General features: G+C 43.5%; 1 protein-coding gene across 2 annotated transcripts; it reads left to right on the plus strand.

The window, feature by feature from the left end:
• Positions 1-44,340: 44,340 nt before the first annotated feature.
• On the plus strand, positions 44,341-100,426 carry SALL3 (spalt like transcription factor 3). Of its 2 annotated transcripts, XM_085605927.1 has the most exons (4): positions 44,341-44,552; positions 62,283-65,216; positions 65,433-65,773; positions 98,200-100,426. In XM_085605927.1, the coding sequence occupies exons 1-4, from the start codon at positions 44,381-44,383 to the stop codon at positions 98,623-98,625; spliced, it is 3,873 nt and encodes a 1,290-aa protein (XP_085462053.1). In that variant the 5' UTR covers positions 44,341-44,380; the 3' UTR covers positions 98,626-100,426. The 2 variants fall into 2 exon arrangements, with proteins under 2 accessions (XP_085462053.1, XP_085462054.1); XM_085605928.1 differs by lacking the exon at positions 65,433-65,773 and having other exon boundaries at positions 98,200-98,365.
• Positions 100,427-144,179: the final 43,753 nt, after the last annotated feature.

Genomic DNA, 144,179 nt, shown 5'->3' on the forward strand with positions numbered 1-144,179 from the left:
CTGTCAGTGGCCTACATTCCTTTGTGTTGCTCCGGCCCATTTGGGTATCTCGCAATTATCTACTGGAACCCACTCTGGTCAGATGGACCTTTTTACTTGCCCAATAGCGTGGAGGGAAAAACACAATTATCAAAATTACTGTCCGCAATTTGCCATAATCAAGGACTCGAGACTTAATCTCTTGGCTCTCGGGTTTTTATTATCAGCATGAAAATTTGCAGATACAAAGTCCTCAATACGAGGCACAACAAGTACATAGGCACTAACACAAATGCTACTCTACGGAGAATCCGCATACGGCTAAAAATAACTAAGAGTACAATCTCTAAAAGCATGAGGTAGAACACCACCAAGCAAATGTCGATACTAGGGACACTGAACCATACCATCTCTGTCCCTACTCTGCACTAGATGACATCCCTACTTAGCAATCCCTTGAGACCCTCATCGAATAAAAGGTGTCAGAGTGAAACTTCATAAGAAGACTTCACTTAGAGAGCTTGATCTAAGTTGCCCCCTCTATTTCTTCGCCTAGCCTTCCTCTGCTCAGGGCTGCTCTGATCTGCCTCCACCCTCGGGGCGCTGTCCCTAATACAGAACCCCAAATCCCAGAACACGCCCTTTGCGCCTCCTCTTCTCCGGGGTCGTCTTTCAGTAAATTTCCACAGAGCGCTGTCCAGTTCCATCGTCCATCGCTTGGCCTTGAGTCTCAGACGCCATCCGCACTAGGAGTTACGATTGGCACATTCCAATACACTCCCATGTCTGGCTTTTACTACATAAGTCAATTTGTGAACAAAGAGCTTCTCTACTAACGAGCAACTGTCCTTGCACCTGGGGTGAGATCATGCAAAGCAGACATTCTTCACATCTTTTTAAGTTGCAATTTACTACAGCCTAAAACCTCTACTGGAATAAATCCTTTTTGGCCTATTGCCCTTGGCTAACATAAGAAAATACCAGGCCTTTCGCCTCAACGATATATGCGAATTCTGGCCACTACTTCGGTTACACAAGCAGGTTTCAATCACAGTATTGACATTTACGTCTTTCTTTCATGTGTGGTCAAACTAAACAAACTACAGACACGAAGTCTAGGATGCACATTTCTAACACCACATTACATTTCACATAAACTAAACTCTATACATTTCTCCAATACGTTTACAATGGGCTTGTACATAGCTAGCACTTCTATTAAAAACAATATAGGTTACACAATTCATAATACATTGCACACAAGATACCTGAGTACACATTTGATTATATGCGGGTGCCGACTAACAATGAGTATAATGCACCCCTACCATTTTCAAACTTTTAAGCGCTACATCAGTGTCATAGTTTTCATGAATCTGGTCCGATCACGGGTTTGCTGTGGTTTTGATTAAATAAAACTGACAGAAAAAGAGGCCTCATCAGAATGATACAGAATTGAGCTGAGTGTCGGGTCTTTAGGTGGGCGTTTTAAATTAATAACATTGCTACATTAGCAGTGGTTTCCAAATTAGGGTGGGTAGCATAGACAATGTAGAGAGAGGGAAGCGAGGCAGCGGGTTGTACTTTCTATCTGCAATGGGGGGAAACAACAGTAACACACTTTTGCTCCATGTTATTCATTAATAAAGACGAAGTGGAGCAAATATCTGCATGTGGAACATAATGCTAAAGCAAAAAAAAGAATTCGGGCATTTAATTGGTGGGTGGTTGGTTGTAATAGGGCACCTTAGTTATTTGCTCAGAGGTTGATCTTACCACCACATTCCATGTGCAATAGATCCCAAAAGGCACCCTTTGGCCAAAGAAGTCCCTGAAATGATTGCAGGGGAAAGGAGGCAGCACAGAACTGCATGTGCTTTGCTTCAGTGATTGACTGTCTGATTGATTTAATCTTCTAGCAATATCTGTAAAAAACATCGATGAGCAATGCTGAGAGCACTCGTCTCTGGGGACAGTCACACGGAAGGGGAGTGGAGGGACACCAGCAGGGACAGGAGTGTGCAGGCCACTGATCAATCCGGATCATGAATTATTAAAAGACCTGGAGACCCCAGCTCCACGCATACTGCACAGGTCTGCCAGGACCACGGCACACTGAACTTGCAACTGTCAACTGCCCCATGTCATGTGCAGGCCCAGACTGCCCAGTCTGCCACGCTAGCCATTTTCTGCTAAACTGTTTCTGCTTTTAGGACAGGATGGGCTGCCAGGACCCCGTGGGGCCAGTCCACTCGAAGTGTCATGCAGTATGCGGCTGGTTTGAATGTTTTTGCCAGGGTTGGTTTTGGTTTACAGTCTGGCCCTGGTTGTGTGTGACACTCTTCTGCCACTCTGGGATTTTAAGCCACCATGATACTACATGGTAGGCCTCATAAACCGATGCATGTAAGAGAAAAAGTGAAACTGCAAGTCCCAGCTTGTAAACTGCTATTAGCTAAACAGCACGAAATATAATGGGGTGACCCAGTATCCCTCAGAACCTGGGCGTCCAGATTAGCTAAACTGCAGCAGTTGCTAGAAGGTGGCATGAAGCCACACAGTAACCAGGGACATATGGCATGAATAACAGCAGAGATTGACACCACATCATAGGAATATGAAAGATGAAGATAAGCAGGGCAAATTTGGCCGTCTCGGAGTTGCCAGGAAACATGAGCAGACAAGGTGGCTGCAGAAGGAAACAAAGGCAGGTAAAACACCCCTTTCAGAACTGTGTTGTGGTGGGTACAAATACCATTGTGACATAACACGCAATTTGCCCCTGATAACATTAACCGTTTTTCCCTGCTGTCCCTTGTCCCTCCTTTAGCCCCTCAAACGTTTCCTATTTACCACTGAGGTAAAAGGGAATGGAAACTGTAGAAGGTAAATTTGGCTATTAGAGCCCTGCTTACTTTATGTTGCTCTGTCGGCCTTCAAGACCTTTGGGACAATGAGCAGCCAGGACACTGCCGGGGGTAAAAGAGGGCAAGACATGGGTAGCAACTTGCTACTCCTGGCTACCCGCAACTGACGTCCATGATCCCTGGAAATCCCCATAGTTACTGGGCCACTGATCAACATGGATAATTATATATTCAGCAGAACAGGTCAGCAGTTTACCAACCCCACCCTAATTAGTAGGTATCAGAGATTAGCAACTGCAAGTCAAGGACAGCCACATATTTGCCAACCTTAGAACAATTTTCACTGTGTGATCCTTCATCAGAATTTGGGGGAGGAGGTTTGGAGTGGGGGTAGGGCACTGGAGTGATAGAAGCCACTGCTCAAAACCCTCAGGGGAGGATGGATTATTTGAAGGGAAGTGTGGAGCGAAGTGTGTGACTGATAGAGGGTATAAATCGGATGGATATTACTGAGTAAAAGACACACAAATGATGGACTGAATGCGGAACAAATCAAATATTCATCCCCAGTCAAGAGATCTGGGTTAAATCCATCATTGTTCTTTTGCTCACCATGCCACCCCAATTTAGACCCAGTCATATACAAATCAGTCTTGACCCTGCTCCTCATGGGAACAGTCCGGCCCAAACTGCTAAGACAGGTCCTACCTGGACCAGACACAAGCACCCTAGGACAGATTTTGGGGTCTCACCCCTCATCAGCCAGACTAGTTTGAATCTAGTGGCACAGTGGGCCCAGAACCCAAGTCTGGGCATACTAGTCTAGTGGCACAGTGAGCCCAGGACCCATTTCTCGGCAACAGTTAGTTGAGTGTTAGGGCACAGAGAGCAGGGATTAGAGACAGTGTGCTGGTTAAGAGCATGTTTACCCTTGTAAATAGCACTAAGGCTCCAACGTCTTGGGGACTCATTAAAACACAAAATTGATGTCATCAGCGCAGTGCACCCTCATGCAAGCGAGGAAACTTACTCTGTGGAAAGGTTCCCAACTCTATCCCATTGTGCCTGTTAAGGGTCCCGATTTTTGGCCTATCATGAAGATTTCTGTTTTCCCTTCATCTACTCATTGCCACGGCTGTTTTACTCCAAACAGACAACATTTCTTCACTTATGCAAGTTGGCTCTAAAAATAGATGTGCCTTTTTCCCACAAGTTAACTTTAAAACTGGTTTCCTCACAACCTTGAAAATGGTTAATATTGGTAATACTTTCACAAATTATCTTGAAAGGGGCACAAAAGTCCCAGAAAGAAAATGAAAATCACGAGCAGAAATGTTAGCAAAGTTCGGATATAAATATAAGAATTTGCAAGATTTCTGTGAAGTTTACAAGAGAAAAACTGCAACTGTATTGAACCCTCTATTGGTGCCCGTATGAAAAACACACAAACGCACACTCTGCTGAGCATATATGTTACGCATAGAATGACAATTTGCAAAGTGGACTAGCAGATGTTTGAGTCCAGATTGCCAATGGATGGAGAGTAAGACTAGTAAACCTGTCTGGCACAGTACAAGGGTGAGCGGCTGTGACGAAGGGGAAAAGTTAGGGATGGTGAAGATTCTGAGGTGTTAGAAGGAGCAGAAATAGGTATGGGTAAGGGACTGAATCAAAGAAACAGTCTGGGGTGAAAGGGAGATACCAAGGACAATGTGTTTCATTGAAGCTATAAACATGAGTGCATAAGAGGGTTAGAGAAAAAGTGCTGACTTTGGAGTCAGGGGAAGGTAAGAGGCTGGTTAGAAAGGTGGAAAGCTCAGAGAAGAAGCGGTTAGGCTGAGTCACACTAACGGGGAGAGCCACAAAAAGTTGGGAGTTCAGAAGCACTAGGGTGGAGAGGAGAAAGACTGGTCAGTCTGGAGAAGGGATACAGGCTGGATTGGAAGGGGAACAGGATAGAGGAGAGTCTGTGGAGTTGAGAATGAGAGGAAGCAGGGATTTAGCTGGAGACTGGGGGAGGGGCTGCGGAGTCAAAGACCCTGTAGAAATGGGGGATGTTTGCACTCCTTTCTTTCGTACCTGCTTGTAGCTTGGGTGTGGCTTTTGGGCCTCCTATCGGCAGCTGGTCTAGTAGTTAGGTAAGCAAGAAAAGATGATATTCACACAAAACATATTTAAAGTGTGACGTGAAACAGGATGCTAACTGTGGGTACGAGAAGAGAAGAGGATGAAAGCCAAGGTGCTTCTGAGCTGCCTAACAAGGAAGAATTCTTCTTGGGTGATCAGGTGAAGGGGTGACCATGAAGGTGGGTTTTGAGCATTGCGAAGAAGAGACGAACATGTGTCTAGGTCTAAAGTTAAGGATTGTGCTCCATTTTTTTTTACTCACTTCTATCAATTCAGCTTGCAATGGGGTGGCAAAGGAGTCATAGGTGCTGCTTAGTCCTGACCCCTTGATATACCTTCATAAACAAATTGTTGTCCAGAGATTTTCATTTTTGATTTGTGTTTTCTTATCATTAGGAGGTAATTTAGCTTGGGTAGACATTGCTTTCCGGTGCAAATGTTTCTGAATTACATTTTTAAAAATGGCAAATGCGTTGCAGTGATGATGTAATATGTCAGGAACCATGAGACTATATACTTCATTTTGGTGTCAAAAGATAGGTTTAGGGGGTCAAATAGTCTTATAGAAACAGAAAATTACTCCTTAGAGCAACCCTTCTGCCATTTTCCAAAATGGCAGCTCTATAATGATGTGTTTTAGCTATCATATTGGTAATTTATTTTACTAATGTTTTTGAATTACGTTTTCTGTTCACTCAAATTCGTAACCATGAGCGAAGCAAGTGATAGCAGAAGATCTTTACCACCTGACAGAGTGTTGCTAACTACAAAATCTGAGGGCTCCTTCAACGAAGAAAAATGTGTCATATGGCAAACTAATCTGAAAGAAAAGCTAACATCAACTGCAGCTGGACAGAAGAGAGTTTGAGATGCTGCAGAAACACAGCAAGACGAAGTACACAAAAGATTGAAATTGATAGCTGTAGAGGATCAAATATTTTATCATTGTAACGAGTGCTACAAGAGGCATACAATGGAAAAAAGACTGGATTTTTTTTTTTCAAAAATAGCAGAAACCAATGAATCACAAAAAGAACCTGAGTCTTTAGAGAAAGTGACGACAACCAAACCCAATGCCCATCCACTTAGAAGAGCGATGGCTACCACTCGTCCACCTCCAACATCTGATCAGAAAGCAGAGGATCTTCAATCTGTTATCTATGGCTTAGCCAAAACAAAGGCCAAAGGGACTGACGAAAGAAAAAAGGACAGAGTATGTGAGTCTCAAAGGGCAAACATCTTTTTATCTGTAGCTAGTTTCTTCCAAGATGAAGTTTTCAGCCAAGTAGATGATCGAAACAGTGAGGTGAATGTATTTGCCGCGGGTCTGTATGCCCACCCGAAATGCATGCGTGCATACATTCAAAAATATGAATGTACAATGAGCTACCAGCAGCAACATAACCACCAGCCTTCAGTTGAGTTTGCACTCTTTGAAAAAGAAAATGAAGTTTTAAAGCCACTCTTGACTGCCGGCTACGGGTTCACACTCAGTGAGATCAGAGAAATAATGGTCAACATTGATGAAACTGTATTGATCCCTAATAATAAAATTAAGATTTTTCTGGTGAGAATGTATAATGACAGAATTCATTTTTGTCAGTCTAACAAAAAGAATGAGCCACTTATGGTGTTCTCAGCTCATTTGGCTCGGAAGTTCTTGCTGCCAAAATAAAATCACAGGATGCAGTACAATCAGCAGAGACCATTTTAAGAAACATCCTGAAAGATTTAGATTTTGGACTTAATGACAACTTTTGTGATGCCCCAGAGCCACACAAATATTGGGAATCAACAAGAATGCCTGATGATGTCCTATTATTTTTTACCTCATTGTTTAATATCAGCAAAGCAAAACTGTTACAAACTACAGTTCTTGAGTTCGGAAAAGAAGCCAACATTGACGATGGCTTTGAAGAGTTAAGCAATAAGTGGAAGACAATTCCATGAACCAACAGGCTTATGCTGTGCAAATGTACTGTCTTTTCCAAATTATGTTGTATTAAGTACATCACAGCAAAAAGAAAACTCTACTACATATGATGCCTTCCCACGCAATCTATGACAAGCACAAAAGTAGAGAGCTAATCACTTGAATGAATAAGATTGGTGTATCAATAAGTTATAATGACATAGTACAGAGCAGGAACCTGTTAGCAGTTCCTGCTGTAAAATCTTTTGAATCCGACAGCACACCACTTCCTAGTCACTTTGCCAGAAAAGGATTTACATCTGCTGCTCATGATAATTTTGATTTTGAAGGTCGCTCTTCTTTGTGTGGAACATCCAGCACATATGATACAGCCATGTTGCTTTTCAAGACTGTACCAATGAAAAAGCAGCTGGAAAACAAGCTGTGTCAGTTGTAGGCATCAACAAATGAAGCTGCAAACTTATAATCCAACAGCCTTGCCAAAGAGTGCAAAATCACGACAAGTCATCAACAAGTCCCAGTCTACCAGAACTTTTCAGAGTGGCTGGGTACATGGATCTTCTTCTAATTGATGCTGCGGTCTGCAAAGCTGATTTAACTGAATTTATCATATCACTTATAAGGTGCAAACTGATGGATGAAGAAAAGCCAGTCCCTCCGTGGGCTAGAATTCATACTTTGTTCTACCAGAATCCTGTCCCACTGAAGAAGGTTGGGTTTTTACCAGTAATATCATCTACACTCATAAACTATGCAACAGTATAGATAGCTCTAAACACAATTCCGAAATGCGCGTGCTCAGCTTGAAGACTAGCCTATCCTGCCAATTTTCTGCCATAAAGGTGTTTTCCATATTGTAGCTGACATTTTTATGAGCAATCCAGTAGAATTTGATGATCTTAATCCAATGATGGGCATTTTCCACATGGCAAACGCTGTGTTGATGTTTGCAGGAATTTATCTCAGCTGATGTGGCATAGACGATGCACTTATTGAGGCTGAAATCTTTGGAAGCAAAACTGTCCAGTCAGTATTGAGTGGAAATCATTATGCTTGTTTGTTACAAGGTATACTCATGATATCTGAGGCTATAGAAACATTGCGTTGGAATGCTTTCTGGAACAAGAATGACAAATTTAGTTTTTGCATATCTTATCTCAGAAGTGAACAAAGCATAGGGTGCACTTCATTCCAAAGACATCATTCAAAGCCAGGCAATGTGTAATACACTCTGTTCAAAATCATAAAACCTGGAAAACCAAGTTTGTAGAGTTTGTCAAAGAATGTGAAGAAAAATCAGAACTTTTCAGTCACTGGGGATATGTTTTACACATGATAGCTCCAGTGGAAATCTTGGTACATGCTGATCGGGAAGGTGATTGGGAGCTGCTCGTGAAGACTGTAGAGTCACTGATTACTGTGTTTTGTGAATTTGATTGCATAAACTACCTGAGATATGGAAAGAGTGAAGAAGCTAGATGTGGATAAAACCATACCTACACAGAAAATTCATCCTAAGACATTTTCTGGTGGAAGACGGCGAGGGAAAGTTCAATACTGTGGCTCCAGATATAAAACTGGAACAGATGATCCAGAGATCACAGAAAATCTCCAAGGGAATTGTTGGTCAGACATGTAAAAGTGGATATGTTGCACAATGGCAATTTATCAAGACGTCCTAATTTTTTGCAATGTTTTCAGAGAGATGACAAATTCAAAATTAATGGACCATTGTGAAACTGTTCCTCACCATGAACTTGTGGGAAAGAGAGGAAAACGTTTTAATAAACTGGTTGACAGCCTTCTTCATTGCATGCAGCCGCAAGGAAACCCCTTTGAAATGACTGAGCCTGTGTGACTATACAACTTAGTGACCAAACAATATGTGGATAACGATATAAAGACATGTGTACTAGATGTGCTGGAACATGGATCGAAACTATACGCAAACCTGAAACAGGAAATATTTGTATTGAAAGAGAAAAAGCTATTTGACATAATCATTAAAGCTAAACTTCCACTCTTTAATTGCCATAGTACGAATTTCATTCAACCAGCCACTACAAAACAGGTTACAAAAAAAACTAATTTCACAAGCACAAAGAGAGATGGATGTAGCAAACGAAAGGGGTGAATTTATCAAGGAGTTTCTGTTGCATGATCTTCTTCCAACATACGCTTTATTTGATGGAGCTGCTGCAACCAAACCAGTGAGGCACAAGCTCGTACAAGAGCTCCAAAAAAACTTTCACCTGAAGAATTTCAATTCGAAAAGGTGTCCTCAATGAAAACTGCTGTTGTTGTGGACTATAAGTCACACTTGCAAATGGTTAAGATTTCATGCATGCAAAACTTCGGGGAGGTCATTCAGACTTTTCTACAGATATCAATGTCAGTATGCACCTTGCAAGAGCTGCACATTGTCTTTGGCAGTTAGCTTGAACTATCTGTCAAAGAATGTGAGAGAATCAAACAAATGTCTACAAGTGGAATAGTTGACCTTGTCTGCATCAAAATTCAACACCTACACCTGTGCAACTTGATAAATTCTGGTCATCAGCATCGAACAAGATGAACTTGGAAATGTTAACTCGCAAAAATATTGCTGATGTTTCCGCGAACCCTGAATTTCCAATTATTGCAAGTGGAATGATTGTCAATGAGGAGTTGGTGCCTGCAGAGATATATTCAAATGGTACAGGCCATATTGTGTTAAAACTTGACAGCAAATTGGAGAAAGCGGACCATCGTGTTGTGCCACATGTTGAGTGGGCTGTTCAAAAGGTTCCAATCGAGTCATTGTACTGTCAAATGACACAGATGTTATTATTCTGTGTTGGACTTGGCCCTTTTTGCATGGTCATCCCTGAACTTTTTGCCTTTCTCCTATATTTTTTCTGACCTGTTGTTGGCTGTTTTATGACTCTGGGCACTTTACCACTGCTGATCAGTGGTAAAGTGCATATGCTCTCCCTATTGTAAATTGATGTATGAATTTGTAATTCCATGATTGGTTGGTTTGGTTTACCTGTCAGACCCTAGTGCAGTGCACCAGGAGTGCCCAGGACTTGTAAATCCAAATGCTGCTGGTGGGCTTGCAGCACTGGTTGTGCCACCCACAGAAGCAGCCTGTAAAAATGTGTCTAAGGTCTGCCATTGCAGAGCCTGCGTGCAGTCTGGTACTGTCATGCTGACTGGGCAAGTGCACCCACTTGCCAGTCCCTAAACCTTCCCTTTTCTTCATATCAGACACCCCTATGGTAGGCCCAAGGGCAGGGTGCATTGTAAGGATAAGGTAGGACATGCCCTGGTGTGTGTGGCATGTTCTAATAGTGAATTACAGCTATTTTCGTTTTTCACTATTGCAAGGCTGCCTGTTCTCCATAGGCCAGAATGGGCAGTTTGATTATTACATCTTATAATCCTAACTGACTCAGGGAACATGGTAGAAATTCAAGTTTAATATGCCTGAACTCAGAATGATAAAATACATCTTTTAGTGAAGTTGATTTTAACATTCTGTGTTTGAAAATACCACTTTAAGAAAGTAGGTATTTTCTTGTCTAACCATTCAAACCTGCCTCTGCTAGGCTGTGTATTCCTTGTCTGGAGTTTGAGTGACAGGGGCTGGGGAATTCCAGGGGGCTGGGAAATTGCAGGAGACAGGGTGAGTCAGCACAGGGCTGAATAGAGAGATCTCCATGTAGATGGGAGGGAGGAGTTGCACCTGGGACCTGAATAGGGCTGTGCCTTCCCTCCACAATGCTGGCTCCACCTCCTGTGGTGCGTCTGATGTCTCTGCCCTGCACTTTGAAAGGAAAGAGGGAGTCAGGTAAACAAAATGGTCCAGGACTGACCAGAACCGGTTTGAACAAGGCAAAGGCCCCTCTGCCTTCAGAGGACAAAGGATTTTGGGGTATAAGTATTGGGACCTGTTAGAAATGGGGGTCTCTAGTTGGCCATGGCTGGCCACTGTCCAAGTAGGGACCCTTCTTCCTAAGTCAGAGTAAGCAGACTACACCCTTTGATAACCCCTGCTCAACCCTGTGGTAACGTAGCACGAGCAGCTAGGCTTATCTCAGAGGCAGTGTGTGAAGCATTTATGACCATACACAGTAACACAGTGAAGAACACTACAAATGGACACCACTCAAGTAGTTATAAAAAATAACTATCTTTATATATAGACTTAACACAAGACCAATAACAGTAAAAAGCCACAATACTAGAAAATAGGGTTACTCTAAAAAGGCTGCAAAAATAGTTCAAGGTGTGCAAAGAGGAGTTCAGTTCAAGGCAGTGGTCTCTGCGACCCTTTTACTCACAAGGTACCTGGATTCTGTAGCAAAGCAACAAAAATGTCGCTAAGGAGTTGCAGCGATGATTTTCCTCACGCTAACCAGCGATGCATTGAATCCTTACCGCAAGGGAGGATGATGCGCTGGTTTGTGTGCAGGGCAAAGCGACAAACTTCTGCACGCTAAGCCGGCGATGTGATAAAATCTTTGCCGCGAAGGAAGGATGATGCGCCGAGCCTGTTGCGTGTGCGCTCTTGTTGCAATGAAAGAAAATGGCGCTCCGCGAGGGAGCGACGATCCTGATGCGATGTGATGAAAATGACAAACGCTCGGTGCCCGCTCTGCGATGTCGTGAAGCGATTAACTCAATGCGATGATCTTTGGTTAGCGAGCGTTTTGAGGCCGGCTAACACGCAATGCGATAATCTTCGGGTTAGCGAGCATTTTCAGGCCCGCAGACAGGGGATGCGATGAACTTGGGTTAGCGAGCGTTTTCAGGCCCGCAGACAGGGGATGCGATGAACTTGGGTTAGCAAGCGTTTTGGGGCCCGCTAACATGCAATGCAATAATCTTCGGGTTAGCGAGCGTTTTGAGGCCCGCAGACAGGCGATGCGATGATCTCCGGTAGCAAGCACTCGGCGGCAGCAGAGCGACGATTTTCCTTACGCTCTCCAGCTGCAGCGGCTCGCTAACGGGGGTTAGCGACGATTTTCAGCACTCTCTTCTCCACAGTAGAACTAGAGACCCTGGAACTCACAGGAGCCTCACCTGCAGATAGAAATCCTCGCTGGGAGGAAACAGGAGGCTGGTGGTGGAGTCTGATATGCCTGAGACTCCTGCAGGAGGCTAGCTCTCTTCTAGCCCTTGGGTGATTCGTGTAGCAAAAATAAAAGTTCCTTCAAAGTCCTTTTCCTCTTCTTCCAAGTCCAGTAGTAACCACTGCAGGCCAGTCCAAGAAACAGCACACAAGCACAAGGACAGTCCTTCTTCTGCAGATTCCTTGAATTACACGGACAGAGGTTCTTCTTGTTGTCCAGGAGCAATACAATTTGTAGGGGTTGGGGCACAGATATTTATACCCCAAAAGTCTTTGTTCTCAGAAGCTAAAAGTCACTGAACCCAGCCAGAACCAGTTCTGCCCAGCCCTGGAGCACTTTGTTTACCAGGCTGCATCCTTCCTTTCAGAGTGCAGGGCAGATACATCAGACGCACCACAGGAGGTAGAGCCAGCATTGTGGTGGGAAGGCACAGCCCTATTCAGGTCTCAGGTGCAACTCCTCCCACCCATCTAGATGCAGATCTCTCTATTCACCACTGGGACACCTCACCCTGTCTCCTGGAATTCCCCAGCCCTGTCACTCCAAACCCAGACAGCCAATACACATAACTGCAGAGCACACTGGAAGGCTTAGGCAAGAAAATACCTACTTTCTAAAAGTGGTACTTGCAAACACAGAATATAAAAATAAACTTCACTAAAAGATATATTTTATTATTCTGAGCTCAGGCATACTAAATTTGTTTTTCTACCATGTTCTATGGGGTAGTTAGGACTATAGAATGTAATAGTCAAACCTCCCATTCTAGCCTATGGAGAACAGGTAGCCTTACAGTAGTGAAAAACGAAAGTGGGTGTAATTCACTACCAGGACATGCTACACACATCAGAGCATGTCCTACCTTACACATACAATGCACCCTACCATAGGGGTGACTCACATGATGCCAAGGGAAGGTTCAGGGGCTGGGAAGTGGGTGCACTTCACAGCCAAGATGGCAGTTCTGGACTGCACGCAGACTCTGCAGTGGCAGGTCTGAGACACACTTTACAAGCTGCTTCTGTGGGTGGCGCAAACCAGCGCTGCAGGCCCACCAGCAGCATTTGCTTTACCAGTCCTGGGCACACACAGGCCACGCTACTAGGGACTAACAGGTAAACCAAATAAGCCAATCATGGATATACCAATTCACATATCATATTTACAAAGGGAGAGCATATGCACTTTAGCACTGATCAGCAGTGGTAAAGTGCCCAGAGTCACAAAGCCAACAAAAACAGGTTAGGAAAAATCCAGGAGGAAGACAAAAAGTTTAGGGATGACCCTGCAAAAAGGGCCATTTCCAACACAACCCCCTTCCAGCCAAAACACAGGGGAGACCAATCACCACCTCGATGGGATTCCCTGCTTTGGGCGATAAAACATGGAACTGGCCTGCGACTGCAGGGGCATATTCCAGTTCTACACCACTCTGAACCCTGGTGGATCCCTCTGTCCACACTCTCAGGGCCCACTAAGACAACCAACGGGGAACTCTTCCCCTCACCTGTGGACACCACCTGTGCAGCACCTAACCCTAGCTTGCTAACAGGTGTGTCCCAACAGAGAGACAAATGCAAAAACAACAATTGATGGACAGAATGTAGAACAATGTCATACATTCACCCCAGTACAGAGATCTGGGCCTAAATCCATCGTTTTTTTGCTCACCATGCCGTTCCAGTTTGAACCCAGCCATATGCAAATCAGTCTTGACCCTGTGCCTCATGGGAACAGTCCAGACCGAACTGCCAAGCCAGGTCCTCCCTGGACTGGAAACAAGCATCCTAGGACCGGTTTCTGGCATTTCAGCCGTCCTCAGCCAGGCTTGCTTGATTTTCAGTGGCATGGAGAGCAAGGGACCCACGTCTGGGCATACCCTTTCCACTCGGGGTGACAAATGCAAAAACAACAATTGATGGACAGAATGTAGAACAATGTCATACATTCACCCCAGTACAGAGATCTGGGCCTAAATCCATCGTTTTTTTGCTCACCATGCCGTTCCAGTTTGAACCCAGCCATATGCAAATCAGTCTTGACCCTGTGCCTCATGGGAACAGTCCAGACCGAACTGCCAAGCCAGGTCCTCCCTGGACTGGAAACAAGCATCCTAGGACCGGTTTCTGGCATTTCAGCCGTCCTCAGCCAGGCTTGCTTGATTTTCAGTGGCATGGAGAGCAAGGGACCCACGTCTGGGCATACCCTTTCCACTCGGGGTGACAAATGCAAAAACAACAATTGATGGACAGAATGTAGAACAATGTCATACATTCACCCCAGTACAGAGATCTGGGCCTAAATCCATCGTTTTTTTGCTCACCATGCCGTTCCAGTTTGAACCCAGCCATATGCAAATCAGTCTTGACCCTGTGCCTCATGGGAACAGTCCAGACCGAACTGCCAAGCCAGGTCCTCCCTGGACTGGAAACAAGCATCCTAGGACCGGTTTCTGGCATTTCAGCCGTCCTCAGCCAGGCTTGCTTGATTTTCAGTGGCATGGAGAGCAAGGGACCCACGTCTGGGCATACCCTTTCCACTCGGGGTGACAAATGCAAAAACAACAATTGATGGACAGAATGTAGAACAATGTCATACATTCACCCCAGTACAGAGATCTGGGCCTAAATCCATCGTTTTTTTGCTCACCATGCCGTTCCAGTTTGAACCCAGCCATATGCAAATCAGTCTTGACCCTGTGCCTCATGGGAACAGTCCAGACCGAACTGCCAAGCCAGGTCCTCCCTGGACTGGAAACAAGCATCCTAGGACCGGTTTCTGGCATTTCAGCCGTCCTCAGCCAGGCTTGCTTGATTTTCAGTGGCATGGAGAGCAAGGGACCCACGTCTGGGCATACCCTTTCCACTCGGGGTGACAAATGCAAAAACAACAATTGATGGACAGAATGTAGAACAATGTCATACATTCACCCCAGTACAGAGATCTGGGCCTAAATCCATCGTTTTTTTGCTCACCATGCCGTTCCAGTTTGAACCCAGCCATATGCAAATCAGTCTTGACCCTGTGCCTCATGGGAACAGTCCAGACCGAACTGCCAAGCCAGGTCCTCCCTGGACTGGAAACAAGCATCCTAGGACCGGTTTCTGGCATTTCAGCCGTCCTCAGCCAGGCTTGCTTGATTTTCAGTGGCATGGAGAGCAAGGGACCCACGTCTGGGCATACCCTTTCCACTCGGGGTGACAAATGCAAAAACAACAATTGATGGACAGAATGTAGAACAATGTCATACATTCACCCCAGTACAGAGATCTGGGCCTAAATCCATCGTTTTTTTGCTCACCATGCCGTTCCAGTTTGAACCCAGCCATATGCAAATCAGTCTTGACCCTGTGCCTCATGGGAACAGTCCAGACCGAACTGCCAAGCCAGGTCCTCCCTGGACTGGAAACAAGCATCCTAGGACCGGTTTCTGGCATTTCAGCCGTCCTCAGCCAGGCTTGCTTGATTTTCAGTGGCATGGAGAGCAAGGGACCCACGTCTGGGCATACCCTTTCCACTCGGGGTGACAAATGCAAAAACAACAATTGATGGACAGAATGTAGAACAATGTCATACATTCACCCCAGTACAGAGATCTGGGCCTAAATCCATCGTTTTTTTGCTCACCATGCCGTTCCAGTTTGAACCCAGCCATATGCAAATCAGTCTTGACCCTGTGCCTCATGGGAACAGTCCAGACCGAACTGCCAAGCCAGGTCCTCCCTGGACTGGAAACAAGCATCCTAGGACCGGTTTCTGGCATTTCAGCCGTCCTCAGCCAGGCTTGCTTGATTTTCAGTGGCATGGAGAGCAAGGGACCCACGTCTGGGCATACCCTTTCCACTCGGGGTGACAAATGCAAAAACAACAATTGATGGACAGAATGTAGAACAATGTCATACATTCACCCCAGTACAGAGATCTGGGCCTAAATCCATCGTTTTTTTGCTCACCATGCCGTTCCAGTTTGAACCCAGCCATATGCAAATCAGTCTTGACCCTGTGCCTCATGGGAACAGTCCAGACCGAACTGCCAAGCCAGGTCCTCCCTGGACTGGAAACAAGCATCCTAGGACCGGTTTCTGGCATTTCAGCCGTCCTCGCTTGATTTTCAGTGGCATGGAGAGCAAGGGACCCACGTCTGGGCATACCCTTTCCACTCGGGGTGACAAATGCAAAAACAACAATTGATGGACAGAATGTAGAACAATGTCATACATTCACCCCAGTACAGAGATCTGGGCCTAAATCCATCGTTTTTTTGCTCACCATGCCGTTCCAGTTTGAACCCAGCCATATGCAAATCAGTCTTGACCCTGTGCCTCATGGGAACAGTCCAGACCGAACTGCCAAGCCAGGTCCTCCCTGGACTGGAAACAAGCATCCTAGGACCGGTTTCTGGCATTTCAGCCGTCCTCAGCCAGGCTTGCTTGATTTTCAGTGGCATGGAGAGCAAGGGACCCACGTCTGGGCATACCCTTTCCACTCGGGGTGACAAATGCAAAAACAACAATTGATGGACAGAATGTAGAACAATGTCATACATTCACCCCAGTACAGAGATCTGGGCCTAAATCCATCGTTTTTTTGCTCACCATGCCGTTCCAGTTTGAACCCAGCCATATGCAAATCAGTCTTGACCCTGTGCCTCATGGGAACAGTCCAGACCGAACTGCCAAGCCAGGTCCTCCCTGGACTGGAAACAAGCATCCTAGGACCGGTTTCTGGCATTTCAGCCGTCCTCAGCCAGGCTTGCTTGATTTTCAGTGGCATGGAGAGCAAGGGACCCACGTCTGGGCATACCCTTTCCACTCGGGGTGACAAATGCAAAAACAACAATTGATGGACAGAATGTAGAACAATGTCATACATTCACCCCAGTACAGAGATCTGGGCCTAAATCCATCGTTTTTTTGCTCACCATGCCGTTCCAGTTTGAACCCAGCCATATGCAAATCAGTCTTGACCCTGTGCCTCATGGGAACAGTCCAGACCGAACTGCCAAGCCAGGTCCTCCCTGGACTGGAAACAAGCATCCTAGGACCGGTTTCTGGCATTTCAGCCGTCCTCAGCCAGGCTTGCTTGATTTTCAGTGGCATGGAGAGCAAGGGACCCACGTCTGGGCATACCCTTTCCACTCGGGGTGACAAATGCAAAAACAACAATTGATGGACAGAATGTAGAACAATGTCATACATTCACCCCAGTACAGAGATCTGGGCCTAAATCCATCGTTTTTTTGCTCACCATGCCGTTCCAGTTTGAACCCAGCCATATGCAAATCAGTCTTGACCCTGTGCCTCATGGGAACAGTCCAGACCGAACTGCCAAGCCAGGTCCTCCCTGGACTGGAAACAAGCATCCTAGGACCGGTTTCTGGCATTTCAGCCGTCCTCAGCCAGGCTTGCTTGATTTTCAGTGGCATGGAGAGCAAGGGACCCACGTCTGGGCATACCCTTTCCACTCGGGGTGACAAATGCAAAAACAACAATTGATGGACAGAATGTAGAACAATGTCATACATTCACCCCAGTACAGAGATCTGGGCCTAAATCCATCGTTTTTTTGCTCACCATGCCGTTCCAGTTTGAACCCAGCCATATGCAAATCAGTCTTGACCCTGTGCCTCATGGGAACAGTCCAGACCGAACTGCCAAGCCAGGTCCTCCCTGGACTGGAAACAAGCATCCTAGGACCGGTTTCTGGCATTTCAGCCGTCCTCAGCCAGGCTTGCTTGATTTTCAGTGGCATGGAGAGCAAGGGACCCACGTCTGGGCATACCCTTTCCACTCGGGGTGACAAATGCAAAAACAACAATTGATGGACAGAATGTAGAACAATGTCATACATTCACCCCAGTACAGAGATCTGGGCCTAAATCCATCGTTTTTTTGCTCACCATGCCGTTCCAGTTTGAACCCAGCCATATGCAAATCAGTCTTGACCCTGTGCCTCATGGGAACAGTCCAGACCGAACTGCCAAGCCAGGTCCTCCCTGGACTGGAAACAAGCATCCTAGGACCGGTTTCTGGCATTTCAGCCGTCCTCAGCCAGGCTTGCTTGATTTTCAGTGGCATGGAGAGCAAGGGACCCACGTCTGGGCATACCCTTTCCACTCGGGGTGACAAATGCAAAAACAACAATTGATGGACAGAATGTAGAACAATGTCATACATTCACCCCAGTACAGAGATCTGGGCCTAAATCCATCGTTTTTTTGCTCACCATGCCGTTCCAGTTTGAACCCAGCCATATGCAAATCAGTCTTGACCCTGTGCCTCATGGGAACAGTCCAGACCGAACTGCCAAGCCAGGTCCTCCCTGGACTGGAAACAAGCATCCTAGGACCGGTTTCTGGCATTTCAGCCGTCCTCAGCCAGGCTTGCTTGATTTTCAGTGGCATGGAGAGCAAGGGACCCACGTCTGGGCATACCCTTTCCACTCGGGGTGACAAATGCAAAAACAACAATTGATGGACAGAATGTAGAACAATGTCATACATTCACCCCAGTACAGAGATCTGGGCCTAAATCCATCGTTTTTTTGCTCACCATGCCGTTCCAGTTTGAACCCAGCCATATGCAAATCAGTCTTGACCCTGTGCCTCATGGGAACAGTCCAGACCGAACTGCCAAGCCAGGTCCTCCCTGGACTGGAAACAAGCATCCTAGGACCGGTTTCTGGCATTTCAGCCGTCCTCAGCCAGGCTTGCTTGATTTTCAGTGGCATGGAGAGCAAGGGACCCACGTCTGGGCATACCCTTTCCACTCGGGGTGACAAATGCAAAAACAACAATTGATGGACAGAATGTAGAACAATGTCATACATTCACCCCAGTACAGAGATCTGGGCCTAAATCCATCGTTTTTTTGCTCACCATGCCGTTCCAGTTTGAACCCAGCCATATGCAAATCAGTCTTGACCCTGTGCCTCATGGGAACAGTCCAGACCGAACTGCCAAGCCAGGTCCTCCCTGGACTGGAAACAAGCATCCTAGGACCGGTTTCTGGCATTTCAGCCGTCCTCAGCCAGGCTTGCTTGATTTTCAGTGGCATGGAGAGCAAGGGACCCACGTCTGGGCATACCCTTTCCACTCGGGGTGACAAATGCAAAAACAACAATTGATGGACAGAATTGTTTGTTGTAACGCTTTTCGCCCTAAGTGGGATGGGTATTCCCAGACGTGGGACCCGTGTTCACTACGCCACTGGAGTCAAGCTATCCTGGCTGATGACGGCTGATAGCCAGAAACCGGTCCTAGGAAGCTTGATTCCGGTCCAGGGAAGACATGGCTTGGCAGTTCGGGCTGGACTGTTCCCATGAGGCACAGGGTCAAGACTGATTTGCATATGGCCATGTCTAAACTGGGGTGGCGTAGTGGGCAAAAGAACGATGGATTTAACCCAGATCTGTTGACTGGGGGAGAATGTCTGCATTGTCAGCATTCCGTCCATCAATTGTTTGTTGTAACGCTTTTCGCCCTAAGTGGGATGGGTATTCCCAGACGTGGGACCCGTGTTCACTACGCCACTGGAGTCAAGCTATCCTGGCTGATGACGGCTGATAGCCAGAAACCGGTCCTAGGAAGCTTGATTCCGGTCCAGGGAAGACATGGCTTGGCAGTTCGGGCTGGACTGTTCCCATGAGGCACAGGGTCAAGACTGATTTGCATATGGCCATGTCTAAACTGGGGTGGCGTAGTGGGCAAAAGAACGATGGATTTAACCCAGATCTGTTGACTGGGGGAGAATGTCTGCATTGTCAGCATTCCGTCCATCAATTGTTTGTTGTAACGCTTTTCGCCCTAAGTGGGATGGGTATTCCCAGACGTGGGACCCGTGTTCACTACGCCACTGGAGTCAAGCTATCCTGGCTGATGACGGCTGATAGCCAGAAACCGGTCCTAGGAAGCTTGATTCCGGTCCAGGGAAGACATGGCTTGGCAGTTCGGGCTGGACTGTTCCCATGAGGCACAGGGTCAAGACTGATTTGCATATGGCCATGTCTAAACTGGGGTGGCGTAGTGGGCAAAAGAACGATGGATTTAACCCAGATCTGTTGACTGGGGGAGAATGTCTGCATTGTCAGCATTCCGTCCATCAATTGTTTGTTGTAACGCTTTTCGCCCTAAGTGGGATGGGTATTCCCAGACGTGGGACCCGTGTTCACTACGCCACTGGAGTCAAGCTATCCTGGCTGATGACGGCTGATAGCCAGAAACCGGTCCCAGGAAGCTTGATTCCGGTCCAGGGAAGACATGGCTTGGCAGTTCGGGCTGGACTGTTCCCATGAGGCACAGGGTCAAGACTGATTTGCATATGGCCATGTCTAAACTGGGGTGGCGTAGTGGGCAAAAGAACGATGGATTTAACCCAGATCTGTTGACTGGGGGAGAATGTCTGCATTGTCAGCATTCCGTCCATCAATTGTTTGTTGTAACGCTTTTCGCCCTAAGTGGGATGGGTATTCCCAGACGTGGGACCCGTGTTCACTACGCCACTGGAGTCAAGCTATCCTGGCTGATGACGGCTGATAGCCAGAAACCGGTCCTAGGAAGCTTGATTCCGGTCCAGGGAAGACATGGCTTGGCAGTTCGGGCTGGACTGTTCCCATGAGGCACAGGGTCAAGACTGATTTGCATATGGCCATGTCTAAACTGGGGTGGCGTAGTGGGCAAAAGAACGATGGATTTAACCCAGATCTGTTGACTGGGGGAGAATGTCTGCATTGTCAGCATTCCGTCCATCAATTGTTTGTTGTAACGCTTTTCGCCCTAAGTGGGATGGGTATTCCCAGACGTGGGACCCGTGTTCACTACGCCACTGGAGTCAAGCTATCCTGGCTGATGACGGCTGATAGCCAGAAACCGGTCCTAGGAAGCTTGATTCCGGTCCAGGGAAGACATGGCTTGGCAGTTCGGGCTGGACTGTTCCCATGAGGCACAGGGTCAAGACTGATTTGCATATGGCCATGTCTAAACTGGGGTGGCGTAGTGGGCAAAAGAACGATGGATTTAACCCAGATCTGTTGACTGGGGGAGAATGTCTGCATTGTCAGCATTCCGTCCATCAATTGTTTGTTGTAACGCTTTTCGCCCTAAGTGGGATGGGTATTCCCAGACGTGGGACCCGTGTTCACTACGCCACTGGAGTCAAGCTATCCTGGCTGATGACGGCTGATAGCCAGAAACCGGTCCTAGGAAGCTTGATTCCGGTCCAGGGAAGACATGGCTTGGCAGTTCGGGCTGGACTGTTCCCATGAGGCACAGGGTCAAGACTGATTTGCATATGGCCATGTCTAAACTGGGGTGGCGTAGTGGGCAAAAGAACGATGGATTTAACCCAGATCTGTTGACTGGGGGAGAATGTCTGCATTGTCAGCATTCCGTCCATCAATTGTTTGTTGTAACGCTTTTCGCCCTAAGTGGGATGGGTATTCCCAGACGTGGGACCCGTGTTCACTACGCCACTGGAGTCAAGCTATCCTGGCTGATGACGGCTGATAGCCAGAAACCGGTCCTAGGAAGCTTGATTCCGGTCCAGGGAAGACATGGCTTGGCAGTTCGGGCTGGACTGTTCCCATGAGGCACAGGGTCAAGACTGATTTGCATATGGCCATATCTAAACTGGGGTGGCGTAGTGGGCAAAAGAACGATGGATTTAACCCAGATCTGTTGACTGGGGGAGAATGTCTGCATTGTCAGCATTCCGTCCATCAATTGTTTGTTGTAACGCTTTTCGCCCTAAGTGGGATGGGTATTCCCAGACGTGGGACCCGTGTTCACTACGCCACTGGAGTCAAGCTATCCTGGCTGATGACGGCTGATAGCCAGAAACCGGTCCTAGGAAGCTTGATTCCGGTCCAGGGAAGACATGGCTTGGCAGTTCGGGCTGGACTGTTCCCATGAGGCACAGGGTCAAGACTGATTTGCATATGGCCATGTCTAAACTGGGGTGGCGTAGTGGGCAAAAGAACGATGGATTTAACCCAGATCTGTTGACTGGGGGAGAATGTCTGCATTGTCAGCATTCCGTCCATCAATTGTTTGTTGTAACGCTTTTCGCCCTAAGTGGGATGGGTATTCCCAGACGTGGGACCCGTGTTCACTACGCCACTGGAGTCAAGCTATCCTGGCTGATGACGGCTGATAGCCAGAAACCGGTCCTAGGAAGCTTGATTCCGGTCCAGGGAAGACATGGCTTGGCAGTTCGGGCTGGACTGTTCCCATGAGGCACAGGGTCAAGACTGATTTGCATATGGCCATGTCTAAACTGGGGTGGTGTAGTGGGCAAAAGAACGATGGATTTAACCCAGATCTGTTGACTGGGGGAGAATGTCTGCATTGTCAGCATTCCGTCCATCAATTGTTTGTTGTAACGCTTTTCGCCCTAAGTGGGATGGGTATTCCCAGACGTGGGACCCGTGTTCACTACGCCACTGGAGTCAAGCTATCCTGGCTGATGACGGCTGATAGCCAGAAACCGGTCCTAGGAAGCTTGATTCCGGTCCAGGGAAGACATGGCTTGGCAGTTCGGGCTGGACTGTTCCCATGAGGCACAGGGTCAAGACTGATTTGCATATGGCCATGTCTAAACTGGGGTGGCGTAGTGGGCAAAAGAACGATGGATTTAACCCAGATCTGTTGACTGGGGGAGAATGTCTGCATTGTCAGCATTCCGTCCATCAATTGTTTGTTGTAACGCTTTTCGCCCTAAGTGGGATGGGTATTCCCAGACGTGGGACCCGTGTTCACTACGCCACTGGAGTCAAGCTATCCTGGCTGATGACGGCTGATAGCCAGAAACCGGTCCTAGGAAGCTTGATTCCGGTCCAGGGAAGACATGGCTTGGCAGTTCGGGCTGGACTGTTCCCATGAGGCACAGGGTCAAGACTGATTTGCATATGGCCATGTCTAAACTGGGGTGGCGTAGTGGGCAAAAGAACGATGGATTTAACCCAGATCTGTTGACTGGGGGAGAATGTCTGCATTGTCAGCATTCCGTCCATCAATTGTTTGTTGTAACGCTTTTCGCCCTAAGTGGGATGGGTATTCCCAGACGTGGGACCCGTGTTCACTACGCCACTGGAGTCAAGCTATCCTGGCTGATGACGGCTGATAGCCAGAAACCGGTCCTAGGAAGCTTGATTCCGGTCCAGGGAAGACATGGCTTGGCAGTTCGGGCTGGACTGTTCCCATGAGGCACAGGGTCAAGACTGATTTGCATATGGCCATATCTAAACTGGGGTGGCGTAGTGGGCAAAAGAACGATGGATTTAACCCAGATCTGTTGACTGGGGGAGAATGTCTGCATTGTCAGCATTCCGTCCATCAATTGTTTGTTGTAACGCTTTTCGCCCTAAGTGGGATGGGTATTCCCAGACGTGGGACCCGTGTTCACTACGCCACTGGAGTCAAGCTATCCTGGCTGATGACGGCTGATAGCCAGAAACCGGTCCTAGGAAGCTTGATTCCGGTCCAGGGAAGACATGGCTTGGCAGTTCGGGCTGGACTGTTCCCATGAGGCACAGGGTCAAGACTGATTTGCATATGGCCATGTCTAAACTGGGGTGGCGTAGTGGGCAAAAGAACGATGGATTTAACCCAGATCTGTTGACTGGGGGAGAATGTCTGCATTGTCAGCATTCCGTCCATCAATTGTTTGTTGTAACGCTTTTCGCCCTAAGTGGGATGGGTATTCCCAGACGTGGGACCCGTGTTCACTACGCCACTGGAGTCAAGCTATCCTGGCTGATGACGGCTGATAGCCAGAAACCGGTCCTAGGAAGCTTGATTCCGGTCCAGGGAAGACATGGCTTGGCAGTTCGGGCTGGACTGTTCCCATGAGGCACAGGGTCAAGACTGATTTGCATATGGCCATGTCTAAACTGGGGTGGCGTAGTGGGCAAAAGAACGATGGATTTAACCCAGATCTGTTGACTGGGGGAGAATGTCTGCATTGTCAGCATTCCGTCCATCAATTGTTTGTTGTAACGCTTTTCGCCCTAAGTGGGATGGGTATTCCCAGACGTGGGACCCGTGTTCACTACGCCACTGGAGTCAAGCTATCCTGGCTGATGACGGCTGATAGCCAGAAACCGGTCCTAGGAAGCTTGATTCCGGTCCAGGGAAGACATGGCTTGGCAGTTCGGGCTGGACTGTTCCCATGAGGCACAGGGTCAAGACTGATTTGCATATGGCCATGTCTAAACTGGGGTGGCGTAGTGGGCAAAAGAACGATGGATTTAACCCAGATCTGTTGACTGGGGGAGAATGTCTGCATTGTCAGCATTCCGTCCATCAATTGTTTGTTGTAACGCTTTTCGCCCTAAGTGGGATGGGTATTCCCAGACGTGGGACCCGTGTTCACTACGCCACTGGAGTCAAGCTATCCTGGCTGATGACGGCTGATAGCCAGAAACCGGTCCTAGGAAGCTTGATTCCGGTCCAGGGAAGACATGGCTTGGCAGTTCGGGCTGGACTGTTCCCATGAGGCACAGGGTCAAGACTGATTTGCATATGGCCATGTCTAAACTGGGGTGGCGTAGTGGGCAAAAGAACGATGGATTTAACCCAGATCTGTTGACTGGGGGAGAATGTCTGCATTGTCAGCATTCCGTCCATCAATTGTTTGTTGTAACGCTTTTCGCCCTAAGTGGGATGGGTATTCCCAGACGTGGGACCCGTGTTCACTACGCCACTGGAGTCAAGCTATCCTGGCTGATGACGGCTGATAGCCAGAAACCGGTCCTAGGAAGCTTGATTCCGGTCCAGGGAAGACATGGCTTGGCAGTTCGGGCTGGACTGTTCCCATGAGGCACAGGGTCAAGACTGATTTGCATATGGCCATGTCTAAACTGGGGTGGCGTAGTGGGCAAAAGAACGATGGATTTAACCCAGATCTGTTGACTGGGGGAGAATGTCTGCATTGTCAGCATTCCGTCCATCAATTGTTTGTTGTAACGCTTTTCGCCCTAAGTGGGATGGGTATTCCCAGACGTGGGACCCGTGTTCACTACGCCACTGGAGTCAAGCTATCCTGGCTGATGACGGCTGATAGCCAGAAACCGGTCCTAGGAAGCTTGATTCCGGTCCAGGGAAGACATGGCTTGGCAGTTCGGGCTGGACTGTTCCCATGAGGCACAGGGTCAAGACTGATTTGCATATGGCCATATCTAAACTGGGGTGGCGTAGTGGGCAAAAGAACGATGGATTTAACCCAGATCTGTTGACTGGGGGAGAATGTCTGCATTGTCAGCATTCCGTCCATCAATTGTTTGTTGTAACGCTTTTCGCCCTAAGTGGGATGGGTATTCCCAGACGTGGGACCCGTGTTCACTACGCCACTGGAGTCAAGCTATCCTGGCTGATGACGGCTGATAGCCAGAAACCGGTCCTAGGAAGCTTGATTCCGGTCCAGGGAAGACATGGCTTGGCAGTTCGGGCTGGACTGTTCCCATGAGGCACAGGGTCAAGACTGATTTGCATATGGCCATGTCTAAACTGGGGTGGCGTAGTGGGCAAAAGAACGATGGATTTAACCCAGATCTGTTGACTGGGGGAGAATGTCTGCATTGTCAGCATTCCGTCCATCAATTGTTTGTTGTAACGCTTTTCGCCCTAAGTGGGATGGGTATTCCCAGACGTGGGACCCGTGTTCACTACGCCACTGGAGTCAAGCTATCCTGGCTGATGACGGCTGATAGCTAGAAACCGGTCCTAGGAAGCTTGATTCCGGTCCAGGGAAGACATGGCTTGGCAGTTCGGGCTGGACTGTTCCCATGAGGCACAGGGTCAAGACTGATTTGCATATGGCCATGTCTAAACTGGGGTGGCGTAGTGGGCAAAAGAACGATGGATTTAACCCAGATCTGTTGACTGGGGGAGAATGTCTGCATTGTCAGCATTCCGTCCATCAATTGTTTGTTGTAACGCTTTTCGCCCTAAGTGGGATGGGTATTCCCAGACGTGGGACCCGTGTTCACTACGCCACTGGAGTCAAGCTATCCTGGCTGATGACGGCTGATAGCCAGAAACCGGTCCTAGGAAGCTTGATTCCGGTCCAGGGAAGACATGGCTTGGCAGTTCGGGCTGGACTGTTCCCATGAGGCACAGGGTCAAGACTGATTTGCATATGGCCATGTCTAAACTGGGGTGGCGTAGTGGGCAAAAGAACGATGGATTTAACCCAGATCTGTTGACTGGGGGAGAATGTCTGCATTGTCAGCATTCCGTCCATCAATTGTTTGTTGTAACGCTTTTCGCCCTAAGTGGGATGGGTATTCCCAGACGTGGGACCCGTGTTCACTACGCCACTGGAGTCAAGCTATCCTGGCTGATGACGGCTGATAGCCAGAAACCGGTCCTAGGAAGCTTGATTCCGGTCCAGGGAAGACATGGCTTGGCAGTTCGGGCTGGACTGTTCCCATGAGGCACAGGGTCAAGACTGATTTGCATATGGCCATGTCTAAACTGGGGTGGCGTAGTGGGCAAAAGAACGATGGATTTAACCCAGATCTGTTGACTGGGGGAGAATGTCTGCATTGTCAGCATTCCGTCCATCAATTGTTTGTTGTAACGCTTTTCGCCCTAAGTGGGATGGGTATTCCCAGACGTGGGACCCGTGTTCACTACGCCACTGGAGTCAAGCTATCCTGGCTGATGACGGCTGATAGCCAGAAACCGGTCCTAGGAAGCTTGATTCCGGTCCAGGGAAGACATGGCTTGGCAGTTCGGGCTGGACTGTTCCCATGAGGCACAGGGTCAAGACTGATTTGCATATGGCCATGTCTAAACTGGGGTGGCGTAGTGGGCAAAAGAACGATGGATTTAACCCAGATCTGTTGACTGGGGGAGAATGTCTGCATTGTCAGCATTCCGTCCATCAATTGTTTGTTGTAACGCCCAACAGAGAGACAGCAAGCCACAGTTTCCACGGACAGTAGTCGGCGATGAGACCCAGGCCCTATACCTCGCAGGGCTGTCCAACCTCTGTGGCGTCAGAGAGTGGGGGGCAGTAGCCCCAGGTGCCCAACACCTTTTGTCCACTCTCTCTTCTGTCAGGTCAGGCACGCCACTCTGACTCTGACCCACCAGCCCTGGGCCTGCACCCAGCGGCTAGGCGAGAGACTGGGGTGGGCTTTCCCACACCCGGTCCTCATCCTCACCTGTGGACACCACCTGTGCAGCACCTAACCTTAACTGGCTCACAGGTGTGTCCCAACAGACAGACAACAAGCCACAGTGGCCACTGACAGTAGTCAGTGATGAGACCCAGCTCTTATGCCTCTCAGGGTTCTCAAACCTCTACAGCATCTGAGATTGGGGGGCAGTAACCCCAGGTGCCTGCCACCTTTTGTCCACCCTCTCTTCTGTCAGGTCAGGCACGCCACCCTGACTCTGACCCACCAGCCCTGGGCCTGTACCCAGCGGCTGGGTGAGAGACTGGGGTGGGCTTTCCCACACCCGGTCTTCCTCCTTGGGGCTCGGTATCCTCCCACCTGGAGCGGTACCCCCTTCCAGAATTGTCAGGGAACCTGTGGGAGTTGTCCTGCACAACTCGCCCACCAGTTCAGGGGTTCTATCCTGCAACTGGCATCCCAGCCTAGGGTCTGTACCCTTAGACTAGGCGGAGGTCAAGGGTGAGGCTGCCCTCTCCCCGCCCCCTTACTGGGGCCATGCACCCTCCCACCTGGAGAGGTGCCCCCATTACACAAACCAGTAGGGGCACTGTTAGCAGTGGCCTCTTCCTCCAGGTCAGGGGGGGCACCCTGAACCTGGCCCTCCAATCCAGGGTCTGTACCCTTAGGCTGGGCCTGTGCCTGGCAACCCAGGACTTCTGGGGGAGTACACCAATTCCCGCCAAGGAAAACACACTCATCTAGAGTTGTGCAACAGTCTGCCTGGCACACCAGGACTTCCTGGGGAGCACACAGGCCCCCCTTGAGGGAAACATACCCCTTCACCAGTTCAGGGCCTTGACCCTGCAACCGATCTACCAACCAGGAAAAACCCTCAGGTGGCACCGGGGTCAGAGGCGAGGACTCCCTCCCTCTGCACCCCCTTCCAGCATACTGCACCCTCCCCCCTGGAGTAGTGCTCTTAGAAAAAAATGGTTGGGACACTGCTTACAGTCGTCCCTCCCTCCAGGTCAGACAACACCTGGACCTGACTTACCAACCCATGGACGAGCCCCTGTGGCGGAACAACTGCCTGGCCAACCAGGACTTCAAGGGGTGCACACAACAACAACCGCACGGGCAGGACACCACCCATCGATGTCCTTCCCTCCAGGTCAGGAATCGCCTGTACCTGGCCTCCCAACCCAGGGACCATCCCCTGCGGTTGAGCAATTGCCCGGCGAACTAGGACTTCTTAGGGAGTACCAACACCCTCGCCGAGGGTAACACATAACTCCGGTGTTGCGTGACAGTCTTCCTGGCGCAGATCTCCCAGTCCCTGTCCACCTGACAGGGCACGAAGATCTCCCAGGACAGAAGTGGTGTCACCATGGTCACTCCTCTGGTGCTCAGCCCTTCTGACTGGCCCCTGACCCACTGGTTCTCCCACGGGGGGCTCCTTATCCCTCTCACCCCTCAAGCTGGACTTCTGCACCCTCCCCCTAGGAGTGGCACTGCCAGACACAAGAACTGATGGAGGCCTGACTACAGGCAGTGGCAGGTCTGAGACACACTTTACAAGCTGCTTCTGTGGGTGGTGCAAACCAGCGCTGCAGGCCCACCAGCAGCATTTCCTTTACCAGTCCTGGACACACACAGGCCACGCTACTAGGGACTAACAGGTAAACCAAATAAGCCAATCATGGATATACCAATTCACATATCATATTTACAAAGGGAGAGCATATGCACTTTAGCACTGATCAGCAGTGGTAAAGTGCCCAGAGTCATAAAGCCAACAAAAACAGGTTAGGAAAAATACAGGAGGAAGGCAAAAAGCTTAGGGATGACCCTGCAAAAAGGGCCATTTCCAACAGGACCCTGATACCAAGAATTTAGATCACTTTGGGAAAACAAGAAGAAACCTATGCTGAGGAGAGGAACCAAGAAGAAACTGCGGAGAGACTATCCCTGAAACTGGGGGATTGGCCTGCAGGGGTTGCCTACTGCCAAAGATAGGAGAAAGGAACTTTGTGTGTACTTTTGCTCAACTTGTGAAGGATCTCCGAGGGCTTGGAAAAGAGCTTGCCTCATGCTGAAGTCTCAGGGACAACAGACTTCAACCACCAGCTCCCCAGAGTTCTTTGGAAGTGCATGCTGCTGATTTGGGGCCTTCTGAGGGACTGCGTGTCGCAAGGAGCTGGAAGCGCGACTCAAGAAGGAGAAGCGTGCCGCCGTCTGAGCTGTTATCGGCGCATCGCGTAAAGGGGTGACGCCGCTGCAGTTGTCGCAAATCTTACGGAAGCATCTTGCATCTTCGAAGAAGGGTCTCACAATGCCGAAGAAGCATGTCGCCATCGCAGCCATCGTAGCTGATGCATTGCACCGCATCAAAGAGAAGAGTCTTGCATCGAGGAAGAAGCGTGTCGCCATCACAGCCGCTGCCGTCGCATCTTGGATGACGCCGCTGCAGCTGTCGCATTGCACTGCATCAAGTAAAGCGCCTCGCATCCACGGAGAAGCGTGCCGCCGTCGGAGCTGTTGTCGTCGCATCGCGTAACGGGGTGTCGCCGCTGCAGTTGTCGCAACGGGCGGAAGCGTCTCGCAACATCGGAGAAGAGTGTCGCCGCCAAAGCCGTTGTTGTCGCATCGCGTAAAGGGGTGTCGGCGCTGTAGCTGAAACATCTAGTCGAGTCTTCTTGCAACATCGGAGAAGCGTGCCGCATCTGGAAGATCTTCACGTCTTTATTTCTTTGCACCAAAATCTTCAACGCATCAACATCGTTGCAACACTTTCGTTGCCCTGCGTATCACATCTAAAAGGCACATTGACTTAAAGTGTCGCATTTAAAAACTAAAGAGACTTAAGCTAAATTCTACCATCTTAAAGTAACAGTATTGTGGACTTTTGTCGTTTAATGGTCTTGTGGTACATCTATATAAAGAATACTTATTTTTTATATAAAAACCTGTGTGGTGTCCATCTGTAATGTTGTCACTTGATTACTGTATGTGTTCACAAATGCTTTACACACTGCCTCTGAGATAAGCCTGTTTGCTTGTGCCAAGCTACCAAAGGGATGAGCAGGGGTTATTTTAGGAGCGTACCCCTTTACCCTGACTAGAGGAGGAGGGTCCCTATGTGTCACAAGTACATACCTGTGCCAACTAGAGACCCCCAAGTCTAACATTCTGCTACTTAGATTTGTTGCAATGTTAATAAGTCAAGGATTGTCAGAGTTATGGAAATGTTATGGAACAGGTGAGAAAAGACACTTAATCCTGCTTCATATTCTGTAAAGAAACTGGACCCAGAGATGCCCAGTGTTTTTATCAAGGCACATATTCTTACAGATGATAACACTATGAGGAAAATTGGAACGAAGCTTGGAGCTTTAACTGCTGAACCTGTAAAGTTTCTAAAAAGGATTTGCTGAGACAGAAGAAGAATGTGACTTTAAAGATGTAGAAAAATACATTGTGCGAGTGTGGAAAATGAGTTCTGACTGTCACACATTTGACGATCTTCGGTACAGCGAGTTCAAGATATCAGTCCCGCTAAGAGAACTTCCACCAACTTCATATTCTGTGCGTGGACACATTAAAAAAGGGTTCTACTTGATCAGAAGATGTCTAAATGTTTTGGATCATGCATATGTAGAGAAAGATCTGTCTGAATTTGATTGGGAAGATATTGATAGGGGTCTAAAACGTATGAAATATTTTAAGCATCTACCCACAGAACTTACATGTACTTGCAAAACCTGTGCTACAAAAAGATGTCTTTGTCAATATGCTCTTCTTAAATGTTCAACATTCTGAAAATGTACCATGAGCGTTTGCCGAAACAAATAAATATAGCTAACCATGAAAAGGTGGGTGAAACAGGAGTGATAAACATTTTCTTTATATTCAGATCATAAACATTGCTTGGTGTATACATAAAACAATTAAAAAACATTAATATTTGTTTCATTTCCATATATATCTCTTCTTCTTCTATTATACCCACTATTTTGGAAAATGGCGGAAGGGTTGCTCTGAGGGGTTATTTTTTGTCTCTGTGAGACTTCTTTACCCCCAAAACCTATGTTTTGACACCAAAAGGAAGTATGTAGGTCTTATGGTTCCTGAAATATTACATCATCACTTAAACACATTTGCAATTTTTAAAAACGTCGTCCAGAAAACTTTAGCCCTGGATCAGCAATGTTTACCCAAGCTAAATTGCTTCTCTAACGATCCAAACACACAAATCAAAAAGGAAAATCTCTTGACAACTTTTACGAATGTATATCAGGGGGCCGGGATTATGCTGACTTTGAGGTAGATTTAAGTATTGTCAGCAGAGGAGTCAAAAGAAAAGTGGTGGGAATTGAAGAGACTCATGAGCAGGGCTTAATTTGTGCTGGGGTCTGTAGGTAGTAGTCGCTGCCACACATATTTTGGGGTTAGGACATGTTTTTCATCTTCTTACTTTACCTGGAGCAAGTGAGAGAAAGGGGAAAAAAGGGATAAAGAAGAAGAGCGTAAGATAGGAAAGCAGCAACAAAGGGAGAAATCATAGATAAGAAGAGCCTGCAAGAGTGTATTAAAAAGACAGGAAATCTAGGTTGGTGGAAGAGAGGCATTAGGTGCAGAAATCGCCTGTATTAGGCAACCCTGACATTCAGTTAAAATGAACAAATTTGGGCACTCTCATTTATGATTTTTACAAATGAAGCACTGGACATGAGAGGGGTTATCTGAACACTGATAAGGAGAAGGAAGAGAGCGAACCTAGGGGACCCATCGAGGCTCTGCAGCAGTTTCCAGGGTCACAGTGTCTGTTGCCCTCTGCTCACAGGAATCAAATGAACCACTCCATGGTGGCTCATAGGGCCTTCCAATTTTACTTACAAAGGGTGAAGAGGGACACTGACAAAGGCCACTGACAAGCCAACAAGACTCAGATTGGTGAGGAGGGTGTTGCCATCTGCATTGGGTGGAATGTTCTACCTTAAGGAGACAATTTCAGTTTTTGTTTTATATTTTACTATGAACCTAGACTGATGAAAGTCACAATGGGGTGTGCGACATAGCACCAGGCATTCCTTATGCGGATTTTCTGAAAAATCGCTTTGGAAGTGATTGGTGTTTTGATTAATTGCCTGTACATGTATACCTCATTTGCATAACATGAACATGTTGGCATAGGCACCTGGCCTACACTGTGGTAGCCGTTTTGTGCAGTGTTGCGCTAGTAAAGCGTGCTTTAGCACATTGGATAGACAGAGCATTTGATGGATGATTGGATAGACAGACAGACGGACGGATGGAGCCACCAGTGTAAACTCCACAAATTATTAAACTCAGCCCTTAAATAAGTGACTACATTGGAAGCCAGATCTCAGAGCCATAATCCCAATTCACAACCCCAAGACCAATGCGAATTCCTGGCTGGTGGTGTATTGATCGGATTGGCTTGGAGAAGTGAACAGCTGCGTGTGATTTAGAATGTAAAAGCACTGTGTACCACTAGAGATGAAAAGGTTACAGATGAAACCCCATCAGCGCATGTGAACGCACAGTGAATGTCGGAGCACACGAAGAATGGGTGTATCCCCTGAATATCGAATCAACAATACAGATGGGACAGAATACTGAAAATCAAATATTGACAGGTAAGTCTACATTTTCTACACCTAACTCCACATATATGTACCTATGTGGTACATATAGCTTCAAAGAATGCAGATGTGGAGTTACGAAAAAATAGTAAATGTATACTTCTACTATATGCACTTACCTTTCGATATTTTGTCTCTCAATATTCTGTCCTTGAAAATCGTATGCCACCATATTGTTGGTGTTTATATTCAGTAGCTGCAGCCCCTTCCTCCAGACATCCCCAAGGACATCTATTCAATGCAAGTCGATGTTTTGATGTACTTTCTTATTTTGCCTGCGTTTGCTTGTTTTAACTGGGTAGGAAGGTGTCCCAGTGAACTGGCGTCTCCATGCAGTTCTCCTTGGAGACCCAGAGGGTACTTGGAGATGCCACTTCCTCCTCAACCCTCCTACTCAGTCTAGCTCTGAGGGGTCCTAACTCCCACTACACCCCGGGTACTCGCCTGCCAATAACTCCGAAGCCACGTGAAGAAACTGTCGGAGGTTCACGAGTTAAGAGTGGTTGGTTGGGTGGCACGTTCTCACAAATCGCCCTACTGCAGCCCCCTCCTCTTCAGGTGTCAGGACGGTGGTAGCTTGTGATGTCAACTGAAAACCAACCTTGCATCGCCACCCACGATGCACTCTGGTCCCTCCCCAGCTGTGATTGGCCAGGCCCGAGTTTTGTATCCCAGTGACTATGACTCTGGCAACCAATGGGCATCTGGAAGCCCTCACCTGCTGGATTACAGCCCGTGGTTACTTGCTCGTCGATAAGTGGTTTGTGAGGCTGACACCTGCCAGGAATTCGATTACTCCCATGGAATAAACAGGGTGTCGTAGCTGTCAATTAAAAGGTGTTGTCCTTATATTTCTGTAAGTGTACCCGTTTAGATTTCCAGAGCGCCGGAAACGAGTGTGGGGTCAAGGTAAGTGAGGTAATTATTCATTACGTCGGGGTATGGCTGCTATGTGTGAAGCAACAGGGGTGTAACACAGGCCACCGCATTCGCCGCAGTGCGGGGGGCCCCAAGGGGCCCCCTCAGCACTGCACTTCGGCCAGGAAGCTCCTGATAGAGTCCAGGAGGGGGCCCCTCCACGTACCTCGCAGGGGGGGGCCCTCCATTATTGTTACGCCACTGGGAAGCAAGGGTAAGCGTTTATTTTGCATAAATCATCTCGGTTACAGAAGCTGCAAACGGGTCGTTACAATGCATGCAAACACTGGTGGTGTCTGGAACCTACGAGACGTGATTCGTTTATTATATAACAGTCCTGCGTGTTGAAGTGATGCATGGCAATTCCTGCCTTTTTTATTTTAAATGATCCTCCATGTACAGCACGGACACGTGTGCTTTTACATTTTAATTTACGTAGCAGGAGATCGCAGTTATGCTTACATGATAGGACTATTGAGGTGGGGGGGGGGGGGGGGTCTTTTTTTTTAAAGTGTAAAAGTTCAAAATAACAACCTTACAAAACCAGCCGACGGCGGCGTTGGGGCGATAGGGCACGGGCTGGGTGTGTGCCTGGGGGCGTGTCCCCCTCCCTCCCTTTTCCCGGTGTAGCCCACAGGTGCAGGGGTTTCTCCCAACTGCTTTTAGTCTGGGGCGGGGTGCTGGTGAAAGAGTCATGTACAGGGCAGGGGAGCAGCTCCCGCGTCACGTGCTCCCCCCCCCCCCCCCCCTCACACGGCCCACCTCCCGCGCAGAACGCTTCTGTATTTGTGTACCTCAGCATTGATCCGCGCTCGCGCAGCGGTGCTTTATTTAACGCTGCTACCTTGCCCCCTTCCTCCTCCTGATATGTTTGTTGTCGCTGAAAGGGCCCCTCCCCCTCCAGCGCCCCCCTCCCTGTCCCCTCATCAGCACATACAGATGAGGCGGGCAGATTGTGGGTGGGGGCGCGCGCCGCCCGGCCTCTGATCTTTTCTTCCTCAGCCTTTGTGACGATATTGATGATGATGAAGGCCGAGTGGACAGTTTGATTTTTTGTGTTCGGAGGTAGTTATAAAGAATCGATATTATATCAAGGGGTAACTTTCGTGATAAAGGGCTTTAACCGCGAGGGCTATTCATCATAAGTCTGTAGCAAGCAGATAGGTCAAAAGAAATTATATTGCACTAAAGAGTGTGTGTCTTCTTATCTCTGGCGCGCCAGGGGAATAAGGGACAAGCCGATCGATACAGTAGCTGCTGTATACTTCTTGCAATTATCAATAGCTGATTCCGCCTTTTGAGGCCTGCATCTATTAATACAAGCTAATAATAATCTCTGGGACTATCTGCAGCCGCAGTGAGGAAACCTTTGATTGTTTTAAGCGGCTCGAATGTGTGCCCTTGTGCGTGTCTGTGTGCATGTGAATATTTATGCATGTATGCATGTCTGTGAAACGGACACGCACGAAAGTACGTTGTAGTGTATATGGTTTAAATAGCGTCACAGATTAATGCTGGGTGTTTGCTATTATGAAACAATGGTGGAGCTTGTACAGTGTTGCACTAGACAAAAGAGCACAGCAGGGGATTGCTACGTGGCAGTAGCTGCAATTCAAGCACACAATCTGTGTGGCTTACTCCACGGTGGATTTTTCTAAAACAAAAAATGGCGCCCCAGTATAAAATGAATACAGCCCACATGAAGGTTGTGCATGATTACAGGTGCCCTTCAAAGTCTATGCGAGTAGTGTGTGTTTGAGCGATGTGTGCATGTGAGTTTCTATGATACGTGTCTGGTTTGTGTGAAGGAGTGCTTTGTGGCTGAAGTACCAGTCAGGCCTAATTCTGGTATGCTCGTGGATTTTGTATGTATTTAGTTTTGTTTTTGTTACTATATGTGGTAAAATGCAGATTTTAGTATGCTTGTGTGTGAGATAGAGAAAGAAACAGAGAGAGAGGGGGGTAGACTGTGCACGATTAGGTTTGTGCATTGGTTGCTTGTGTGTAATTGTATTTGGTGGCTGTGTAGTTTTATCTTTGTGTCATATCCCTTTTCATGATGGCCGGATGGTAGCCTCTATGCATACCTCACTTTGTGCCGATGAGAATATATATATATCTAATTGCATGTTGATGATGGCTAGTTTTGTTTGTGTGTGTGAGACTGAGTGTGTGTTTGCATGTGGCTGTGTGCATTTATGTTTTACTGGTGTAAGAATGCTTATGTCTGATTGTATTTTGAGGAAGAACAGTTGTGTCTGTGTGTGATAGGGTTGTGAACAATGATGTATCGATCACAATTGAAGGATCCTTATGAATCCATACATCGTTTTCAGTGTGGTTGTGTGTGAGAGAAAGACAGTGTAAGAGAGTAAGAAAGAAACCGAGAGAAACAGACATTTGATTGAGTCTTACAGGGTTTTGTTCATGTGTTTTTATGTGCAAATGTGTTTGGTTATTATTTACTTTGAGTGTGGTTGTGTGGGACTGCATTTTGTGTTATTATTTCTGATTGTGTGAAAGTGTAGGTGTGTCTTTTTTGTATCTGTGTCAGTCCTTAAGTATGCATGTATCTTCATGTCTGTGATTTTGTTTCTGTTGTTAAGCATGGGTGGGTGCTGATTTTTTTATATATGGTTGCAAGTGTGTAAGAAAGGGAGAATGAGTTTCTATATTTAAATGTATTGTTTAGATTGTGTGCTATTTGTGTTTATGCACGTCCATTAGTTTTTGTATGATTGATTGTGAGACTGTGGTTGTATGCATTTGTGTTTTTGGGACAGTGAGAATGCTTATGTCTGATTGTATTTACAGGGTGTGCAGTTGTGTTTGTGAGTGGGCATGGTTGTAAGCTGATATATTTAACACAAAAGTTGGGAAATTGTGAACTGGTACACCATTGACATTGTGGGTATGCTTTGTATGAGAAAGAGAGAGATGTTGAGTGCATCTTTGTGCATGATGTTTTAGGCAATTGCACATAGAATTATTTCTTAGAAGTGTGGTTATGTGTGGCTACACAAGTGTGTGCGCGAGTGTATGGATGTGTGTGGGCCTGTAAGTATGATTTTTTACTTATGGGAGAGTGCTTATGTCTACTTGTATTTTTCATTTTTGTGGTTTTCTGTTGTATCAATGCAGAATTATTTCAGTGTGCTTGTGTGTGCATGATAGAGAAAAAGGGAGAGAAACTACATATGAATTGTAAATTGTATTTATATAGCGCTTACTACCCCTGATGAGGTGCTTTGCGGCAAGTAGCACACTACTCCAGAACCCAAGTTAAGAGTTAGCAGATTGATAATATGTGTGTTTTTTTCCTCCTTGTAGGTTAGTTGTGTTCACTTTGTGCTCTTGGGTTCTTGTTTGTTTAGTAGAGTTTTGAAATAGGGATAGAATGATGGGAATGGATTAGAAAGGGGAAGTCGTAAATTGTACTGGGATGGAGTGGTATGGTAGTGAGTGTAACGACGCTGACTCCCTCATGAGGTTGAACTGTTTATTCCTTCCAAACACTGAGCAGTCAACCTGTCTGCACAATAACAGTCACCAACTGTGTAATGCCTGGGATATGTAGTGAGTTTCTATATGTTATTGTTTTTCTGGTGCGTGGTCTTATTTGTGTTTGTGCGTGTTATTAGTTTTAATATTATTGCGTCTGAGACGTAGTACATGTCTAGTTTCACATGCTGAGAGTACACGTGTCTGTATTTGCTTATGTGTCAAGTTTGTGCATGCAAAGTTTGTGTGTGACAGAGCATTGGATTATCTGGTTCTGTTTCAATGCATGGTCTTCTGTGAGGTACTGAGATTTTTATGTATATGAACCTGCATATGGTTTTGTGTGTAGTGATATGTGTATTTGTTTTATATGATTCTAGGCACATGGGTTTCTGTGGTTATAAGAGTCAACATGTAGAGGCTGTGTGGCTCTGTTGGGAGTACGATTTTATAACTGTGTTTTTCTCAATGTTAGTATCCACGTTTGTCTTCGCAAGAGTTTGGAAGCATTTGCAGTTCTTTGTTTGTAAACAATATATGGATATGCTCTACTGTGGCTCTCTGTGTGACTTTTTGTCTGGTGAGTTGTTACTATTGGTTTTTTTTTTTAGTTTTATATAGTGCGAACTCGACCCTAAGGTATTGCAGTGTTTTACATGAGCACCAGTTACATTACACAAGGGCACAATCATTTTTGACAGGCACGGGGGAATTAAGTGATTTGCCCAGAATCACAGGATGTTGAGCCCACCTGCTGAGACTCGAACCCGGTTCCCCAGCTCCAAAGTCGACAGCTTACCCCACATTCTGTGTCACTGCGAAAGAGAATTAACCTGTGAAATAAAAGGTGTAGTGAGGTTTCGATTAACTCAAAAGTCTTGGCTTACAAGGGTAGTCCTGCAAAAAGTAACAAAGTGCATGTGAGAAAATATAATTTCCTCCCCCATGAGCAAGGTGGGTGAGTGAGCCTTTCCTGAGCCGGGTGGAGGACGCGTTGCCGCAGTTGCAGCTGGGGTCGTGACACCGAGGAGTGCCATGGGCTCGAGCCCAGATGTGAGGACACGGTGTCACTGATTCAACTGGCGCCGGGTGAGGGCGGATGTGACGGCTCTAACGCTGAGGGGCGGTGCTTGACAGCCTCGGACACCGTGCCAGTGGAGCCGATCGTCCCACAGGCCCACGCGAACCCTCCGGAAGTGAAAGCAGAATAAATCAGTGAATACCTAGACTCCGAAAAAGCGAAGCCTTCCAGTGGGAGACTTTTACACCAAGCCGAGACCCGTACAGGCACCACGTCATGGCTTTAAAACATAACCAAGACGCCAGAGGAACGTGATGTTACCCCATTTAAAGAGAAATGTTTTAAAAAAAACTGCTTTTATCATGGTAGACGCTATACACAATACATGCACATAAACGTATGTGTCTGCAACTTGTATACACATAAAGCATGTGCGTGTGAATAGGCATCAATGTACAAATCTCACCCACAATCTACTTTGTATATACGGAAGTGTCAGACACGTTTTGGTCACCTGCACTACAAACCCGAAGCTTACCTACCTGCTTCGAAAAATAATAACAGAATGCAAACATCTTTATAATTGACGCTTGACGGGCTGCAAGGGGCTGGGCTGCGAAAGTCCGCGCAGAGCCCCTTTGAAGGAGCATTCATCATCCTGATGGTCACGAAGTGGCAGGTGGCGCTATCAATGACCCCCCCCCCACCCCCACCAATAATAATTTTACTATGCTAATGCCCTCATTTGTGGTTAGACTTGGAGACCGCTTGCTATAACATTAAAAGTAAACAACCGGACGTGTTTTTTAATGTCACACAGCAAACAAAAAATACACCCAAAACACAAATTGGGGTTGTAAAGAAGGAGAAAAACCAGGAACTTTTCTTACATTTTTGCTGGTGGAGGAACGGTATGCATCTGGAATCAGATGTTACAACTCTGCAGCCAAGACTTTGCAAATCAGGGTTGCCCGGCATTTCCGAATAGTTAATTTACAACTGCAGCCGCTTTTTTCTCCAGGCTCAGACCAGATCAACCGCTCTGCCAAGCGTGATGCAAATGCACGCGGCTGCGTAATTATACGGTTAAGTCACGTAAAAAGCCGGCGGTAATTGTGAATAATGTAATATTAATCCGGGACGCAAGGGCTAACTTCCCCCGTGCTGTGCCATGGAACTTCTTTACGCCCTTAAACAATATGTACCCACTGTATATACAAATTTAAAATTCTTTCGTAAAATATTTAACCTGCGGGAAATACAGTATATACGTTTTTGGAGTCCGAATAAAATATATTCGTGACATATTCGTTTGCGACACGACTATGAACATGTATGCTACATGTTTATATTGATAAATATGTACCAAACATGCAATTTTCAACGTTATGAATTTGTATTACTGCTCAAACTGGCAGTAAAAATGTCATAGAAACATATATTAATATACCGTTAATATTTAAATATACACATTTGTGAGTAGTCAAAATAATATACAGAGTAATATAATGCCTATATATGTGCGTGCATATGTAAGTATACATTTATATATATGCCACAAACAACAGTCACTACTGACGGCTTAATGCCCTCGTTGTCTTTCAAACAAATTGGAAATTGTGGTAGCGAGGACTCCTCCTAGAAGCGCTGCACACTACTAAGAAATGAGTAAATTAAAGCCGAATGCAATGGTTGGACAATTGAATACGACCTCTTCTTCTTTGTAGGAAAAAAAACCCTTACATATAGGGGAGCGGGGAAAAACGTGGCATGCTTTGCGCGTCCTCGCGTTTGCGCGCAGGGCGCTATTTTTGTTTCTATGCGCGCAGAGAAAGACTTTGCTCTAAACTGAGGAGGCTACAGTAACCCACGGTCGCTATGCGCATCTACGACTCTCTAAAGAATACAACATAGCATGTATAATCCCCAGAAATGAAACGCTGACGTGTGTCTGAAGATCACACATGTCTGCGTATTTGTAACAAGTGAATATGTAAATGACGTCCGATGCAGTTCAGGGAGGGCAGTATTCCCCATTTTTGGCGACGTTTCGTATATTAAATGCATAAGCAAATAGAGCGTACGTTCTCCTTGACATAGTTTGTTTCGCTTGGGCTTTTGTTTTAATTATAAACCAAATTGCCTTTTTAGTTACTTTACTCCTTTCTGGTGTGACCTTGCCTTTTCTCCTTTTTGTTTACTTTCAATGGAACAAGAAACGCTGAAACGGTTGGTTAGTGCATCCGGCATGGGAGAAGGCAGTTTACTAAACGGAGCCGGAACGGGTTGGAAGCAAAAGTCAGCAAGCAGTGTGGTAAGTAGCAATAGGCAAGTGCGACATTTACTCCATGTTCAAGTTTAGGAGAAGGGCGTGTTTGGGGGAATCTGTCTGACCTAATATGCTTTAACAATTTCCGGGGGTACCTGATGAGTGTGCTGTGAGTGCTGGGTGCTGTGAATATCTGGATCTGTATGTATTATGTGGTTGGTGTGGAGAATACGGGACATTGGTTTAATAAATACGCTGAACGTTTCGAGTGTGATAGTTTTGGTAAATGGGATGCATGCTGCAAACATGCTAAGCAGGGAGAGTGTGGTGGATGTTGCAACAGTAGGGAATCTGGTGAACTCGGAGGTGGTGAGGGGATGGTAACAGTTATTTAGATGTGTGCGGTACATGTGGCAAAATCGCTGAAGGGTGAGGAGCGTGGTGTGCTGCGGGGAGGGGATGGAGTGACTCCTTGTCCACTAAGCATGCCACCCTTCCCCTTTAAGAATCCCCGACGGACGAGCCCATCGCGTGCAAAAGACGGATGGTCATTTAAACACTAAACGGGGCGTGAGCGTCGCCCCCTTCACCGATCAACAGCTGGGAGCGGGGCCCGTGTTGCCTTTTGTGCCAGGGCAGGGCTGCTCGGCTACCGCCCGAAGCGTCGCACCCACCGCAGACCTCCGACAGTGCCCCTCAGGATTTACAATGCACCCCATATTCTCGCGGGGTAAAACATTCCTCTAAGTACCACCCTCAAAATGAAACAAAAGTCAGGAGTGCCGACCGGAGCTTCTGTGGTATGCTGGAACTGGTGCTCGTATAAATAAACAGAAATAGACAGACACAAAGAAAACGCGCGCAGTGCCAGTGTGGGGGGCGCACCCCGCTCTCCGCAGGGGGGGGGACTCTAGTACACAGTATGGACCACTGTCAAGAGTGTTGAGGGCCCAGGGTTGACTGGAAATGCCATATAACAGTGTCAGCGCTTGCCGAGTACCTGAATGAGAAACGCGTGTAATGAAACGCACACGGACTTCACGCTCCTTTACATTAAGCTCTGAAGCCAGTGGCCGACAGGAGGACGTCTGGCCCTGCTAAATGGAGATAGGGGTGTCCCCTGAGCAGACGCCGTCTGAAAGCACAAAGCGCCTGCAATTACTTTTTGGGGACACTTTAGTTGCGTCACATGGTTAGGCAGGCCGTCTGTTAATTTCCAGACCCGAGTGCGGTGGAGCTGATTTTTAACCCATCCAGCGCACTGGGGGGATTCCAGCGCCATGTGCGTGCCTCTGTGAGTGACCACTGTATACGTGTGAAAGGCGCAGTGAATGGCGCGCCCTTGGCACATCCACAGTGCAGGTCCCCACCGTGGGAGCGCCCCAGGGCACTGGGTCAGCGCGCGCACTCTGTGTGACCCCCTAACAACCCCAGCTCCTTGATGCCGGTCCAAGTGTTAGTGCACATTTGAACGTGAACACGCACGAGTGCCTCCACAGCTCATCCAGGAGGCAGTGCGTGCCTTTGCATCCACCTCACGCGCGGGAGGAGGCAGGCCCTGTTTGAGATATTGAAACTTGTAACGATAGGGCGGGGGCGCCCTGCTGAACCACCCACGCAGAGCGCCACCTCCCTCCCCTCGGAGAAAGAAGGGCAGAGCCGGTGTGTGTATTCGGAGGCGTACTGTGAGGGCAAGAGGAGGTGGGGACTCCGAGCCCACTGCTGCCGGCCACACTTGGGGCGGGATCCGCGCCCCCAGGTGCCTGCGCACCGGGCCCCTCTCCGAGGCGGTACCCGCGCCTCACGCTCAGACTCCTGAAACCAGTCGGGAAACACGCCCCCTCGACAAAAAAATCTATCACGTCTTACATGCTGAAAGCAGGAGCCATCTGGCAACAAAACAACAACAAACCATCGACCTTTTCACCTCCCACCCTTTGAAATAACAGGACACCTTCAAAGTTAAGGGCATGATACAATAAAACGAGTCACCGCATCACATCCCCCAAATATCAAACACCGTAGGGATAGGCGTGGCGTGGGAAAGCTTGCATCCACACATGTAATGTATTTCACTGTCATGAGACTTGTAATGTGTGCCTCTCTCATAGTTCTGGGCCACACAGAGAAAATACAAACTGCCAACACCACAAGTAAAACCGTCTTCTCGGGGAATGTGATCCTAGGCGATTAATGAGAAATAAAAGCGGAGGGGAAGACATTCGTCTGAGCTGCGAGGGGGTGGGGTATCAAGGCATGCCAGGGGCATATCAGGCAGCAAGAATATTGTAAGTTTGGTATGTATAGTTCTTATTTAAAAAAAATCACAAACGGAAAACTAACTTTACACTAGAAGAATACAGTAAGGAGAGCGCGCCTATGTGGAAAGGATAAGCATACGGGCGGATAGCTGTGCGCGCAGGAATGGGTGGCTGGGGGGGTCTGGTAGGGGCTACTAAACGGCAGCCAAAAACATGGTAAACAAGACAAGGGAAGTGGGCAAAACAGGGGTTATAAGGGCTGACCTGTGAAGCAAGCTCGCCGAGTACATGCATGAAGGCAGGAGCGCCTTGTGCGGGAGACTGCGTGCAAGTGTTAGAATGCAAAGAAATACATAAACTTCCAAAATAAGGTAACAGGGCATTCATCTGTAGTAAACTTAAGTGACTGGGCGTCGGATGGCACGGGTGTGCAAGTTACAGTTGCTTGTTCTGGGTACAAGCGCGCGCGGAGAGGGGCTCGGATACACAGCAGCGAGAGGGGTGATCAGAGAGGCTGGCAGCCTGCAAGCAGGAGGCGCAAGAACACACACCGAGGCGAGGGATTCGCCCTCCCGACCGGGCTTCACGAGGACAGGCTCCCATCTGGTGTTAGAAGCAGAGAGCGCAGCGGCGGTCCTGGGAGGCATGGCGCAGGCTTGCAGAGCAAACACGGGGCGAAAGAAACACGGGCTGACAGGGCGCCGAGCTGCAGGGACAGGCGTGAAGCCAGCAAGCCGGCTGCCTGTCAGAGGTGTGGGCCTCTTGAGATGAGGAGGACTGGGGGGAAATACCCCTCGTAGAGAAACAGAACCAGGCAGGAAAAAAAACACACAGGAGCCAGCAAAAATAAACAGCGAGACGATAAGAATGCACCTCACGGGGAAGAAAGGCTGCTCTGCAACCCTGGCGCAATGCAAACACGCAAAAGCAACTTTAAATGCGAGGGCGTGCATTGCTTTTGGCAAAACGGGGGAGAGTGCTTCAAAAAGAAACTAAAAGCTGACCCCGCTCTCGCGCTGCCCTGGAAAAGAGGAAGCCGCTGAACTGAAGTGGAGCCAGCCAGCCGAGGGGGCAGGTAGGCAAGAAAACACAAACAAGCTTCCGTGAAGAGGGAGCGAGGGGGCGAAGAAGGCGTCGTCCCGGTCCCACCCAGCGGGGAGAAGCAGCGCAGCGGCGGCCGTGTGTTTTTGTTTTGGGCCGGCGGCGGCGGCTGCGCGCGATGCTCCCACCCCCCCTGCCCGGGCGCCCGGGCAGCTGCTAATTGCAGAGACAGAGCGAGGCGCGCGCAGGAGGCGGCCCGGGGCAGGGGGAGGGGGAAGAGGAGGCGGCCAGGGCCGTGTGTGTCTCTGCGCTGGAGCAGGGCCAGCCCCCTCACACTCACGCACACACATACACACCCACACCCATTAATCGCCATGCATTATTCACAGCCCGAATTATACACCGACATGCGCAGCACCAGCCGCACCGACACCAGCTAATTTCCGTCATATTTTTTTCTGCTTTTGCAACGCGACTATTTGTCGAGAGAGCGCGGTGGGGGCGGAGAGGGGGGGCGGTGGGAGACACGTTATTATTTTTTTTTATTCGCTCGCCCTCTGATGCTGCTGCTACCGCCGCCGCCGGTGCTGATGTCTCTGCAAAAAAAGCAGCCCCGGCTCGCACTTGCCAGCAGCATGTCTCGGCGAAAGCAAGCCAAGCCCCAGCACCTGGCGTCCGACGGGGAGCTGCCGCCGCTGCTGCCGCCCGGGGAGGCGCTCTGCCGGGACACTGGTAAGTGGGAACCCGGGGGAGAGGTGGCACGGTTCCACTTTCTTTTGCTTTGCATGTTTTTTGTTTTTGTTTCACTTTTATCCATTTTAAATGCTGGAAGTGGGAATAATGTGGTCACCCAAACTTGACAGCAGACAACAGCAAAAAGCGAAAACTTTTGCAAAGTTGGATATTTTAGTCCTCGGTTTTTGACCTTATTTGCCAGGGATGCAGGCACCCGTGGGATTGTTTGTGAGCTGGGAAGTAGTTTGCCCGGTAAACCCTTCGTCACCCCACCCTGCATCGTTTGCGGTTTTATTTTTGGAGAGTTCGAAGTAGTGTGTCGTTTTTGGGAGGAGGGACGTGCTGGGGCACCCATGGCAACCTATGGAAAGACCGAAGAGGGGCGAGTTTACAGCAGAACGTGGGAGAGTGAAACTTGCCCAGTGTCTCTCATTGGAGTAAGGTTGAATGTGGCAGGGAGGAAGTTCATGAACCTACCCGCGGGTTCTGTTTGTAGGTCTCACTGCTGCAAAGGAATGCTTGACATGTGTGGAGTGCCTGAACACCAGTGACACACACCCTCTCGGATCCACCCGTGTCCACTGGGGGTCCAGTGTGCTGGTATCCCTCGTCGCCTCAGACCTGGCTCCGGGAATTGTGTTACTTTTGCACAGGTGTGGTTTGTGTTTGGTGTTGGTAGAAGAGGAGTGTGGGGGGGGGGGGGAGTTGGCTGCGTGTAGTGTTGGTGGTGGGGGGCAGGTGCTGTGCTGCAGCAGAAGGGGGTGTCTGCAGATCCAGGAAGGGGTAACCGGCGACAGATGGACAGAGATGAGTTCAGAAGAGAAAGGAGCCCTCATCTCTGGCAACAGTAATAGCTCTCTGCCTGAAAACGTTATCACGGATGACCACTGGCTTTACAATTCCGCCCATGCGTAAAGTTTCCTGTAAACTGTGAATGGACATTCAAGAGGGTTGTCATAGAAAAGAGGTCACATTTGGACAAAATATAATAATATTTATGGGACTGTCTTTCCCAATCAGGCGTGGCTTTAGAGCGGTGCCCTGGCGGGGGTGGGTGAGGAGGGTACTTCAACTTCGCCCTTGCTCCTGTTGCCCCTGCCCATTCTCCACACCCTGCCTGGGCACACATCCTAATAAGATTCCAAACTTTCCCTTCTTTTGAAGCCTCCCCTCCCCCACGTATGTCAGTCTGAGACACCTGTAATGCCTGCTGCTTCTGATAGTGTTTGTGTGGGGGTTCACCCCCGTGACCCCCCCCCCCCCGATGCCTAGTGTATCTGCTCTGGAGTGGCCCCCTCAACATAGGAAGAAGCCCTGTGAACGCGTGTTCCCGCACTTAGTTAATTCGGACTCATCGGGTAGATTCCTTTCGCTCTTTCCTATTCCAGATCCGCTTTAAAGGTGCTGAGTCCAGTTATCAAATGCCTTGCACCCTCAAAAAACGTACAGCTGACCAGAGACGTTGTGTTTTCCCTTCACTCACTCTGCCCATAATGTATCTAAACTTTTTAACCTTTGAGGTTCGGGGCAGTGAGAATTCACTTCATCACGTGAAAACATCTGTCACATTATGGAAAGCTTCAAGTTTACCATTTCCTTCCCGGAAATTGAAGATTGTGGGGGGGGGGGGGGGAGGGTCAAGAGAGTCCCCCCTTACTTGTTTCAGTGCAGGTGTAGGGGAGGATAGATTAGGAACCTGCATTTCACATGTATGGGGTACGTTACACTTTTTCTTAATTTTGTTGGCCGCAAAAAACTTTAGGTCCATAATTAAATCAGGTTATAAATCTGCTTTCAAAGGTTTCCTTTCCACATAAGTGTCTCAGCGCTCTATTTACAGGGGTGCGCTGTAACCCAGCAGTTTTTGCACTAGTGGATACAAATGCACTAAATTGTACATACCTTGGCATGTAGACTTTTCTTTGAACTTTCACGTATTTGTTCGCACATACATGCCCGTACAGCAGCATGCATGCAGTTCTGCAATAAATTATGTGATATTGAATATCATATGTCTGTGACGGCAATATATTATTCTTATGGACGTAATGTGTATATACACATGTGTTTACATTTTGTGTGTGTATGTATACATATATAAATACACACACACACGCAACCACAAAAACCCGCAAACAATTATTTGATGTCAGCAGTCATTCGTGCAGTCTTGTCATGCGAGATCAAATCAGGCGCTATGCTGATGAAAACGCTTGCATATGGTGGGTGGATTAAGGGCCAAAGACCCCTTTTTGTCATGGAAATGTTTTTGTTTACTTCATCTCATAGCATTTCTCACACTTGGCTTGTTTTGTGTCGCCTCTCAATGGCTACACGATCAAATGAATGGATTTATTTTTGCCGAATGAGGGGGGCAGCCCTCCCCTCAAAGGCGCGACACTGCGTCCCCGCGAGGAATGTTAACGCGGGTTTTATTGTGGGGCGCTGAATGGGGAGCGCCTTTCACGCGTAGCCCCCCGAAACGCAACAATTTAAATAACAGCTTAGACCCCAGAAGGCCGCGCTCAACACGGGTCGCATTCCTGGTCCGTGAAAACACACTTAGCTGATAGAGTTATGTAAAACGTATCCCGAGACAGTAATAAAGCTTGAAGACAGTTTTATTTTGTGACACTTTTCTATCGGGGCATGGAATGCAAGCAATTGCAGTGGTGCAAACTCTATGTAAAGCCGCAAATGAAATACTTGCACGGAGTTTGCAGATTGGAAGGGAGCTCATTTTCAGGCAGCCTTGAAATGTGTAAACATTGTGGTAGAAGATTGGTGGGGGGGGGTCGATAATTCCAGGCAGTGCAGTCGAGATAAAATACAAGAGCCCCCTTTTTTTTAGCTTTTAATTTTGAAGGACCTGGATGCTCCTTTAAACTGAATTAGGTTGATTGGCTCTGCTCTGTGGCGCTAGTTCGCTGAAGAAACCCGCTGTGAATAGGTTTCACCTCCCCTTCTATTGAACATGCCCTCTGCCAGGCCGAACTCTGGGTAGAAAATTACACTTTTAGCCATATAACTAATTCTAGACGACATTTTCTGAACTTATAACGTCAGACATTCGCATGAAGTCTGTCTTGCTCCTTGTGTTGTCGGACAGGGCAGAGACAGTAAAAAATACCATGTAATTATATTGCAAAAAAGGCAGAGTTCTGATACTCGGAGACAGAGGCCAGTAAAGATTTAATTTCTCGAAAAAAGAGAATGCTAACTGAGGTTGATTGGCTGTTAAATGAAGGGCGAGATCCAATTACTTGTCCGGGACTTGAAATGATTATTGTGCATGGGCCAGGGCTGGTGCAGGGAGCCCACACACGGCGGTTTCGGCCTTGCAGCTTGAGAGCACTTAGAAACACAATAGGCGGATGTTAACTCGTTTCAGATTGTTGGAGGTCCCCATTTAATGCCAAACAATGAACTGAAATGCAACGCTTTGAATGGATTGCAAGCAGCGGAGGACGTTTAAAAATGCGCGAGCACAACTATTTAGGGGCACCGACTCACCCAATCCGTTTCTCAGAAAAGTTAAGTACTTTACAAACCACAGGGCGAGTGATAGGCACAGCAGTGTTAATGGCGATACACAATAATTCTGTAAATTCGAGGTATCAGGAGCTACTCCTTTAACAAAAAACATCAACTAATGTATGTTTAAGGGCATGCAGAGCTGGCTCGAGCATCCTTTAAGATGTGCACTGGTTGTCGTTTTAATTTCGGAAGCAAAAGATAGTGTAGACGGCTCCATTTCGAAAAGTCGTGCTTGCTCGCCCTACATAAGACACAGGGGCAGGCAGGAAAACACCGATGAAGGAAACGTCAGGAAACAGTTTGGGTGGGGGTGAAGTTTGGTAAATGCTCAGATCTGACGGCATGCCTTTGAAGGAGCCCTCTAGTGAATGATGTCATAGTGGGTCTCAAAATCCCAGATGACATCATCAAACGAAGGAGCATTCCATAATAGCTAGTGTTGCTCAAGGATGCAGGATTGGGCAAATAAAAATGCTTGCTTTACTCTATACTGTGGACGGCCCTTTAAAGGCCTCGGCGCTGACAGTTACTACAGCTGCAACCTCTGCATTTTATGATATCAAAAGTCAGTATTTCTTACAGCTCTGTTTAGTGAGCAAATTATAATTCTAGAAGAATTCGAGAAGCAATTTGCTGTTCTGAGTACCTTCCGCCTTCATAGTGTTGACAATAAACCCACAATGGATGCGTAGATACACGTGTTTGAGGATGCCAATATGCAGGAATGCATCCTAATTTAAAGAATTTGCTGGATTGGTGTTGATTTGTGCACATCTTTTTTGTCAGGTCGTTGTCATTGCAGTACAACTTTGCAGCCAGAAAGTAGCAATCTTTCAGGTGGCACGTCATTTTTTAGATAGATCAGACGTTTCCACGCAGGACATTATTGCAGCTCGAAGCCCATGCTGTAATTTTTATTTTGAGGCTTGTAAGATAAAAACACCCAATGGGGGAAATAAGAAGACAGGGATTGATGAACATGCCCGGGGACTGCACACACCACGACTTATTTATCAAAACTATCTTTTAATATCCAGCTTACATATGGATAAGGGGGGTCCTTAATTCTGCCACAAACATGGTCCAGAAAGAGTTACTGGGTAGCCGCGAATAAAGCTCTCGACTAGCAAAGTATGTCAGACGCCACATCCACCTTGGTGTTAACAGAGAGAGCTGGCTGTATTGAGTAGGGAAGACAATGAGAGACGCATGTGGCATAAAAAGTGGGTCAGAATTCATCGAAGGCTGCTAATCTTGGAAAAGTCTTAGTGTAATCTTGAGGGGCCATAAGGAGCTTCCTTCGTCAGTCGCAGACGGTGCACGTGGGGTTGTCTTGAGGTCGAAAGCGAGGGGGGTCTCGTAGCTTGCCTCAGCAATACTTAAACATGTGATTGGCAAAAAGCTAAAGAGGCCGGAATGTGGTGTTTTCGAGTGTAAAAAGCTAAAGAGGCCAGAATGTGGTGTTTTAGAGTGTAAAAAGCTAAAGAGGCCGGAATGTGGTGTTTTCTAGTGTAAAAAGCTAAAGAGACCGGAATGTGGCGTTTTCGAGTGTAAAAAGGTAAAGAGGCCAAAATTTGGCGTTTTCGAGTGTAATAAGCTAAAGAGACCGGAATGTGGCGTTATCGAGTGTAAAAAGCTAAAGAGACCGGAATGTGGTGCACAGGACGATTCAGTGAGCTTTAATACATCGACTGGATGGGTGGCCGGGGCACCTGGGCACGGCCTGATTCCCCTCGTGACCCTTGCTGCATTTTGAAAATATGCCATGTGCTGGCACAACATATAAGATTAACCTTTCTTCAAGTTACTTTTGCCGATCGCAGACCAGGCCTTGGGGAGGAACGCTCCGTGGGTATGTAGTGGGACTCTTTATGGAGAATCTTACTGCATTTTCAATCTGGTAATAGCTTACTCTGGTTTTTTGCAATTACATTGTTTTTCCGGCTTTGATTCATAATGTCATCTTCCAGCTGGTAGCATGAATGTCTTCATTGCATTTGCGATACTTTGGCTCGTGTTGGTGCACATTCGCCAGTGTGAGCCGTTGCATGCTTGCTCAAAGTATGTCAATTTTTTTCGAGGGCCCCATTATAAAACACACCTTGTTACCATCTTGGGGTGTCCCTTATGTCTGTCTGTATGTTGTTCCGAAAACGAAAGCATTACAAAATAAAACATAAGATGAGGGGTGACATTTGTGTGATACACGTCTCCCATGCCTCAAATAACTTGGCTAACTTTAGAGAACATGTCACTAACAGTGTTCATGTTTTCAGGAAAGCAGCGCAGGTTGACTTGCATTCGACTTAAAAGGAGCAGGCAGTTGAAAGTGGCTGGAACAAGGGTCGCCCAGGGTGTGCATTTTGAAGCACAGCCCGAGTTCCTTTTGGCGCCGAGTGTCACCCCTTAGCGCTGCTTGGGCCCAGTAAAGTGGAAGGCGCCTTTGTGTTTGGTGTCTTTGAAAAGGTGGGACTTCCTAGGGAGCTCCCTGCGGCCGGGGATCCCCCGAGGGTGAGTAGTTCCAGGGCCTGGACAGGAGCTGCTGGTTTAACCTTTGCCTGCCGGGGGTGGCCGCTAGATGTCAAGCTCATAATACAATTAGTGCATCTGTGCAGTTGACCTTGGCTGCAGGGCTTACCTCGCCCTGTTAAGTGTTAACATTGAATTTGAGTGTTAACCAGAGAGCCCTCTGTCCCTGCACACTGGGAGCTTATCTGGGGCCCATCTACCTCGACGGAGCCGTGACAGCGACTCTTTCAGGAGAGACCCGGGTTTTAACATCGATAGGAAAGATACCAAGAGGTCTTTAATGTTCGAATATTTCTTGTGTGGTCCAAAGCAGCCACTTCTCTGCATTACTCTGTAACTTATAGTTTTTGGGAAGCTGCAGGAAGGAACGGAAAGCACGCCTAGCAAAGAGGGCACTGAGCTGTACCTTTCTGCTTTTTAAGCTTACTAAATATGTTAAACGTATATTAGTACAGATACAGTATATGTTTATGTGTGTGTAGCATATAAGGGCGTATGCGATTCATTTGGAAGGTATTGCCACTGCAAACCGTTCCTGCTTTTATTCACGTGTTTGTTATCTTGAGATGTGGGTATTTTTTGCGTTGTTTTTTTCAGGCAGTACATAATTTCCAAACTCAATTATGTCAGCGAATCCCCATCAGCAATACATTTGAGGGCTCCATGCCTCCATTTTTTTATATGTATATTTGTGTGTGTTTGTTTAATTGGTTCCCCCTGATTATTTTAAGGCCACCGCTTTGGTCTCTACTGGAACCATATTGATTTTACACCCGTTTTCCTTTTTTCCAATTATTCCATCAATATATTCATACGGATAGATGCATTGGGCTAGATAAGTAGGGAGGCAGCAATATGGATGGACAGACAGACAGACAGACAGACAGACAGATAGATAGATAGATAGATAGATAGATAGATAGATAGATAGATAGATAGATAGATAGATAGATAGATAGATAGATCTGTGAATGCAAATCAACATGTTTTTTTACTACTCTTAACATTAAATAACACATGAATGTGTCTTCCCCTGCACACACATGCCGCTCTCTCTCATTCACAGACACATTCATGTTTCAACTGTGTTTATGCATATTTATTGATTACATGCATTATATATAACTGATATTGGTTGAAGTAGTTAAGAGCATTTGGTGTTATCATGATTATTGTAGAGTCTGCCTGCTTTTCGAAGCCCTGTGTGTGTGGCCATTTGATCTGTCACACGTATCCACAGATCTGCTGCGTCTATTGAATTCTGAAATCAGTAGAAAGACTACATCTGCTGTCAACCTATGAGAATCTGAGCTTTCGGCATCAGATCGTCCCACCGCCTGCATACAGTTTCACACATTCATTGTTTGTTGCATAATTAGAGATGTACTTAGGCTTATAACTTTTTTATATTTTAAGACTACAATAATATGATTCGATGACAATTAGAAACGTTGCAATTTGATTGGATTTTTCACTACATACAATAATATATATCCTCAATGGCAGATGAGTAAATTCCTCCTTTGCCTGAGAGAGAGTGAAAGTCCAAATCCCCGAGCTGTCAGATCTTGGGTGTGCTTTGCGCAAGGACCGCATGGTTGGTGTATAGCGACAACGTTCTTTCAGACCTCGTGAGAATATGCACTGAGTGGTTGCTCAGCTCCTGCAGCGACAGAAATTGCACCTTGCATCAGGATGGTATGGGCCCTTCAGTGTGGCCCCAAGAATATTGGCTCGCGATCCCCATGACAGCTCAGAGCGGGAATTCTTTGGTTCCTTCTTTAAGGTGCTTTTCCTACACAACTGTTTTGTAACAGGTTTTGGTCGCTAATTTGTTGGTATATATTTTAGGTTTTGGTTACATACATTTTCTGGTTCCTTTGGTAGGTCTAGTATTAAGAATGCCCCATATTTCTTAAAGAGAGCCTTGTAGGTAATGTGCGCTCCGATAACTTTGTAATAAAATGATGACCCTCTTCTTTCTGCTTGATAGGGAGAAAGAAAGATGTGCTCTACAAGGCTGAAAATGCATATATGTAATTTAGTGTTATAGATCTTGGGAAAATATTGCACAGTATTTTGCCTGATATCCACAAGTAGATGCAATGGTCAGTAGTAGATCAATGATAACGCGGGGCCTGTCATGCAATAACACTCCTTAATACACGCAGTGCTCTTTCATTGCAATCACTTCTATTAGGAATCAAAAAACTATTTTGTCAGCAGTAAAGGAAGAGTGGGGCGTCCATAAGCTGTAGCGCAGCTCATCAATTGAATTGGTCTGTAGATGAAGGCACTGTGATGAGGTCCATGAGGTCCACCTGTTTGACACATTGAACGCCCAGTGTTTTACTTTCCTCATGTACGCAACCTCCCTAGGGAAAGTTGAACCACGTAGAAATATTGCAACAGATACATGCATCTGTGTTTGAACGGCATTCTCTCTTTTCAGATCTCATCCAACGAGATGAAGAATAAAATGTAAAATACCTAATTGGACTTTTTGACTTAAAGCTAAACAGAAAAAATAACCAAGTGTATTCTAGGAAGATGATAACACATACATACATACATACATACAGTACTTGTTCTGGTGGCACTTTCACTTCTCGCAACCCTTCTGCAAGAATTGGAAGTGGTCGCTAGATGACAATTTAAATTCATACCATAAGCTCTGTGTTGCTTTTGCCATTTTAATTGCAACAATCAAGGTGCAACAGAGACTTCATTCCAGTTCAATGGACACAACATACCGCTAGACAGCTGTTTCTCAATGTATAGATAGAGTGAATAGGGCTGAGTTACACCTTGTTGGGTCTGGTGTCTTAGTGGACTCATTTGTCCACTGGAGGGCCCTATGTTTGACCTCATGGTCACATATTCAAATACCGCCGGGTCGATAAAATGAGTACCATTTAGTTGGGTAACAATAAACATATTATTCAGCACCAAGATACCCTTAGGTGAATGTGCACTTTACAAATACACATGTTATGTTGGACATCTACTGATACATCAGATCTCTCAAATTTTCAAACCACAACATGTCATTAGGCCTCTTTAAGCAAATTAACCCATTGTATCAATGTACTTTATCACACATGACACCTTCATAGACGTTTTATGCAATGACGCGTCACAGTTGAATATATTCTGGTACTTTTGTACAGGCATGTTACGTTATCTTGTTGTACCCTGCCAAGAACTTTGAAACTACACCTTAGTCGGAAGTTCACAAGATTATGTTTTCTGTTGTGTATCCATATGATTTATCAAACCCACTGTTTCTTGATCAAGTGCTTAGGTTTCTAGCACAGTTGATAATGTTAACTTATTAATGACGGGAAAAATGATCTTAGAAGAGGGATTCAATACCTTTGACTCTGTCTTCTAATTTGCTGTCCATCTAAGTAGACCCTCACACAAGTGCAAGATTGCTGATCAAGGGCTGCCCACATTCCAATTGGGAGATTCGATGAGTGAATGATTTTAATAAAGATGGCAACTTCTGAGGGCCATAGCTTTGAGGAACAGCACAACAATTAAGTATCCTACTTTATAGAGGTTCAATGTAATAGCTAAGCCTTCATGGCTTCTGTGCCTTGGTCTCACAACATTTCCACTAAATAAATGCAGATATTCTAATGCAGATCTTGTCACTCTCATCCTGCTTCCGTGTCAGTTCTCATTCAACCATACTTGCTTATGAGGACGACATTGCTTTAGGAAAACACATTTCTACAAAAATGTTCCTAATTTTGTTTGGTTATGTTAAGAAATTTTTAAAGCGGGCGAATACCAAAGGTGTCTTGGTGCTGTCTGCAGAGGCCGGTGAGTAGAAGCTTAGATGTTAAATAACCAGGTTTTTAACTCCTTCCTAAACGTTGTTAATGAAGGAATAGCTCTGAGCTGAAGTACAATCTTTCAATCCTTTACATACCGATCCCAAATGCAACCTCTTTTTTAAAAAGAAGATTTGTGAAAGAAAAATAGCATGGCATTTTCCTCTGGTTTCTTTAGTGCAACACCTCCTTTTCTGATAGTACTTTGCAGTTTTTTGTTTTTGTAGTGCTAGTTGCCTTCACCGATAATGCTTCATGGCGCTCGGTTTCTTCTACCAGAGAAAGCAGTTCGTTATCTTCCAAGTGCTTAGGACATTCACACAGGAGAGGTTGAATTAAAAAATGGTCTAGTTGCTCAAAAACTCCTGTTGGTTATTGAGAGGGTGCTACATGACAACGGCCAGGCTTCAAGGCTCTTTATAGGATTTATTCAGAGAAGTGAGCTGTGAGAACGGTACCGTGGTTATTCAGCTATGCAGTCTTTGCTTTGTTTGTGTACCAGCTCCTGGCAGTTATGAGGTCGTTCCTGACGCCAGCGGCTGGGCAGGAGTCAATTCTTACTCGTTTTTTCTCCTTAACCGCGAATGTTTGGGGCCTGTTATAGTGTCCTCCGCAGCTGCGGGTTGTTGTTAGATGAACGCGATCAGCCGTATTGTTCTCCGACGCTGTTATTTATGACGGCTATACATATATATGAACGTATAGCTTAATGCTCTGCCTGCAGGTTTGAGTGGCGAGACCCCCCAGCGCAGTGCCTTTCCATATCCCCGCACCTGAACAAACGCCACATTATTTGGCCATCCATCATACAGCGGCGGGGGCCACCGGTCGTGACCGTCGGAGCCGGTCGCCATCTGTGCCGGAGCCTGTGAGTCAGGCAGCCACCGTCTCGCACCACTGATCGGGAGGTGCAACTGTTTATTTATTATTTTGTAAGAAAGGAAGGTTGTGAGTGATCTTGCCACAAGTGGCTGTTACTTAACACATTATGATTTAGGCCACAGAGAAGAGCGGGATGAGTGTGCAGACTTGGTTGCCGATTTCACATAGCAAGCCTGCCCTCTACCGGCGAAATGTATGTCAGCAGCCTGCGCGATCCGCGGAAAAAGAAGAGATGTTTTCTCTCCTGTCGAGCTTGGAATTCCTGCTCACATTGTCCCCCACAGCGGGGCTCTCCATTTGTCTCCTCCTGTTTCGCAGCTTGAGCTCAGTACGCCATCGTTCATCCCCCTTTATGTGGCTCTGAGCTATCATAAAGAGCTGAAAAGAATTAATTTGCAAGAAAACAAATGTCTCCTAACAATTTAAGAAAACTTGGGGGATAAAACACGTGTGCGCAAGTGTGAGTCCGCCCGAAGTGCAACTGAAGCGCATCTCATCTTGAATTGCATGCGTCCCCTCCCCGGACCGAGTGCGTTTGTTGCTTAATTGCCTCCGTGTTAAGCCCTCTGCCTGTGAAGCCATAACAAGAAAGCCTGTGTTCAAAGTGACTCCTCTCGGCTGAAAAATAGTTTATACTTCTCAGTTAAAGTTTTTTTTTTTTATAAGACTTCAACCCGCTTTATATACATGGTGCTCAATTATTTAGAGAAAAATATTGGCAGTATAGAGTTCCACAGGATGGTGAAGTCAGTTTCACAGCACACATCCTCTGTTCGTTGGAAGGCTGAGGGCTCGTCTTCCTAGAACAGGTTGCTGTTGGAAAGAGCTGTAATTACGGAATTTGCGTACGTTTGCATTGACGCTTTTTAGTTCTCCTAAATTTGTTGAAAGCCACCCTTTCCCAGCTTAAAGTGAAGGCAAATGTATGCTAAAATGGACGCTGTTGCTTGGTGGAGATGTGACTCCAGTGTCTCCTCGCTGAAAGAAGGAACCAGTTTCGTTGTGTTGAACGTGAATGTATGATTAATAAAATGGGTCATAGCTTAACCCATTTTGTAAAGCGCCCAGTCAACTCTACAGCAGTTTCTAGGCGCCAAGTACTGGTTTTCATTGTTATTCTACTGACCTCAAGTCAATGGTGCTTATTTTATTGACCTCCGGATTCATTCATGCACACTCGTTACTCTTTTAATGGAATTGAAATCAACTGATCCCATATATTTAAACTTAACGTTACTCATGGGTAATTATTTAAAACTGGTAGAATTTCCAATGCTACAAGAAGTTTTTGTGATTATCTGCTAATAAGTGGCATGACAACAATAATAATAATAGTATATTCACTGTTTGTCTGGTAAACATTGTTGATGCATTCACATTTTTAGAGACATTTGGCGCATCCATGCTTGGCCTGTCTCCGAGTGCCTCAGCGCAACCTACCTTGAGCCTGTGTAATAACTTAGTCCACAACCTATGCCTTCTGGTAGGTGCCATACTGAAGCAAGCGCTGAGTGGTATCCTTTGCTCCAGCTCATAAATATCTTTTTCATGCACTATATGTGCTGTTTGTGCATCGCTTGAGAGAAGCGTGTGCACAATCTTTGTGCGTATAGCGAGTATGCACTTTATGCTTCGACACAAGTGCACTTTGTGCATACACTGTGGAGGAACTCTGAACACAGCAAGTGTATCCGTTTTGCATTCAGCATAAATGCACTTTATAAGCAAAATAGCATACTCTATGTTGGTATTGCATGATTACACTTTAAGCCAACAGACAAAAGATTTTTCTGTACGTTTACTTCTCATGACTAAATTGTATGTCCCACCTACTCATGATAGAAAGACATGATTAGAATTGAAGACTTGGTGATTGCTCCATTAGTAAATTACCCATGCTCAAACTTACCAAAACAAAGCCTGCCGCCACTTGCATCCATTATTTCAAACGTTACACACCATGGGCAACTGAGAGAATTGGAATCACTTCCCAAACAGATTACCTTACAGGGCTGCTTTGCATAAGTTAGAACATAAGAAGCATGCTTTGTTTTTTTTGTTGGCCCAATCCAAAAGTGTTATTTTATTTATTTCAACATGTAACTTGCTTCTGTATGTCATGTGTTGTGTTATTCAGTTTTTTCCTCCCATCTTCTGAAGATGCAAACTCTTAAACTGAGGTGGAGTACAAAGTTTACGCAGTGTTCAAAAACTGTTCTCATTTTAATCATTTCAAACAACTTTATTGTTAGGCCAGGTGAATACTTGTGTAACGGTCATAAATTGTAAGGCGCAAGAGAAAAGCAACTTTGGCTATGATCATCTGTGTGCCCACACCTGAAGTGGTGAATATGTTTCTTTTTTCTTTTTTTTTAGAATTGCCTTCCATTTTTTTTTGATAGACTAATATTTTATTTATAATACTTGTATCCTTGAGACTGTTATAATTTCCTGTATTGCTCTAATTCACAATTATATTCTCGAGTTTTGGGGTTCCTGAGATCTGCCACCGCCAGAGTGCCTTCAGAGTGGCTCCAGAATACCACCTCATTCTGGAGTCTGTTCATTCCCTTTAACCTCATATTCGTCATTTCCTGTACAGGGAACATGGTTACTAAAGCTCGCCCTTCCATTTTTACTCATTTTTAACCATGAAAACAGATGCAAACCAATCTGTTTCCTTCTATGTATCAATTTATAAAAATTGAAAACAGCTCTTTTCACTTGCCTTGCACAGTGGCTTCAAGTCTTTTGGGCAAATGGCCTTGCAGACTGAAAGCATGAAGAGTGTAAAATAAAAAAAGAAAATCAGGTTTTGCTCTTTGAAAGGGCTCGTCAGTCAATTCAATCCAGGTAACAGCAACCCCCAGATCACATCAACAGGAGAAATGATCCCTTTGTGCCTTTGAAGGTCCGGTCTAACCTCACAGGAGCGCAAGTGTATGTTTCTAAATAACTTAATATGGAGCATAATTGCAACCACTTTATTTTCTCAGAGTTAAACCGTGGCTTCATACAGATAAAATAATAAAATATGAGCAAAAATATGAGAGGAAATGTCAACAACAAAAAATACCATAAACCCGGAAGTCGTAATCTTGAGCATTCATTGTATATTGATGTATAATATTTGATGCAACAGCAGACTTTACCTAGTGCTGTCTCAGTGGCTGTTGACCTTTCGACATTAACGATGTAGCATCCCTGTTTGACATTCAAATGCAAGCAAAGGACGATGCAAGCAAACCACACTGACTCCAGTACATATATAACATGAATCCTCTCACCGTTGGGAAGTTAAGTAGCTGATCATCGCGGGATGAGATTGGGGGTGTATGGAAGGACAGACACAAGACGAGCGTCTTAATGTGCAGAGCAAGTGCCATCTCCTTCCATATCCGGATTGCCACCAATGCCCCATGCTCTTCAAGAGACGACAACGAATGCAACACGGCCCGGATTCACGTTTGTCTCTTGGAGAGCTGTCGTTTTTTGGATGGATCACTTTACATTTACGTTTCCGCATCCGAGTTGGCTGCCTTAACACCGCGTCTACTCACTATTGTTCCGTTAAGGTTTTTACATTTATGTTTGCATATTATTTAGCAACAATTTACCTGCAGTTCTTGCAGGTTGTATCGCGAGTAAATACAACATTTTTCTGTACACCTGCTCATAATGATATGGAATCCCCTTGTACGGACTCTAGGTAGGACGATTGTCCTCGGCAAAAGGACTTTGTGGATTTCCACCGGAGTGCAGTTTTCTTTACTCCGCACGCCTGCCCCTATCTGCTTCGTTACAAATGCCGAATCTAAACACGCACCCCTCCTTCCTACAATAACCCCCCCCCCCCCCAACACACACACACCTCCATTGTATTAGTTCTGGTGCAATCCAGTTCAGGTAGGTCCAAAGAAATCACTGTATTAGTGTTTGTGTTTCTATGCAACCGTGTACAACACAGATATGAATTTGTCTTAAGTTGGTAAAGTGGTGCTGTTGAAAACACCAACAAATAAAAGTAAAAACAAAACACCAGCTTAACTGGGAAATGAGTCCACAGAATCAATTTTAATATCTGAAAAGTTGGGACTAATGTTAAAAATGTTGACTCATGTTTAAACTAATTGACGATCTGGTTTTCAGTGAACAATAGTCACCCGCTTTTAAATTACTTATAACAAATTGCTTCACAATTGCTGATTGACAGTGTATACCGCGTGCATATTTATGTGTGTGCGCCCCATCCTTCTAAATTAAATTCTGCCTTTGCAGTGTAATTGAACCCTCATTTTATAATGTATTGGGTGCGCGGCATTTGTGGAGAAGCAGAGATTCTCTTATTGTTTTTAATTTAAGTTTATACATGGTATTGGTATTGTGGTGCAGTTTATGGTACATTGGTCAGCAGATGGCATGGCGCCCGTTACTGGCTGCTTGGCAGACAACTTTATGACACCAACATTAGAAACACAGAACACAACAGGGAGAACCCTTAACACACCTACCGGTTTTGAAGATTTAGTATGCAATGTGGACAGTAACCTTGGCATTTGGATTTTTTTTCTCCATACTTTAAAATTTTTCGCGTTTTGTGTTCATGATAATATGCAAATGCCCGCGGCCAGCTTCTAGGCGTAACATATGTTAAAAGAAAGACAAATCAGGTGAACAACAAGGCTGTAAAAAATATGGAGAGCGTAGCACTTGGAATGAACAGAAAGACTTTGATTCCGAGTGATGGCTTTGGAGTAGGGAGTGTAAAACATGACGAGTTCGGTTTATGGAAATAGAAGGGGGAAAAGAGATTTTTCATTAGCAGGTACCTTCAGATGTGAAGTCACACATGCTGTGCGCGTGTCGACTACAGTGAATTGCCAGCTAGCAGTCTTCAAGGAACACTACATCCGGGTTCCAGCTGCTCGAAAGACAAGTCGTCAGGTCAAGGGTCATGCGTCAGTTTTATGGGGAAAGAGGGAGGGCCCGTGGCAGTGAGGGGTGCAGAAATCAGTGGGAGGGCTTGTTTTCGGCCAGCGGGCCTGTCGACGCACTCAACCACGGCGTTTCGTTTCTGTCGAAGTCAAATCTGCCTTGCTCCTCTGGGCAGACCCTTGAAATACGGGTGATGTGCGTTGGCCTCAAACCATAAGGAGAACGTCTCAGAAGTAGCTTTTTTATTAGTGCGGCAAAAATAAATCTTTTTTTGCGGACAAGTTTTTACTTTGTAGTTACAGTGACCAGCCACTATCGATGTTGAGGCGTTACGCCTGTAATCCATATTAGAACGATTATTCTTTTTTTTTTTTTATGTTTTTATTGAGCATGGCATGCAATAAAATATATATTTCTTTTTACAATTAGAACGATTATTCTTGATGAAAAAATTACTGTTTGCTCGGCACTGCACTTATATGGTCAGTGTAAACCAGTGCTGGGCAGAGAAGAGCGAAATAAACAAGTGTTTGCGTTCGACGATAAACTTAAACCACACTGATGTGAAAGGCACTAATTGTGTTTTTACGTTGTGCACGTTTGATGGCCATTAATTAGACAGACACTCGACCACATCTAGCTGAATAGGCCCTTCCACTCCACCCCCTCCAACCACTGGAAACACAATGAATTGTCCCACTATCGTGTCAGCTGGAAAACAAACTGTACTGTGCTACTTTCTGTAGTCCAAATCTTCAAAACAGACTTCATTTAGTAACCGATGCACCTGCGTTCCTTTCCGTAACCCACCCAAAATAATGAAAAAGTGTTCCTGCAAGGTGAGTCTTTAAAATTCTGTCCAGTCATTTATTTCATCGGGCATAAATTAGAGGTCTGCTCATTACACGTTTGTTATGCAGCTCAAGAGGGTAACTCGCGCCAGAGGAAGTGGTGGCCTACAACAGTAATTAAACATGTGTAGCCAATTAGTGGGCTTTCCTCTATGACACTAGCATTTCATTTACCCAAGCTTTCCATTGCACAGGGACACTTGAACATAGGTATGAAAACTGTGGCTGACTGCAGCACGTCAACAAAAAAAGCTTTTAAATTCCGAATGTATAGTATCACGTATGAAAAGGAATTATACCGCTGCCTCTTTGGGTGCACGAGCAATATTGCATTTTGTACCCAATTAATGGAGTCAGCGCACCTTTCCGACCTACTCCCATTTTGCACCCCACAAAACACATCATTTCTCCCCTATTTTGCAGCGTCTGTACGACAAGGCCGGCAAAAAAGACACAGCAGTGGCTTGTTTTATCTACTAATACGACATGTGGGATGTTGTTTTTTACTTTTTTAAGCAGAGATGTTGGATAAGTCTGCGCTGCTTCCGCAGTCAGAAAAAAAGAGTTTCTGTGGAATTTCTTGATAAGTGAAATAGGCGCTTATTATTTGGCAAGGTTGTATAGAATTACATTAAATCAGCGTATACTGATGATAAATCCAGGTAGCCCAGGAGCACACTTGAGTAACAGCGGCTCTGCTGACCTGTCAGGGGCTGGTTGGAGTTTGAAGGGTTACAGATTAGTTTCTCAATGTTAAGTGAACTGGCAAAGGCATCTCTCATTCTGTTGGAAACGAGGAAGCGTGATGGCGAAGGGGAATCCTAATGAGGCCATCAAAAGCTTGTTTTGTACTCAACAGACAAGGTGGCTGCGAATTGTATGAAAATATTGGAAATCAATGCCTTCTATGGAATTTCATTAAGAAGCAGTATCCACAATTGATAGGGCCTCATAATTTGATGGATTGTGCTAGGAAAATGATTAGCTAGGTAGAAGAGTCCCAGCATTTACACACCGAGACCTCTGAAGTGTTAAAGTGGGGTAATTTGTACAAAATAAAAAATATTGATTTTTGCTCATGTGCAAAATTTAAAAATTCAAGGTTGGTTGTCTTGCGAGTAAGTGGCTGATGCAATCTTTTGCTTTTACAGAAGTTCCAGGCGAAGGTCCCGACGATGGTGACAGTGGGAACGAGAGCAGAAGCGGGAGTGAAGAGACCAACGTGTGCGAGAAATGCTGCGCAGAGTTCTTCAAGTGGACTGACTTCCTGGAGCACAAGAAGAGCTGCACGAAGAGCCCCCTGGTGCTAATCATGAATGACGAGGAGGCCGCTGCACCTTTGCCCGCTGCTGAAGAGTTTGCGGAGCCGTCTCCCTCTAGCACTCGCAGTGACCATGACGAGAGCGAGGCCGCAGAGGAAAGCATTCAGGCTGATATCAATGACAGCTGCGAGCCGAAGGAGGACGAGAAGGAGGACGAACCCATGGATGTAGAAACCTCTGCAGAGTCAAGTGGTCAGAGTGCAGAAACCTCACAAACATCTACTCCTCTACCTCAGATTCCAGAGCCATCTCCCATGACAACTTACAACATGCCAAACACGAATGTTACATTGGAGACTCTGCACAGTACTAAAGTGGCAGTGGCACAGTTTTCTCAGACTGCAAGGTCACTAGGTGGAGCGCACACGGGGCCTACTGCACTGGCAATTCCAATCATCCTCGAGCAGCTGATGGCCTTGCAGCAGCAGCAGATCCACCAGCTCCAATTAATAGAGCAGATTCGCAGCCAGGTGGCGCTCATGAATCGTCAGCCCTTGCGTCCTGCTTTGACTGCATCAGCACCTCCACAGGCCGCCCCAATCCCTACTTCAAACCCCCTCCAAGGGTTTACGGTGCATTCTGCTCTACATTTAGCAGCAGTGGCTCCAACCACCATTTCTGGTCCAATCTGTAACAATAAACCACAAACTTTTGAGAACCTACAGCACACCTCGCAGCCTACTTCCGGAGCGAGCACCCCAAATATAGTCTGCAATGTCTCTTCTGCACCTTCTGAATCAAGCACATCTTCCACCACTATTGCGAACTCAGTTTCATTAACTCCTCCTGTGTCAAACACTGTTAGCATTTGCTCACATCCCCCAAATCCTTCAACACCACCCCTAATAGGACATGGATCTCTCACTTCAGCGTCCAGCTTGCCAAACCCACTTCTACCTCAGACTTCGTCGAACAGTGTGATCTTTCCCAATCCCCTTGTTAGCATTGCTGCAACTGCAAACGCATTAGATCCATTATCAGCCCTCATGAAGCACCGCAAAGGAAAACCACCAAACGTGTCCGTGTTTGAACCTAAGGCAACTTCTGAAGACCCATTCTTTAAACACAAGTGCAGATTTTGTGCCAAGGTCTTTGGGAGTGACAGTGCTTTACAAATTCACCTGCGTTCACACACAGGGGAGAGGCCATTCAAGTGTAATATTTGTGGAAATCGGTTTTCCACCAAAGGCAACTTGAAAGTTCATTTTCAGAGACACAAAGAAAAATATCCCCACATCCAAATGAATCCCTATCCTGTTCCCGAATATCTTGATAATGTTCCCACAAGCTCTGGAATACCATATGGAATGTCTCTGCCCCCAGAAAAGCCAGTGACTACTTGGCTGGACAGTAAGCCGGTGCTCCCAACTATTCCCACTTCAATTGGACTTCAACTCCCACCCACGATACCAGGCCTAAGCAGTTATTGTGACTCCCCAGGCATGACTCCAATGAGTAGGTCCCCTCAGAGGCCATCACCTGCCTCTAGTGAGTGTAACTCCTTGTCACCTAGCATACATAATTCTGAACCATGTATCCCAACGACCATGGAATCTCCACAGCCTACCCTTAGTGTATCTGCTGTCAGTAAAATAGAGCCCATTCTTCTGCCTCCGACCAATGCAAGACTAGGAGAGCATCCTCTATGTGGAGAGATTTCCACGGCTTCCACACCCCCTGTTCCTACCACCACAGAGAGTAGTGTGTCGACAAGCCTCTCAAACCCGGTGCTTCCTTCCATGTCTGACCAGTTCAAAGCAAAGTTTCCATTCGGCGGTCTGCTGGATTCTATGCAAACATCGGAAACCTCAAAGCTGCAGCAGTTAGTGGAGAACATTGACAAGAAGATGACTGACCCGAATCAGTGTGTCATCTGTCACCGTGTGCTCAGTTGTCAGAGTGCTCTCAAAATGCATTACAGAACACACACCGGAGAAAGGCCATTTAAATGCAAAATTTGTGGACGTGCCTTCACTACAAAAGGCAATCTGAAAACACATTTTGGCGTTCATCGAGCAAAGCCCCCTCTCAGAGTACAGCACTCATGTCCCATTTGTCAGAAGAAATTCACAAATGCTGTTGTTCTCCAGCAGCACATTCGTATGCACATGGGTGGGCAGATTCCAAACACGCCACTACCAGAGGGCTTCCAAGATGCAATGGACTCCGATCTCTCCTATGACGATAAAAATCTTGACTCGTTGAGCAACTACGATGATGACTTTGATGACAATTCCATGGAAGAGGATCTCGATCTAAAGGACACAGCAAGTGAATCCTCCAAGCCTTTCATATCCTACCCAGGGTCTTCACCAAAATCACCACCTTCCGTCATTTCCAGCATTGCAGCTCTCGAGAATCAGATGCGAATGATTGACTCTGTCATGAACTCCCAGCAGCTTGCTGGCATGAAGTCTTTAGAGAACGGATCAGGAGACAGTGACCATTTAAGCAATGACTCATCATCAGCGGCTGGCGATCTCGAAAGCCAGAGCGCAGGCAGTCCCGCCATGTCAGAGTGCTCTTCATCCATGCATGTGTTGTCCCCGGCAAACAGCAATAGTGAAAGCGTTAGATCAAAGTCCCCAGCAGTAGTCAACCTAGAGGAACCACAAGAGATACAGTTAAAGAAAGAGAAGCCAGATAGCCCGCCACCTGCTCCTGAAAATGGAGGTGCACTAGACCTGACATCTACCACCCCGGTCAGACCAGTCATCAAGGAAGAGACTCCTTTTAGCATGCTGTTCCTGAGCAGAGATCGTGGTAAGTTTCAAAGTACAGTTTGTAATGTCTGTGGCAAGCCTTTTGCTTGTAAGAGTGCGTTGGAAATTCACTACCGCAGCCATACTAAAGAACGTCCGTTTGTTTGTACAATCTGCAGTCGTGGGTGTTCCACTATGGGTAATTTAAAACAGCACTTGCTGACACACGAATTAAAAGAGCTTCCTTCTCAGCTATTTGAACCCAACTTTACTCTAGGTCCCAGCCAAACTACTCCTACACTGGTCACCAGCACTGCGCCTGCCATGATCAAAATGGAAGTGAATGGTCACAGCAAGCCGATCTCATTGGTTGAGGGTCCCCACCTTCCAGCTGGAATCCAGGTTCCTGCTGCACCACACACCGCGATGAGTCCAGGCATCTCTCCTATGCTGGCACCCCCACCACGACGGACTCCCAAGCAGCACAACTGCCACTCGTGCGGGAAGACCTTCTCCTCAGCAAGTGCACTACAGATACATGAACGCACCCATACTGGTGAAAAGCCATTTGGTTGCACTATCTGTGGTAGAGCTTTTACCACAAAAGGGAATCTGAAGGTAAGGAGAACTCTCTCACATCTTAAAAAGAGAACCAATAAGGCTATGGGAATGCAAAATGTACTAGAGTTGGCCTGAAGGGCAGTCTGCACTCTCTTGCAAAGTCTTGGTTGTATTTGCATCATGTTTAAGAACTAAGCATTCTCTCTGCGGGAAAAAAGGGGAGCCTGTTTTTCAAGTGTTTTACCCGGTTTGACCACTGTAGATTATTTCTTGCTCCCTCCATGAGGGTAATAACACCTTTATAGAGAATTATCAAATTAAGTTATTTTCATTTAAATCAATACTGCAACTCAACCCACCCCTAGGGGCAATTCAGCTCTTTACGATGTCAGACACATCCAGAAAGCTAAACGGCAAAAACATTACAACCTGAGGGATTGCACGTATATTGACAACATAGGTAGAGCACATGATGAGACCTGGGGCAGTTGCTGAGCAAGAAGGGTATCGGCTGTTCCCGAAAGCACAGGGATCGGGAACAAGGTATAGGATGGTGGTTCCAGGACCTTTGGGCTGCGTAAGGAAAAGCTCTTTTGTTTGTTTAAGGTGCTGGATTTCTTCATTTAGGTGTGTTGATTTGGATAAGAGATTTGGTGCTGGTGAATCTGGACTCCAGCAGAAGACAGAGATGGTCGCAGTAGGCAAAATGAAAGCTGCAAATGATTGCGGCCACTGGCCAAGTTAAACCGAGAGACGGGTTTCAAAATCCTTGTTGCATTGCATCCTGTCAGAGTACCAGGGAAAGAGCAGTCCAAGAAGCATAGGATGACATAACTTCTGTTTGTGAACAACCATTCAAAGTCAGGTCTGCAATACAAGAAGAGGACTAGCTTTATGAACTTTTTACGATCGCATGGCAAATTAACAAACTATTCTACCGAGCAGGCAACAGCAACAAGATGCTGTGTCGTTCGTGTTGTTATTAATCTGTTCGTCTGAACAGCTGTTCGTCACTTCGGCAGGTCTCTTAACTAAACTCACAGCAAAATCACAGTGAAGGGTGGGCATTTGTATGTAAGTGAAGGTTATAAGTGGACAGATGTGGGGACCCTCGTTACCTGTTTGGCCTGTGTTGGTGAGGCTCCTTCACCCACACTCATTTGATCCCTTTTGGGGAAGTGAACCCCTCTCTCCGTTCCTTTACACCGCCTTTGACTGTACCCCTTACTGAACTTCTGAATTCAGAAAACTCACGTTGACACAATAGAGGAACATGGTGCATTATTGAGAAAGTCTGCTTCCTTAGTAGCCAATATTGCCTTTTAATGATTATCAGAAACAAAGGCTGAACTAATACCAGGGCATACTCTGCCTGCCTCATTTTGTAGGGACTGGCATTCAGCATCAGAGTTGATAATTACAGCACAAGGACAGCAACCCGTAGCAGTGTAATATATTGATAGGGCTAGAAAGTATAGTGTGCAAAATTGACAACAAAGTAAAAAAAAAAGGAAATGCACCAGATCTGTAGGAAGCATAGCATAATATTTTGATTTTGTCAGTCTTACTGCCTGCTCAAGAAGCCTAAAGTTGAATTACTGGAAGGCAAGAGGCAGTTATGGAAACGAGCCCCCAATCAGATACCCTGGATTAAGAGGTTCAAATCCCAGCAGTCCAGACTTATCCTTTTAGAGCTCATAAATTGAGGCCCATTGAGTTGGATGATAAAAAATACCTATAAGAATTTAGTGTTCACATTCTAAATATCCATTAGTGTTTAAATGATTAAGTTTCTGGTTGTCTTTTGTGATTATACTCTGCTTGGGCAAAGTGAGGCGAAAGCACTAGCAATACTTTTTTGAAGGAAGTAAATATGCAGGCCTAAACTAGGTACACCATGTTGTGTTTGAACAATGAGGCGCATGTCAGGTTTGACCCCGTGTAGTAATCAGTAAATATTTGATCACACCGTGTTCTATTGAAAAACCCTGGGGTTTCTATTCTATACAAAGCTGGGACAGCATGAAAATAGAGGAAATGAATTATGTGCCATCAATACTCATACCCAAATAGTAAAAAAAGAAATCTGTGAAATGTCCACATGCGATGCGAGGACTTAATGTGGTGTGAAATGGGTTGCTTTATTATAATTTCAACTACTGAAATTAAATGTGTCACGTGCATTGCAATTTTTTTTTCTCCATATGTCCTAAGACGTCAAAGTTATAGGGAACTAATGAGAATAATATCACTTTTTACTTTTTTTATTATAAGTTCCACTTTTTACAACTCTTTTTCCAGCTGTACCACTTTTCTTTTTTCCAGTTAACCATACCTCGATTTACTTTACAATTGTACATCATGGTTTCACCACTATGCCTGCTATTGCAGGAGTCAGCCCATCAGTAATATATATTGATCACATACCCCTCGGTCCCTCCCAGTGTCCTCCTCTGCCATTACTGCACGCTGTCAGTCACAAGACCATTACTTTTTTAGGTTGCCCTTCAAGCTCTGTATGCCCTTTTGTACAGCCATGGTCCATGCCATTTGTGCCAGGGGTCTTTTAAGTACACCTAATGGGTCCATGTACTTACCCACATAGTGATTGTAACACATACGCATAGTGGGTTCGTCCACATTGTTTAAGTCTGGCAAGGATGCCTGCGTCATAGGGAGATTGTTTTTGTGCAGGAAGGTGATTTATTCTTCCAATGCGTGCTGTAGAATGCAGCACGAATTGAAAGAGGAAAAAACAGGGAGAAATTAAAACATTTCTCCTCGTTCCACCTCGCTACGCCATCCCCAGGGTGGCGTAGCATTCTGACGCATTTCCAGATTTATGAGCAATCTGTGGACATGGGTGTTGCGGGGGATCAACCACAGCAACTACCATGTCACACCCCTAACACACAGTGTTGCGTGAAAAAGGGTGATATTTACAAGCACAGGTAAAGCCATGCAGGTTAGCTTTACGTGTGCTTGTAAAGCTCATGCAGCAGGTTGCGCTGCTGGTGCATCACGTAACGTGACGCACCGGCGGCATAAGGAGCCTTATTAAATCTGCCCCTCAGTGTTATTGAGAAATGACCTGCCGCTTCTCACATTGCATCACGTAAGTTCGATTGGCCCTGCCAGAACGCCTTAAAATGTGTTGAATTTTCAGGGGACCAGGGAGTTTCCTCATCTGTAATTGATTTTTTTTACATGCCGGTGTGGCTTGTCCTATGGTGCCCTGTGCAGAACCTTAATGTACAGACCAGACGCCCAAGGTCTTCCTGGACAGTAGCAGGCCTGCCTACATTCCCTAAAACTCTCCACTGCTCCCTGAAAGGTAGTGCAGTGCTGTGGTCATGCTTCACTGGCCTATATTTCCCCCTCTCCATCCCCGCGGAAATCTGTATAAATGGGAACAATGGCAAATGCTTTCTGGTGGAATAATTCACACACCATATCTCATGGCACTTCTCTCGTGTCAGCTCCCATAAATCAGTCTTCTGCCTGTCACAGGCTGCCTTTGAGGTAACCTGGTTGGGGTCAAGTGCATTAAATAGTGGTACAATGGAGGAGCATACGTAAGCACAGTATGCTGAGCCCATAGCTTAGGGTTGACTGTAATATGGGAAGAGTGATGGTATGGGTGGAATACGGAGCAAAAATTGCGACACTGAATGTAAATCAGTAAACAGAGCTTATATCTGAGAATGTATTATCAAGGAGATAAGGCAGTCAGTGGGTGAGGGCCTCACTCAGCCATATTCAGGCGTTGAGGAAGTACCGGAAGTAAACCTGGACGCTTCGAGTGGCACATACACCCTCTTAGATTTTCAGAAACACGAACTTCAGTAAGCGGAGGCAGGGGTAGACAAGTTGTGCTAACGTGTGTCCGAGTAAAGCGCAAAAAATAGAGCAATAGTCATCGCAGCGACACGTGGCAAGGAGTAAGGTATCCATTTGCTGTTTGAAATTCGCAAGTAGCTTAACTTATTATTTACATGCACAAAACATCCAACAACAAGGCATATGATGCTAGATTCCTATCACACCCATCATTTTATGCTTAGAAGCGAAAACAAAAGGCCTGTGTATAGATTTCAGTCTAAACGTGTGAAGGGTGGTGTAGGGGCTACATATAATCCTTTGAACGCCTTTAAACAGCACAAAAGGGCTCCTCATGCTACCATGAAGCATATATCAGGTTCAACATTGAAGTCATAATAACATATTTATAACGCAGAACACTATTTTAATATTTGCATTGTGGAACAAAACCAACCCAGCTGTTTGGTGAGGGGAAAACCTTCTTGCGTGCCGAAGACAGCAAGGCGAGTGGTGAGATGTGACTCATCCATTTTAACACCACATTTTATGATTTCACGAGTTACATGCATGCGGTGGGCAGAAAGGGCCTTTTCGGTGTGCCTTAATCCTCTGCTGTAGGGGGCGCGGGGGCTGCAGGCATGGCCACAGACCACCCATGGCAATATTGAACAGGAAATACCAGCTCTTTATTGCTACTACAAGCTGATAAAAATCCGCCAGAGGTGTTTTTCTTAGCCTTCCAGCACAGGTCTTTTCCCGGCAGTCAGGGGTCTTGTAATCCAGTTCCTCTGGACTATTGCTGTGTCCGGCTCGGCCCCTCACTCCCTCCTCCTCACTGGACAACAGTCGAGCTGTTTCTTCTCACCAAGACGACTGCTCCTTTCCTCTCAATGCTCCTTTCCTCTCAATCGAACATCTCAGAGATGCAGCTTTAGGGGCAGATTTATGTTCCCTGGCGCATCCCTGCAAATCAGCAGGGATGCGCCAGGTAAGATGTGTCAAGCAAGTTTACCCTTGCGCCACCACAGATACGCCGCATTTACAATGCCACGCATCGTGGCGCAAGGATAAACAGATGCGTGACGCATCAACCGTCGGAAGAGTGGCGCATTGCTGGAGTCGTGTCGCAAGCACGACGCAGGTCCAGCAGTGCTCGTTGCCTGCCCATACATAACGTGGTGCGTCACGCCTTATGCCTGCTTCAAGCAGGCGCAAGGTTTTGACGCAGCGGTGTCGGAAAAGTGACTGAGTGGAATCTTGTAGATTTCACTCAGGCACTTTTCCGAGGCTTTACTGCGCCGGGACGCCCCCCCCCCCCCCCCCCCCCTGCGCAGGATCGCCCACATGAAACCTGACGCAGGTTTCATGTGGCGCAGGGCTTTACAACGTGACGCATCTCCCTAGGTGCGTCATGTTGTAAATAGGGCGCAACGTGGCGCATGGTTTACGCCGACACTGCTTCACAGAAGTGACGCAACGGCGGCGCAAAAGTGGCGCAAGGGGCTCGTAAATCTGCCCCTTAGTGTTTTGGGAGCGGGGGCGAAGTTGGGGTGGGGTGATGTAACTTTTGCTTATGTTTCATACAAATCAGAGAGACAGCCAAATAACAAAGTATCACAGAGACAAAGCCCAGACTTGTTGGCATGTTACGTTCAAAATCATATTTTTTAAAATATAATTTTTAAGTGTGCACCGAAAGACCACGCCAACATTTTTCATTTCCATATTTCTCCGAAGCTTAGCGAAACATGTTTTTTTTTTAACTCTCTAGTTAACACTTGGAATGCACCTTGTCTTTTTCCTTCACAGAGAATGGTTATGGGACGCCCCCTCCACGGGGCGGCAGTAGTTCAGTGAGAGTGTTGACTGCCCTTGTGATGAAAATGTCTTGGTTGAGAAACTGGGGGAGGAGGCCATGGATTGGAACCAATGTTAATGCCCTGCAGCTGACACAATGAGGCATGGTGGGCTGCGGTCGTTTTTGGGTTGAGTTATACCCACGTCTCTGCTTTGCAGTGGCGGTCTATGCTTTATCTATATGAACCACAACGAAATGTAAGGCAGCCCTGCCGCGCGTCATTGGTCATTGCAACAGGCTCCAAAAAGCAGTGTGCCTCCCTGCTCCTCGCTGGCCTTGTACAACCTTTTGGTTTCAACCTGGCTTTTCGTATTTACGTTTAGTACCCATGTATCTGTCTTGTCTTTTCTATTTAAAGGAGATGTGTTCTGTGCCTGCCCTTCCCTTCAGCAGAGTGAGCAGCAGTGCAGGCCTTGTGGGGCTCCCAGTGCAAACCTTTTTCTGACCTTGTTACAAGTTTCCCATTATTTTGAAAGTCAATACTTGTCCCAGCAGTACTGATACTGCCAAGCACACCATCCCCGTTTAACGTCCCTAGGCCAGGGTTGGATTGGTATTAAAATCGGCCCGGGCAGGCTAACAAAAAGTGGCCCACAGCCTTTCCTCAAAACACTGCTTCGGCGAAATTTTATTTTAAAAAAGGGGGGGGGGGATAAAAAAATGCACGGATTAGTTTACACTGGTGAAGTACACCTGAAAACAAGTGAGCCCACTTCTGCTCAGGCCACCTGTCCCTGCTCAATCTGTGTACATTACTGGGCCGACCCAGCGAGAGAAAGGGAGTGACGCCTCTGCCTGTTGGTAAACCAGAGGTAATGAGAGCCCATCTGCCCCCAGAAAGGCCACTCAGACACCCACTGGGCCTCTGGCTGTATCCGAACAACAGCGACACTGCCCAAATAGGCCCCCAGACTGCTCAAAAAAGCAGCCCACAGCTGTAACTAGAACACCGGCCTCTCAGGCATTGCCCCAATGCCCACGTTACCAATCCGACGCTGCCCCACGCCAGAATTGGGGTAACGCTTAAATACCGCTTGTCTTCTTTCCCTATTTCTGATTTGCAAAACTCAGAATTGTCATTACTTTCCCCACATAAGTTCTTTTACGTTTTACCTGGTAGAATTTATGTGGGAAAACTGTGAGGTAAGTATTTTCTACTTTGTTAAAAAATGTAGTGTGTCAAGTATAATCCACTGTGGTATTGCTGTTCGTAAAGGCTGTACATTATTATTTCTTTTTTGCCCAAGTCTGTGGTTTCTTCACATACCAGGCTAACTCTGGCCCCCGTCCTACAGAGCTATGCTTAACGTGTACCAGGCAGTAGTGCGGAATGTGAGTGTCAGGTTATTGTAGGATCTTCTAAGGAAATAAAGTGAATGACACGAGAACATCATTAGCATTACGATTCATGTCCCTGGTCATGTATAATCAAATGTATATTTGTGCATCTGGACCACAGATTTTATTGATGTAATAATTATTAAAGTATGGGACATGGTTATGCAGTTGTAACGTTGCTCGATGTTTACTTTCAGACTCAGCTGATAAACGTGCATTAATGTAACACAAAATAAAAAAAATGTGGTTTGCTAGTCACACTGTTGCCTACCAGGCAAAATTCTGTTTTATGTGCACATACAAAATATAGGATTTTATTATCAGTAAAGGCCACAGTGAATATTCGTGGATGAGACACACTGTCTACAAACGCCAGCTAGGTCTCCTTTAAATAGTTTTGCGTACTTGGCTGGGTTCTGCCATGAGAATGTCCTCAATGTCCAGGAGAAGAATTTAGAGAGCATCTCCTTTTTAACTCTCGCTTGCAAATACCAACAGTGGACCTAGAGTCAGGCCATTGACCGTGATTGATTGGCTTTTTATCTTTCTAATTTGCTTACTTCTTATTTGATGGCTTTTCTCCCTCTTCATTTGTATGTTCTTCCCTAGGGCATAGCTATTTTACATAGTTACTCATTGGATGAGTTCTATCATTCCACTGCTTGCATTCAGGGAACAACTTTTATCTTTTCTTTCAGCACTCATGGGAGTCATGTGTTTTCCTGCTCTCTCCCTCGTGTGCTGCTTCCATCTTACATCTTTGCTCCCCCTGCTTTCTGTGTTGCTGTGGCTCAGCACGTCTGTTGCTTCCAGCAATCATTCCCACTCAACTTTTTTCATTGCTTTTTTTGTTTAATCTTCTACCCCTCTGCTCCAATCATCCCACAACGACTCTTCCCTTCTTGGCATTGCGTTTCTTGGTACCTTCCATGCTCCCTGCCCCATTTTCTTTAAAGTTGTATTTGTTTGGTGGAAAGGCACAGCACCTGCAGTGTACACAACAGCCAACTCCTTTCTCTACAGTTCTCTTTTGCGCACTTTTTATTGTTTTTTAATTTCTCTTTTCAAGAGGGGTGTCAATCGTCCACAGCACCTGCAGTGTACAAACAGCCAACTCCTTTCTCTACAGTTCTCTTTTGCGCACTTTTTATTGTTTTTTAATTTCTCTTTCCAAGAAGGGTGTCAATCGTCCTGGAAGGGCAAATACATTTTTTAGAAAATGCTGAGGAAACCTCATGACACATACATGTGCATGTGGGGTGAAACTTGCACAAATGTGTCATCAAGCTTGGGCCGCCCATTTTTATTTTACATTTTTTTCAATGCTCTTCTGCATTGCCAACAAGCATTTTTTCCTCTATGCAGATGCTGGTCGGCATTGGCAACAAACCCTGGCAAAGCAACAAGTCAGCTAAAGCCTTTTAAAGGCAAGACATGTTGGCTTTGCCAGTGCTTGTTAAGGACAGCTTCTAGCTGGTCACTAGACCACTAAATCAGCCCTGAGAAAACTAAATCATGTTTGTGGTGGCTGGCATCAACCAGGATGGGGGTGGTGGGGGTGTGCGCAAAGGGGAAATATTATTTAAAAAAAAAAAAAAAAAACTTACCTGACTCGATGTGACATCCTCGCCCTGGACCTCTCCGTCACTGCAACTGGATGCTGGAACTCCCTTGCCCAATCCCGGGGCTGCTCACATGCAGCATGTGAGCAGTGCCAGGATTGGTGGGAGCGGCCTTACTCGGCATTCCATAGCACCGTGGAGGCCTGCACTGTCTCTCAACCCTGCTGTCTTAAGACAGCAGGGTTGAGAGGTTTAATGTGTGCATGTGTGGCTGGCCGTCTCAAGACGGCTGGCCAAAGAAAAGCACACTTTAAACAGTGCCCAGCCAGCCCACCCTCCTCCCTCCTGAGTGACATGCTGCTGTCACTCAGCAGCCGCCCTGCCCCTGTCCTGTCGGTCGGCTCGGGACAGGGGATGAAAAATAAAATGGTAATTAATTACCATTTTTTTTCTTCATCTTTGGGAGCATTTTTACGTGGGGCGACGCTCCTCTGTTCTAATGGAGGAGCCGCCCCTGCCTCATGTATAGCAGTAGCAGAAAGAAGGCTCTAGACGAGGCAGCCATTAGAGAGGACAGGGCAGAACCGAGTAAAGCATCATACTGCATTCTGAATACAGATAAACCGCAGAGGTAGGGTATTTAAGAGACGATACACTCACACACACAGATTCACCACTTGCTAATAAACAGCGTCTCCTTTAATTTCAGATGCATCTAACCTTTGATATGCATAATAAAAGGCACATTTACTAAATTGGATATGTGGGAGGTTTAGGACTTGCTGCTGTCTTTTGTCTCACTCCCTTGCAGATTCTAGTCTTTATATTTATAAGGCTCTACTGTACTTAATCTTAGACTCAAAATAGCATGAGAATTAGATTTTTAAAGAAAGGGGACTCCGGTGTGTCCATTTCAGCTAAACATGTCTTCAAGATTTATTAATAAACAAGGGAATTTCACTTAAGCTCAAACATGTTAAAATTATCAACACTTTAACGCACTTTTCATAATCTAGTTACCTATCTGATGTCACACCAGCAATGAGTATTGAAAGTAAACGATTAATCATCACGTCTACTACGAAAGGAAACTTTTTTTCACTTAAACAAAAATGGGGACCCAGCACAATAGGTAACTCTAGTGAAAAAAGAAGCACATATTTCCAATGAAACAAAGTGGTTTTGATAGTGCCTGGTGTGGGCTAAGAGAAATTCGGCGCCCTTGATCGTGGTAGTACATGAAATTAGGCAACAGGGGGTCTCTTTTGTGTTCACTGGTCAGTGGCTGGAAGAGCAGGGACTGGCCCCTGAACACAATCATCCCAGGGTGTCTCCCAGCTCACCTAAATCACTAATACCTTAGCTGCCTTACGCAGATGATGGTTTTGTAGATTTGTGCCAGCAGGATCAGAGAGGGTGAAGGGAGGGCAAGGAAGGAGGCTACAGGGGTGTTAAAAACATCGCCCGACATATCATAATGAAGGACTAAAACCACTTTAAACTGGCTAAACATACAGAAACAAGCAGGGAGTGACCAGGGAAATACTGGAGCAAGATGAGAAGAAAGCTGCTGTTGGCATAACCTTAATGCACACCGCTCTATGTGCCCCTCAGAAGATTGGCGCCCGAGGCCTGGGCCCAGCTCGCCCATGCTAAAGGCACTCCGTGCTTACAGTGTGTCTCTCTCAAGCACCTTTTGCACTGCCTTTCCCTTTCCTCTTATCTGTTGAATTTCGTATGTATGCAGTGACTCATCCATGTGCCCCATCTGAATACTCAACTTTGGATATCCCTTATCTGAGCATAAACAGAAAATGAAGTTATACTGCTGAGGTATAATGTTTTGGTGACTAGATCCAGCTATTTTTAATCTCTCAATTCCAGAGCTTCGCTGCTTTCTATTGGCATTGTCAACTTCCATAGCTTAACACTTTCTTCACTGTGGAAAGAAGCTTTAAGAAAGGGAAGGCTTTGGAGGCAACTTATGTGCCCCACACAGTTTGTTCCACGTATTTTGTTTACATTTTAGCGGAGTTGGTACTTTAGAGCCTCTATGGCAATGCGTGCTCTGGCTGTACCAGAAATGGCACGACTAGGGCAAGGAAGGAGCTGGATGTTTCACATATCGCTGATCTGCTAAAGAGTGTTCTACATTGCCCATTGCAGTATGCAGATTCTATAATTATGCTATGTGCAAATCCACACTTAAACCTGAAGTAGTGCTGTGGCCTAGAGGCGAAAGGAGCTGAGGCCACTGTAGCCTCTTGCCCTTGCCTTTCAACAACAAGGGTTCCCGTCACAAATTCCGCCTGTGCCTCTTGTGTGTCCATTGCGTAACACCACACCCATGCCACTCATTTCCTGTTGTCTTGCTGCAGAGCTTCAATCTGCTGCTCATTGTTGTTCTGTAGTCCCATTTCTCTTTTTGTACTGCCCTGCCCTGGGAGGTGCTGCGATGGAGATTCCCTACCTCACTTAAAGCCACCTCTCCAGCTGAGGGCCTGTTTGCAGCCATCTTCAGTGACCAAGTAAAGAGAAAATGCAGTTATACTATGTTCTGATTTATGGATTTATAGAGGAGGTATAGTGAGAGCTTCAGGAGAGGGTGCTGTGGCAAGGCATAGGAAGCGCATACTGAGCGAACTGTAAAAAGAATGACATACCGGGCGGTAAGGCAGTGGAGACTGTCCTTCTCTCATAGTGCGGATGCTGTGGTGTTGGCAGGCAGGGATAAACTGATATTGCAGAGACACCGAGGAGGAGCTGTGGGGTAGTACATGGGAAAGTTCCCTGGTGCCAGAGGATACAGTGAAGGGTTTAAGCAACGGGAGTGATTCTGTGGTTGACTTGTAGGTGAGGCAGGAGGTGAGGAGGTCCAATGTTGACTGGGTGCTGTTGGAAAAAGAAGAACGCGCGGAGGACCTACTGAAAGCTGCGCATGTGTAGAAGCTGCTGGCTACTCTGTAGCTTCTGTGTGTAGTGATGGAAGATCAACATGCTGCTATGGTTTATCTGCTTTATCCATGCTTGGAAAACTTGCTCTGCTACTGCATGTGGTGTAGATGTGAGTGTAAGCAGAAAGATGTTTTGTTCTAAAAAAAACTGTAATTATCCAAAAATTCCTAAAAAACTTCCACATCTAACATTAGAAAACGTTGACATTGGCCCTTGACTGCTACAAGAAAGAGAAACATGAAGACCTATTTAATCGTTTTCAAACAATGAGATAATCAGGCACAAAAGAAGCCAGGTTAACCCACTGAGCTAGCTTATAGGCAGTGCCTGCAATATAGTGTGACCGACAGGACAGAGTCGGACTGGGAACCAAAAGCAGCCCTGGCACAAATCTTCAAACCGGCCCCACTCCCATCCTGTATCCTTCTTTCCCATCTCTCTCTATCACTCTCTATTTCTCTCTCTTTTTACCTGCTCCACCTACCACCATTAACCCAGGGAGTTAGAAGCAGCAGCCGATAACCATCAAAGTACCAGCTTCCAATGGAGCCATCCCACCTACGAAAACACCTGATGGTATGAATGGTCACTCTGGCCCAGGGGATAGGTAATAAGAGGCATAGTAAGTGATAGAGGTCTGTGCCTCTATGTGTCTGCTCTCAGAAATCAGATGGCGAGTGGAAGGCGGGAGACATGTGTAGCCACTGATGTAATGTTCTGTTTGTGCTATTTTAAGCGGTTGCATCTTCTTCCAACATACATACCCTGGTGAACGTTTTGCACAGGGTCAGTGTTAAATCTAACACCGATGTCAGCCATTCAGTTCTAGCTTCCTAACGGCACAGTATGTGATTTGAGGCAGCTGCCATTAGTATGTCTCAAATTGCTCTCTTTGTCCCAAAATTCGTTCAGTGTGGCACAGAGGACCTTCAAAGCTGGATATCAAACATGAGGTAGGCAGTAGAACTGGATACAGCACTCCACAGATGGCCTTTGAAAGCGCCACAGCATTTCAGATGGAGTCTTCATAACTTGAAACATACACTAGCTGTGGCTGCCAGAAATTAAACTAAATAAAGATTTATAAATGAAATGAAGACTTATAAAGCGCAACATGTACCCTGAGGTGTCTAGGCGCTACCTTCTGAAAGAGACAGCATAGAAACAGTTGGAGAGCCTTGTCTAAATAGCCAGGTTTTCAGGCCCTTCCTGAATCTTTGAACCCTCCACAGCATGCCAGAAGTGAATTTAAGATTACTATCTACATTTCTTACTATATCAGTCTGAAAAATTGTTGAATATAGACATTACACCATAATTCTATTGCTGTTTTGTGCCGCTTATTGTGCACAATATGACTCAATGTTTAGAAATGGTTTAGAGTCAAAAGTGACATAAGCGCATGGAAAATATCCAAAAGCATACGCAAATACATGGAAAAATTTCAGTGACGGTGTTCTGTTTTTTTTTTAAGTGAAGTTCATATCAATGTTAATGTTCTATACTTTCGTTCCAAATAAGAATGTAATGCAGGGGATATTATTTTCTACTATAATTTCGTGCTGCCATTTTTTCTAATACATTGAGGCTTTGGGCTTATTACGACTTTGGAGGTACTCCTGTAGGACCGCCACCACTGCGCCCACAGGTGGACTGCCATGGCTGTGGTGCACCTGCCCGCCGGATTCCAAGTTGAATCCAGGGCGGGCAGTGCGGTGGCAGTGGTATGTTAGGCTCATAGGAGAGCCTAACACGCAGACTGCCTCCGTGAGAGCGTCAACTGCACACTCCTGCAAGGCGTGGCATGCACCATGTCATGTGTGCCACACCCTGCAGGAGCAAAGGTGCAATTGTTGGAGGGCATACTATGTTCCCCCCCTGCATGCACCCCCATATCCAGATGCAGACGTGGGCCCTGTCAGGGCCCCCTTACCTGAATCTCTGCTACCCTTTACACTGTGGACTCTCCGCCATGAAAAGGGCGGTGGAGAGACAAGTCGTAATATGCTTGGTGGTGCCGGCATCTGCACCACCAGCATATTACTTCCAGTGTACGCTCCGCCCCCACAGCGGGATCCTGTCCGACCACCACACTCGAAATACTGCGGGCGGACATCGAGTGGTGGCAGTGGTCAGACCCCCACCTCGAGTATGGTGGTCCTCAGGACAGTCGCACTCGTAAAAAGGCCCTTAGTCTCCACCATGTATTCTGTATTCTTTTTGATTGAGGGCTGTGTTTTGATACGTCCTCCAGGATAATTTTGATTATGAGGGAATCTTTTTAAAAGTTATGCCCCTACAGCCCACCACTTGTTTTTCCAAAAGGGTATCCTTTTGCTGTCTACAAAGAAATACATATTTAACAACAAAGAACTGCCTAATTGTAATCCACTGCAAACTTGCCACTGAGATCTTAACTTTTAGAGACAATTGTAGTGGGAAAATTCTGGCATTCTTTCTGATAATATTAAGATACCAAGAGCACACAGGTGGTATGGGATTGCAAAGTGTAACTGATAATCAAGGGTCTGCTCCTTGTGCAGACTTTCCCGATTCGGTGTGTGGTGTTGGTGCCCCCGACTAACACCTGACCTACCAAAATCCATTTTAAATAATAAACTGGCTTTTTTACATTTCTATCAACATAGGACCTAGAGAGGACTGCAAAAAGGCATTTTCAAGGCTTCCATTTTGATTTATATAGTGCCTATGGTTTAAATGTGTCTGTCTCCTATCTTAAATTCTGCCGGGGCTTGCTTGCTCCTGGACTTCCTTTACAAACGCTGTAAATTTCACAGGTGTTCAATTTCAGTACTCCTTGTCAAACTGACTTAAATAGAATCTTCATTGAACCTGGGAATCTGCTTGAAGATTAATAGTCAAGACTAAGGGGCGTTTTCTCTGTCCAAAGCACACTATTTACCATCCTTTACATGCTGTGTCTAAAGTTTAGACTAGAACATGTCTGTTATATGTCCTGTGTGCGTTAAATGAAAGGTACAGCATGGAGCAATGTTGTTTTTTAGGTTAGAATTGATGTTAACAAACCTCGCTTATAGAGGTTTGCCTTTCTTGATCAATTATCAGTTAACTTGGCAGAAGCAATTTTTCTGCATCATTACAGATTGGTCAAGAGCAACCTGAGATAATATTTCGATTTACGACTCAAATGGTTCCAGGAGAGTGTGCTAATATGAATATTCCCATCCGCTTGGATCACAGTGTATGTGTGGAGGGTGGTCGTGTTTGGGTTGCCTTGTCTGAGTTTTTTTTTTCGCGTCGGGAAGCTTGATATATTCAATTTAGTACTGAATTTTCAAGTAGCCTTGCTGACTCATGAAACTTTTGTTTTATTTCTGTGGGGGGTGGGTGTTAACAGATATGTTGTTGGTCATTGAAGGCAGGCGGATGGATCACTGGTATGGTTAAAAAACAACACTTTGTCCCTCATTAAACGTTGCCCACTGGTGGACGCAGTAATGATCACATCCAATAAAAGCCAATACTGAAGTGTTTGGAATTTATCAGGTGCATTAATTATCGCCTATCACGAGTTTTGGGGAATTACACATGGATGATGTTGTGTACAGTACCGAAACCTGCATCTTCAGTAAATACTGCCCATTTTCCCGCTGATAAATGGCAGCAGGTTTGACATGCCAATAGTTATCACAAAACTCCTAATTGCTGTTATGTGCAGTAATAGAAGTTACCAAAACAGTTTTGTAGCACTGTATCAAAGGGCTGTGGTTTAACTAAATCGGAGGAAAATGGATTAAGACAGTTTTTAGTTGTAGTTTGCCCATCATCTTTGTTTATTGGCCAGGCCATCTAATTAAAAATGTGTATAGCAAGAGCACAATTTCAGTTCTCAAAGTTGAATTCTTAAAATGTCTTGCAGATGCGTTTTTCAGTTTCATCAAACTATCTGTGGCGACATGAAGTTATATGTTGACCTGTGATGTCAACCTGTTTTTGCACATTCTATTAAAAAAGCAATTTTTTCATCTCATAAGTGGGTTTTCATCAGATAAAATCTGCATAATTGAAAGGTTAGCTTGTGATTTAATTTGTTGGTTAATCTCAATGAGGAGATGCAGAAGACCTGTGCAGTGTATAGGAGGGAACAGGGAATGTTAATTTTACACTGCCAACAAGTGTAAGCAGGTTGCATATAAAATGGTAAATATCAGGGTTCCTATTTAAACCCACACCATAAGAAATTGGATAGGAAACCTTAAACTTCCTTACTTTTACTGATGAGTAATCCTTTGTTTTATAATATTGTGTATGTCATTTGCTGACATAAATATTTTATCTTAAATTTAAATACTCTGAATATTGAGACTTGGGAGCAATATTGAAGCAAACAAAAAAGTGATGGGCAAGATGCATCAATTAATCTCAGCAGCTGGTAATTTCTGGGGGCCGCATCCAAGCCCGAACTGCAAAGCCACGTTCTCTCTACAAACTTGAACACAAGCAACCCAAGCCCAGTTTCACCCTAGTTATGGCCCTATAGTCCGGTGCAGCTTGGTTCTATGGCACAGGGAGCATGGGACCCAAATTTGGGCATGCTCTTGCCACTAAAGGCGTTACATCAGACATAAAAAAAGATGGTGGGAGGAATACTTGCAATAAGTCTAACCTCTGGCAGTCACTCGGGGTAGCATTCCAAGCCATCATTCTTTTGCCCACCGTGCTACCTTAGATTACACCCAGTCATGTGCAAATCAGCCTTGATCATGCTCCATTAGGAACATTCCAGCCCAAAATGCCAAGCCATGTCTCCCATGAACCAGAACACAAGCAACCCAAGAGCACTTTGCCCTAGTTTGGGGATCTTGAGTGTGGTGCCGGTTGAATACCGTGGAGTAAGACCCATACACAATTAAATATTATATGTCAATAGTTGTAACGATTGACATTATTTGCGGAGATACATTATTGTCCATTGCCGAGGGGTATATTGCTAGGTAAAGCCTTCTCCTACGTTGTAGGTAGAGCTCCCAGAATTCCAATTTATTTATTTTTACTGATAAATACAAACAGAAAACTACCTATTTTCCTGTCTGTATTAATTTTTCATTACAGAGAAATGCAGAAAATAGATCTCCTTTGGATGATTCTCACTAACATCAATCACGAGCACCAAGTCAGTTGGTGTACAGATTGACAGGTAGGAGTTAAAAAAGAAAAAAGATTTCCCAATGAAGGTTAAATAAATGCAGGTATACAACTGGTTTTGCTATTCTACAGCATTTTTTTTCAGCTGACGATATTGCACTGTATATAGCTAAAACCTCTTTGGCATTCAAATGTGAGTATACATTTATCAGTTAAAGGAATATAGAAATATACCCATTGCCGCTTCATCTATACACTAAACACAAAATAAAATTTGATAACTACAGAAAAACTGAACAGAAGTTAAATATGGATAAATACAGATGGAAATGTCAAAAAAATAAATACCAGCAAACCAGAAGGCCTTGTTATAGGTCAGAGCAACAGATGAGGGCATGTAACGTCGGAGAAGAGTTTAACAGTCAGAATCGCCCAAATCAGAAGATTATAATGTTGGAAGAACATTTCACTCAGAGAAGTTAGAATATGTTGCATAAAACAGGGAGATACAGAAATACAAACATTTGAATATTGGAACACTAACCGTATGCCCGCCTTTGTAAATCCTGTGCTAGTGTATTACCTTCAGAGCCGCTCCGAACATCCCACCTGTCTAATATATGAAGATGCTATACCAGAAGGGATTAAGCATACAGTCGCAGAACTTTCAGTTCTCTATCTTCTTTAAGGACTGAAAAAAATACAATTGACTATCACAAGTTCTAGGTGTGTGTATAAAGCAGATCACATCAAGCCGAACTGGCCAGCCGTAAAAGCAGGCAAACCCCCAGGATGTTGGGCCCTCGGATGCCGGTTTCACTCCACGGAAGTGGTGGTGCAGTTACGCAGCCCTGCAGCAACTTGCCAGTTTCAGATTTTTTGGAGCTGGTTTTAGGGCGAATGCACGCGTCATGCGCACGTCTGGACTTCCGATCCAACAACAGCCACATTGGCACCTGCCCACTTTAACAGATCTCGCACATCAAACATCAAAAAAGTGGTCGGAGAAGCGCATACAAGGCAGTTAAAACTGCCCAAGTCATGCACTCCCAGAGCATGCTATTACAGTCATGCGCTTGGATACCGAAACAGACACTTGGTTTAGGCTGCATGGGTACCTACATACACTTCATCCTCACGGTTATTGCAATGGCAGCACCCGTGGCACTTTGAGCAGGGCCCACATGATGTATCTGTGAGTGTTTTCTTGACAGAAGCAGCAGGCATTATATTGGGTTGAAGTGTATTTCCCTTTATTTTTGGAAAGAAGCATTTCTCTTCTCTGCCTCTTTTAGATGCAGGCAGCTTTTTGTTTAATTTACCAGCGCGTGTGAACGTTGAACAGTAACTGTAAAGGAAAACATTTTGCTCATGTTGGGAAGGACGGGCTTTAAAGAGAAATGTTTGCATGTGTTGAAAAATTTGCCTTTAGCTGGTGCTCCTTCTGCCGAGCCGAATTTGATACTGCATGAGCCTCTTCATTCTGGAACCTCTTTAGCCATGTTAGTCCGTTTAAACACCCATGCTTCAAGTCCCAGAATGCAATGTAAAATTCTGGACTGAAGCAGCTAGTTATGCAATCTCTGGAAAACAAAACATTGCAGCTATACGCAATGTGTGTACCTGACGATTTGTTGTTTTTTCTGGAGGAATCAATCGTAGATAATCGTCCTGCCTGGATTTGGAGTAGCAGGATTTAGAGATGAACTGTGAGGGGAGAACTCACTTGGTGTAAACGGGGGCTGAATTTATCATTTTTGCCAGTGCTGCTTGAAGCTCCCAGTCCGTATCACATTCTATGTTTTTACTCAAAACCACTCTTCGTTTTTGCTGCCTGGTCTGCAATGTTATAGACTACGACCCTCATGTCTTAAGAATGGCCGGAGCCCCATTGAATAGGCTTCAGTGGCATAGTTCCCACCTCTGTGTATTTATGTACATTGGATGAAAGGGGCTATTATATAAGAGACAGTGGGCATTACCTCCGCAAATAACATATGTTCTGACTCTAGAGCCATAATTACAGCATGATAATAAAGATATTGCCTCAAATCAAAGCCAGCAAAGTCTGTTTGAAGACTTTTTTTCCTAGTTTCACAGTATTGATGATGTCGTGCCATTCAACAATACAGAGGGATGCTCAGTGGTGATGTATGCAAGGCAGAGGCTCCAGAATTATGTGCTGTGTGTAACGATAAATTTCTAGAATTTGCTTAAGTATCTAAAAATGTATATAAACATATTCACATGCACTAAAGGCTCAGGTCACAAAGTTTTTGCAAGACAAAAAAGACCTGTGAGTGGAAATTCCTCAGTCCTAGTTTGCAGAATCAGGATCTATAGACATTTCCGCTAAAAGATAGAATTTTATACTGTGAAAAACCAGGTAGTTCAGTTTTGCAATTGCTGGAGGATTCATTTTCGACTGGATGCAGAACCGTGCAACGCGTTCCTGGTCGATTACCCAATAACAGGGCATATAATCAAGGAGCCGCGATAAAATTATCGCCGCTTTAGCGTCCGTTTTTGGGCGAAAAGCGGCGATAATTTTATCGCTCTATTAACAAGGACACGTTAGCGCGTGTTTCCTTGCCTTAGCGCCCACTTTCTTTCCGCCTTGCCTTTTATCGCTAATGAGATGCAAGGTAGGCGTTCCTGACTAAAAGTCCTCAAAAAAAGTCGCCAACACAGCTTCGCACTATTAACAAAGATATCGCTGACCAGTGTAGCTACAAAAAAAGTTGCGCTAACCGCTGTTATTGCCGGTTTCTAACGTCTGCAAATTTTCTGACTTGCCTATCTGTACAATGGGAGGTGGGTTGTAAGGCTAAGTCCACATCTCCCTATCAACAAGGATTTCCCTATCGCTGCGTTTTATCGCTGAATTTCCAGCGATATTCCTGCATTTCGCCGTTATTACCAGATTTTTTATCACCTCGGCGATATGCGTTGTTAATAACGCGCTAATCGGGCGATAAAATCCAGCGATAGACGGCGATAAGAATATTCACGGTAAGTGCGGCCAGCAAAAATTATCGCTGCCGCTTGATAATATGCCCCAACATCTTTATGAATAGCCCCAAACTTTGCTGGTCTTTTCCCACCATGAAATACCTCTAAAACTACCACCAATAAGTGCCTTTCCATGGTGGGGAAGGGAACGGTACTCCACCCAGGTGCCCAGCTTGGTCTGTAACATTGAGGGAAGCAATCAAGATTTCTGACAATCAGGCCATTATATAATGTTTAAATACATTATATGACAAGAAGGGTGCATGAGAGGGACCAAAGGGGCATTGGAAAGGGAGAGGAATGCGATTTGGTATAAGTACTAGGAAAGAAAACACGTTTTGAAAAATAAAAAAAACATTTTTGAGGACTTTCAAAACAGAGAGTGGGTGTGCGTTTTTGTCTGTAGGTATGTAAAAATTCCTGCTGAAATCCAACTGGCATCTCACACTACCCGACTGAAAGCACACCTACCCGTCTATTTATCATGAGATACATTTATTAGAGGGGTGTAACACCCACCCCCACCCCCTCCCACACCCACACACACCCTAAGCTACACCCCTGACTTCACTCTATTTCTTACCCGTGAATGAGAATGGATTAATCCACGGGGGAAATACATTCCTTATGGTGAAAAGGTTACAGTGAAAAGCTGCGAACATGCCTTTCCGCCATGTATACTCCAACGGATTTTTCCTCCTCGTGGTTAAAAGAAGCACTTGATAGGGATTGTACATGGCACAACACAAGTCGATTTATCACTGAAGTTCTGCAGCGCAGCGGGTGTAAGTGATTTGTGCGGCAGCCACTGTACATGGAGTGACATATAGCCATGTATCGCAGTGCAGACATTCATGTTTTTATCAGATTTATTTTCTGTTTATTGCACTGTTCCCTACTTGAACAGCAGACACGACTAAACAGAAAGTGGCAGTTCAGAAATATAACAATGTGAGGGCGGCATGATGAAAAAAAGAAAAGGATTTCACTGAGTGGCAAAAACATTGCAACACATTTTCCATTGAGCCAAGACATCTATAGAATGTTTGCTTCTTTGTAACATTTGCAGAGGTCCACATGAAAGAGAACTAATAGGAACTGAGCCCCGCTAATTTTATTTTTATTTCTATGTAGTTCCTCGACTTTTACAGTCAGTTTCACGTTTCCGGCACGTTTTTTTCGCTGCTAAAACACCCGTTTTTAATTTAATCTTAAAATTGTACTTCTATTTCAACCTAATACTTTAACCTGCTCTCCGTTTAGCTGGGAGGCATCTAAATTATTTGAAGCACCCGCAGTCCATTTACAAGCCCAGAGTTTCATCTGCCCCAGCCCCACCCAAATCATAGTTTTAATCTAAGCTTGAAACACTTCAGCTCTGGATATGAAGATGGCACCGGTAGGTAGCACTGCCGTGTACAAGTGTACAGTTTATTCACTGCACACGATTCTGCTGCAATCACCATGAAATTCGCAGGCCGAGTGCATTTTACAGACACAGCCTCATAGAGGGAGACCAACTCGGGTATACTCGCTGTTCTCATATAAAAAGTGAGAAAATAGATATTTACATTCCACCGCACGAGTTAGAGGTGCAGCATTTCCTAATGAACGCATGGCCTATTGTGTTTTAAGCCACATCCAAGACGCTCGAAAAGACACAGGCTCAAATATTGGACGCCTTTTTGATGCCTGAAACTTTTAAACTCGTTGCATAAACGTGTTGGTATGCTTGCTGTCCTGATCATAAAGTACATTTATTAAATCAAAATAATATCTTTTAAAATACAAACTAGTGAGCCCACATGTGCTATAATAAGGTTGTTTCTAGTAACAGGAACTAATATACATAAAAGTATAATAACGCTGGTAAAGAAAAGTTGCAACAGATGGAGTAGTCTGGTACAAAAACATAAACTATATTTGATAGACACTCCTAAGCAAGAATGTCAAAAATAGCTACAAGTTGCAAGGACTTTACTCCAAAGGGAGGTTTTTTTTTCTTATAGATTTAATTGGCCGTTCTTTAAGTCTTAAATACATGCCCTGCAGCTAAAATCAACAAACCTGAACTTTGACCAGAAGACATTATGGATTAGACCTACATATTAATGCTTGCTTTCCCAGAAAATACAGGCAAAAAGTATTTTCAAGAGAACAATGAAAACAAAGGATAGCTACATGAACCCTATTCTATAAGAAAATGTGGATGTCCTTTCTGTAAAACTACATTATAAGAGGTGTACCGTAGAAGTTTTTAACAAACAGTCTCTTTTGGGGCTAGTGAAAAAAGTACACAAAGCAAGATTTATTATCCCAGAAAAGATGGGGTCGGGGAATGGGGATGTGTCACAGTTTCAGTGAAGAAAATAAAGTTAAGAACCGGACTGCATGTTAGCGCACATTTAGTGATGTGATTCCGCATTTAGGCATAACTGATTTGATAGCAGGACTAGCCATTTTAGGAAGAGAAAATTGTAACCATGACAGACGTATAGAGGACAATCTGTGCATCTGATTCAGTATCATACAGAAATCATAAAAATGTTTTGTACAAGAGTATTGGCAAAGCCAGTAGGTCTTCCATTTGAGACCTATTGGATGTGGCAGTGATTATTGGTGATGCTGTAAAGCACTGGTAAAAAGCAAAATAAATGTTGCCAATGTTGTGCAGCTTTGACAAAAAAAGGTTAGAAAACTACGATGGTACAGATGTTGTTAAATGTCGTGTCATTCTGTAAGTGCTCACATGCGTTATTGCATGTGCATAAAGAATGACAAGTGCATTGTTATCTGTTTTAGGTCTCGTCTGCCAGCAGCGAATGTGATGTCACTGCGACGGATATTGTTTACTGTAAAGATCTTAGAGCCCGCCCATTGCGTACCATTTGTTGCCTTCATTGCCACTCTTCTCTGCTGCCTCCTTATTGGCCAACACATGTTAGGTGTCACTTTTTCTTCCTGTGGAGCACGGACCAAGCACAGATTGCTTCATCTAGATTAGTGTCTGTCCGCTGCTCGCACTGTGATTGAGGTACTATTTCTTCTTCCATCTCACCGCTTTGTACGTGGTGCTTCTTCCCTCTCACACCCAGTGCTAAACTTCCCATCTGTGTAGAACCCACTGCTGCTCAAGTCCTATCACAGAGTCCAATTTACAAATCACACATTTCCTTGGTGCATGCTTGGCTGTCGAGATGCTGCTGAAATGCCGTGTATGTGGACTGGTCACTAAACTTTTCCGCTGCATATTAATTTGCACCAAAATTCATCACTCTGTTATAGTTTAAATGCACAGTCTTATGGTGGTTGGGCTTGTGCAGTGTTTTGATTGCTCTTGTGCTCATGTCAAGTGGTCTTTCACGGATGCTGCTCTGTTGTGCAAAGAGACACTTTTATTGTTCTGTCTCTCGCCAGCAGGTTTTTCGCTTATAACAAACATTTATCAATGCTGTAAGTGGAAAAAGGTCTCTGTAGGGATCACTGACAAAATATCGAGAAGGAGAATATCGACCTGCCAAAATATCGAGGAAAAAATATAGAATGCCAAAATATCGAATCCCTATCTACAAACAGGTAAGTACAAAAATATAGAATCCAAAATATCGTTGTAAAATACATAGTTGGTCAAAATATCGAATTTTTTAAATGTCTTAAAAGTAATGTAAAATGAATGAAATAATACATATAATTAACTAAAACATACTTAAAAATACTTAAATAACTTTACAATTAATAATTAATGTAAGTAAAAAATTTTTTTAATACATATATATTACAGTAATATTAATTACAAATATTTAGTTTTTTTTGCGTAGGATAGCGGGCGGGTAAAATTTACTATTACCACTCCAGTAAGTGCAATAGTAGGGAAAGCGTTGGATAGCGGGAGGGTAAAAATTACTATTCCCACTCCAGAGAGTGCAACAGTAGGGAAAGCGTTGGATAGCGGGAGGGTAAAAATTACTATTCCCACTCCAGAGAGTGCAATAATAGGGAAGGCATTTGATAGCGTAGGAGTAAAAATTACTATTTCCACTCCAGAGAGTGCAACAGTAGGGAAAGCGTTGGATAGCGGGAGGGTAAAATTTACTATTCCCACTCCAGTGAGTGCAACAGTAGGGAAAGCGTTGGATAGCGTAGGGGTAAAAATTACTATTCCCACTCCAAAGAGTGCAACAGTAGGGAAAGGATTGGATAGAGTAGGGGTAAAAATTACTATTCCCACTCCAGAGAGTGCAACAGTAGGGAAAGCGTTGGATAGCGTAGGGGTAAAAATTACTATTCCCACTCCAGAGAGTGCAACAGTAGGGAAAGCGTTGGATAGCGTAGGGGTAAAAATTACTATTCCCGCTCCAGAGAGTGCAACAGTAGGGAAAGCGTTGGATAGCGGGAGGGCAAAATTTACTATTCCCACTCCAGTGAGTGCAACAGTGGGGAAAACGTCAGATGGCGTAGGAGTAAAAATTACTATTCCCACTCCAAAGAGTGCAACAGTAGGGAAAGCGTTGGATAGTGTAGGGGTAAAAATTACTATTCCCACTCCAGAGAGTGCAACAGTAGGGAAAACGTTGGATAGCGGGAGGGTAACATTTACTATTCCTACTCCAGTGAGTGCAACAGTAGGTAAAGCGTTGGATAGCATAGGGGTAAAAATTACTATTCCCACTCCAAAGAGTGCAACAGTAGGGAAAGCGTTGGATAGCGTAGGGGTAAAAATTATTATTCCCACGCCAGTGAGTGCAATAGTAGGGAAAGCGTTGGATAGCATAGGGGTAAAATTTACTATTCCCACTCCAGTGAGTGCAATAGTAGTGAAAATAATAATGTAATATTTTATTAAAAATAAATTAATTATTAATATCAAAAAAGTATTAAAATTAATTACCAATCACACAATATTTAATAATTTATTAATTATAAATACCAATAAAATGTTTTTAAATTAATTACCTATTAATAATTAATTAACCAATTTATTTTCAATGCCAAAAATTAATAAATACAAATAATACCAATTAATAATTCATTAATAATAAATTAATGATCAATATACAAAAATTATTTCAATAATTAATTATTTACAATTAAATTACTTCCCACCATATTCCCCTATAAACCCACAACCTGCTACAAATAATAAATTAATACAATTAACATAATTATCAATTAAACAATTATTACAAATTAATTACCAATTAATACAAATAATTTACCAATTAATAATTAATCAACAGCCAATTAAATTTCAATACCAATTAATAATTACTTAATAACAATTAAATTACTTCCCACCCTATTCCCCTATAAACCCACAACCCGCTACAGAAGTAAAACGCAAAATTAAATTAAAAATAATTAATAATTCCTAAAAATTATTATTTAATGTACTATAATTAAATTACTTCCCACCCTAATCCCCTATAAACCCACAACCCGCTACGGAATTCAATTACACAAAAATTAAATAACATAAAATGCATTACTTTAAAAATATTCAAACATACATTCCAAAATTAATACATACTTTTAACACATATACTAACACTTAAAACACTATAAAAAAATTCGATATATTTAACAACTATATTATGACTGTCGATATTACTTACTTCTATATTATGTAAATCGATATTTCTTACCTGATTTTCGATATTCTTCACCACTATATTCTGGCAATTCGATATTCTGTCCATTCTATATTAAAAACTCGATATTCTGTCCAGTCGATATTTTGTTTTCTCGATATTATGACTGTTTACCCTCTGTAGACAGGCCGTCACTCTGGATAATACAGGGTAACCCAGACTGTTCACACCACCCCAGTGGGTGCAAGCCCACCCAGGAAGTTTGCATTCTTCTCCTCTCGTTATCTCTATTTTCTATTTTGTTTCTCGCACAGTTTTTGTCCTTCTCTACACTTGAATCCACGCTTCCCTGAAATGTCTCTCTGTCTACCTCTTCCATCACAACCTGCTATACTGCCCAACCCTGCTTATGATCTCTTGCTCGTTCTCTGCACTGCTGTCTCTATACCCCACCATCTCTTTTGTGAGGTGTTAATCTCTTCTGTCTTACTCAGCCGGATATTCCATCTCTCTCTTACCTTCTCCCCCCTGTCTCTGGACCCACCCGCTCCTACTTATGGGGTTTTTCTCTTCGTCAGTTATCCCATCTCTCTCACTTTCTCCCACTGAAGACTGTCTCTGTACCTCGCTCTCTCTTCCGTGAGGTGTCTTCTTCTTTGTCAGGTCTCTATGTGTAACTCTCTCGCCGTCTCCCTCTGCAGACTGTCTCTATACCCCACCCTCTCCTGTTAAAGGCCTTTCTTTACCGTCTCAGCCTGCCAGCCGTCTACGGCCTCTCATAATGTCTCCTCTGCATACTGTCTCAGTCCCACGTTCTCTCCCATCTCAGCCTACTATGTCTTCCTTTACTTTTTCTCACACTTCCCCCTGGCATTTTGTCGGTCTCTATAACCTCTCACTATCTTCTTTGAAGTGTCTTTCTCTCTAGTCTAAGCTGGCCAAGCACCACCCGTGCATCTCTCACTATTACACAGTGCTGCACTGGTCCAGTCTCATACCCCCTCTCTTCCCTGAAGTGCCTTTCTCTCCTACCTCAACTTGCAGGTATCTTTCACACGGTCTTTCCCCTCTGCTTCTTTTCTATTGACCGATCTAAGGTGGTGGATTCCACTTACATGAGTAAATAAAAATAAAAAACTCTTGTTGTAGAGGAGTGCCCAACAGGATCTTGCAACTGCCGGGCACTCCAAAAAATGCAACTTTATATTTTTTTATGTTGGATTTTTTTTAAGGCACTCAAGGGGTGGTGGAGTAACAGAAGTAGGTGGGAGTAAACAACTCGGAGTGGGAGAGCAAACAAAAAAATAAAACCAGTAATTAAATAGAAGCACGCGAGGAAGAGGGAGAGCTAGAAAACACATGTACTCTTATCAAGTGCCTAACAAAAAAAGAACATTGTACTTCTCTAAAAGTAAGCAGTGAAATGATTCAAGTAAGCCAATTTTAAAATGATGGTAAAGGGGTTATGTTCTATGGAGGGACAAACATTAGAAGAGAAAAGAAAGCTATTGAATAAGAAGCAGACAAATGGGAATGACAATAAAGCCTACTAATGGACGCTATAAGTTTGCTGTGAGTTCTTGGTATAGCTTAGAAAAGGTGTTTCACAACTAGGCAGCTAAAGATGAGACTTAAAAATGAAGGGATTTGGTCTGCAAAGCACGCATTACTATTTTTTAGACCACCACCAACACATGCTCATAACTGGAAGAAGAATTTGGTAGCGTATGTACATAGCCTGCCAATGTTTCCAGGTTATCTGAGAGATGGTCACTTAAAACATTTTCTTCGCACACTGAAAAATGCTAATGTTATCTAGATTATTTCCATTAGGTTTCATACTGCTCAATAAACATTTCCCCATTATTTTGCAAAATGTTCAGAAAAATCTCTCTTGGAAACCACCATCATATCTTCCTCATAGAGTCAAGAAACAGCCCTTTTATTATTTGTATGAGTCTACTTTAGACTGTTAGGAGACTATTAGGATTGTAGATACTGTTAGGAGACTATTAGTAGGTACCCAGATCATCCAACATTCATTAGTGGCATGAATAAATTGTGAGAGGCGGCAAATCTGTGAATTTGCAGAAGTGAGAACAGAGTATACTTTGTTTGCTGCTTGTAAGGTCCACACATAATGAATCATCATGACATAAATCTGGCAGTAGTTACATAGCCCTAACATTATTGCCGTAATGAACGGAGTTCAACATGAGTACACAGCCACTTCCATGGGTATCCTTAGCACACCTCCAAGCTTCGAGCTGGTCCCCCATGTGCGTCCATCGATCTTGCCTCCCACTGTTGCTCATCGCACAACATCTGACTCCTCCCTCTAGGCCCATATTGGCCTAATCTATGAGACAAGTAGTATATTTATGAGTTTAACCCCTTGAGTGCCCATGACGAGATGGTCTCGTCATGGGCCGCGGTTGCGCTGTGCCCATGACGAGACTATATCGTCATGAGCCCCGCCCGCTAATGAAACGCCCGGCATAGGGCGTGGAAAGGGCGGGGCACTCAAGGGGTTAAGGTTCAATATGTTCTTATCGTTGATACTTTTTTGCTTTTATACAGAAAAATTGCTAAGGTTATTTACCAAAATCTACAACAGACTTCTCTAGTAGCTTTAAACCGGTGGATTGTCTACAACTTGTTAACATACTAGGTTGAATTTAATGTTAAGGTGCATCATTTTTTAAATTATATTTTTATTGGTTTTTTTTTCTTTTAATGAAAGTCATAGATAGTTAACTATAGCACGTAACAAACCTCCCACTGGCAGCAGCAGCTTTATTCACAGCACGGACAGTTGAGCAAAGATATCCAAACCTGCAGGGAGTCAGAGCAATCCTACAGTGGACCTACCAGCTGAGGCCGGCCCTGTTCCATAAGCAGGCACCATCCCACTGAGGCATATCACTTTACCGACCATTGTCATTCCTTCCTAACTACTGCAGCAATTTTGTCACTACATGTAGGTGCACGTTGGATGTGCAAAACAACTTTGAATGTTGGTCAGAAGTGTTTGTATTGTCCATCACATTCCTGCTATCCACCTCCATGTCCGTCCCTGTAAATAACAATGTTTCTAATCCTACCCATAAGGTTACAAGAGCAGAAAATATGTTCTACTAGCAGATTTATTGTGGTTATAAATGTCCACGAATATAGATTCTACAAATCAGGATCTGTAATTCACGCCTGCTGGTGGTATTTTTCAGACACCTAAGTGAAATTACAGTTCGCAAAAACATTTGTGAATAGAGTTTATTAAGTTGAAGGCTCTGTAATCTGGACGTTATATATCTCAGACATTACACCTCTTTGAAATAACGTGATCCAATTTCACTATAGGGATTTGACAGCTAAAACCTCGAAAACCAAAAACATGAACGATTTGCAAACCTTTTGAACATTTGGCCTTCCTTATTAGATGTCTAGATATACCAGCCATGAATTTAGTTCCAGAGTAAATCTAATATCTCACCTCATGGTATTACCCTGGGGCGAAATTACCATCCTATTTTGAGACTCAGCAATAAGAATGAGGGATAACTTACATTATTTGAGTTTACACACCTGATTACTGCAGATTTTGACAATTTCCGACCTCTTCTTCCCTTGCAAATTTAATCAGAAAAATCTGCATGGGGAAACATTTTGGGAGTGCAGTATTTATGCACAACTGGAAATACCAGGATCAATGACTGAGCCCGATCTCTGTATTAGGCCATCTATTAAGCCCTTATTGATACACATTTTGATATTTCACAGAAAAGACTACATATTATTCTCTGTACTGTTCCAAACAGAAATTAATTAATTTTGAGACTCAGCAATCAGAATGAGGGATAACTTACATTATTTGAGTTTACACACCTGATTACTGCAGATTTTGACAATTTCGGACCTCTTCTTCCCTTGCAAATTTAATCAGAAAAATCTGCATGGGGAAAAATTTTGGGAGTGCAGTATGTATGCACAACTGGAAATACCAGGATCAATGACTGAGCCCGATCTCTGTATTAGGCCATCTATTAAGCCCTTATTGATACACATTTTGATATTTCACAGACAAGACTACATATTATTCTCTGTACTGTTCCAAACAGAAATTAATTAATTGTACATTAGCTTTCCATAGGCAGGCCTGGTAACCGGATGTTTGTAAAATGAGTCCCTGTCAAGTATATTTTTTATGTGGGAAGCACTTTGTCTCCAAAAGGCTTCAGAGATCTAAACATCTCCTTGTTTTTTTCTCCCTTAGATGATGTGTACTGTGATCCATTCCTTGTAAAAATGCACGTTTGTACAGTATAATTTGGGGCTTTCAAAATTCATAATTCAGGTTAGGAGACCTTTTCATCTGTTTGCTGCAAATGGTATGAGAAACTGCAGGTGAGTGTTGATGCAGGGACGTTTTCCTCTTGGGTTTCCGTGCTCGGGCAGACCTCTAACTGCTCTCGCTGATCTATTTCTCATGCTGTGTTTAACATAAAATGAAAGAGGGGTTTAATAACCTGAATTATGACCTGTTGAACCCTTCAAACTGTACTTTAATATGCAGATTAGAGTAAATTGTTTCTGCTACTGCAAACAGAAACATCCTGTAATGTAAAACAGCATACTATGATGTTTTCATGACAAGGATAAATGATCCATAAATCTGAAAATATGTATTCGTAAAGATCAGGCAGCTTGCTTCTTGGAGTTCAATTGGAACATTACATTGTTTGATATCTGAATGGCTATTTTAAATTAATACATTTTTTTCTCGAATACGGTGTGTTCAAGCCCATTTTGTACATATCATTTTGATCCAATATGATGTGATACAATTTGCATAACAGCAGTTAGGTAACCCTGAATAGTTATCTGTCTTTCGCTGAAGAGCTGCTCCTTTATATGGAGCATATATTGCATCTCAACACAAAATCTGCACACATAAAATGTATTTTTACGCATTGAATTAGCTGTCCATGCGAAGCTAGTGTGTGAGCACAAGTGCTTGTGTTCGTGCACAATACAGTCACAAGTAAATGCTGCAAAGTGTCAGAAATGTTCTGAAGGTCTATATGATATTGAACTATTATATATGTATATAATCTTGCTTATGAATGAGACGACGAACCATATATTATTGTCTGGGTTCTGTAGGGCTTTTTTGGTCTTCTTGTCTGAAAGAGCCTTAATGCCTGATTCTGTTTTGCGCTTTTGTTCTGTTTCTATGTTATTGTGCCTGGGTATACGTGGGTTTGTTTTGATGAGGATTTCTGTGTGTATTGTGTGCGTGTGTCGGCGAGTTTTCTATTTGGATTTGAGTGTAGGGTTTTATAAGGCTGTGGTAGTCTTTATGCCTGGCAGTATTAGCTTTGTTTCTGTGTTAATATGTGCGGTTAGATAAAGACGTAGATTTGCTTAAGTGGGGGAGAGAGAGAGAAAAAACGACAGTGGATGAGTAGATTTGTGGGGCAGTATTGATGTGTGACTATTTTGTGCCTGTGTGTTTTCATTTTGTATGTGTATGGGTGTGTGCGCACGTCATACGTGCAGATGTGTGTCTGGAGGGTGCACTTAGCCTCCTACCTGTTTTTTGTTTTTTTTAGGTGTGACGTTAGCCAACACCTTTTGATTTTACTTAAATTATGGGTGGAATATAGTTAATTAAAGGGGATTTCAGACAGCCCACTTTATCTATTGATCTGTTATTGTGTCATTTACATTTTCTTCCACCCACTATAGTTTACAGCATATGGCAGTGGGTCATCCCACTTCAGCCATTGGCTAGTCTCACTAGGAGTGATAACATTCAGCTGTTTCACAAGAAGCACATCCCCATATTAGTTTCATTAAGTGCCAGGCCAATTTTTTTTCACTTTCAGTATGTTTTGTTTTTAGATCAGTGAGGGCCAGCAGATTCCCAACAATAAAGCTTTGAAAAAAACAATGACACAGCAAAATCCGCATTGACAAAACCAAGAGGCTAATGGACACCGCCATTCCTATTGTCTTTGCCAGTGATTACTTTCTACGTGTTTTTCTCACATTACATGGTTGGGCCCAGCTCTACTAATGTTTCATTTGGTTGAACCAATGCAGTATCTTCAGCTCTTTTACCCAGTTCGGGATAGTATTGTAAACAATGGCGTTCTTATATTGGGGAGTACACCACGAATGGTTGCTCACACTCAGTACTCGTTCTTCAGTGCCACTCACAAAACACTCACATGGAGGGGTTTGTATTTCTTGCAGACAGTAGCTCCTAGGTTCATAAGTTGTCTGGCTGTTGTCAGGCGATATAAGAGGGAGATCTGTGAGAAAGCGCAACACCGTGCTGCAATCCATGGCAGCTTTAAAATACTGTGCCGTGATAGGGAAAAAGTGGGTGATAGGCTGCAATACAGCACACTGGGAAATCTGCCATTTCTTTGTCCAAATTGTTTTTAGTAATCTGGTATAGAAAGATCCTTGGTGTACATGTGCCCAGATTTGCTATGAAATAACACATCTATGTGCTCCTAAACACTTCTATCTGATATTAACCCTTTCACTGTCTGTTCTTGCACACCCGGTTGCTGTGGCTAGCTATGTGTTTTTTTTATTACACTTGTCTTGGTGTTACTGAAACTTGGAGGTCTTATCACACAAGTTACAGCAATTACAAAAAGTCCACTTTCTAGAGCAAATGTCCATATTTTATTTGTTAAATTTGTTGAGTCTAGAAAGGGACTATGGATCATGAGAGGCAAAGCCTCGAGTGCGTCATAAGGCCATGTCCTTCCTTCAATGATGGTAATAAAAAGCATCTTACTCTGTGGATTTGCACATGGTTTATGTCATGCTGATTTTGCTAGTGTATTAGTTATACCAAAAGTGTTTAGCCATAGTCAGGACACAGGTGGCTTTATCCGTGCCCTGAGATGGAATCATGTTAAATGGGCCTTGTTAGTATCATAAGAGTTGTTTTTCTATGTAGAGTTTTTGTAACATGCAGTCTGTCCAGGCAGTGTTTTATCCCATCACCTGGGCTGTCCTGTAGTAATAGCGTTTTTTAGAACACAGGTTCCAAATAAAATTCCTTACTGGACCACATTTATTTTAACTGGCATAGCAGTGAAAAGGATTAAAAGTGTTATAATATTGTTTAATAAAAAGAACGACTTGGGTTTCTTGGAATGCACTAATGTGTCCATGTCTCTCATGTTTCGTGTGCAGGTTCACATGGGAACGCACATGTGGAATAATGCTCCAGCGAGACGTGGCCGCAGACTCTCTGTGGAAAACCCCATTGCTTTGTTGGGGAGTGACGCCCTGAAGTTCTCCGAGATGTTCCAGAAGGATTTGGCAGCCCGGGCCATGAATGTCGATTCTAGTTTTTGGAACCAGTATGCTGCTGCAATCACAAATGGACTCGCCATCAAAAACAATGAGATTTCTGTCATACAGAATGGAGGCATTCCTCATCTCCCAATCAGCTTAGGTGGAGGTGGACTTCCTCCTTTAGGGACCATGGGTGTGGACCGATCCCGAGCAGTCAGCAGCCCCACCACTTTGGGATTTGAAAAACTAACTTCCGATTCTGCTTCTAGTCGGCCATTTGCAAGGTTCATGGAAGAGAACAAAGAGATAGGTATAAACTGAAAGCATATGTTGCTAAGTACTGCCGAACCACTTCTCAATGCAGCAGCTGGCCATGTCATGTACAGTTTTTTCAAAACTTTTGCAACAGCCTCCTGTCAAATGTGGGTGAGTTCCTGTTGGCTGGAGAAAAATTCGGTAACCTTGGGGCTGCTGCTACAGAAATGTCTTGCAAACTATGCATGGTACTCCTTCCAGCAGTTCAACTGACTGTTACCGAGAGCCTTGAAAGCATTTTCACTTCAAAACGTTCATTGGATAAGAGCAACTGGAAGACGATTGGCGACCTCCATGTGTTTCTTACATTGTACTTTCAACAAATATGAACAATGGTTTCACTGGAACGGTCTGTGAAGGTCACTCACTGACTTTGTTCACATAGTTGGACTCTTGGATTTTTTAGATACCTAAAAAACGTGAATTTGTGCCCCCGCCCCAAATGCTGTTTATTATTACAGTATCTTTGTATGTAGTATTTATAATGTTAAAATTACGCGGGTAACAGACACTATCCTAGGCCCCAAAACTAAAAGAAGCTTTTGTACTGCAAAATTACACCTGGCTATGTGATCTTTTTCTTCACAAGTTCTTTGTTCTGTTTTATTAGGATTAAGTGAAATTGATTTCAATGCAGGCAAAACTGTGAAGTTTTATTGGGAAAGGTAGCATGCTTTACATGTGCAAGTACCTGTCAGTAACAAACCTTTCTCCTTTTTATTTAAATCTTTGTAGCTGCTATGTGGACAATGCTAAAAAAAAGTAAAAAAAAAAAGATGTAGTGAGGAGTCTAACTCATTGATCGAGAGACAAATTGCAGGCAAACCTTATCACTATAAAATATTCTCAACACTATAAATGGTTGTGAGTTTAAAAAAACGTTATCAAAGCTGTACCACAAAGGGTAATGTTTGTATAATGTAGTTGTAAACTCTTTAATTTATACGATTGCACTTTTAGTATTTTGTATGGGGGAGGTTTGTCTATAATTTGAAAATGAACAAAGATAACTATTTTATAAATAGTCATTTTGTTTTAAAGGCAAATAGAAAAAAACTGTTACAGTTTCTTGTTTTGTCTTAAAAGTCAAACCATGTTTGAATTCTGTGCTACTTAAAGAGAAAGCCACCACTACTTATAAGGTTCTAAATGTCATCTGGTCTGCCATTTCTAATACTAGAGCAATCTGTTTATTTTTTCTGCAAAGCCTATTGAAACTGCTGACATACCTTTCTTTGAGTTCCACCCGCCTGCCTGACTTCCAATCCCTTCACCCCCAAACACCCACAATGTGACATACCAATTATGGATTGTAAAATTGATGCAATTCAAGTAAATATAATAGAAACTGATGTTTAAAAAAAATGTCATTGACCTTTTCTGTGACACACCGGGACAAGTTATGTTTTAAAACTAATTAGAATCTGTTCCTAAGTTGTTGAATATTGTATCAGATTACTGCAAAGCACAAAGACTTATGGCCTTTATGTTATGTTTTTGATGCTATTAATAAGTTATCTTACACATACAGCAAAATGCGACTGTTCCACTCGGAGCCTGCATACTGGGGGAGTCACAGGCTTAATCTAAACTTGAACAGTAAGTGTTTCGCGTACTACCTCAACTATGGGCATCGAAAGCATGATGGAATTTGACACTTAAAAATCTCCAACTGACCATTTTTTAGGGTTATTCTGGGTATCAGTATGAGAACATTTGTTCCTCTTGTATGACTAGTGCTTTGTATTCCATCTTGAGAATGACGAATCAGACAATCTTCTGAGATGATAGTTTTTTTTTTCAAATCCCAGATTTAGATAATTGACAACTCTTGACAAATAATCCAACAAAGAAGACATTGAAGGCACATGGGAGGGATTAATAAAGGTTTGCAAAGCATTACTGAATGATTAATTGCAGCAACATGAAGTATAGGTAACACTTTTAAAATCGCAGTGTTCACACCTTTTCATAAGAGTTCCTTTTCTTCATGGTTGTTTTAGCACCACCCAAATGCTTTGTTTGTAAACTTTTGATAGGAGACTCACGGGTATCTGTTTTTTGGGTGGCCTGGTTTTATCAAGCCTTGACAAAAGAAAACTGAGGTGGCTCATTTTGCTGTATTCCAGCATTTAAATGTTTTTATTTATGTGTCAATTTTGGTGGGTTTATTTTGTTAGTATTGGTACCATTTAGTGTTATCGCCTATCCCAGAAGGATGTGTATACATTAAAAAAGGAGACATGCAAAGTGTTGTAAATAAGATGGCTGATGAAGGAACTGTAAGACTGGCCCCATTTTGTGTTCAGGGTTGTGTCCATCCTCTGCATGGTGAAGAGAGACCCTATTTTTATACTACAATACCATGCAGGGCTAGGAGCTTCCCTGAACCTGGTGGGAATTGTTACCTAGAACCAATATTTTTTACAATGAAATCTTGTTGGCTTGACACATCTACTGATTGAAATGGATGTCTTAGTCTAGGTTACTATTTTTGTCATATGAAGTTGAAATAAATGCAGGATGTAATATTATATCTGATTTGTGTTCCTTGGTTATTCTAAAAATAAAGAATGTGGAACATTTTAATGCAGTGACATTTGATCTACATTTTTAACCTGCTTGAAATCCAAAGAAGTAACAACTGTGTACATGTGCTCAAAGCGGAAAGTATTCCAAAGGTATTCTTACCAGCCCCGTTTTATTCTATACTTATGTAGCGTTTAATGGATAAGCAAGAATGGGGAACGTTGTATGTACATGGATCTGCTAATAAATATTTATAGATAGGTTGACAATGTCACCGATTGGATAGCGGTGGCAGAAGAAAGTCATTCTCCATTATTGTGTGGTTATAATAGTAAAGGAGAACGTGCTTCACCTGTGACAATCTGGACACCGAGGGCCACATTTTAGCTTTGGCAGGTGGCCAGTAGAAGGTCTAGCCTCTGCTTCCTGGTGTAGGACCACTTTTCATAGTTATAGATCCCTGCTTTCTTGTTAGGAATCTGTACGCCTTCAGTATATTTACCGGTGACCCAAATGCACTGTAGTCAGAGCAAGAACTGTTTGTTTTTACCCTTCTCAGCATTATTTTTTGTGTTTCTGTAGCAAACTCTCAGTGTGAGAACAAAGAAAATATAATCACCCTGAAGGCATATAGATTTTCCCTACAAGTCAGTGCCATTTATTGTTTTCTTGTGCATGACCACCTTGCCCATAAAGATGAGGTTTCCCGACAGAAACTCTAAAGTTCCCCACTTTTCAGTAGGGCGGGGAAACTGCCTCCCTCTAAATCAGTTCCTAAATTACATCCACGTCAGTTTGTCCCCTCTTTGAGGCTTTCCAAATGCCAGTTCCTTTGCCTGTTACTTTGGGCAGAAAGGGTAGCACGAGACAGTGAGCAGGATGCAAAGTGAAACAGATTGAGCTTGATCGTTCTGAAAATGCACCTCCAGCTTTGACATTTTATGGGTAGTAAAAACAGGAGGGTAATTGTTTGAGTAACAAGAGGGGCAGCTATATTCGTTTTCTCTATATAATTGCTTTGTATGTGTGCTAGCCAAGAGGCAAAAGGGCATTTATCAGAGAAAAATTGAATATTCTGCATATAAAAAAAAATCATTTGACGATTTATTCTTAACTGCTGACCCTAATGTCAAATGCAGTGCCCCTAGTGACTAGCAACATATTCGCGAGTGGGACACCTTAATACCCTACTTAAATATGGTGGGGCATATTATCAAGAAACGGCGTTAAAATTATCGCCGCTTTAGCGGCAGAAAACCGCCGCTAAAGCGGCACTAATGCCATTAAGAATTCCCATAGAAGCCCATGTTCTGGTGGCATATTATCAAGCCCATTATCGCCGCTTTAGCGGCAGTTTTCTGCCGCTAAAGCGGCGATAATTTTAACGCCGTGCTTGATAATATGCCCCTAACATGGTAACCAGAGCACCCCAAAAAGGATATGGATGCAAACACAATATTTCAATACAAATCCCAAAGGGGAATTACTCTGAAACAAATTAAATATATTAAAGCCTCAAAAATATCTTTAAAATGATTCAAACAACCAATTCGAACACTGTTCAAATTAATTCTTTGGAACATGGAGTATGCTTCACACAGTAGGAGTTATATTTTGGATCAGAAGGCGCACAAGGTTTGATTTTACAAGGTTTGATTTTACATTTTGAGCCACTGAAGTTCAGGTCCCCCTAAGCAAAAAAGTAATTACGCTCCCAGTAAATAGTAAGTAAGTGTTCTATAAATCGCATTCTGTGAACCCCTAAATGTACTATTTGATTGATAAATACCAGTTGTAAGCCTTGTGCACAGCACATGGCATATTTAAAAATCCAGGATAAAGCCAGCCGTGGACAGCTTGGCGATACACTACATATTACATTTCCGCAAGAACTGCTCAGGACAGTTTAAAAATATTCTTTTTTTATATTTCGAGATGGTATTTTCTTTCCTTTTCTATGTGCCTATTTTTAATACATCTTTAAAAATAGACTTAAAATGATGTTGTGTGGTATAACATCTATTGGAGCATTTTTAGGTGTAGGTTTCTCACTACTACGTTTTCCAAATGAACATCAATTCACTTGCTCTCTTCACACCCCCTTCAAACCGCTGCAGTTTAGACAGAGTTCACTATCTCTTCATTATAGCCCTGTTTAATATTCTTTCATTTTGTGATCTCTCTTCTTCACACTTCTACACACTTATGTGTTATTCCAACCCCCACCTCTCATATCCTTCATCAATATCCATTATCTGATTGCTGTCTGAAACGCCACACCCATCTTTGTACTGAATTTCATTTCCCTCAGTTCCTTATTTAATGTATCCAGCTTAAATCATATCAGTAATATTTACCGGTCATTAAATCTGAATTTGAGCTCCGTAAAACGTTTCACACCAATTTTTCTGCCCATTTCTCAAACGTTGGTGTGTAACATTTCTTCCTGTGTGTGAAGATTATATGTGTAGAAGTTTTAGGGTCCATAACCAACCACCTGTTAATAGGCTTGTCCTCTTGAGAATCTCCTTGTAGCCCAGTATCTGCTAGTTCAGACAATCTGCATTGTTCTCTATCTGATATCCAGCGCTTCGCACACTTTGCCCCAATAGCTTGTTTCTATTGTATACCCCATAATATAAGTTCTATGCATCTCGACTACTAAGTGCATTCCCAGCACTTGACACCGTTGTCTTGTTACGAAGTTTCTCTCTTGATTCTCTTGGTCTACAAACCAATTTTGTCGAGTGCTCCCTCCCACTCTGTGTTCATAGTGTTTTTTAAGTGCTGTGTATAGTGCATTGATGTTCATCCAATACACTCCTTTCCTAGTCTGTGCAAATCCAAAGAAGTTGTTAGTGTTTATGATCCTTATCTTTAGCATCTTCATGCTGTTTATTGCTGCTGTTTATTGGGATATATTTTAGCTGGCTCTATCTCCGCCACTACTTCTTGTCCATGCATTTCTCAGCTTCTTTGGCTCAAAAACTGTCTCCTTTCTCGAGGACCACTGTATCTGGCATAAAAGGAATTCCCTTTGGCATCCACTATTGCCAACTTGCTCTTTCCATCTATTCCTTAGTTGTACATTGTTCCTTAGTAAGTGTCGAAACAGGTTGGGGGTGGGGTGTGGGCATCGGGAATTACTAGACTCCAATTGTGGCAACTGGAGAGTTTACAGCTGATATCCTTAGGCCACCATACTATTAAATCCAAAATTGAGCACCAAGTGCTTGAACCCAAAACTGGGCACCTTTATCAATTGATCTTTATGGTAGCTGAGCAGATTAGTCTAGTGAAGGTGACGTAGGTTAAACATTCAAAACTGAGCTCAGCGCATTAACAAAAAAAGACAGTTCTTTGTCTTAAAAAGGGCTTTATTCTACATACAACTAAAACTACACTTAAACAAATATATGATGAGGAGCAACCAGATGATGGAACACGTACTTTATATGATCATTGACCCTCTTCCTATGGATTTTGTCAAATGTTCAAACTGCCCATTAACTGCAGTCTACTGACTTTAGATGAAATAACGTTTTGGTACAAAGTAGTGTTATAGCTATACTAGAATAATCTGTAGTTTTTTATTGTCAGGCTCCAAGTAGGAGTTTAATGCTGTTAGTCCATGTTCTATGGAGAATCACTGGATAAAGGCAGGTGCCAGAGCAACTTCTAAGCTGCCCCTTTCTCTGAAGACTGTATTTCCCTTTAGTCCAAGAGCTGCTGCTCGATTCTCAGTCTTAAGATCTGCACTCATGCACTTCTCCAATAAACAGAGCCAAATTTGGCAGGTGCACGGACCTGTCACGGCTGCTGAGATGGAGGTTCTTAACAGGTACACTGTTTTCAAAACTTAGAAGCGAGATTCACCTGAGCTTCCCTCTGCCTGGCAGAACATGACTCAGCAGTTTTCTTTAGTGATTATGGCCTATGCTCAAAGAACCTAGGCCACACACTGTCATAAGGAGACAGGAAACATAGCAGTGCTCCTTGAAGGGCTACAGTTGAGTCCAGCACTCGTAGATTGAAATTCCTAGGCCCAGGAGTGGAAAGTAGGCAGCAGCTGCCAAACCACCAAATGCAATACATTTGGTCTGGCAGATCTTTATTTTGTAAACTGCTCAACATGGTACAGATTTTCTTGAAACAGGTGTACAACAGATGCTGTAGTTAAGCCCCCGATGTACATGTTGAATGATGAGGGTAAGTGAATTAAGAAAATTTTGTGACTGCAGCATTTACAGCATGATTATGGATTCACTACATTTGACACATTTGACACATAATTTGCAAAAGTTTCCGATTGCACTACAAATTTTTTTTCTATCTTTTTTTAAAATAATGTTTATTGAAATCCATATAACAAAAAGTTTTTATCCATAAATACATCCATCAAATTCATCAAATATATCAAAAAACAATACAGAATTGTTAAATAGCACCAATTGACCGGAAAAATAACACATCTTAAAATTTGTAGGGAAGACCCACATGTTATATCCTGGAACAGGATCCACTGCTAATAATTACTACACACTAAACACTTGATTAAACCTTAGACCTATACATACAGATCCATAAATATGTTCAAAATACTGATTGATCCTGTATTCATTAATATGGTTAAAATACATGGAGAATATCGATTATCATAAAATAGATTAAGGTACAGGTACAACTATGCATAAAAGTCAAACATATACACAGTACTTCCGCTGAGATAGGCTAAATTCTTAAATCTTAACCAAAATAGACTACCGAAACCCTCAAACTTCTTAAGTCCGCCTATTCTCATTGCATAAGCTCATTCGCTTTTTTTTACTTGCTTCATTTTCCGAATCCATTCATATTTAGATGGTATAGCATCTGATCACCATATCTGAAGTAAAAGGGATCTTGCGACAGCGCTTGCGATTTATAATAATTTAATCAGCCTATCTGAAATTTTGTTTCTATCTTAAATGGATAAAAAAATACAGAGAATCTGTTGCATTATGTGCACTTTTTCTGCATAATTTAGATAATCTTGCCACATAATTTGGTTCTCAAAACCACATACTCCTAGTAGCCCAGACAATGTTAAAGCTTTGCAGCGTGGTGTGGTGCCTGTCCTTGCCATGATGAAATCCGTATTTCACAGACAACTGCTGAATATTTCCATATTTCACATTCAACTTGGAAATATTTCCTTATATCACTACATTTTGTGCAATAAAGCACCTCAGCATGTTATGTATAGATATGATCAGACTTTCCACAGGAAGAGCGTTTTTTGTTTCACTTCTAACTGGCACCATTTGATTAATCTTCACAATGGATTAATTCCATTTAGGGCAAGGAGGTAAATGTCTACTCCATTTACCTCCAGGGCACCTCTCCTTGTGCGTTTGTATTTACACATTTCTTTGTGTCTGCTTTCTTGCTTTTTAATTCTGAAAGTGCAGCGGTCACATAGCCCCTTGCAAACCCTGGCTGCCTTCCAAGTGTCCAAGAATTCTTCGGTCAGCCGGACTCCCATATTATCAGTGGCAGAGTCTCCCGTCTTAACAGTGGCACCATCCAGCCAAATCCTTCAGTTCAAGTTGAGTGCAGCCGGCGGGCAACCATTTACATATAAATCCAAATCAAGTCTGACGAAAAAGGATGCCCAGCCTCATGGGATTGGGGGTTGTTGTTGACGTCACCGCCAAAACATAGCATCAGGAACCATACACGCATTTTCTGTGCGAAGAACAAGCCCATCCAGTGAGAAGCAGGTAAAACAAGTTTTAATTTCGGCCGTCAGAACATACAACATGACGCATTTCGACCTAGATTTGGTCTTAATCCTATGTAAATGCGAGGGATTGTTGCTCTCGAGTTTAAATGCACCGGGTTTTTAAACAGTGAAGAAGGATGGGCTTGTTCTTAGCACAGAAAATGCGCTTCTGGTTCCTGATGATATGTATATTAATATATATAGATAATATTACACATCAATTGATTCCCATTTACAATGCGCTCTCGCCCAGTACCGACATTCGGCGCGGAATCATACCCACACTGATAATATAATCACCAAAAGAGTTACACTACCAACACCAGCATATTTCAACTTGAACGTCTTGATCTCGGTTAGGTGAGTCCTTCCATTTTTCAATTTATACAAGCATGCCCACTCGGCTGATAATGAAGCATTGTGGGATATGTAGTTTCGAAAGACACAAATTAAAAGCAACACATAACAATTATTACGAAGCATTATCTTGCTCAATTCTGTGCTTGTGGACAATTGAAAGGACTAAATTAAAATTTTAATGTTATCAAGTTGATTTAACATTTCAAATTCCTATTTATAAATGTATCAGTCATTTTTACCTATGTCTCTATCGGGATGTGATCTTATTTAAATTGTTCATGCTTAATGCACTTATCCCATCAATGAAATGAAATGAAATGAAAAATTATATTTATATAGCGCGTAACTACCCGGAGGCCTCGCAGCACTTCAACTGATTACTCTGGCGGGCTGCAGGGTGAATTAACACGCTTTTGTGAACAGATGAGTTTTCAAGGAAGAGAATTCCACAGTCTGGCAGCGGTGTGGGAAAAGGAACGGCCGCCCCATCGGGCTTTGGTGATTTTTGTTGTGGTTACTAGATGTAGTGAACCGGAGCGAAGGGCTCTAGACGGGGCGTAGGGCATGACTAAGGGGAACAGGATGGCAGGGCCTGTTCGATGGAAAGATTTGTGCACAATGCACATAGCTTTAAACTGTGCTCTAGCAGCCACTGGGAGCCATGCAGTTCTTATAGAGCATTCTTGGCTGACTGCCAACGGGGAATGTTGAACAGTAATCGGGCGGCACAGTTTTGTGTGACTTGGAGCCTGTTGATCACTGCTGCCGGGGCACCTAGGTATAGAGCATTTCCATAATCCAGTCGGGAGAGTATCAGGGCCTGAACCATGATTCTCCTCGCCTGGAAAGGAAGCAGAGGAAGGATTTTACGAAGCATTTTCATGTATTTGTACCACTCTGTTCTGGGCTGACTGCCCTATATTCAGGGATTCTTATTCTTCTTATGGTCCTGTATCTAGGTGTTCTGTATTTCAACATCCCATGTAATTGCTATATCTTCTGGTCTAAGTGCCTGTAATGTTTCTAAGTACCATTATAGCTGAATACTTTATGGAACTTTCCATATTACACCATCTCATTCATAGTTTTTACTTAGTGGTCTCGCTAATAATGTTTGTGTATCCACATCCCTAATAGGTAGATTTAATAGTTCTCTCCTTTCATTTGACTCCATGTCCTTCCTACTTGACAATTAACTTTAGCATGCATTTTCAATAGGAGGTAATGTGTTAGCAGTTCTTGTATGGTCCATAAATAAGATCATTTTGGTAACAGATGTACATGTAACTCTTCATCTCAGTTTAAACCCTGGGGTTGTTTTGTTCTGAATCGTATAATCAAACGGGATTCTAGGTGTCTGAGTTTGAGTGTTCTATCACCATACCTTTCCTATCTTGGCACACACGCTATGTCATAGTATATCTTTATTTGCCAATTATATCCCACGTGAGTTGCTAAATGTTTGGCCATGGCATAGTTTGTATCTTTATTTTGGACCGCTCGAATATTTTTTTCTTTATTGGACATATGGTGATACCTATGTATTTCAGACCGCATATACATTCAATCATATATACTACATAGTTTGTTTCGCATGTGATTTTGTCATTGATGTAGAAGGTTTTACCCTTAAAGTCAAGAACCTCTCGAGTATTTTTCCCAATACTACACGCCTTTTATTTATCACATTGTGTGAATCCTTTTTGATGTTTAGTTAGCCAGGACTCAGTTCTTGATCTTTCAAAGTGACTTATGACTACTTTATTTTTCAGTGAAGGAGTCTTTTGATATGAAATGTCTGGTCTATTGCGGAGTCTTTCTACAATATCTGGGTCTTTTTTAAGTATGTCCCAATATTTGTTCATATCGATGATTTGATTGTTCTCCTTACTATAACTCAATATCATTCTTATTTTCTGATCCTTATTGTCCGATTTTAAGGCCATTATTTTATCATTATTATTCATCAGTTTGTGCCGGCGGGACAGTATGCGCTCACCTTCTTTCTTCCTTTATGTCCGACATCTTGTATCCCCTTTGTATACATTTTAATTCAGTTTAATTCAGTTTCACTTTTAATTCTTTTTCATCTGACAATTGCGTCTTATTTTTAAGAATGCCCTGTATTTAATACATCTTTTCAGTGATTGTGGGTGAAAACTGGACCCATGTAACAGACTATTCGTTGCTGTCGGTTTTCGATAGACAGTTGTCTTAATCTAATTTTCTGCTATATATACTTTTACGTCTAAAAATTGCATTGATGTTATACTTGTATTGCAAGTAAATGAAAGACACTCATCATTTTGATTTAACTCCATGAATTCTTCATTGGTACCACTCCAAATTATAAATAGGTTGTCTATGAAATGTAAACACAGATTTATTTTGTCTGTGTATTGTTCAGTACATTCTCTCGAAGCTATGGTTTTCTTCCACAACCCCATGGTGAGATTCGCATAGATTGGAGAGAAGGCTGTTCAGCATATCTGGGAGTAAAATTGATGATCAAATAGAAATATGTTATTGCGAAGGCACAATTCTATTATCTCAATCAGTAGTTTTGAGTGGTTTTGACATTGGATGTTACTCTAAGACAGAAAATTCTTGATTGCCCTCAAGCCCACGTCATGGTTAATAGAAGTGTAAAACGATACATCAATGGTGACTAGCAACAGTCCATCTTGCCACACTTAAAAAATCACCAGTGTCCTTAATATAAGAATTTAATGAAGCCACTAAAGGTGCAATGAAGGGATCTACATACGAGGATTTCTCATAAAGAGCTCCACAGCCAGACATTATGGGTCTGCCTAGCGGATTAATCAACGTTTTATTGAGTTTAGGGAGAAAATATATAGTTGGAACAGTCGGATTTTCATTCTGTAAAATCGATGCATCCTCTTTACTTATCAGTCTTTCCTCATACCATCTCTAAATGTTTTGGTTAAGGGTTATTATGAGTTAATTGATGAGATTTTGTTTAATTTTTTTTAATAGTCTCTTGCGTTGTTCAATTGTCTTTTTGCCTCTTTTATATACTGCAACTTATCCATGATGACTACATTTCCTCCTTTGTCCGCTGGTTTAATTTAAATCATAGCATTTTTCGTCAGTTCCTCTAGTGCTTTTCTTTCTCCGCACATCAGATTTTCTTTTTTTTTTCTTTGAATGTTGTTTACCAACTTTTCCAAGTCTGATATAACCAGGTCGTAGTACATGTCAATTCTATTTCCAGGATTTAAAATAGGACAGAATTTTGACTTGCTTTTAAATTTTGTGAATCTGTGTCCTTTTGTCTTGATTTCCAATTCATTTAAAATCTGGGTTTCAGGTAGCTTCGTCATCCCGTAGATTTAGCATCAATTCATATGTTGTTTTCAAATCGGTATTTGTTCAATGAGCAGATTAGTTTCAGGAATATTTTCCTTCTTCTATGTAGGTTTATATCCTTTCTTCTTGGCAAAGAATTTTTCTAATTTAAATGTTGTTATATGTATTTGTATATATCAATTTTGGTCTCCACATAATCATAATGTTTTTCAGGACAAAAGGTTAGGCCCTTATTTAGAAGATTGATTTGATCTTTATCTAAAATCAGTGTCGACAGATTGATGATGAGGTTAGTCTCCATTTTTTGTTTATGTAAATTTGTCATTTCTTTTGCCAATTGTGTAGGGGATATTTGTTTGTTATCTCCTGATCCTTTCCTGGTTTTTCTTCCCTTGTACAGCTCAGCGATCTTCCCCTTCTTTGTCCCTTTCCATGATCTATGCCCCTGACTCTTCCTAATATCTGATCTATATATAGCAATTTCATCTCTTTAAAAAAAGTCATTTTACAGGATCCATGGGTGATTCCTTCTCCTTCACTTACATCAGTGTCTGATTCAATTATAGTCACATCAGACTCATTTCCAATTGTCTGGTGAGTTTTTAATTGTTGTTTGATGGTTCCAACTTCATAATCCTTTTCATCTCATCTGAATTTATGCTGTTTTCTTTCTTCGATTTTGATTTCATTCTTATATTTGTCAAACGTGGATTCCATTTCTGTTCTCAATTGTTTAGCTTCCTTTACTACTTGATAACATTAATAATGTTAATTTAGTCCTTTCGATTGTCGACATGCACAGATTTGACCAAGATAAAGCTTTGAAGTAATTGTTATGCATTGCTTTTAATTTATGTATCTTTTGAAACTACATATCCCATATTGCTTCATTATCAGCCGAGTGGGTATGCTTGTATAAATTTAAAAATGGAAGAAGGTCTCACTTAACCGTGATCAAGACGTTCAAGTCGAAACGTGTTGGTGTTGGTAGTGTAACTCTTTTGGTGATTATATTGTCAGCGTGGGCATGATGCCACCCCGAATGTCGGCATCGGCCGAGAGTGCGATATAAATAGGAATCAATTGATCTGCAATGTATAAATATATATATTAGTATAATAATAGTAGTTATAGTTAGAACCTATTTTCAATAGGAAATCCGCAACATTCTAATCCAAATAACTTTGGCGCCGTTTGACGAATTTTCGCGAAATTTTCAAAATTTTGGCCAGCTCCAGTCCGCTCCTATCCTGAAAGTCTCGGGGTGATTCGTCAAGCGGGGGCCAAGAAAAAAGGGGGTCCCAAAACGTGTTTTCCCCATGCAATTTTCCATAGGAACCTTTAGTCGCAGCTACAGCCCGAACCCGCAGAACGGAATTACACCAGATTTGGCATAAAGGTAGCCCTTGGTTCAGAGTTGTGCCTTTTGGTGTAAATATGTTCAGTAGTTCCTGAGAGATTAAAAAGTAAAATCACATATATATCTATGGGCGTGGTGGATCCACGCACCCTGAGCGCACCCTGCACGCACCCTCCCAATCACGAGCTGTATGTTAATTGGCTGTCAACTTGCTGTCAACACTCCAAACCAGGAAGTGTTGGCAGCCATTTTGTGCCTCGGTAGAACCGAGGCACAAGAAATCCTTGAAAAATGTGCACAAAAGGCAAAAAGGGGGCAGGGTAGTCACACAAGGACCCCCTGGGCCCAAAATTATTATTTTTTTAAACGGGAAGATGCGCGCAGGGTGCGCGGATCTTGCCGATTTTAAAAAAAATGAAGCGCGGGCTCCCGCTTTTCATTCGTAATTAGTCCCGGGGGCAATATTATTATGTGAATGGGGGGCCCAGAGGGGCCCCCCAGCCCCGGGGACCGCCACCCCCCTGGTGCTTTATAAAATGATGTACAGGGGGCTCACAGCCCCCCCAGCCCCGGGGACCACCACCCCCTGGGGCTTCAATATTCATGGGAGAAGGGGCTCAAAGGCCCCCCCAAGCCCTGGGGACCACCATACCCCAGGGCTTCTTTAGAATATATGCGGGGGCTCACCACCCCCCCGCAGCCCCGGGGACCGTCACCCCCCGGGGCTTTTCACGCGCAAGCGCGCGAGCGTCGTATAAAGTAATACATATGTGTCGCGTATGTGCCTGGAGTCGCGTACCAATCGCAAAGCGATCGCACACAAAAATACGCACCCATCGCACATCCTACGCGAATCCTACACAACAATCCTGAAATGGCGGCTAAGTTCCGCGCAGTGATCGAGAAAGGTACGCTTTGGGTGCGCGACTCCCCCAAAAAATTGGAAAGAAATAAAGAAAATAATATAAATATATTACAAAAAAAATATAAAACAAAAAAAAAACATTAGAGTTTCAATATTTAATTTCCCCCCCATTTATATTAAAAATATACCAAAAAAATAAAATATACAATAGACCATGTGACGTGACGGCGTGCAGCAACCAAACAGGAGGTGCCTGTTATATGCAGGGGTGCCGGCACGAACATTGGCAATCCTTTTTAAGACATTTTTTAATGTGTGTGCCGGCGGCGGCCCACTTGTGTTTTACTGAACCACCAGTCCCAGAAAGCATTGCTTCAGGTGGTTCACCTGAGCATAATTATTACGGGGATTTACTGGTGGTTACCGCACGACGTCGCGTCACATGGTCTGCCCCTGAAGAGGGCGTTGGCCCGAAACGCGTCTGCCAGGAAACCAGAAAGGACTTTGTTCATGACTTGTGCCCATGCTTTGGCGTAATCTCTACTTGGGAGTGCATCCCACCTGGGGCAACTCTTCTTGTATTTTTTATATATATATATATATATATATATATTCACTGAAAAAACCATAGGTGTCAGGGGTGTTATAGTTAGCTGGACTTTTCACTTGTACAAAACCATTGAAATTGCCCCGTTATAGTTAGTTCAGCTAACTATAACTCGCGCGCCCGCAATGCACTGCTGTCGACGTCACATATTACATCACTCATGACATGGTCAGTGACATCACTCATGACATCACTGATGACATCTCAAATGATATCACTGATGACATCACTGATGACATCATCCAGTGAATGTCTGTTTTTCTGAAAATTAAATATGTTTTATATATGTATATATCAAGGTCGATGGAAGAATAAATGGGTATATAAGTGTCTAAATGGATGATTTGTTTTTGAAAAATTGATTGTGTAACTGACTGATTAAGTGTATCATAGTGAATACATGGCTTAGTGAGTAATGTTTAAATATGTAAATATCTGTATCAGTCTCTCACTTTGTGTATAAGTGGCTGCATGGGTTGGTGAGTAGCTACATGGGTGTCTATATAGGTTATTAGTTGGTTTTTTGAGTATCAGTCTGAGTGTCTGCATGGTTCGGTGGGGGGTATTACTTAGTGCATAGGTGCATGAATGAGTGACTCACTGTTTGTATGTGTTGAAGACAGCATGTGTGCAGGACTGTATGGGTGGATGAGTGTGTGTATGGGTGTGTTAGTGAGTGAATGACTGTCTCAATAGTGTTTTTATGAGTAACTACATATGTTTTAAACTAGTATATGTGACTATTGGTGTATATAAGTGAGTATATGTGAGAGTAAGAGATTGAAAGAGTTCCTGTATGAATAAGTATGTGTTTCTATAAGTGATTGTTTAAAAGACTAAGTATGTGTAATTTTCTGTAGAAGTAAGTGTGGTGGTGTGTGTATAACTGTATATGCAAGTAAATGTATGTTTGATTCTTTATTAGCATGAGTGACTATGTGTGTGAGTAACTCTATGGATGAGTGGCATTGTGTAACAGGATGTATAGGTGTATGAGTACATATGATGAGTGAGTACATGTATGAGTGACTGTATAGGACTGTTGGTGAATGAGTGGATGTGTATGTGGATCTTAGAATTACTGAAGAGGTTGTTGTAACTGGTATTGGTATGTCCATTGTTTTGAAAATTTTAGTCTCTATTTTTGAATGTGTGTATCAAAGATTATATTAGGGTGAGAGGAGGTCTGCCACTCTATCACAAGGATGATGTCATCAGTGATGTCATCAGTGATGTCATTTGAGATGTCATCAGTGATGTCATGAGTGATGTCACTGACCATGTCATGAGTGATGAAATATGTGACGTCATCAGCAGTGCATTGCGGGCGCGAGAGTTATAGTTAGCTGAACTAACTATAACGGGGGAATTTCAATGGTTTTGTACAAGTGAAAAGTCCAGCTAACTATAACACCCCTGAAACCTCAGTTTTTTTCAGTGAATTTCTGAGGTTTTTTAAATGCTAATTCCTAACTATAACGTGCCTGAAACCTATGGTTTTTTCTGTGAATTTCAAAGGTTTTTTAAATGCTAAGTTCTAACTATGCCTACAGAGATAGGACATGTGAAGAAAGAAGAAAAAATGCACAGAAAGAAAAAAAAGAAGTGCAGAAAGAAGCAACAGAAGTCCTCAAAGACGAAGAAAAGTGCAGGAAGAAGGATAACGTGCTGAAAGAACAAAAAGAAGAGCAGAAAGAATCCTTGTTGCAAAATCTTCCTGTACCCTCAACTTTTTCAGACGGATATTGGTGGTAACTGAGTCTGACTAACCAATCCTAGAGCCAGTGCTATGTTAAAAGATACTTAGAATACAGTGAAAACACCTACATACACTAGGAAACATTATGCGTTGGGGTCCCCCTGTGATTAGCATGACCTCCTCTGTAAGCCCCTAGTATATAATAGGGCAGGGGGATTAAAACTACCTCTTAAAACAGGCCACAGGGCATTTTTGCACACGTTAACTCAGGCCCCGTCCCCTCCCTTCACCACTGTGTAAACACGCCCTGTGTCCGTTTTTAGTTGGGAGATTAAGTTCATTTGAATCCTGAGGGTCCCTAGGGTCCAACTAGCCCACTATGTACCTCCAGTAAGTGCCACAGAGCTGCGTTGCAGAGAGGTGTAAAAAGTGGCACAGCCTGGACCATCTCTCTGCAATGCAGCTCAGTGGCGCTTACTGGAAGCACTTGGTGGGCTAGTTAGCCCCCAGGGGCCCTCAGTATTGAAGGGAAATTATATCCCCAATTTAAAACGTGCCATAGTGCGTGTTTGCACACGTCACCTCAGGCCCCGTCCCCTCCCTTCACCACTGTGTAAACGCGCCCTGTGGCTGTTCTAAGTTGAGAGATTAAGTCCCCTTGAATCCTAAGGGTCCCTAGGGTCAAAGTAGACCACTAGGTACCTCCAGTAAGCGCCACAGAGCTGCGTTGCAGAGAGGTGTAAAAAGGGGCTTGGCCTCAGAACACCTGTCTGCAGCGCAGCTCCCTGGCGCATACTGGAGATGCCTGTAGGGCTAGTTGGCCCTCAGGGACCCTCAGTATGGAAGAGGAATTAATTCCCCAACTTACAACTCGCCAGGGGGTGCGTTTGCAGAGTGCTGCAAGGAGGGGGCGTGGCCTCCGGCTCGATGCCAGTCTTTTATTTATTTTAAGTTTTTAAGAAGGGGGGCTGTGTGGTTCCCCTTCTTATTCGAATTTATTGGCCCTGATGACCCCATCCCTCAGGGCCTGTCTCCTAATTATATTTTTTTGACCCCAATCCCCACTGTTTTTTATTATTTTTAAAAAATATATATTTATAGACACACCTAGGACATGCTGGACAAACCGTACGTACCTATCACCATGACGATTTGAGTGATATTCATTAAAAGGTGACTATGCATACAATGAATCCACGTGGAATGTATTTACACCACTAGTGAAGCTCTGACATGTCTGATGCCCTACCGTGCCTAATCCCGGTAGACACCCTTGTCGTTTATTTATACAAACATGGGTAGCTATTGACGGGCATATTTAATACACATGCACACCAAGCCATTCAAAGGGGATTCGACAAAAATTCGACCAAAACTATGTAAGAAACCCCCCTCACGGTTAATAAAACACACATCCACTGCCGGATGTGTAATACTTTTTATTTTACTCTCTGGAAAGGGGACGAACATCCCTTGAGAGTCACAGCGCGCTCCTGGCAGAGCCCAATGCTGTGTTACACCCACCACTGCCTGCCGAGTGCCACACACCTCTGTGTTGTATTCCACCAGCTAGTGCATATGCTATGACACTCTCTAGCCCATGTGCACTGTAACACCACCCCGTGAATATGTCATGCCACACTTGTCTTCGCACGGGTTATATTGCCCCATCTAACGTGCCTTCCTCGATGCCTATGTTATAACGCACAGTGCTATGCCATACATATTACAATCTGGGATCCATATCTTTGTCACAGTGCATATGCAACGTTACACTCCCCAGCACATATTTTATATTACAACTTTAGAGACTAGTTAGGTTACACAACACTGCCCTGTGCATATTACACTCCAAGGCGCACATCGCATAGCACGCGCTAGTGCCTGTGCTATCTCGCGCTCTCCAATGAATCTGTCATTGCGCACAATGTATTGCATATTATATTTCACGCCCGGTTTATCTTATATCACACTTTTGGTGCATAGTTTATACCATACACTATATCTAGTTTTCATTTTCAATCGTGCTCTCAGGACTATGTTCTATATAACACTGTGTTCACCTACGCTTTTCACGGGCATTACATTTTGGGTCAGGGGGTGTTTCTGCCAAGTGAGCCCGGAGTCACAGTCACAAACGTCCTGAATAAAAGTGAGATTATGCTGCATACTTGTTCATATTTTAAGTAGTTCGCACAGACACACGTTTTAAAAACAATAACGTTCCTAATACCCGCCTTCTCTGAACAGTTAGCTTGCTGCCCCATCCCCCTCCTCCCTATCCTCTGTTGTGTGAATCCATGGACTAGCCTCCTCCCTCCTCCCATGCATGGTCTGATGTGCTTCCACTGCCCTCAATTTAGTATGATGTACCAGTCCCTCCTCCTGCCCTCCATTGCCCAATTCTATGCCCCATCATTGACCTCCTGCTTAAACTCTGTGCTTAGCTTGCTGCCCCTATTCTCCTTCCCCCTGCCCTCCGATGGCTTTGTGCATGCCCCTGCTCCATCCTTTTTGCCCACCATGTTCCATGGACCTGCCACTCCTATCTACTCTGAGTGTTCTGTTGAGCTGCCACTCCCCTCCCACCTGCCTAGCATTGTCAGATGACTGTAACCTGTCCCTGCCACCTCCACCCTGCCTGTCCACATGCCATGCCCCTATCCTCTTCCTCCTGTCCTACATGGTCCATTGTACTGCCACACCCTTCTGCCCTCCCTGGTCTGTTGTGCTGCAACTGGTCCTCCTGCCTGTCCCGTGCGGTCTGTTGTGAGGCCCCTTCCCCTGAACTTTCTTGTCTGTGCACAGGTCCTGACCCTCCCTTCTATCCTCCATCGTCCTTTGTGCATGCCCCTGCACCCTCCTTCTTGCCCATCATAGCCATTGTGCTGCCACTAACCCTCCCACTTGCCATGCATGGTCTTCTGTGCTGCCATGGCCCCTCCCACCTTCCCTGTGTGGTCAGTTAGCTGCCCCTGACCCCCACCCACCTTCCCTCCATGGTCTGTGTGTATGCCATCACAGTCTCACTGTTGCTCTTCATGGTGTGTCTTGCTTCTAGTGCCCATCCTGCCTGACCTCCATGGCTATCTTGCTGCTCCTGCCCTGCCCCCTTGCCCCCAGCCCTCTGTTTACATGTGCAGACCCCTACTCCCTCCCTCCTGGCTTGTCTGTTCCATTGTAATGCCCCTGATCCGTCCCTCCAGGCCTTTATGGTCTGTTATGCTGCAGCTTTCTCTCCTGTCTGTCCATTATGGTCAGCTAGCTACCATTGCCTCTTGCCCCTCTGTTCTCTGTTGTCCATGTGCATGGTCCTGTCCCCTCCCTCTTGCTTTCTATGGATTGTTGTGCTGCACTCCCGTCCCGCATACCCTGTGTGGTGTATTGTGCTGCTGCAAACCCTGATGCCTGCCCTGCAGGGTCAGTTTGGTGCACCTCTCCATGTCCTTCCTGTCCTCTGTTATCCAAGTCCATGTCCCTACCCCATTTCCTTCCATGATCCAATGTACCATACTTGCGAACATTTTGAACTTGGTAAGAGGGAGATTTTGAAAAAAACCTGTGGTATTGATTTTCCCCTTTGAGTTACATTGAAAAAGAGGAGATTGTAGACAGGAGACAGATCAAATAAAGCCCATTTGAGCTTAAAAACATTGGACGTTTCCTGGCTGAATCGGGTCTGTTGGCATGTATGGTTGTACTACCATTGCCTCTTCCTTCTGCCCACAATGATCTATTACATTGCCACAGCCTCTCTTGCAAGTCCTGTATTGTTGGTTTGTTGCCCCTGCCCCCCTTTCCACTGCCCTCCATAGTCTGTTGTGCTGCCACGGCCCTTCCTGCCTGCTCAGTGTGGTTAAATTGTTGCCTTTGCACCCTCCTACCTGCCTTCAATTTTCAGAGTCCGTGCCCCTGTCCTCTGCCTCTCAACAGTATCCTAATGAACAACTAGATTGCTAACATTCTATATTTATTACAAAAGTGTGGAACGCCTGACGTCATCTTGATGTAATCAAAACTGTAATACCTAGAGCATTTCCTTTAGAAGTTACATATATGAGAGGGTCTTATTGGCATCAAAATGATGGTTAGTGCTCTAAAAGACTAAAATAAGGACATATTTTTTGAGTTTTCAAATAGCGACAAAGCACTTTTAAATTATTTGTTATCTTTATGTTTTTTTATCCAGTTGACCACTTGATTAAATGTTGCACTTAGGGGAGAGGATGTGGTGTTACTTCCAGAACTGCAGACTTTGCAACTGGGAAACCAGGTTGGAGTTTCTGCTTCAGCTCGACATTCTGTGATTTTGGTCAAATCACTTAGTCTCCCCATGTCTACAACCAAAATGAATTTGTTCTTGTGTGATGTAACCAATGCTCATGTTAAGCACTCCAATACCTGACAAGTCTGCACTATATAACACTGCAAAAACACAAAATAATAAGTGTTTTGCACACTTCTGTCATTGGGCTATATTTGGGCTACATCTGGGTGATTTTGGGCTACATCTGGGTGATTTTGGGCTACATTTGGGCTCTTTTGTCTCCGGTGGCCATCTTGGGAGATTTATTTGTTATGAAGTTTCCTAATTTCCTCATGTACTGCAGTCACCTCAGTAGGAAATGCTTTCAGTTTTTTACTTTGATTCCATCATGAAGGTATTCAGATATGTCACACATTTGCCATAAATTCTGAAAGTTAGCACTCTAGTTGCTCATTAGATCACTGTAGTAAAACTACTGTTCACCATGGAAGTCTGCTCCTGGTATTAAAAGTGCATGTTTCAGTCTGCATGTCAGAATTTTTTAATGAAATAGAAGAGGATTTGAGAAGTCACTCAAAATGTGCCCTCATTTTCTTGCATTAATCATAATTTCTATGGCAAAATTAACCCCCTCATTGTGTTCCTTTTTAAATTAAATGTTTTAAGTGTTACCAGTTTATTCCAATCAAGATGGCTTCAGGTGTGCCATACTTTTGTCATAATGAAGACAGTAAGCGCTCTAGTTTTTTTTAAGAACACTCTGAAACATTCTGTCATTGGGCTATACTTGGGCTACATCTGGGTGATATTTGGGCTACATTTGGGCTCTTTTGTCTCTGGTGGCCATCTTGGGAGACTTATTTGTTATGAAGTTTCCTAATTTCCTCATTTACTGCAGTCTTCTCAGTAGGAAATACTTTCAGTTTTTTACTTTGATTCCATCAAGAAGGCATTCAAATGTGTCACACATTTGCCATAAATTCAGAATGTTAGCACTCTTTTTGCTCATTAGATCACTGTAGTAAAGCTACTGCTCACCAGGGAAAACTGCTGCTGGTATTGAAAGTGCATGTTTCAGTCTGCATGTCAGAATTTTTCAATGAAATAAAAGAGGATTTCAGAAGTCAAAATGTGCCCTAGTTTTTCTTTCTGCAGCACTAATCATACTTGTTATGGAAAAATGAACCCCCTCATTTTGTTACTTTTTAAATTAAATGTTTTAAGAGTTACCACTTTAATCCAAGCAAGATAGCTTCAGGTGTGCCATACGTTTATCATAAGTAGGACTGTTAGCACTCTAGTTGTTCTTTGGAACACTCTGGGAAGCTGCAGTAGAACACAAAGGAATCAACTGACAGTCTCTGCCCATGTTGGATGTACATGTTTTACTGAGAATGTCAGACTTCATTCTCACATGACTGAGAAAGATAATGTGAATTTACAGAAAATAAGCTCTCAGTTTAGCTTATAGATCACCTTCCAAACCTCTGTGGGAAAAGCATGAGGAAATATTTTTCTCTCAATCATGATATCCCAGCAGAAGGCTTTTTCACATGGTGAAATCACATTAGAACATACCACAATTCCAAAAATGAGTATGGTACCATCAACAAATGATTTATAATGTAACTAAAGTCTTAAAACCTTCTATTAACTGCAATGCTTTTTAATGAGGTGCTATCATGTATATTGGTCCCAAGATGGCTGCCAACACTTCTTGGATGAAGTGCTGACAGCCAATCAGATCTCAGGATGAGATGTGTGGTTAGGCTCCGCCCACATATATATATGATTTTACTTTTGATTTTCTCAGGAACTCCTGAACAGATTGACACCAGACCTGCAAAAGGCACTTCCCTGAGCTGAGGACTACCTCTCTGCCAAATGTCAAGTAATTCTGTTCAGCCGTTCGGGCTGTACCTTGGACTAAAGGTCCCTATGGAAAATTGCATGGGGAAAACGTTTTTTGGGACCCCCCTTTTTTCTCAGCCCCCGCTTGACGAATCCCCCCGAGACTTTCAGGGTAGGAGCGGAGCGGAGCGCCCCACCTATTTTGAAAATTTTGCGAGGATTCGTCAACCGGCGCCAAAGGTATTCCAAATAGAATGTTGCGGATTTCCTATGGAAACACGGTCCTAACTATAACTATCTACTGGCGACCGCCAGTAGATAATATATATATATATATATATATATATATATATATATATATATATATATATATATATATATATATATATATATCAGTTCAGTTGCATTCCTGGCAGGGCAGCCTCCTCGTAACCCCCGCGCAACAACACAAACACGGACCACCTTCTTTAGTGCAAGGAATTTATTCGCTCAACTGCTTGATGTCGCCATAACGTTTCGGCTCCCCTTGAGCCTTGATCACATGACATATATATATATATATATATATATATATATATATATATATATATATATATATATATATATATATATATATAATATATTCTAAACATACTTGTTCCCACAATTGAAGAACCCTCCCAACGTTGATCTCAACCATCTTTATTACGTTCAGCAGCAGCACACTGACATCCGTCTCTCCCAGCGATTTCTTCAGCCTTAATAGCTGTATGCGTTTCAGGAAAGATTTCCCTTGTTCACCGGCAGGACTTGGTGAAAGGAACAGCTATGCACCTTATTCAAGTGTTTATAAAGTTCTTGATACCGCCCTTTGGGCGTATCTTGGTCAGACAAGCATTGGGGTTATCGTAGTTCATATTTACACCATAGTGGAAGCTGCCATCCCTTTTCCTCCTCCATTAAAATTCCAGTTAGAACGCTGAGTAAAATCTGAACCATTCCGCTGCTTACTTCCGTCAACCGAACAGGTCCGTTGCTCCTTATGTGTGTTCAGTGAATCGAGAACACACGGACCCGCTTTTCTGCGGTAGAGTATCTTTGTGGCCAAAGCAGGCCAGATCAATATTCCAAATGTACTTGCTCACACAATTGAAGAACCCTCCCAACAATTGCTCTCAATCCATCTTTATTATGGTCGGCAGCAGCACACTGACATCCGTCTCTCCCAGCATAGCTGTTACTTTCCCCAAGCTCTGCTGGTGAACCAGGGAAATCCTTCCTGAAACGCGTACAGCAATTAAGGCTGAAGAAATCGAAGGGACACCCCTTCCTAATAGCAAGAGTCGCAAACGCTATACCAATTAGCAAAATAGCGTTTGTACATGCCAGGACCCTTTTTTGCGATCGCAATCGGGCCGATTTCCCATTTGCGACCACAAAAAACGGTCGTACACCTGGTACTAAGAATGTTTTTTATATATATATATATATATATATATATATATATATATATATATATATATATATATATATATATATATATATATATACATATATACATATATATATATAGATATAGATATATATTCACTTAAAAAACCATAGGTTTCAGGCACGTTATAGTTAGGAATTAGCATTTAAAAAACCTTAGAAATTCACAGAAAAAAACCATAGGTTTCAGGGGCGTTATAGTTAGCTGGACATTTCACTCATACAAATCATTGAAATTCCACCGTTATTGTTAGTTCAGCTAACTATAACTCGCGCGCCCGCAATGCACTGTTGATGACTTCACATATTACATCACTCATGACATGGTCAGTGACATCACTCATGACATCACTGATGACATCTCTGATGACATCAGTGATGACATCATCCAGTGAATGTGTGTTTTTGTGAAAATTAAATATGTTTTATATATGTATATCTCAAGGTCGATGGAAGAATAAATGGGTATATAAGTGTCTAAATGGATGATTTTTGTTTGTTGCAAAATTGATTGTATAACTGACTGATTACATGTATCTTAGTGAATACATGGGTTAGTGATCAATGTTTAAATATGTAAATATCTGTATCAGTCTCTCACTTTGTGTATAAGTGGCTGCATGGGTTGGTGAGTAGCTATAGGAGTGTCTATATGGGTTATTAGTTGGTATTTTGAGTATCAGTATGAGTGTCTGTATGGTTCGGTGGGGGTATTACTTAGTGCATAGATGCATGAATGAGTGACTCACTGTTTATATGTGTTGAAGACAGCATGTGTGCAGGACTGTATGGGTGGATGAGTGTGTTTATTGGTGTGTTGGTGAGTAAATGACTGTCTCAATAGTGCCTTTATGAGTAAATACATATGTTTTAAACTAGTATATGTGATTATTGGTGTATATAAGTGAGTATATGTGAGAGTGAGAGATTGGAAGAGTTCCTGTATAAATAAGTATGTGTTTCTATAAGTGATTGTTTAAGAGAGTAAGTATGTGTACGTTTCTGTAGAAGTAAGTGTGGTGGTGTGTGAATAACTGTATATGGAAGTGAATGGATGTTTGATAATTTGTTTGCATGTGTAACTATGTGTGTGAGTAACTCTATGGATGAGTGCCGGGGGTAACAAGATGTATAGGTGTATGAGTACATATGATGAGGGAGTACATGTATGAGTGACTGTATTGGACTGTTGGTGAATGAGTGGATGTGTGTGTAGATCTTGGAATTACTGAACGGGTATGTTGTAACTGGTATTGGTATGTCCATTGTTTTGAAAATATTAGTTTGTATTTTTGAGTGTGTGTATCAAAGGTTATATTAGGGTGAGAGGAGGTCTGCCACTCTATCACAAGGATGATGTCATCAGTGATGTAATTTGAGATGTCATCAGTGATGTCACTGACCATGTCACGAGTGATGTAATATGTGATGTCATCATCAGTGCATTGCAGGCGCGCAAGTTATAGTTAGCTGAACTAACTATAACGGTGGAATTTCGATGGTTTTGTATGAGTGAAATGTACAGCTAACTATAACACCCCTGAAACCTATGTTTTTTCTGTGAATTTCTAAGGTTTTTTTAAATGCTAATTCCTAACTATAACGTGCCTGAAACCTATGTTTTTTAAAGTGAATTTCAAAGGTTTTTTAAATGCTAATTTCTAACCTTAACGTAACTGAAACCTGTGGTTTTTTTCAGTGAATTTCAAAGGTTTTGTAAATGACAATTTTTAAATGTATTAATTGTTATATTTATTTTTTTTATACTGATGTACTCCATTTTTTTAAACTATTTATTTTTAGACATTTTATTTTTCAAATGACATTATAATTACATTATACATTACATTACAAAATATACTTTCTCAGAATGAATTACTTTAGTTAAATACTTTTCAAATAGGCAACAGACTTTTTGAATGCAATAGTTACAGTTTGTTGCAATAGGCAACACAATTTCAAACACAATGCAACATTAAGCTCAATGGGAATTTCTAGTTAAATGCAATTAGTTACTTTATGGATTACTTTTCTAACCACAGGACTGGATCCTAGATTCAGTTCTGGGACATCTCCTGTAAACAGTTGAGTAAAAGCATTTTGGTTACAGTAGGGATTTTTAAGGAATATTATTGTATTTTAAAAGTTGACACATAAACTTTTTCAAATAGAATCACCAATGTTATCCTATGGGAGGAAATTCACTTTGCAGGTAAGTAGTGCTATCGTTACTTTTCCTGGATCCAGCACTGGTGCATCTCCTGTAAACAGTTGAAAGAATGTGTTTAAGTCATACATGCGATTTTTAAGGAATATTTGTAGTTTGTGAAAATCGACACTTAGAAACTTTTCTGGTGAAAACCAGACAATGGATTCCTATAGAAGGAAATACAAGTTACTGGTAAGTACAGTTAGAATTACTTTTCAGGGTCAGTGTTGGGCTAAAAGATGCAGCACTGGGTTCTCTCCTGATAACAGGTGAGTAAATCGGAATTCGTTGTTCGGATGATTTTTGGTGAATATTTTAAATTTCCAAAACTCCACACTTGGAAAAATTTCCAAGTGAAACCAGTCAATGTTAGCCTATGGAAGGAAATTCAAATTACTGGTAAGTACGGTTAGAATTACTTTTCAGGATCAGTATTGGGCTCAAAGATGCAGCACTGAGGTCTCTCCTGATAACAGGTGAGTAAATCGGAATTCATAGTTCGACTGATTTTAGAGGAATATTTATAAGTTTCAAAAATCGACATTTAAAAACTTTTTCAGCAAAAAGCAGGCAATGATATCCTATGGAAGGAAATTCAAGTTACTGGTAAGTACGGTTAGAATTACTTTTCAGGATCAGTACTGGCCTCAAAGATGCAGCACTGATGTCTCTCCTGATAACAGGTGAGTAAATTGAAATTCGTAGTTCGGCTGATTTTAGAGGAATATTTTAAAGTTCCAAAACTCCACACTTAGAAGAATTTCCAAGTGAAACAAATCAATGTTAGCCTATGGAAGGAAATTCAAGTTACTGGTATGTACAGTTGGAATTACTTTTCAGGATCAGTACTGGGCTCAAAGATGCAGCACTGAGGTCTCTCCTGATAACAGGTGAGTAAATCGGAATTCGTATTACGGCTGATTTGACTTCGGTCCAGTATATATAGAGCCACTTTCCTACACCATCCCTTCCCTTCACCACTGTGCAAACACGCCCTGTGGCACGTTTTAAGTTGGGGATATTATTCCCCTTCGATCCTGAGGGTCCCTAGAGTCCAACTAACCCAGTAGGTACATCCAGTAAGCGCCACAGAGCTGCGTAACAGAGAGATGTAAAAAGGGGCACAGCCTGCACCACCTCTCTGCAACACAGCGCAGTGGCACTTCCTGGAAGCATCTAGTGGGCTACTTGGCGCCCATGGTCCCTCAGGATTGAAGGGAAAATTGTTCCCCAACTTAAAACGTGTGCACAGTGGTGAAGGAAGGGGGCGTGGCCTGAGGTGACATGTCTGCAAACACACCCTGTGGCGTGTTTTAAGTTAGAGAATTAATTCCTCCTCAATCCTGTGGGTCCCTGGGGGCCAACTAGCCCACCAGGTACCTCCAGTATGTTCCAGGGGGCTGCGTTGCAGAGAGGTGTTCAGAGGCCACGCCCCTTTATAGAACACTCTGCAATGCAGCTCCGTGGCGCTTACTGGAGGTACCTGGTGGGCTAGTTGGCCTCCAGGGACCCTCAGGATTGACAAGGAATTAATTCTGACCCCTAGGCCTACTTAGGGGGTCCCACAAGGACCCCCTGGGCCAAAGAATTATTATTTTTTTAAACAGGAAGATACGCGCAGGGTGCGCGGATCTTGCCGATTTTAAAAAAACAAAGCACGAGCTCCCGCGTTTCGTTGGTAATTAGCCCCCGGGTGGGCCAAGTCCCGGGGGCAATATTATTCTTTGTATGGGGAGCCCAGAGGTAATAAAGATAAAATTATCTACGGGGGGCTCACAGCCCTCCCAGCCCCGGGGACCACCACCCCCAGGGCTTTTCATGCGCAAGCATGCGAGCATCGCGTAAAGTAATACGTGTGTGTCGCGTATGCACCTGGAGTTGCATACCGGTCGCATAGCGATCGCACATGAAAATACGCACCCATCGCACATCTTATGCGGATCCTACACAACAATCCTAAAATGGCGGCTGAGTTCCGCGCAGTGATCAAGAAAGGTACGCTTTGGGTGCGTGAGTCCAAAATTTGAAAAAAAAGAAAGAAAGAGAAAATAATATAAATATATGAAAAAAAAATATTTTTTTAAAACAGAGTATCAATATTTTAAAAAAAATTCTATTTATATTTTTGAAAATCAGTATATAAAAATAAATATAACTAATATTACATTTACAAATTGTCATTTAAGAAATCTTTGAAATTCACTAAAAAAAACTGGTTTCAGACATGTTATAGTTAGCAATTAGCATTTAAAAAACCTTTGAAATTCACTGAAAAAAACACAGGTTTCAGACATGTTATAGTTAGGAATTAGCATTTAAAAAACCTTTGAAATTCACTAAAAAAACATAGGTTTCAGACATGTTATAGTTAGGAATTTGCATTTAAAAAACCTTAGAAATTCACTGAAAAAACCATAGGTTTCAGGGGTGTTATAGTTAGCTGGACATTTCACTCGTACAAAACCATTGAAATACCTTCGATTTAGTTAGTTCTACTAACTATAACTTGCGCGCCCGCAATCCACTGCTGATGATGTCACATATTACATCACTCATGATCATCACTGATGACATCACTGATGACATCATCCACGTGACAATCTGATACACCTCATCATACACTAGTATAACCTTTCATCACTCATTATAAAATATGGAGTACCATATTTGAAACCATTGACACACCAATATACGTTTCTAAAAACCCACTCAGTGATTCCTAGATCTACACCCACATTTAAACACTTACCTGTAGATTCACTCATACATGCTGACAAAGATCAATAGAACACTATAAAATATACTTATACACCTACATCAACATTACACACCAGCATACATCCTATTCACGTATGCAGTTGTCCTACTCACTTATGCAAACAATTGATCATACTTACATTTACTCAGCTACACACTTATACAAACACCACTTCATGTATTCATATAGATAGTAACTCATACTTAGTGTGTTATAAAATCACTATTACAAGTTTTCAGTTATCCATACAGTCACTCATAGAATCACTGAGTCTTATGTATACTTATTTATATACAACAACTGTCACATACACTGCCTTTTATATTTCTACTTTGTTGGACATGTATCATTGAGAAATATATTTACTCATCACTATACCCATAAAGACATTCACTCACCCAAACAACTGTTTCCACATGCAGTCTTAACCTCATATACCTACTAAATAGACTATTTACACATCTTTGGAAGGTCACACACCTCCCACCCAACCACACACACATTCACTCTCCCATAAAAATACACACTTAACTAATCAATAACTAATATAGAGTTTCACATAGCTAGTAACCAAGTTATGCAGTAGTTTACACAACAAGAGACAGAGTGATACAGATATTCACACAGTTTAATCACTATCCCATATATTTAGTGAGACACTTTAAATTAGTCACTTAAACAGTCAATCACACTGCTAGTAAATCCTCCATCCAGACACTTATAGTGCCACTCATTCTTCAATGCAGATTGCTATCTATATAATACATATTTAAATATCGAACCAAACCACATTCACTCGATGATGTCATAGAAACGTCGTGAGGGATTCGCGTACGGTGTGCGACGACTGCGTGTTTTTCAGTTACATCATATACATTTAATATTATGTGATGTGCGCAATTGGTATGCGACCAGTCCGTGAATCCTGCGCCCACGCATTCGCGACACATGCACATTACGGTACGCGACACTTGTGCGGTGGTGGGTCCCGCATGACGTCATATACGTGCTGGGGCGCGCTGTTCTAAAATGATATGTATGTGTGTTTAATATACATATTAGGGCAAGAGACTATCTAAGATATTCATCAAAATAATATATTTGTACTTATAATAAACTTATATTATTTTTAAATATATTTTCGCGAAGTCACGTCGGGTGCCTGCTTCATGAGCGCAGAGCCCGCGGATCCCGTGTGACCTCAAAAAAAAAGATTTCATTGGTTCATAAAATTTCCCACTGTAACTATTGAAGGACCTCACCCATTTTAATCATTCGTGTTGGAGCATCTTTAAAGAGACATCTCTTTTCCTACAAGAACCCTTGTTGCTTGTTTTTTTGGTGTTTTTCAAAAAATATCAAACAAAATGGCATCTGGACAGCAGCAGCAGCAGGAGGAAGTGTCTTCTGAAGAAGAATTCTTGCAGGAGGCACCACGTCCATAGAGAGAGGCCGGAATCTGTCGTGTGGAAATTCTTCACTTTTCCACCTGGAGAAAAGAAATTAAATGCGAGAAAGGTGACGTGCAAAATTTGTGACCAAGTCCTGTCAAGAGGCAGGGAAAAAAAATACTCTTGTGGCACTGCTTCTATGTACAAGCATCTCCGGACCACACATCCTCTCAATCTTGCTTGGGAGGAAATGAGGCAAGCTGCTTTGAACCCCTCACCTGCTGTGGCAAGTACATCTGGAGTGTCCTCAGGAACACCTGCAATGGACATTTCGCCAGAACTCGCCTTTCTTGAGCAACACTCCGTGAAGTGTAAGAAACTTATATGCTTCGGTGAGCAGTCGGTGGATGCAGTTTGTGCTGCAGAATGTTTTTGGAATGATAAGTAATTCCAAATGTTTCCCGTTTTATTCGATCTTTTTTTTGTTAATTTTTTTAAAAAACCCCAAAAAATAAAAATTGTTAAAAAAAAAATATAAAAATACAAAAGAAAAAAAAGTTAAAAAAAAGTTCTCATCAGAACTACCTTATCTGGTTAAACAAAGAACTATAATTGCAAGGTAATGTGTGAAAGTTTGGTTGAATATATGTATACAGCATGATTGACTGAAATAATGCATTAGTAGTGTATGGTGAATTTATAGGTGAAGATTTATGAGGAAGTACTGCAGCATGACACTGCAAGCTCTTTAGCTGCACTGCACTGTGGCACTTCCGAAGCACAGGGATGTGACACATGTACATGTTGCAACTCTGTGCTTCCCTCTGTACTGCTGCACAAACTGCAGCCATGCAGTGACACAGGCACCCTTGCACCATGCAAGGATGTCTGTGTTGTGTGGAGATTGTTTTTGTGCAGGAAGGGACACCTTCCTGCACAAAAACAATCAGTAAAGGCATTTTCCTCTTTGAATGTATGCTGTGGAATGCAGCATGCATTGAAAGGAAAAAATGAGGAGAAATGAAAACAATTCTCGTTGTGCCTTGCTACACCAACTCTAGGATGGCGCAGCATTCACACACATCTCCAGAGTTACGATTTCTCATAAATCTGGAGATGTGTCTCGTTCTATGGGTGTTGCGTGGGAACACCCACAGCAACACCTATGGGACGCCCCTTCAACGCAAAGTTCTGTGTATGAATGGGTCGTATTTACAAGGAGAGGAAAAACCACGCAGGGTGGCTTTTCCTCTCCTTGTAAATATGAAGGAGTGCCTGGCGCCATCACTACGTTACAAAAAGTGACATACTGGTGGCGCAGGGTGCTTGTAAATCTGCCCCATACGTGCTTAGGTATTGTATCTTTATTGTGGACGGCTCGAATATTTTTTTCTTTATTGGACATATGGTGATACCTATGTATTTCAGACCACATATACATTCAATCATATATACTACATAGTTTGTTTCGCATGTGATTTTGTCATTGATGTAAAAGGTTTTACCCTTAAAGTCAAGAACCTCTCGAGTATTTTTCCCAATACTACACGCCTTTTATTTATCACATTGTGTGAATCCTTTTTGATGTTTAGTTAGCCAGGACTCAGTTCTTGATCTTTCAAAGTGACTTATGACTACTTTATTTTTCAGTGAAGGAGTCTTTTGATATGAAATGTCTGGTCTATTGCTGAGTCTTTCTACAATATCTGGGTCTTTTTTAAGTATGTCCCAATATTTGTTCATATCGATGATTTGATTGTTCTCCTTACTATAACTCAATATCATTCTTATTTTCTGACCCTTATTGTCCGATTTTAAGGCCATTATTTTATCATTATTATTCATCAGTTTGTGCCGGCGGGACAGTATGCGCTCACCTTCTTTCTTCCTTCATGTCCGACATCTTGTATCCCCTTTGTATACATTTTAATTCAGTTTCATTCAGTTTCACTTTTAATTCTTTTTCATCTGACAATTGCGTCTTATTTTTAAGAATTCCCTGTATTTAATACTTCTTTTCAGTGATTGTGGATGAAAACTGGACCCATGTAACAGACTATTCGTTGCTGTCGGTTTTCGATAAACAGTTGTCTTAATCTGATTTTCTGCTATATATACTTTTACGTCTAAAAATTGCACTGATGTTATACTTGTATTGCAAGTAAATGAAAGACACGCATCATTTTGATTTAACTCCATTAATTCTTCATTGGTACCACTCCAAATTATAAATAGGTTGTCTATGAAATGTAAACACAGATTTATTTTGTCTGTGTATTGTTCAGTACATTCTCTCGAAGCTATGGTTTTCTCCCACAGCCCCATGGTGAGATTTGCATAGATTGGAGAGAAGGCTGTTCAGCATATCTGGGAGTAAAATTGATGATCAAATAGAAATATGTTTTTGCGAAGGCACAATTCTATTATCTCAATCAGTAGTTCTGAGTGTTTTTTACATTGGATGTTACTCTGAGACAGAAAATACTTGATTGCTCTCAAGCCCACGTCATGGTTAAAAGAAGTGTAAAACGATACCAAAATGGTGACTAGCAACAGTCCATCTTGCCACACTTAAAAAATCACCAGTGTCCTTAATATAGAATTTAATGAAGCCACTAAAGGTGCAATGAAGTGATCTACATATGAGACATTCTCATAAAGAGCTCCACAGCTAGACATTATGGGTCTGCCTGGCGGATTAATCAACGTTTTATTGAGTTTAGGGAGAAAGTATATAGTTGGAACAGTTGGATTTTCATTCTGTAAAATCGTGGCATCCTCTTTACTTATCAGTCCTTCCTCATACCATCTCTTAATGTTTTGGTTAAGAGTTCTTATGAGTTCATTGATGGGATTTTGTTAAAGTTTTTTTATAGTTTCTTGCGTTGTTCAATTGTCTTTTTGCCTCTTTTATATACTGCAACTTATCCATGATGACTACATTTCCTCCTTTGTCCGCTGGTTTAATTTAAATCATAGCATTTTTCATCAGTTCCTCTAGTGCTTTTCTTTCTCTGCACGTCAGATTTTCTTTTTTTTTTCTTTGAGTGTTGTTTACCAACTTTTCCAAGTCTGATATAACCAGGTCGTAGTACATGTCAATTCTATTTCCAGGATTTAAAATAGGACAGAATTTTGACTTGCTTTTACATTTTGTGAATCTGTGTCCTTTTGTGTTGATTTCCAATTCATTTAAATTCTGGGTTTCAGGTAACTTCGTCATCCCGTAGATTTAGCATCAATTCATATGTTGTTTTCAAATCGGTATTTGTTCAATGAGCAGATTAGTTTCAGGAATATTTTCCTTCTTCTATGTAGGTTTATATCCTTTCTTCTTGGCAAAGAATTTTTCTAATTTAAATGTTGTTATATGTATTTGCATATATCAATTTTGGTCTCCACATAATCATAATGTTTTTCTGGACAAAAGGTTAGGCCCTTATTTAGAAGATTGATTTGATCTTTATCTAAAATCAGTGTCGACAGATTGATGATGAGGTTAGTCTCCATTTTTTGTTTATATAAATTTGTCATTTCTTTTGCCAATTGTGTAGGGGATATTTGATTGTTCTTTCCTGATCCTTTCCTGGTTTTTCTTCCCTTGTACAGCTCAGCGATCTTCCCCTTCTTTGTCCCTTTCCATGATCCATGCCCCTGACTCTTCCTAATACCTGATCTATATATAGCAATTTCATCTCTTTAAAAAAAAGTCATTTTACAGGATCCATGGGTGATTCCTTCTCCTTCACTTAAATCAGTGTCTGATTCACTTATAGTCACATCAGACTCATTTCCAATTGTCTGGTGAGTTTTTAATTGTTGTTTGATGGTTCCAACTTCATAATCCTTTTCGTCTCATCTGAATTTACGCTGTTTTCTTTCTTCGATTTTGATTTCATGCTTATATTTGTCAAACGTGGATTCCATTTCTGTTCTCAATTGTTTAGCTTCCTTTACTACTTGATAACATTAATAATGTTAATTTAGTCCTTTCGATTGTCGACATGCACAGATTTGACCAAGATAAAGCTTTGAAGTAATTGTTATGCATTGCTTTTAATTTATGTGTCTTTTGAAATTACATATCCCATATTGCTTCATTATCAGCCGAGTGGGTATGCTTGTATAAATTTAAAAATGGAAGAAGGACTCACTTAACCGTGATCAAGACGTTCAAGTCGAAACGTGTTGGTGTTGGTAGTGTAACTCTTTTGGTGATTGGTAGAACCGAGGCACAAGAAATCCTTGAAAAAAGTGCACAAAGGGAAAAAAGGGGGCAGAGTAGTCACACAAGGTCCCCCTGGGCCCCAAAATGTTGTTTTTTTTAATTTGAAGATGGGCGCAGGGAGCGCGGATCTTGCCGATTTAAAAAAAAATGAAGCGCGGGCTCCCGCGTTTCATTGGTAGTTAGTCCCGGGGGCAATATTATTATGTGAATGGGGGCCCAGAGGGGCCCCCCAGCCCAGACGACCGCCACCCCCTGGTGCTTTATAAACTTATGTACAGGGGGCTCACAGCCCCCCCAGCCCCGGGGACTGCCACCCCCTGGGGCTTCAATATTCATGGGTGAAGGGGCTCAAAGGCCCCCCCAAGCACTGGGGACCACCACCCCCCAGGGCTTCTTTAGAATATATGCAGGGGGGCTCACGGCCCCCCGCAGCCCCGGGGACCGTCACCCCCGGGGCTTTTCACGCGCCAGCGCGCAAGCGTCTTATAAAGTAATACATATGTGTCGCGTATGTGCCTGGGGTCGTGTACCGGTCGCAAAGCGATCGCGCACGAAAATACGCACCCATCGCACATCCTACGCGAATCCTACACAACAATCCTAAAATGGCGGCTAAGTTCCGCGCAGTGATCGAGAAAGGTACGCTTTGGGTGCACGACTCCCCAAAAAAAATAAAAAAAAATAAAGAAAATAATATAAATATATTACAAAAAAACATAAACCAAAAAAAAAACATTCGAGTTTCAATATTTTTCCCCCCCCATTTATTTTAAAAATATACCCAAAAAATAAAATGTACAATATACAATAGACCATGTGACGTGACGGCGTGCAGCAACCAAACAGGAGGTGCCTGTTATATGCAGGGGTGCCGGCACGAACATTAGCAATCCTTTTAAAGACATTTTTTAATGTGTGTGCCGGCGGCGACCCACTTGTGTTTTACTGAACCACCAGTCCCAGAAAGCATTGCTTCAGGTGGTTCACCTGAGCATAATTATTACGGGGATTTACTGGTGGTTGCTGCACGACGTCGTGTCACATGGTCTGCCCCTGAAGAGGGCGTTGGCCCGAAACGCGTCTGCCAGGAAACCAGAAAAGGACTTTGTTCATGACGTGTGCCCATGCTTTGGCGTAATCTCTACCTGGGAGTGCATCCCACCTGGGGCAACTCTTCTTGTATTTTTTTATATATATATATATATATTATATATATATTCTAAACATACTTGTTCCCACAATTGAAGAACCCTCCCAACATTGCTCTCAACCATCTTTATTACGGTCAGCAGCAGCACACTGACATCCGTCTCTCCCAGCGATTTCTTCAGGCTTAATCGCTGTACGCGTTTCAGGAAGGATTTCCCTTGTTCACCGGCAGGTCTTGGGGAAAGGGACAGCTATGCACCTTATTCAAGTGTTTATAAAGTTCTTGATACCGCCCTTTGGGCGTATCTTGGTCAGACAAGCATTGGTGTTATCGTAGTTCATATTTACACCATAGTGGAAGCTGCCATCCCTTTTTCTCCTCCATTAAAATTCCAGTTAGGACGCTGAGTAAAATCTGAACCATTCCGCTGCTTACTTCCATCAACCGAACAGGTCCGTTGCTCCTTATGTGTGTTCAGTGAATCGAGAACACACGGACCCGCTTTTCTGCGGTAGAGTATCTTTGTGGCCAAAGCAGGCCAGATATATTCCAAACGTACTTGCTCACACAATTGAAGAACCCTCCCAACGTTGCTCTCAATCCATCTTTATTATGGTCGGCAGCAGCACACTGACATCCGTCTCTCCCAGCATAGCTGTTACTTTCCCCAAGCCCTGCTGGTGAACCAGGAAAATCCTTCCTGAAACGCGTACAGCAATTAAGGCTGAAGAAATCGAAGGGACACCCCTTCCTAATAGCAAGAGTCGCAAACGCTATACCAATTAGCAAAATAGCGTTTGTACATGCCAGGACCCTTTTCTGCAATCGCAATCGGGCCGATTTCCCATTTGCGACCACAAAAAACGGTCGTACACCTGGTACTAAGAATGTTTTTTATATACATATATATATATTCACTCAAAAAACCATAGGTTTCAGGACCACCACCCCCAGGGCTTTTCACGCGCAAGCGTGCGAGCATCGCGTAAAGTAATACGTATGTGTCGCGTATGCGCCTGGAGTTGCATACCAGTCGCATAGCGATCGCACATGAAAAAACGCACCCGTCGCACATCCTATGCAGATCCTACACAAGCTTTGGGTGCGTGAGTCCCAAAAAAATTGAAAAAAAAGAAAGAAAATAATATAAATATATGAAAAAATATATTTTTTTAAAACAGAGTATCAAAATTTAAAAGAAAAAATTCAATTTATATTTTTGAAAATCAGTATATAAAAATAAATATAACTATTATTACATTTAAACATTGTCATTTAAGAAATCTTTGAAATTCACTGAAAAAAAACTGGTTTCAGACATGTTATAGTTAGCAATTAGCATTTAAAAAACCTTTGAAATTCACTGAAAAAAACATAGGTTTCAGACATGTTACACTTAGGAATTAGCATTTAAAAAACCTTTAAAATTCACTGAAAAAAACATAGGTTTAAGACATGTTATAGTTAGGAATTAGCATTTAAAAAACCTTAGAAATTCACTGAAAAAACCATAGGTTTCAGGGGTGTTATAGTTAGCTGGACATTTCACTCGTACAAAACCATTGAAATTCCTTCGTTATAGTTAGTTCTACTAACTATAACTCGTGCGCCCACAATCCACTGCTGATGATGTCAGATATTACATAACTCATGACATGGTTAGTGACATCACTGATGACATCACTGATGACATCATCCATGTGACAATCTGATGCACCTCATCATACACTAGTATAACCTTTCATCACTCATTATAAAATATGGAGTACCATATTTGAAACCATTGACACACCAATATAAGTTTCTAAAAACCCACTCAGTAATTCCTAGATCTACACACACATTTAAACACTTACCTGTAGATTCACTCATACATGCTGACAAAGATCAATAGAACACTATAAAATATACTTATACACCTACATCAACATTACACACCAGCATACATCCTATTCACGTATGCAGTTGTCCTACTCACTTATGCAAACAATTGATCACACTTACATTTACTCAGCTACACACTTATACAAACACCACTTCATTTATTCATATAGATAGTAACTCATACTTCGTGTGTTATAAAATCACTATTACAAGTATACAGTTATCCGTACAGTCACTCATAGAATCACTGAGTCTTATGTATACTTATTTATATACAACAACTGTCACATACACTGCCTTTTATATTTTTGGACATGCATCATTGAGAAATATATTTACTCATCACTACACCCATAAAGACCTTCACTCACCCAAACAACTGTTTCCACATGCAGTCTTAACCTCATATACCTACTAAATCAACTATTTACACATCTTTGGACAGTCACACACCTCCCACCCAACCGCACACACATTCACTCGCCCATAAAAATGCACACTTAACTAATCAATAACTAATATAGACTTTCACATAGCTAGTAACCAATTTATGCAGTAGTTTACACAACAAGAGACAGAGTGATACAGATATTCACACAGTTTAATCACTATCCCATATATTTAGTGAGACACTTTAAATTAGTCACTTAAACAGTCAATCACAGTGCTAGTAAAACCTCCATCCAGACACTTATAGTTCCACTGTTTCTTCAATGCAGATTGCTATATATATAATACATATTTAAATATCGAACCAAACCACATTCACTCGATGATGTCATAGAAACGTCGTGAAGGATTCGCGTACGGTGTGCGACGACTGCGTGTTTTTCAGTTACATCATATACGTTTAATATTATGTGATGTGCGCAATTGGTATGCGACCAGTCCGTGACTCCTGCGCCCGCGCATTCGCGACACATGCGCATTACAGTCCGCGACGCTTGCGCGGTGGCGGGTCCCGCGTGACGTCATATACGTGCTGGGGTGCGCTGTTCTAAAATGATATGTATGTGTGTTTAATATACATATTAGGGCAAGAGACTATCTAAGATATTCATAAAAATAATATATTTGTACTTATAATAAACTTATATTAATTTTAAATATATTTTTGCGAAGTCACGTCGGGTGCGTGCTTCATGAGCGCAGAGTCCGCGAATCCCGTGTGACCTCAAAAAAAAAGATTTCATTGGTTCATAGCATTTCCCACTTTAACTATTGAAGGACCCCACCCATTTTGATCATTCGTGTTGGAGCATCTTTAAAGAGACATCTCTTTTCCTACAAGAACCCTTTTTGCTTGTTCTTTTGGTGTTTTTCAAAAAATATCAAAAAAAATGGCATCTGGACAGCAGCAGCAGCAGGAGGAAGTTTCTTCTGAAGAAGAATTATTGCAGGAGGCACCACGTCCATAGAGAGAGGCCGGAATCTGTCGTGTGGAAATTCTTCACTTTTCCACCTGGAGAAAAGAAAGTAAATGCGAGAAAGGTGACGTGCAAAATTTGTGACCGAGTCCTGTCAAGAGGCAGTGAAAAAAAATACTCTTGTGGCACTGCTTCTATGTACAAGCATCTCCGGACCACACATCCTCTTAATCTTGCTTGGGAGGAAATGCGGCGAGCTGCTTTGACCCCCTCACCTGCTGTGGCAAGTACATCTGGAGTGTCCTCAGGAACACCTGCAATGGACATTAGGCCAGAATTCGCCTTTCTTGAGCAACACTCCGTGAAGTGTAAGAAACTTATATGCTTCGGTGAGCAGTCAGTGGATGCAGTTTGTGCTGCAGAATGTTTTTGGAATGATAAGTTATTCCAAATGTTTCCTGTTTAATTCGATCTTTTTTTTGTTAATTTTTTTTAAAATCCCCAAAAAATACAAAAGAAAAAAGAAGTAAAAAAAAAGTTCTTATCAGAACTACCTTATCTGCTTAAAGAACGAACTATAATTGCAAGGTAATGTGTGAAAGTTTGGTTGAATATATGTATACAGCATGATTGACTGAAAGAATGCATTAGTAGTGTATGGTGAATTTATAGGTGAAGATTTATGAGGAAGTACTGCAGCATGACACTGCAAGCTCTTTAACTGCACTGCACTGTGGCACTTCCGAAGCACATGGATGTGACATATGTACATGTTGCAACTCTGTGCTTTTCTCTGCACTGCTGCACAAACTGCAGCCATGCAGTGACACAGGCACCCTTGCACCATGCAAGGATGTCTGTGTTGTGTGGAGATTGTTTTTGTGCAGGAAGCGACACCTTCCTGCACAAAAACAATCAGTAAAGGCATTTTCCTCTTTCAATGTATACTGTGGAATGCAGCATGCATTGAAAGGAAAAAATGAGGAGAAATGAAAACAATTCTCCTCGTTACGCCTTGCTACACCAACTCTAGGATGGCGCAGCATTCACACACATCTTCATAGTTACGATTTCTCATAAATCTGGAGATGTGTCTCGTTCTATGGGTGTTGCGTGGGAACACCCACAGCAACACCTATGGGACGCCCCTTCAACACAAAGTTCTGTGTATGAAGGGGTCGTATTTACAAGGAGAGGAAAAACCAAGCAGGGTGGCTTATCCTCTCCTTGTAAATATGAAGGAGTGCCTGGCGCCATCACTACGTTACAAAAAGTGACGTACTGGTGGTGCAGGGTGCTTGTCAATCTGCCCCATAAGTGCTTAGGTATTGGCAGACTGATACAATAAGAACATAGTGCTGGATGGGTGATTGAAGTATTGCATGAGACTGACAGGAGGTATCCAACGCTGCATGGGTACTACTTCAGTATTTAATGGAGTGGACCAATAGTATGTATCTGCTTAGAGATTTGTAGGGATTATGCACAGAATATATTATCTGTACTTGTGTTGGTGCCTAGTTCGTTTTATAAGAATACCACTAGTAACTGGTATGATGACAGTGCTGCAAACAGAGTGAACACTTAATTTATAAATGCTTACGTATTGGTGGAGTGATAGGATAAGTAGATAGTGGTAGATAAGTGATTAAAGAAGTGCATGGGATAGACTGGACGATTCCTACACTGCATGAGTACTAACTGGGTATTTAGAAGAGTGTATCAATAGTATGTAGCTAGTTAGAGGTCTGCTTGGATAGTGCACAAAATATTATAGATGTACTTGTGTTAGTAGCTAGGCCATTCCATAAGTTCATGACTAGTAACTAGAATAATTACAGTATTACAAACAGAGTGTATAGTGAATTTATAAGTGCTTAGGTATTGGTGGAGTAATAGGATAAGTAGATAGTACTGGATGGGTGATTAGAGAAATGCATGGGACAGACAGGAGGATTTCTACACTGCATAGGTACTAACTGGGTATTTAGAAGAGCGTATCAATAGTATGTAGCTGGTTAGATGTGTGCATGCATAGTGTACAAAATATTGTACCTGCACTTGTGTTAGTGGCTAGGCCATTCCTTAAGTATATGACAAATAACTGGAGTAATTTCAGTGCTGCAAAGAGAGTGCATGCTAAATGTATTAGTGCTTAGGTATTGGCAGAGTGATAGGATACGTAGATAGTGCTGGATGGTTGAATGGAGAAGTGCATGGGACAGACAGAAGGATTCCTAGACTGCATAGGTACTAACTGATTATTTAAAAGACTGTATCAAAGCTATGTAGCTGATCAGAGGTCTGCATGCATAGTGCACAGAATATTGTAGCTGTACTAGTATTGGTGTGTCTATGGTTTCGAGAATGGTAGTCTTTATTTTAGGGTGCGAGGAGGTGCATCAGATGATCACGTAGATGATGTCATCAGTGATGTCATCAGTGATGTCACTGACCATCTCATGAGTGATGTAATATGTGACGTCATCAGCAGTGCATTACTTTAATCCAAAAAGCTGGCGGCCATATTGGCCTGGTCACGATGTGAAAATTCAGGAATTGATACAATAAAGAAAAGAACACAAGTGTTAAAATGCACACAATATAATTTCAGCATATCTTGCCCCGTGACCGCCATACCTGTATGTTCGTCAACGTGACTTATTCATAATAAACATACTTAGAATTGCAAACATCAACATAAACAATGGACTACACATTACTTTAAAATGAAAGGCTATCGGCCATATTAATCTTGGCACGTTGCGTATTATAATGGTTCTTACACGAAAGAAAAGGAAAAAATGGGATTTAATATACACAAACTATCCCTAAATAAAGTTCTAGCGATTATAGTTCCATTCCATTAACAGCTCATTTGAGATGTCATGAGTGATGTAACTGACCATGTCATGAATGAAGTCAGTAGCAGTACATTGCGGGGGCGTAAGTTATAGTTAGCTCAGGTAACTATAACTGCTGAGTTTCACTGGTTGTGTATGAGTGAAATCTGAGTCTAACTATACCGTCCCTGTAATCTTTGTTTCTTTCAGCAAATTTCTAGTTTTTTTTAACGTTAAGTAAGATGCATATCAAAATGGATTGTGGGGGGTTGGAAGCATGGCCTGGCATTGTGCTGCCCCCACCCAAGCTTGCTGCTCCTGTCGTCCCTCCTCCTAGCCATCCATTGTCCACATCCATGTCCCTGCTCCCTTATTACAGCCCTGTGTTGCCGTTGTTCTGCCACTGGCCTTCCCACCTTATCTGAACAGTTAGCTTGCTGCCCCATCCACCTCCTCCCTATCCTCTGTTGTCTGAATCCATGGACTAGCCTCCTCCCTCCTGCCATGCATGGTCTGATGTGCTGCCACTGCCCTCCATTTAACAAGATGTACCAGTCCACTACTCCTGTCCTCCATTGCCCAATTCTATGCCCCATCATTGACTTCCTGCTTAGCCTTTGTGCTTAGCTTGCTGCCCCTATTCTCCTTCCCCTTGCCCTCTGATGTCTTTGTGCATGCCCCTGCTTCATCCTTTTTGCCCACCATGTTCTATGGACCTGCCACTCCTATCTACTCTGAGTGTTCTGTTGAGCTGCCACTTCCCTCCCACCTGCCTAGCATTGTCAGATGACTGTAACCTGTCCCTGCCACCTCCACCCTGCCTGCCCACATTCCATGCCCCTATCCCCTTGTCCTGTCCTCCATGATCCATTTTACTGCCACACCCTTCTGCCCTCCCTGGTCTGTTGTGCTGCAACTGCTCCTCCTGCCTGCCCCGTGTGGTCTGTTGTGAGGCCCCTTCCCCTGAACTCTCTTGTCTGTGCCCAGGTCCTGACCCTCCCTTCTATCCTCCATGGTCCTTTGTGCATGCCCCTGCACCGTCCTTCTTACCCATCATATCCATTGTGCTGCCACTAACCCTCCCGCTTGCCATGCACGGCCCCTCCCACCTTCCCTGTGTGGTCAGCTAGCTGCCCCTGACCCCCTCCCACCTTCCATCCATGGTCTGTGTGTATGCCATCATAGTCTCACTGTTGCTCTCCATGGTGTGTCTTGCTTCTAGTGCCCATCCTGCCTGACCTCCATGGTCATCTTGCTGCTCCTGCCCTGCCCCCTTGCCCCCAGCCCTCTGTTTCTACGTGCAGACCCCTATTCCCTCCCTCCTGGCTTGTCTGTTCCAATGTAATGTCCCTGATCCGTCCCTCCTGCCCTTTATGGTCTGTTATGCTGCAGCTTTCTCTCCTGTCTGTCCATTATGGTCAGCTAGCTACCATTGCCTCTTTCCCCTCTGTTCTCTGTTGTCCATGTGCATGGTCTTGTCCCCTCCCTATTGCTTTCTATGGATTTTTGTGCTGCACTCCCGTCCCGCATGCCCTGTGTGGTGTATTGTGCTGCTGCAAACCCTGATGTCTGTAGGGTCAGTTGGGTGCACCTCTCCATGTCCCTCCTGTCCTCTGTTATCCAAGTCCATGTCCCTACCGCAATTCCTCCTGCCTTCCGTGATCCAATGCACCATACTTGCTAACATTTTGAACTTGGTAAGAGGGAGATTTGACTTACATTGAAAAAGAGGAGATTGTAGACAGGAGACAGATCAAATAAAGCCCATTTGGGCTTAAAAACATTGGAAGTTTCCTGGCTAAATCGGGTCTTTTGGCATGTATGGTTGTGCTACCACTGCCTCTTCCTTCTACCCACAATGGTCTATTATATTGCCACAGCCTCTCTTGCCAGTCCTGTATTGTTGGTTTGTTGCCCCTGCCCCCTTTCCACTGACCTCCATAGTCTGTTGTGCTGCCACTGCCCTTCCTGCCTGCCCAGTGTTGTCAAATTGTTGCCTCTGCACTCTCCTACCTGCCTTCAATTTTCAGAGTCCGTGCCCCTGACCTCTGCCTCTCAACAGTATCCTAATGAACAACTAGATGGCTAACCTTCTATATTTATTACAAAAGTGTGGAACGCCTGACGTCATCTTGATGTAATCAAAACTGTAATACCTAGAGCATTTCCTTTAGAAATTACATATATGAGAGCGTCTTATTTGAATCAAAATTATGGTTAGTGCACTAAAAAACTAAAATGAGGACATATTTTCTGAGTTTTCAAATAGCGACAAAGCACTTTTATATTATTTGTTATCTTTATGTATTTTATCCAGTTGACCACTTGATTAAATGTTGCACTTAGGAGAGAGGATGTGGTGTTACTTCCAGAGATGCAGATTTTACAACTGGGGAACCAGGTTGGAGATTCTGCTTCAGCTCGACATTCTGTGATTCTGGTCAAATCACTTAATCTCCCCATGTCTACAACCAAAATGAATTTGTTCTTGTGTGATGTAACCAATGCTCATGTAAAGCACTCCAATACCTGACAAGTCTGCACTATATAAAACTGCAAAAACACAAAAAATAAAAAGTTTTTTGCACACTTCTGTCATTGGGCTACATGTGGGCTACATCCGGGTGATATTTGTGCTACATTTGGGCTAGTTTGTCTCTGGTGGCCATCTTGGGAGACTTATTTGTTATGAAGTTTCCTAATTTCCTCATTTACTGCAGTCTCCTCAGTAGGAAATACTATCCGTTTTTTACTTTGGTTCCATCAAGAAGGCATTCAGATGTGTCACACATTTGCCATAAATTCTGAATGTTAGCACTCTAGTTGCTCATTAGATCACTGTAGTAAAGCTACTGCTCACCAGGGAAGTCTGCTGCTGGAATTCAAAGTGCATGTTTCAGTATGCATGTCAGAGTTTTTAATGAAATAGAAGACGATTTCAGAAGTCAAAATGTGCCCTAATTTTTCTTTCTGCAGCACTAATCATAATTTCTATGGGAAAACAACCCCCTCATTTTGTTCCTTTGCAAATTAAATGTTTTAAGTGTTACCACTTTGTTCCAACCAAGATGGCTTCAGGTGTGCCATACGTTTGTCATAAGTAGGACTGTTAGCGCTCTAGTTGTTCTTTAGAACACTCTGGGAAGCTGCAGTAGAACACAAAGGAATCAACTGACAGTCTCTGCCCTTGTTGGATGTACAATTGTTACTGAGAATGTCAGACTTCAGTCTCACATGACTGAGAAAGATAATGTGAATTTACAGAAAATATGCTCACGGTTTAGCTTATAGATCACCTTCCAAACCTCTGTGGGAAAAGCATGAGAAAATAGTTTTTTCTCAAACATGATTCATGATATCCCAGCAGAAGGATTTTTCACATGGTAAAATCACCTTAGAACACACCACAATTCCTAAAATGAGTATAGTACCATCAACAAATGATTTATAATGTAACTAAAGTCTTAAAACCTTCTATTAACTGCAATGCTTTTTAATGAGGTGCTATCATGTATATTGGTCCCTAGATGGCTGCCAACACTTCTTGGATGAAGTGCTGACAGCCAATCAGATCTCACGATGAGATGTGTGGTTAGGCTCCACCCAGATATATATATTTCTTTTT

This window comes from Triturus cristatus, chromosome 5_1, assembly GCF_964204655.1.
Source record: "Triturus cristatus chromosome 5_1, aTriCri1.1, whole genome shotgun sequence".
NCBI classification, from domain to species: Eukaryota; Metazoa; Chordata; class Amphibia; order Caudata; family Salamandridae; genus Triturus; species Triturus cristatus.

Excerpts from the sequence above, each read along its gene's own strand:
- SALL3 (XM_085605927.1), top strand. The coding sequence starts at position 44,381 with ATGCTGCTGCTACCGCCGCCGCCGGTGCTGATGTCTCTGCAAAAAAAG. Across the intron at positions 44,553-62,282 it reads GGCGCTCTGCCGGGACACTG|AAGTTCCAGGCGAAGGTCCC; the intron begins GTAAGTGGGAAC and ends TTGCTTTTACAG. Across the intron at positions 65,774-98,199 it reads CCACAAAAGGGAATCTGAAG|GTTCACATGGGAACGCACAT; the intron begins GTAAGGAGAACT and ends TTTCGTGTGCAG.